Raw genomic sequence first — 144179 nt, 5'->3', positions numbered from 1 at the left:
TGGCATGAATTCTTCCTCTCCCTTGCCAATTTTATTTATTTTTTTTTCCCTGAGAAAGCCGCTGCATTCTTTCCCGAGTTAATTGTATCTCGCTGGGTTGGATAAGGCATATCTCATTAGAGGGGGAGAGATTTACCGTGAACTTTAAGCTGCCTTCTCCATGCTACAGAAAAGAGATCCCTAATCAGCACAGTATATATTTTCTATAATTGCTCTCTGGCATTCCCCCCTCTTTTCTTGCTAATTAAAGTGAAAGAAAACTGTGGTGAAATGTTCCAGTGTGTTTTTATAGGAGAAGAAATACTAAAACCCCATTTTGTTTATAAATACAGAGTATTTTAATGGTCCAGAGAATCAGCTATTTTCACAGGCACGCTGCTGAAATTTATTACTATTTTTCTTTCTAGAGCACGGCTGCACTTGGGGACCAGCTTCGTGGGGGAGCAGAAGAAAGGTTGTTCCCTCCTGCACTGCACAGCAGCCCCAACCTAAGGTATTTCAGATTAAAATACTCGGCACCACGTAGTGAAATATTACTATTTTTTCTTTCAGGACTTCCCTCTACTGAGAACTAAAGCAATAAAAAGTGAGCAAAGTGCAAACGGTAGCGGGGGTCTGCAGCTACTGCTATTATTTCGGGTGTTCTGGAGCTCGTACGATGATGTCTCCCTGTCGGAAGGGTTCGTTTCCCCCTCCCTTCACCTTTGTGTTTTGGAGCCTGAATATCTGATGCACACACATGGCAGTGGCCCTGGCCGCTTCTCCCCATCACCTGCAGCCTGTGTCCCCCGCGCGAGTTCCTGCAGACGGAGCCCAGGGTAGGGGAGAAAAGAAGAAACCTGCAACGTTGCGGGGTCAGTATTTCATCCCAGGTCTCCTGGGACGGGTACTGGATTTTCTTTATAAAGCTCTGAGAGCTGGGGGCGTAAGGGAGCAACAGGATTATCCTCTGTTTGGTACTTAGGAAACTCTGAGCGTTCGGAAACTGCACTAATCGTCAGAGGCAAGAAAAATAGTGAAAATACTTGCAGATGTGAGTGAGTCTAAAATCAGAACCAAAATGAACAAAGTCTTGGATATACAATTTATTTTTAAATCTTAAGATTATTTAAGCTAGACTCTGGCTTTTAAGTAGCCAGTTCATGGTTTCTAGAGCTAACACCAGTGCAGCTGTTACAGCAGTGGGATTTACCATTCTTCCCTACACTCAGTGTGTAATAATATTTTATCCAGGTATAAAGGCATCTGAGGGACTTTAAGAGCAATCACTCCATTGGAAGGGGCTGAATGAATTCACAGAGTGCCACACACCTCCAGAAAGGCAGCGTGTGCTTGTTCCTAGCAGTTGAGGATAGCTTGCTGAAAGGCTGCCAGCGTTTTCTTCTTATGGGAGATGGCATTATATACACTTAGTGAGTGCCTGTGTGTATCCATACGTATTGTGAATGTGTATGTAAGGCTGTTTCTTCCTATTTATGAGACGAAGGCTAGGTGGCACTAAGCAGTTCGTGCTGTGTCAGCTCTCTTTTGCCATCTTCTCTTTATGTGAATTTATTTGGGACAAGGGCATGCCCTCTGCTGCTGAGGACAAGAAACCTTCCAAGCCTTAAAGGAGCCACATGGAGAGGGAACAAGACAAGGAAGACAGGGATCTGTCTTCACTGCTGCTGGGCCTCTGGCTTTGGTATTTTGGGTATCAGGAGTGCGGCACCGGGTGATATTGGCCACCATTCACCTGTTTCCCAACCCACCAGTAATTCCCAGCTCGAGGTGGTGATGATGCTGGTGTCATGCTCCCTGTAAGCCCCAGCCACTGCAGTAGAAGATGTGTCTAAGAACATTGCCATCATGATGAACAAAGGTGTCCCACGCAATGACACACAGTCACAGACACTCTGCAGGTCCTCTGAGACTGGGAATTATTCCTACATTTTTAGGAACTCTGCCCATACAATGTTCATGTGCCCCTCACCAGGGAAACACACCCTGTTCTTGCAATGTGAGCATCTTGTGCTTTTTACCTAATAATACCTCTCTACAAGTTTTTGTGATTTGTTCTCAAGGTGGTGCTAAAAATAGCTCCTTCTCCCCCTCCCTTCCAGCCCCTTTTTAAAGAGAGATTTTAATTTCTCACCCTGAAACCAGTCTTACTGGAGGGGGCTGGAAGAAACACGGTCACTGGTGTGTTCTATCCTCATTCTGCACCTGCTGACCATAGGGCTGGTTTTGTCTCTGGTGCAGTTTTGTTTCTGTTGGGTGATACAGGAAGGGCATTCAGGCCCCAGGAGGCCACAGGAGTACTGCACCCCGACCTCAGGGGCAGCCTGGGGGCTCTGCCCATCACGTGTTCCCTGCTAGGGATCAGGGCATGAATTCCTCCTGAATGGGAGAAAATGTTAAAGTTCCAGGTGCTGCCCTTTGCCACAAGGCTGCCATCCCACTTTCCCCTCCAAGATGGCAGGTGAGTCTGAAATAGCAGCTGCTGTATTTATTTTCCTATGGGCAGGCTCTTTCTAGGGGAGAAGTGGCCGGAGCATCGGTACCTGTTCGCTGGACGGGAACTCCTGCATCACGATGCTCATACTTGGAATCTTTCCAAGTCAAGTGGGATTTGTTTCAAGACACTGGCGACACACAAATAAATATAGATGAAAACGTGCTGTTTTTGCTAAGCAAAATGCATTTTAATGCACATTTAATGGGTCCCTGATCTGAGAGATACCTGCAGGGTGTAACCCACCAGTTCATGGCGCTGTACTCATGGGACACACAGAGCCGGCTGCCTGCAGCACGAGCATCTCCCTCGCACCCTGTGGGTGATGGCACCCAGCCGGGGAGCACCCCTGTGCCCACCCCATGCTGCCGGGTCCCATCGCACCGTGCCTCTGCTGACTCTGGATCCCAGCGCCGCGCGCGGTGCAAGGCGCAGGAGGGGATTCAAAGGCGCTGGTCACACAATGGAGTCAGAGTAACTAGCTGCTGACAGATTTATGGGTTTTAGTCCAATTAAAGTGCTGTTTATTGCTTTTAGAAGGGGCCTGTTTGTTTCTAATTTTAGAAGGAGGTTTGGGAAGTGAGCAGCTCGGCTGTGAGCTGCGAGTGTGGGACCTGAGATTTTCCACTTGGGCTGATGTTGTTATTGATTAGTAAGCATCACTAATAAGTATTTAGCCTGGGACCTCATCCCACCACGGCAGGGAAGAAATTCAGAGCACCACCCGAGCAGCAGCAATAACTTAGCTGTGAACAGGCTGGGCTTTGCTCCTCTCACCCTGCATGGCATCCCGCCAGCGCTCCCCTCACTGCCCCGGCTCTGCAGCACCAGCCCCATGCGCCGGGCCAGGGATGCCTCGGGGAAGCCCCGGAGCTGATTGCAGAAGGGATACCCCAGGCAAGGAGCAGCATCTGTGGATTTACTGCTCTCAACGGGTGTAGCATCTGCATCCGCTGATTTCGGTGTGTGCTTGAACCTGTCGCTCCTTAAAGAGCTCTCCTCGTTCCCCTCACACAGCATCTCGTCTGATCTCTCAAATTTGGGGATTTCATGCATTCATTTTAAAGAGAATAATAAGCGGTGTGAATGATCGTTCCTATCTCTGGCCAGCAGTGATGGGAACCTTGGGCGAATTGCCAGAAAGGAGTGGAGAAATACCAAATTCTGCTTTTGAAAATAGAGCTGGAATCAGAACCCCTATGGCCTGTCCCTAAACTTGTGCAGTTTTGCTGTGCAGCAATGGGGAAGTCACTTTGATGTCAGCTCCCTACCATCCAGAAAAGCTGGAGTAAATAGCTGTTGTAAAACTCAGTTACTTGTTTCTGCAATGGTGTGGGAGCCTCCAGTGAAAGGCAGCGGGTAGCTGCGTGGCTCCCTGTGGTTTGTAAAACATGCACCGAGCACCATTTACCGAAGGCAATGACAGTGGATTTTAAACAGGGCTCGACCCAGACACAGGATCCTCGTGTTTCCAGGTCCTGGGGAGGTTTAAGTTCTGAACTTGCATCCAAGCCCGGCGTCTCTGCAGCAGGCAGAAGGAAAACCACACGCCGGCACGCCAGCCTTGGGAGCAGGAGGACTCCGGGGCTCGGCGCCATCCCCTGCCTGTTCGGGTTTGATCTCCTGCTGCAATTGGGGCATCCCAAAAAAGCTCTTCTTGGATGGAGGCAACTGCCAGAGCCCAGTAAGCCTTACCTTTCCTTCCTCCGCCCTGAGTCATCTGCAGTAATTCTCCAGATTCTGGCTGAAGGCACAAAAAATAAAATACAATAAAAAAGATAAAAGGGAGCATGAATCAACTTCTGTGGTAGCTGAGGCTTCAAATATGCCCAAAGATCACTTAGATTGCATACTGCTTGGGCCATGTGCCATCCTTTTATTGCTTATCCATGTACAGGAGAGTTTGCTGACATTCTGTTAAAATATATATATTTCTTTTGGCCAAATTCAGAAATTTTTTAGAAGAAAGCAAAAAGATTTGAGCTGAAACTGATTTTTCCCCCAAACTGATTTCTTTTTTTCTTTTCAAAAACACATAGAAGAAAGCAGGTATTTTTTGAGTTCAATAAAAATAATATACTTCTGCTGAAAAACACTTTCAAGACAGGTTTTTTTTTTTCCTGTAGCTAATTTTTTGGCTATGTGTAACATACGGAAGCTCCTTAGAAATACATCTGCTGTAAATGGTCTTATTTCTGAAAAACAGAAGAGTGTTCAGATGCCAAGAGGGGAAAACAAAATCTCACCTTTTTCTTTTATCCTAGCAAATAGCTTCAGTGAGCTAACCATCAAGAAGGTTAAAATATTAATGGATCTTGCACAGACCACACCAGATGGAAAAGATCTGAGGTGGGCATAGAGCTCCTTGTTGAAAGTTGTTGCGCTGTTAAGCAAAACCTTTTCGGAAGGGTAGAGCACCAGGCGAAGGAGCATCTTGCCATTTGGACACATTTTTGCCATACTTCAAAGGGAAAGTTGTGAGTTATTACTCGCGGCGTCAGTGATGCATGTTCCTTCTAGTGCTCTGAAAACCTTCCTTCTCCAATGAGGTTTGGTCCCGTGGGTCACTCTTAGGAAAAAGTCCCAAATCGTGCTGTTCTGCCGAACTTGGAGGGGGGCAGTGCAGCAGCAGGGGGAGGACTGGGAACGTGTGGGAAGGGAAACGCCCCAGTGGTTTTGGTTTGGCAGCTGTATCCCACTGCTGCCCCATGCTTCCCAAGGAATTTGGAAAGACCTAACAGCGTGGAGCTGCAGAGCATCAGCTGGGCTTTTGGTAGAGACAAAGTCAGCAGGGACCTAGCCCTGGCTGCCACTTAAATGGGCAGGAGGCAGGAGAGGCACCTACAGGGGCTTCACAGGTTCGTAGATGCTGACTGTCGGACTTAGGAATCTTTCAACATCATCAAGCCAACTTCGTTAGTTGAGGGAATGATTGCTCTCAAATTAATTGGATGCATATTAACACTCAAATTTCTGCCTAAATAACCATTAGTATACTATATGATGAAAATAAATATGTTGAAGGAGCTTTCAAGCCAGCATGTGGGCTTTCTGCTGACCTACTCTGCAGCCCTGGGTGAATCTCTGACTTCCAAGTACCTCTGGCTGCCTCTCTGATGAGTTCCTGCTTGTACAGCCCTGCAAAAAGACTCAGGAGAAAGACACAGGGAGACAGCAGTGGCATTTGGTAGGTAAAGGGAGAATATTTTCAGATCATTGGATGCCAACAGCCTGCTGGCAATAGGGCATTTGGGAGAATCTACTCTTCTGGACATGTCACAAATGTAAAAAAAAAAATAAATAAAAAAAAATGTGATGCTCACGATCTAATAACGGGGCGTGTTGTGTTTCCCAGACACATCCCTGACATGGGCTAAGATTTCAAAACTGATTCCCTCTGTAATACCCGGGGGGCAGAAGTGAACCCAGAAGATGCTAGCACACCAAGCTGTTGGGGTAATGGCATTTTAAGTAAAACCTGGGCTCCTTTTGGTGCTTATAAATGGTGCGACTGGCAACACGAGTTCCAGCTTACAGAAGTCAATTGGATTCATGGCTGATAGCCTGATCTTTGCTGGACCTACTCTCAATATGGCACACATCCTGCTGATAGGTATTTGTGGGTATGATTGCGGGTACAGAGCTGTCCCTGTAAACAGCAAATCCGGATTAAAATCTAGTTCTCTTTCCTCAAACACTTGGGAATATTGCTCATAAGTGGTGCAGGGCTCCGAGGGCTCACAGCAGCACCACATCGAGCTGGAGCCGCGGTCAGCCTTCCGAGCGGAGTGGAAACCGAAGCCTTTTGTACATGTGGAAAAAGCCTGTCGTTTGTGGGCAAGGCCAAGGCCTGGCAAAATGGGAGGTACGCTGTCTGTAGCCAGGCTTGGCGGAGATTAATGAAATCTGATTAAAAAGGCTCACAAAACCAAAGTGATTCCATCCCTTTCCTTTGTGCCCAGCTGCTCTCCACCTTCTCCAGCACGTTTAATTGCCCCTTTCCTAGGCAGGAAAGAAACGTGGCTCTGTGTATCACGGCCTGGTGGATGTTCCCGGCACTGCCACATGAAATGAAAGCCCTATTGTTTTGGCTTTTTTCTTTCTTTCTTTCCTTTTTTTTTTCTTTTTTTTTTTTTTCTATCTGTTTGAATATTAGATGCCAGAAAGATTGGTAAAGATTTCAGAAAAACAAATCGACATTTGGCCTAATAAAATATTGCACACAGTTTTTCCTTTCTGCTTTGACTTGGCAGAAGGTTGTGCGAAAGCTCAGAGGAGAAATATTCAATTTTTTCCTTGAGGGAGACAGGAAACTATTAACAAACAGTGCCGGAGCACAATATCCTGATATGCCCTTTAAAGTTAGCTCATAAGGGCACAAAAATGTGAGATCTGTACATTACGATTACATTGGAAATCACAAACATTCTGGTAGGAACCGCTCTCTCTTAAATGAGATATCTTGTCAGTTCTCACAATTTCTTCATGATGCACGCAGTGCTTTTCTTAACACTCCAGCTGCTGAAAGCATGCATAAGGAGAACGCCTCAGATTTTTGTAATTAAAGCAAAATCTATTTTTGAGGAAAATATCCTTAAAGTATGGTAGAAATGGTCATAGCTCCCCGGCAAGTTCCCAGATCCCAGCAAGGGTGAGAAGAGCAGCTCCCGACACCTCGCGGGGCCACCAGTCCGACCTGCCCAAGCTCCCAGTGCCCCCTCCTCAATTTTGGGAGCCGCTGCAGCTCCCCGCCCTACGTTTGATGGCTGCTGTGCGTGTCAGGGTGCTGTGGGCAGCTCCCAAAACAGGGCGGCTGGGTCTCGCTGCGAGCGGTCCCTGCCTGTTGTTAAAGCCAGGCTCCTGCAGGAGCTGCAAGCTGCATTTTATCAGTCCAGTAGCGGGGAGGGTCAAAACCTCCCGTGCTGCAACTCCGTCGTGACGGCTCTCGGCACAATCCTGCGGCAAACTGGGGGAAAGATAATAAAATTAAATTTACTATCGAAATAAAAGACAGAAGGCGCAGCGGTTTCGTTCGCTAAAACCAGCCGCTTCTCAGCTTACTGGAAGTCATTGTTGTGCTGCCAGTTTGCCATGGAGCAGATGGACCAGATGCCATTCGGGGGCTTTGGCTGGGGGAGCTGGCAGCTCCTTTCCTACAGGCTCTGGAGACGACATTAGTGCTTGAAGTCAAAAACATCGATAATTTTGATCTGTATAACTGGAAGGGATGGACAGCTTCGGGGAGGTTTGGAGCTCTTTGACTTGGGTCTGTGGGAGCGGGGTTTAGAGAAGTCAGAAAGGAGCAGGGGTAGAAATGACAGAAACAAAGAGTTAAAAGCCCCATGGCTGCAGAGGAACTGAGCTTCTCTGCCAGGGAAAAGCACAGGGAATTATAACATGATGGTTGGGAAGAGGAAGGTCCCTCTCCTCTCCCCTGTCAGGAAGGAGCAAGGAGATGGGACCTGCTGCGAGGTGAGATCTGACTCCATCAGAGCCCGAGAAGAAGCCGGGACTGAGAAGGAAACATCCTGAATGGGGTCCTAAAACAACCTCCAGGGCCCACGCCAGGGCCGGGGCCGTCGGAGCGAGTCCTGGCACCCACCAGGCTCCATGCTGGAGCACCCGCCGCGCCGCGCTGCTCCGACATTAAAAATAGGGCACAGGCAGGGGTGTCAGAAGAAAAACGGCTTTAAGTGCTGTCTGCAGCGAGTGCGTGCACAAGCCGCTACTGGGAGGCAGCGGCTGTCGGCCTGGCAGAGGCTGGGCCGGATTTTCAGCTGGTGTAAATCAGGAGGGCTCCTTTATTAGCGCTGCACTGGCTCACAGCAGCTGAGGCTCTAGCCGAGTCACTGAAGTGGTAAATAGTGCTGACAGCAAGTTGTGGCTTCAACAACCTTAAATGAACTCCATTAAGTGCTCGCTTCTGAAGAGAATGTTGTTGAAACCTGGAAATGAGGCTTTCAAAGGTTTAACATATTTGTCTGTTGTAGAGGGTTTGTTTTGAAACCAGATGCAGCGAGAGAGGCCGCGCCGCTGCACATGGCAGGAGGGGCGGCGTGCGAAGGCCGGATCCTGCTCCCCTTCCTGCTGGAAGGGGAAGCGACCTCTGCGGAGCCAATGTCATCACATCAGCGCCGGCGAGAGCCGAGGTAGGGCAGGCGGGCGCAATTCCTCCCAGCGAGATGAAGACGATGACAAGCTAAAAACCTATCTGAATAATTGAAAAATGTTGGTGCTGCTGCATTCTTGGAAATAAAACTGGCACGCGGTCCGCAGAAATCGCAAAGTGGTGGGAACAATTGATCGTGACAGGGTTGGGTGAAGAAACAAAACTGTTCCCTTGAGGGTTTGAGCAACCCGCAGGCAGTTTTAGGAAGCGAGTGGGCAGGGGCAGAAGCAGGCGGCACAAATAGGAGCAGCATCACTGCGGCTGCTTTGGCCCCGTGGGCCAGGCTGGAGACGTGGGGCTGGCCACTGTGACATGGACATGGTGCAGGATGGTGAGAGCTTATCCAGAGGGACAAATGTGCTACCCAGTTCACAGCTGACAACACATGGAAGCCTCGGGTTAGATTTGGCAAGAGGGCTCTCTCATGCATTGATTTTTCAGGTTCTTGGTCAGACACCCTGTTGGCTGTGGCTGTGGACACCTGTGGCTGTGACAAAGCAGACTCAGGTTGGACGCAGTGACTGGATCTTTAACCTTGACCACCAAACTCAAAGCACCTGCATCGTGAAGGCACAGGCCACTTTTTGCGCTAACATCCCTCAGGATGAGAGATTATGGCATTGAGTTGGTCCAGGAGGGCTCAGAGGCCCCAACAGTTCCCTCCTGCATGTACCCAGGGCTGATGGAGAGCGAGAAGCCGTGCGTCACCGGGGCTCCTGCCCCCTTGTCAGGTTGGGGCTCTCCTATCTGTAAGACCAGGCTCCTCCTGGCACTTGTCTGGGATGATCACTCCTCGTAGAGAGCGTGGGACCAGAATTCAGCCATGATGTCCTCCCTCCTTCAAAGGCAGCATCCTTGGCACCATGCTGAAACATTTCTGGCAGAGCAGCAGGAGCCCTTCCTGAGTGCAGAAGATAACTCGGTGTTCTTTGTGAGCCGGGGGTCTGGAGGGACAGCGGGGACGTACGGACACAGCTCTCCTGCCCCCAGTTAGGATGCTCACATGCATCCTAACGTGGAGCTGGGGTTTCCAGCCCTGCTTCCAGCCCGGGAAGCAGCCTGGACATCCACCTCTGGGGAGGCAGATGGAGCTACAGAGGTGCTGGCCGGAGAGCAACAGCCCAGCAATGCCATTCCGCCTGGTGCAGGGAAGGAAACACACCTTTATTGCGGGCCTCTAACTCTCAGGATTTCCGCTGGAGGAAGCCTCCTTACGGGCGAGCCTAGCAAGAGGTTACAGGTGACCACATGGGCTTGGAAGGAGACAAAGAGCAAAGGCAAAAGTGGACGGGATCTTGGAAGGCTACAAAAGGTCGATGTTTCAAACCACCCGCTGGTCTCAAGAGTGCTCTGGGAGGTGCAAAGAAGGGAGGAGACAATTTTAATCCAAAGCATCTGCTGAAACACAGCTGACATCAACTAGTTTTCAGGTGGATCTGCCTGGGAAAAGAAAATAAGCTGAGCAGCCTAACTGATCCACGGTACTAGGATTGCTCCTTGCCTAGACCTTCATTTTCTTAAAAATAAACAACGGCAGAAAGAAACGTATGAGAAAATGTTTTTTGCAAGTCAGATAACAGAAAATTTATTGGCTTCTGATGCTCTGCTTGAGTCTAATGCTGGTTCATTCAGTGCCACAGCCTTTGAGAAAGGAATTGAAAAAGAAGCTGGCTGCCTAGAATCGCAATAGCGTAGATGGACATGTTCCACCATCACATTAAGGCTCCTCACTAGCCCACATTCAATTCCTTGGCCAGATCCAGCAAAGGACAGAGGTATCTGTGAGAAGAATTTCAATAGAATTCCAGAGAATTACAATGGAATTACACAACAGCACAGAAAATAAAATTTGTTAGTTATTATGGTTTGTATTTCTGTGGGTTCCAAATAAACAATCTCAGTGTAAATATTCCAAAAGCCATTGGAGTCCATTCTCAAAAAAATAAAAAATAAAAAAGAGCCAGATATAAAGCTCTACTCGGTGCATTGTTTATGCAACAAGCATTCAAAAACCGGTGCCATCCAGACACCCCAGCACCACGTTGTTCCTACCTCAGAGAGGTTACGTGCTGAAGATCTAAGCTAGAGAAAACTCAAGCTATAGGCAAGAGGGAAGAGCAGGTGACAGACAAGGTTTCCTTTAGCCTGCAGTATCTGAGGGACAGGGACAGTCTTTTTGCTCTGTTTATGCCATCCACAGCACAATTGAGGCCCTAGGGCTTTTAGGCTTGACTGCAGTACGAATTATAAACACCAATAACACAATAAGGTCTCAGATATTTTAAGGTTGGTTGTCTGGAGCAAACTCTCATGCATTCATCATGTGGCAATGTTAACACATGCTCTCTATGCCTAAAATTAGGAGTTTTTTTTCAGTGAGTTCTGAAAGCTATTTGTTTTTCAACTGAAGTGTGCAATCTGCTCATCCACAATGGCATATTGATGATCCCTGTGTAATATTGATATTGTTTTGCAGGCTGAAGGCATGTTTATTGCTGGGGCATCATAAATGTGTTTCTTTTTTTCTTTTTTTCTCTTTTTTCTTTTTCTTTTGCTGCTTTATGCTGTATAAGGACAGAAACATTTCTTTGATTATGAAAGCCTGTTTTTGTTTTTTTTTTCCAGATTTCTTGTTGACATGAATAGTCTTTGTCTTTTGTTTTCCCACATTGCTGGAGGATGGTAGCAAAAACATTAATGGATTTGGACCAGCAACATCACTTAGAGTCTGGGAAAGGAGAAAGAATGTCTCATCCTTCACTACTGAAGCCTTAAAACTAACTCACTAGCCCATCCATGGCACCAATGTTACTGCCAGCAGATGCAGAGTTTCCAGAGGCAAATGAGCCACTAAAGGGTACAAAGTCTTTCCCAATACGGTTTAACACTTGAGCAACACAGACCAAAAAAGAAATCAACTCATGCATATTACCATATCAGATTAGAACAAAGAACGTGAATTCTTCAGTGAATAAGAAACCAGAAGAAAGATCATGGCGGTCAGATAAGAAGTTGGAAATGTTGTGAGCCTTCAAATAAAGAGGTTAATCATACAATTAAAACCACAAAGCAAAATAATAGTATCTGTTGTAAGCTGCATGGATAATCAATACTGAAATGTGATGCCTTTTAATCAGGGGGTCTTTTAAACAGCTTGAGGGGAGGCAAGGTTGGAGGGGATAAGTATTTAATTGCAAGAGCAAATTTGCTACTTGGGAAGTTGGAATCCATGTCTGTTAGCAAGCTCCCCCAAAAAAACATGGGTTGCAGTGAGGATGGTGTTAAGCAAGAGCGTTCATAGCACTTAGATTGCCAGCGAGATAAAAGGCCCTATTTATTAAAGATAGTTCTTCTGGATTAATCTCTTTTCTGTTCTCAAAGCACAATGAGGACATTGAAGTGCCCTACCAGATGATTCTCTCCAGACCTATGATACAGCAATTGTGAATGAAAGCTCCCTGACCACAACCTCTGGACAAAACCAACACCACCCTAGAGCTAGTAAGCTGGAAAGGCAGCTATTTCCCAGAACCTCAATAGTTCCCCCCAAAAAAAGCATCTGAGCAAACTGTTCTTTTACATTAAATTGTCCTCAGCCAACGTGAAGTGGGTTATTGTCTTACTAGAATACGTGTTGTTTTTTTTTAAACTTAAGAGCTTTTGACAACTCGAAATTGCTTCCCACAGCCACAGCGCATCCTCTGCAGCCCGCGGGATGCCTGGTGACCCATTAGGCTGCAGCTTTCCTTCACTCTCCGGCTTCTGCATGCTGCTGGATCCCAGTTCCAGTTGGCACGTGGTGGCTCTCTGTTGATGAATGAGCGCCATGGAGCAGATGGGATGGAAACAGAGCTGTTCTTGCCATTCAGTCAGCTCCTAACGAGCAGTGCTTTGGCACCAACGTGCTGAGACGTGCCCACTTCTTAAGAGCTGGTTTTTCATTTACGTGACCCCATGTGACAGCTCCCTCTCATGAGATTTCCTCGGACTTGATTTATGAAATCTGACTTCCAGCTGTACGCTACTTGGGGCACAGACCAGTGTGATGCTCCTTGTGAGGTTCCCAGCTTGCAGTACACAGCAGACACAACAACGGTTTTAAAAAGTCAGCCAGCGGCCCCAAAAAGATTTGTCAAAGCTAGGGGAGGGAGGGCCATCTTTTGCAGGCGAGGGGAAGCGAAGCAATGCAGGAGCTGTGCTGTAGGAAAATCTTCAGCTAAACTGTTTTCTTCCTTATACGATTGCCTATGCTGAGCCTATTCGAGGAAGTCTTTGGGAAAATACCTAAGAGGATTTTTCCTTTCAGATTAAGTGATTTTTAGATGATTTTACCCATAGCATATCAGCAGGGGGGTGAGTTCAGCTGCACTTTGCCTACACCAGAGAAAGAGAGGCTCACTCTTCTGAAAGTCATCCACTAAATTAATGAAGACAAGAATGTACATTAAGCTGAACCTATTTAGCTTATTAAAGGCTCCTCTCTCAGATCATTTCCTTCTGTGTGTGTCTCTACATCACAGGCTCTTCTGTTTGTAATTTCCAAAGTTTAAAAAAAAAGAAAAAAGAAAAAAAAAAGAGAGATTGTATCTTTTTAAGGGGTTACCCTCAGCTTTCAGCAGTCAGAAACTGTATGTACAGTAGTCAGCCTAAAATCCCATAGGAAAATAAAAGACCTTGCCTTGTACAGTTAATGCAATAATAACGACTGTCACTCTGCTCCTCAAACATAAGATGAGGTGAGTGTCATGATTAACAAGGTGGTAAGAACCTAAATGAGACATCAACGTACGTTTTGTTGTGCTGGATATATTACTGGAATCTTTGTGCTCCAAAACTTTGGCTAGGATCATTCTAACTCTCCCGAGGAAAATAAAATGTTTTGTCATTGCCAGTTCCTTTGACTCCCATTGTTTTCACTGGCTTTGGAACAGATCCTTATTTTTGCTTTATTTTTTCATTCTTTTTTTCATCCTTGTATCTAATGAATAGGCTGATGCACGAACTCAGCAAAGAAATACTGAAAGGAAACTGCACTGAAGGAAAACAAGGAAGCTACAAAAAATTGCAGGGAAGCCATTTTTCCAGGACAAAGTGGAAAAAAGTCCTAAAAGACTACGATTTTTTTCCTCATGGTTTGAATACTCCTTCACTATGTGAATCGTGAAATAGGTTTTATGAATCTGAAGATAGTCCAGAAATTAAGCCCCTTTCAAAAGTTTCTAATGATTTGATGAAGTACAACAGTCTTTTGCGTTCCTTCAGCACCTGCTGTACATTGTTGAGCAGCATTACAAAAGAGCTACACTAAAGTCCCCAGCCCTACAAGTTATAATATGTGGAGAACAGCCTTCATCAGCAGGAGTTGGACCACATGTAGCATGGAGAGGGAGATAGAGTCATCCTGAGCAGTTGCCCAGGGAGCAAGGGACCCATCCTGACCCTTCTCCCAGCTCCATGCCTGCCTCAGCCACAGGGGGACTGGGGAGCCAGGATCTGGGGTCTTGTTGCAGAGCTTGGACCTGCAGCTGCAGTGGAAGAACCCTGCCTGCTCTGGGCGTCTTCCAGAGCACTTTGTGTTTAGGGACTTTGCTTTGATAACTTTTTACTTATTTTTCCTTTTTTATTTTTTTCCCCAGCTACACTTCTGTCAAATCCCAGTTTCCACATGAAGTTTTGCACCAAACTGAGTGAAAGCGCTAAGATAACCTATTTGTAATAAAATACTTTCCCTTCGCTTTAGTAAACTTAGCGCTTCCCTGTGAAAACAAACTCTTTAGTTATTCAGGTGTGACTAGTCACCGTATTAAATCACTATACTACCTCCTCAGCGTAATAATGCATTTATTTAAAATTTCATTTTAGAATCACTCTTCTTTTGCTGACATTTAATTTTGCACAGGAGTAACACTATCATAAAAGAGCCCAGGTGCAAAAATATTACATTTTTAGTAATGATGTACTGTCCATTACTACTAAAAACTAGAAAAACTATCAATGTTGCACAAAATTGACTGGAATTACTAATCTTAAACATTTAAGAGGACTCATTTAAGAGTCATGTTGCAGTATAAATGCCCGTGTACCTCTCCTACACTTGGCCATTTGCTGATATACTTTTATAAGTGAGACTGTAAGCTTTGGCACAGGTAAATATTTTTTACTATTTCTGCCCAAAAAATTGCAAACAGAGAGTTTTTTCAGTAGAGAAGAGTTTGAGGAAGAGAAGAGGCAAGTATGAGTTGCATGTTTAGTGAATGCCATTTTGACAGGTTTGTATCTATGGTTTTCAGATGATGTTTTGGCCTCTCAAATGAAGTTCAGGCTCCTCTAACGGGAGCAATTATAACTGCAGTAGCTTTCACTTCTATCTTAATTTGGTATAGTAGTGGCTCTTTATGATGGAACTTGAAGGATCTTGACTGTAACCCTACAGCGAGACATACTGGAATTAATCTCTCCAACCTTTGATGTCGTAGTTTACCAACTAGGTAACTTGTAGCTAACCAGCTAGGCACCTTCTTTCCTCGTGGAGAAACATAATCTCCTGGGAATGGGACTGTGAGGAATCCCAATGAATATTCACGACCTTCTGATACAGGCATCTATACCAGGTGTACCAGTATGCATGGCTGCTTCTTCATAGACCAGAGCAGTCAACCTGAAGGTTTTACTTAGATAAAACATCCAGCCTGAACATTGCTAATGTTTGCTCAGAAGGATCCACCAGATGACTTTGACATGTTTGGATGTCCTACAAGGGCATATGCAAGTGGAAATAGAGTTTGATGGGAAATTTTTAATTAAGCTCTTTTGTTTGGGGAAATGTCTCTATATTGTTTTGCCGAAATTCAATTTTTTTTGCTAGCATAAGGGGACCGTGTTGGTTCTCACGGTGACTGGAAAAGATTTTTCAGTCCAGGATGAAATTTGTTATCAAAATGAAGAAAAGATCCCAACCCCAAAATAACCTTGTGATGACACTCTTGAGATAGGTGAGAGCTGGTCATAACAGGCAGACATTGAGCTCATGAGATAGCGTGTCCCGGTGATGGTCCTGCTCTTAATCTGGTTGTTTATGTAAAACTTCAGGGAGCCATGGCTTCATTCTAGCACAAACCAGACCATTTTTACAATAGAAGTTTTTATAGAGTAGAAAATATTAATTCCCCTTTCGTCACTCTTAAAGAGTATTCCAGGCAGCAGACAAAAGTCTTCACTAAATACCAGTTGACTTGGCTTTTTGGCAGTCTTGCAGTGGCCAATATTGTCTTTGCTATGCTAACAAGAGTCAGTTCACCCAGTTTTGACACCGTGAGATTTAGCTTACACTCTCCTACTTATTGTTTGGGCCGCTACAGTTGTCTCAGAGCCCTAGCAGGAGTGCTGCAGAGTGCAAAAACGAATGAAAGGACAGCCTCTCTTCTGAAGAGCTTGCGATGGCTGATGTTTGCTCTCGGAGCTGACCTGCCGTAACGCGGCAATGGCAGCACTATGCTGCGGTGCAACTGAAGATCCAATCTTCAGGCAGAGATGCTTGAGGTGAGGAGGAGGATCTGCTCTGTTTTTTCCTTCTTTCATAATTTGTCCAGTAATTTGTGAAATTCTCCAGAGCTATTGCAACTTTTCAACTCCATAGTCCTTGAGTTTCTTTCTTTCACTTGTCTCCTTTCTGCCGGCCTTTTGGCACATCTGGATCTCTGAGCTTTCTCTTTATGTGATTATTGCCCTTATTTTTATTCGCTGTTTTCTCTCGGAAAGTTTCTGCACATTGTTATCTGCAACTCCAATCTCTGCCTGTTTGCTGTTCTTTTTCCTGAGCTGCAAGTGGTTTGCATGGTGGTTTCTCCCGTCATATTTTTATCAGGCATCCCCCAGTAACAATCCTGCATTCGTCCTTTTTTGCCCAAGGTTCTGTTTACCTTCTCTATGTGCTCTGGTTCTCATGTTTTGGGGCTGTTAGATTTCTCATAATTGCAAGGTTTGGGTATTTTTTAAGGGTTGGGTTTTTATCTAACTAAGATGTATGTTTCTCTTTTCTTCATGCATTGGACTGTTCATTTTAAAAACTTTCTTTTAATCAAATGAAAGGAATTAAAAATGAGGAGGGAAAGTCCAAGAATTTAAATTCCAGTCTTTTTTCTACCACAAGGAACCAAGAATTCTTTCTATTTAAGACGGTCACAGATTTTATCATTGTGACTGGTTTCCATTAACTTTGTAAGTAGAAAGACATTTAGTAAAGTTGAAAGCTGTCTCTTATGTGATGACAGACTTTGCCTGTTTTAATATTTTTACTGGTTAACTACCAAATCCCGAGTCTACCACTGTCTACAGCCAACATTTAGTGTTCACTACTCCTCTGGCAAGAAACGTGACTTAGAAATATATCTTCCATACTAAGCTTTTGAAAACTCATAGTATTTTGTGTTATAAAAACAACAGTTTCAATATGTGAGAGGAATCACTACTGCAAGGCCTCCTCAAGAGAAAGAAACAGCAGAAAAAAGGGTGCAAAGGGTCAGGCAGGGAGTGTGCTCTGTAGTCAGACTGCCTTGTCAAGAGAATCTCATTAGTACTCATGCATACAATTAAAGTGGAATGAACTGGTTATATAGATTTAGAAACTGAGAGCTTTTCTGTTACAAAAGTTCTTCTCTGATGTCCTTCTACACCACTTCTTCCCTCCATATCTGAGCTTCTGAAAGGCTCCAATATTACAGGCCGCAAAAAGTCACAGTGGGGCCCATGAATCAAACTCTACAAAATTCCCTTCGAAAAAAGTATCTTGGAAGGGGAACCTCATTCTCTTCTTCCAGAGAAACAGATGCCGTGTCCTGTGGGACAGGGAGGACCACATCCAGCCTCATTGCTATCTGGAGACGCGTAGCCCTGAGTCACTGGCGGCAGGCTCCCAGCCTCCTTCTTCTCCGGCCTCACAACTGCAGGGCAGCTGTCCTCCCACACATCCTTCCCTTGCCTTGCACCTCAAACTCTCTCTCAAGGCGTGCTGAAGGCAGCCTGAAGGCCAGCAACTCGCAGGTAGGAGCTAAGTTCATCCCCAGGTTACTGCCTGCCATATCGAGTGACCTCGAGCCTCCGGGCTGAAGCTGCCTGAGGTTGACTGGCAGGGATGGTGTTAGGGGTAGAGTGGAGCAAGACCTCTACGTGTGGCATCTCCTCCAAACCAGGACTGAGAGGGCTTGGTCAAACCAAATGTCATCTAACCCCTCCTGCTCTGCAGAACTGCACTTTTGGCTTTTAATCCTGGGTGCTTGCTTCTATACAACTATATACAACTTCTATACAACTGTTGCTAATTTCATTCTTAGTTTATTATTGGAGAAAGCCTTCCCTATTTAATTATTAGAAACAGAGAATCCATAATATATTCAAAGCTGTGAAAACTTAATCCTGGTTAATTTTTTACTCTCTGAGAAAAGTCGTTATGACTGATCTATTCTTTCAATCAAGTACACCCATTTAGTTTATTTTTAACATTCCTTTCATTATGTTATGAGCTTCTTAAGGATAATGAAATAATTGCTTGTCTCTTTGATTGATCTTTGTTTTGAAAGGAAACTTTAATAGTGTTATTTCTACAGCAGGCTTACGGTATAATACAATTAAAGGAAAACATGACATTAAAACACATTAAAGCACATGTTCCAATAATTAGACCTACAATCCTAGTCATCTAGAGGACTGTGCAGGGAGGAGTTACTGTTAAAATTTATGAGGGAAGAATTCGTATTATTTTGCTTAATAAAGCAAATAAAAATATATTACTAATTACATTTATTAATAGCCGTAGCAATATACGAACAAGCTCCTTACCCAGACTGCTCTGGAAAGCCATCCACATGCTACAGAGAATCCTAAATTCTAGCATTTTATTTTACTAACACTAAAGCATGCCAAAAATATGGTATCTTGGGATCTAACTTCACCCCATGTGAAAGATTTTGAGGTTCTTCATCTGGGAAATGTACGTCCATCCTGGATCTTCCTTTGCTGAAGACCCCCTGCCACCTCTCCTGGTGCTGGCATTGCCCCCGAGCAAGCATCACCTCCCTGGTTCCCTGGCAGCAGGACCAGCGCCTGCTCACAGCAGGGCATTTTCAGCACTACCTGAGCATACAAGGAAATTGAAAGCAGACGGATTGTGCAAACTCCCAGGAAAATTCGGGATGGGTTCCTGCCCTTCCAGACCATTTGTTTCCAAGGTATCACGCTAAATGACACATAGGCACAGGGTGTAAGGAGCCACCTGTGATGGTTTGCTAGTTGCCAGTCTGCCTTTGGTAGCCAAATGGCATCTTCCAGTTACACCTCTCCTACCTTGATTAGCAGTGGCATGGATCCTCTTCTGGCATAGCTTTAGTGGACTTACTGTCACTTACATCTTTCTGACCAGATTTGCTTTAAGTCTGGTTCACCGGGAAGAAAAATAGGCACATATTTATTGACTATTAATACACATGTTCAGCCAGCATACGTGGGTGGTTGTGTTAAATGAACTCATGTGTCAAGAAAATATTATCTATGAATGCAGGACACAATTCACACCACTGTACACAAGGAGATCTTGAAAACAACTGTATGGAGGAACAAATCTACTCTATATTTGTTCTTTTCCATGTTAGCATGTCCCATGTCCCTCATCAGCTTTCCAGAAGTGAATTAGCAAATGGAATAAAAAATTAGTTGTATATATTAAATAGAATTGATGCCAGGCTTTGTGACTCTGTTTAGGACACTTACTGTATGGATGAACGTATCAAAAACAATGCTGATTACCTAAGAGCTGCCAGGTTGCCTGGAGTTTAGAAACAAGTTCTTGTTTAGAAGAATAACTAAATATCTTTAAAATCACTTATCCTTTAATAATGCTTAATGCCCATCTCTTGCTCTTAAAAGTGAATTGTATTTGCATTCTTGGTAAACTGGATGCTTCTGTACTGTAGGAGTAATCTCTGCTTAAAGCTTTTATTCAGCTAAGAAATGGAAAGAATCCTTAGAGCAAAGCATCACTAGCATATCAATGGAAAGTAGCATAGAGCAGTGCTTTGACAAGCTCCAGGCTCTCAGAAGTAAGAATTCTAGTTTACACAACTCTGTGATATCACACGGCGGAGGAAAGTTCAAAGACTTTGATATAATTGGGTATCTCTGAAGTGTGGATGTGCATCATGCAAATTAGAAGGGGGGGGGGAAAGATAGAAAGAAAACAACAGAGATCTTGAACCTGCCTGCACGTGTTGTCAGCTTGAAATGCAGCTGTGTTCCTGTGTTGATGACTAGACCATAAATGAGATAGTGTGGGCCAGCTATGCTACACTGTACCAGCAGGCACCTCATGGTCCTACCAAGAATTAAAACAGAATTGGTCAGAAAAGCCTTTCATCCTCAGACAATGACATCACAAAGCCTTTTAGGACACTGACATAAGGGCAAGGAGGAAGCACTGGGATCAAGTATTTTCTAAGATGTACTTTCTTTCTTGTCTTCTGTAACCTGTAACCTGTAATTTCTAGGTGACAAGTCTGACATCCCAGATAATCAAAATATTCAGGGGTTTTATTTTTTTTATTTTTTATTTATTTTTTTGTCCAGATGCAGTTGCGTTCAATTTAAATATTTGGGATTTGGCAGAGAAGGGCAGAAGAGCAGAAATTTTTCAGTTCTTTGAATCCTAGACCCAATAATCTTTTAATTCTTTATTTAAGACCAGTGAGATCACTTAGAGACGATTAGTTTGGCTGGACTCGTGCTGGACAGACAGCCTGCCCTCTGACTCAGAGGAAGGGAGAAGCAGGTCCGGGCACCCCGGGGTGCTCTGTGTGGAAGGGAGGGCACTGACGTGGCTCTTCCCAAATGCTGAGTTTGTTTCCTATGGAGTCAAGCTGGGTCACCCTAGGTGCTACACGGCAGAATCGTTCATTTTTCATTCTGTGTGATCCCAGCATCTGTCTGCTGTGCATGGCCCAATCCTCAGACGAGGTACAAGGATGTTGTAATTCTTTGGATGTTGTAATTATTTTAATTATTATTATTTTTTTATAGGAGATGAGGATTCACTAATGATAAGACTTTTTTTAGCATCCACCCACGCGGGGCACTAACAGCAGGAAACCACACCAGCAGTTACGCAGCGTCTTACGGCGTGGTTTGGCAACTGAAGAGGGAAAGTGAAGAACGTAAGTGAACAGAGATCTAGGTAATGCTCTGTACTTTCCCAAACTGGAATCACGGGTTTAATATTTCTGTTCTTGAGAAGTTGTGCTGCTGGTGAAGCCGGCCAGCGTTACATCTGCAGTGTGGATGGGATCTTCCACTCTTATCGGAGGGGCCTCCAGGCTGCAGGTACAGCTAACGGGGAGCTCGGGCCTGGACCTGTCTGGACTTCTGAGCTCACGCTGGACAAGGATATTGTCCTTGTTTTTCAGGACGCTTATCAGCATGCATTAGTAAACACAGATGATGGCAATTAAGCCTTTGGGAGAATCTTGGCACATTGGAACTGACCGCTTTTCTGATTGAAAACCAAGATAGGAGGAGAAACCTTTATTCCATGGCTGAACAAAACATCTTGAATCTGTTTGTGTGTGTATGAAAAAAAAAAATAATTAAACCTCTACGGGATGGATTCCTCAAGGATGATAAACTCTCAGCTGCCTTAAGAGTCCTGTACAAAGAAATATGGGTTAACCTGGTGAGCTTTTTGACTCAAGATAAATTGGAGGGGCAGGGCTACGGGGCACATGTAACAGGATGCCATCACCAGGAAAGGCCATGACTTTTTTATGCACAGAGCTGGTACTGAGCCCCTCGGGTTTATTTTACCCACTTGGGTGTTTTTCACTTTGTGTTGCTAATAAAGCCAATAAATATCACCCCTCTCTTGCTTTTATTTGGTGTCCCAGAGGCCACAGCCCGATCCCTGCCAGGATGAGTGAGGATCCTGGCTCAGGGGCAGGTAAGTCTCAGAGCTTCAGTTTAAGGAGCATGAGTAGGAAAAACACAGAAATGAAAGACTGGTTTCTCTGGGAGCTGGGCATGGGAAGGTGAGCCCAATCTCACCTCCAAAACAGGTGATGGCTGAATGTATAAATGGTCTGGTTTAATCTGCCAGAACTGACAAGTCACAGGTCAAACCAAGCCTGCTGCCCAGCTCAGTGCCCCATCCAGGTCCCTGGAGCATGGGAGCTGAGGAAGGACCCACAGCTCCGTGAGACAAGAAGCTGCTCAAACCCCAGGCTGCTTCGATGATTCGTACTTTCTCTCTCATCCCACCATTCCCTACACAGCAAGATGCTGATGATGGTTATCTCCCAGAGGCAGGATTCAAATCCCTTTCCCCAGAGAGACCTGAACCTGCATCTCCCACATCTTGGCTGAGTGCCTTAAATATTTGGTAAAGGATCTGGATATCCTCCTCAGTGTTGTAAACCTAGGCCAAAAATAGTTTCCAGCTGCGATTATATGACTAATTTGACCTGGGACTACTTTTCAGGGGCAAATATTTTATTCACAGAAGAAAAATAATTGCCCTCCCCTGTGAAGAAGATAGAAGGGAAGAGGCTGTGCTGCTACAGGAAATGAGCCATGGGATCTTGTAGACAAGGTTAGGACTCCACACTAATACACACAACCTTTTCCTAAGCTGCAGTTTGAAAAATTTGGAGTTCTCCTCTTGCATATAGCCATATCATCACTTACATGCTGGTTTCCAGGATATCTCAAAGTCACAAGCATGTTCTCAAAAAAAACCCAATGTGAGGTAATGACAAAATACATTTTTATAGGTGTAACCCCAAAGAGACAGTGTAGGTGGATGCCTCAAAATGCACAATGTCTTTCCAGAAAAACAAAACAAAACAACAACAATAACAAAAAAATGAAGACTCAAATTATTTGACTTCCTACTCCTGTGTATCACAACAACAATTTCTGTGGGGAAAGGAGGGTGGAACTTGAGCTACCAGCTCGGAATATCTTATACCAGTTTCTCAGTGTGGTTCTGTTACATCAGTGCATTAATATATTCATAATATTAGTAAGAAGTTTGCAAAACACTTTGTTCTGTGTAACTTCACTGGGTACAAGTACTGGTTCTAGGTTTTAAAAAACATTTAAAATTAGGCTAATAGGATCATATTTAGACTTAAAAATAAATAATTCAATTTTCACATACGCTATGTTCAGCAGCTTCTCATAGCACATGCGGTTGCAGCTGCAGGGCCAACATTTTTGAAAATCAGGATGCTTACCCAGGGACTTGAACGCAGGCTTGAGATGAGGATTTGCAAAGGGAGCTAGGTGCCCAGTTTCTATTGAGACAAGATTTAGGAGTTTCATGAGCATAACTTTTAGGTGTCCATTAGGAAAATCTCAGCTTTGCTGTAAATGCCTGTGGATTCCTTAGATTTCATTCATTTGGCAGCCAGGCACCTAGTCCTGTTGTATGATCCGAAAGAAATGTGCAGAGTTCTGTATAACTTATGTAGTCTTTCTTTGGAAAATAAATAAATCATTCAAATGGAAATACTCAAATAGCTGGGCACATGTCCAGATACAGTATGCCTAGCTTAGTGGCAAAAAAGTTACGGCACACATCCTGTATTGTCGAGGACACTGAATGTTTTGGCTGCCCTAATAGAAAAACAATAATTCAATCATGTATTATGAAGGAATTTCCTGGAGAAGTTTGGCCCCACTCAATCATCCTATTAGATTTTTTCTTAATGTGGAAGAACAGCACATTAAATTCATTACATACATTAGACCAGCTACATTTATTTCCAGATGGGTTTCCATAAAGTGGTTGAAATGCCTAAAAAAAGACATTTTGAAGATGCCTTTATGAGTAACTCATATAGCATAATAACGGCACTGCAGCCTTACACCACTGTATGCTCAATAATTCTTTCTCACAGTGCAAGGACGCATTTAACACAACTAGCTGTGAGTAAATCAATAATTGCAGACCCACGGGGCTGGGATCATTGTTTTATTTTGCTGGCAGCGGCCCACAGGGCTCAGATACTATGCAAAGGCGAGAGAGGTTGTGCGAGGAGATAGTTACGCTAATACACACTATTTCCCCCTCCCTCTCTCCTCTCTGCAATAACTGCCTTAATGTTACACGTGTTGATGTGTCCTCAGCAGTTCCAAATTAACTACACCTGTTGGCTCTGGCACATTAAATAAATACCCAATTAAACATCACAGCTAAGCCTCCTTTCCTTAAAGGCTCTTACAGAGCAGAATCCTGCCTGTTGGTAAAAACGGTCCTCTACTGCCTGACCTTCTCTCAGCAGCAAACCCACAACTGTCGGCATTTTCTCAGCCTTCACAGGGTATGTTTTAATATCTCAGGGTCTTTTAGATGCTCCCACCTCACAGTCACTGTCACCTCATGAACCCACTGTGTGTCCTGCTGCCTCTCTCTGGCTTGGAGATGCCCAGATGCGGCTGGATAGCCAAAGGACCGCTGGTACCTTTGTGCTGGGGGCCCAGGCCAGAAGAAGAAGAGCATTTCGTGTGCCTGCAGGTGTTCCTCTAACAAAGCAGCAGGTTATGGACATGCACCCACCCTTCCTTCCTCACCCCATGTGCTCAGGCCCGAGCCCACCCTGCAGCCCGCCCCATGCCACCCGTGCCCCTCCAGGGATGCTCGTGCCCACCAAGCACTGCAACACATGAGTCTCATGGGGCAGCTGCTCCATAACAGAATCAGGATCACCTCTGCTCCTCACTCACCACCTGCATTTCTACCACCCCCACACCCAGGAATTTTTGAGTAGCAATAATCCATGTGGTTTTTCAGCTCTGTTCCTTTTCATTCAAACCAGATCCGGGCAAAGGTAATCATCTTGGTGGCAACCTCCCTCCTGCAAGGTGCTGCTCTGAAGAGCCCAGGAAGGTTTTCGAGCAATGCTAACACAACTGTGCACATGCCAAACGCTGCTCCCAGCTGCACAATCAGCACTGTGACAAGTTAGCATCAACACAGCCAGGCTTAGGGAGCGTCTCCCAGGAAAGTTCCTGATTATTGATTTGTTTGCACTGCCGAGCGGTACTGCTTTAACCCTCTCTCCCCAGGGAAAGCAGAACTGCCTCTCCAGAGTGCAGATAGCTTATCAGGGGAGGATGGAATGTGCTGTTCTGGTGTACAGCACCTGCTCTGGTAACAGCATTGCACACTGCAGATGTGCAATGATGGGCCGGCCTATTATTTCAGTAATAATAATAATAATAATATCAGCCCTGAACTGAAATTGTATAAAACTGCATGTAGACTGGGCTTTAAAAATACCCATTACTGTAGTAGCACTGGAAACTTAGCTAAAGCACTTCTTTTTTTGCTTCATGCTTTTGCATACGCACAGTGCCAGACCCAAACAGGAGCAGGACACAGCTATGATCCTGAAACTTCACAGAGCAGTGTACCACATTTAGCTAAACTGGGGTGGGTGCTGTGTGGGTGCTAGTCCACCTCCACTCCTTTTCTGCCAGGAGAACCAGAAACATGGAAGTTTCATAGCAGAAGTCTCGACTGGTGTGGATACAGCGAGGCATTAATTACACGGCTCGCATTCACATACCAAGTGACTGCAAGCTGTCGTTTCAACTGTACTCAGTGCTGGGAAAGGCTTACTATTCTTGGATCTGCCACAAAAACATTTCAAGTTGTTACAAAGCCTGTCTGAAAAGAGGCAGAAGGCTCCAGTATTTCAGCAGTGCCAGTGCAAACAGCTTCTTAATCACCTACCCTGGAGCTTCTCCTAATGGCACCCCTGGACCTGCTTTGCACTCCAGAACACATATGCTCTCGCATTTTTCAAAAAGAAATTTGAATCTACATCACAACATCTACATGTTGTGCTTGTGTAAATATTCCTGCTTTGCATTCCTGCGTGTAATACATGTATCACTTTCCTAAGCCTACAAGATTCCTAACTTTACCAGTGCATATGTATGCCTTCTGCATGCCTAGAAATGCTATCTAAGAGATGCGTGTGCCAATGTTTTTCAGGAAGGAATCTGAATTGGGTAATATCTGGAAGAGGAGCCAGGATCTGTGATGTATGCCCGCGAAGCACCGTGTGCCGTGTTCCCTCCAGGACAGCAGCTGGGGCAGGCAGGCTGCTCCCCGGCTGTCCTGCAGCAATCCCGCACACCCACGGCTTTTCAGGAAGGTCCCCTGGGTGTCCCTTTGCACTCTGCTCGTAGGATTTGCTGGTAATATAATTTAGCATGTGTTTGGGCTGCCTCTGGAGGCTTAGAAAATGTTAAAAACGTACATATTTGTCAAAAGGCTGGGTTGCCCAATGTGTTGGAATATCGCGAGATGCCTGCAGTGAGTTCCCTTTGGTCAATATGAAGCTTTTCCCTCTTAATTTCTGCCAGGTTTGCCACAGTCCCAAGGGGGTAAAGTCCTCATCTATCAGTTCCAAATTGCTAGAACCGTACGGCTGAGAACATCGTGGTTACTGAGAGCTCGGGACTATAAATGGAGGGTCTATTTATAATACAGTGCTGTTCGGTCTCCTGCTGTGCTGAATCCAGTGTCCCCGCTCTTAAAGCTGTAGGTCCTTTGTTCTGCGCTGATGGAAACAGTTTTGTACAATTTCAGATGTCCCACCGGGACCCTTCATTGTAGTTGTTACATTAATCTTTCTTTCCTCTGAACTCGCAATGTCCCTAGTTCTAGGTTCGTGCTTGTAGCCATCCTCCATCTGTAAATTTGTAAGTTCCTCATTTTCCCCACCTTTCTCAAGTCAGAACCCTCCCTTCCTCAGCATTTATGAGCGAAAATGAGGGACTAAAGATAAGAGTCCAGCTGGATATCTCCTTATGAGGTTTTCTGTATAGCATTTAACTTAAATGTTTATAAAAAGTGGAGAAACCCTGATGAAAAAAAAAAGCAAAATCATTACTACTTACCCTGTCAAGACTCAGTAATAAATTGTTGCTCTTGCTACAGGGAAACTCAGTACATTTTTTCACCTTGAACGTTTTCCAAGCTTATTTTTCTCCACAACTAATAATACATTGCTGGAGAGCATAGAGTCTCTGAACAAAGCTCCACAGACATACTGAGATTATAGACTGCATTCTGATTTCCCCTATGTTAAAGAAATACAGTATCATGCCAATTACTTCAGGGGGAATGACTCTGGATTTATACCACTGTATCTGAGATCATAATTTGACTCCTTGTGAGTAATTGAGGTCATGTGTCTTCCTTTTCAACCTCACCACTGTAATGCCTACGCCTCATGCTGGAGGGTGAGTAGCTTGAACCATCCCAGATGACTGAGTCATGAACATTTTTTCTAGATGAATACATGAGAGTTTATATGAGAGCAAGTAATTGCTCTTCATATGTGCCTGGGATATTATTTCATTAAGCAAACTACTCCCTGTTCATGCAGAAGCCCTAAAGATCAAGCAGCTGCTGGTGCCAAATTAAGTTTTCCTTGGGGTTAGAGCGCAAAGTCAAAACTCTCGGGTCCTTTTTCATTAACTTTCTCAATTTGTGACTTTGGACAACCTCCCTAGGATCTCTGTGCATCAGTTACCGATCTATAAAGTGGAGGTAAACATTCCTTTATGAGGGAAAGGAGATGTGAAAGTTAAGCGTGTAGGGCCAAATTCTGTCCTCTTACTCATACCGAAACAGTTCCTTACTTTGTGCTCCTTAACGGCTTGGCTCCGTGACATCGCCGAGGGAAGCCGGACTTGGGGTAAGTTTGTGTGTTTACCCCTGGCTCTCCGAGTTGGTAAAACACTCAAATTCTCCGATGAAAGCTGCCCTATAAATACAAAATGTTCCTGTGACTCAGGTTCCCTCTTTGTTTGGTTACAGATCCAACGTCTCACTTATGAGGCAGGTTGTTATTGCAGTGTTCTTTCCTACCTCCTAACACTTACCTAAAAAGAAATCACTTCTCCTACTCTCACACTGAGGGCACAGCGATCTATTTAAACTTTCCTTTCAACGTGAAGGAAATCATTAAAGCCAACCTCAATCCCTCTCCCTGGCGGAGGACTGCTGACTCCCTACACCACACCTCAAGGAAAGTCTATTACATGTCTTTACCTTTCCTTTTCTTCCTCGGGAAGGACCTTACAATTGAGGCTGAAGACACTCCTCGAAAGCCACAAGCAGCATGAGATAGCACGAACATGGGAAAACAGAAGTTCCCCTCCCCACGGAAAGAGATTTAATATGCCTGAAGAAGGGATCTAAGACTGCAGGCTGGGACTTTTGCACCATGTCTCTTAAGTAGCACTCTGTGGCATAAAATCACTGTTTTGAGGGGAAACAGGGCATTATCAGTTATATTTATACTAGCAAATTTGAGAATATATTATGCCCATTATATGCATGTGTAAGTGGCTATATAACCTATCATACCATAGAGGTCTGTTTTGGTAAGTTTTCTCCCTACGGTGGTAACTTACCCACCCTGTATGTAACACTTAAGCTATAGTAATCAAGGCTAGGGATAGAAAACTCTTCTCTACCTCCCACAGCTGCCCAGGCAGCAGGTTGCAATAGCAGCAGGGGGGGATCAAACCGAGCATCGCTGAGCCCCAGCAGACACAGAGCCAGCCCCCTGGGCACACACACACACAGCGGACACTTCTTACCTCGCCTTCATGCACACGCCTCGGGGTCCGGAGCCACCAAACCCAGATGTGTTCCAGAGACCTATTAGTGCGCACACTAAAGAGCATATTTATGACACCACAAAAATCTAAGTGTGGTCTCTGCAAGTGGGAGGAGAAACTGCTCGCTCCAAAAGCTTTTGGCCACAGGATTTCCCTATCTTGCCAGCCTCCATGCGTCCCCCTGAAGCTGTGGGTTCGGTGGGAAGGCCTCCGATAATCATCTGGCATCCCTTACAACGCCCATAATGGGAGCTGGTGAGGACTCCTTGCATAGTTTTGTATGCATTCAGGTTTCCACGGGACAAAGCAACGCTTCCAGGAAAGGAGGGTGCGCGTGCAGTTGGTGTCAGGGTGGTCGGGGTTTTTCTGCCAGGCTGAATGCAAGGAGCGGGGAAGGAAGGACCCTGCCAGTGTCTCTGGGAAAGCTCCGGCCAGTTCCAGCCCTCCTTGCTTTCTTGTTAGGAAAACTCATCTTTACTAGTCGAATATATGGTGTGATTTTGAAGTGAGGCTGATGCAAATAAGATTTAAACTTGATATTAAGTCTCCTTTTTTCAGACTGATAAATGGCTTTCTGGCAATATGCTGCTTTACAGAGTGGTCACCTTTTCCCCTAGCTCGAGCAAAAGCCAGACTGAGCCTCTGTGAAATCGAAGTGGTCTTTGTCCCAAAGTTTACATCTTCAGCTGAAAACAAGGGATCAGATTCACTGCCTCGGGCTGAGTGGCTCCTTACCCCGCGAGTAATCCCGGTGAAATCAACAGGACTGCTGGCGGAGCTGAAGGATGTGTTGGCACAGCGTTAGGTTGCTGGCTTTGGTTCCCAACATCCACTCACGGTGTTTACCTCCGTGTTAAAAAGCTTCTAACATCTACACTCACTGCAATGTCGTGGGGCTAAGGTGCAGGCCAGATAAAGAAATACAGAGTCTGGAACGGTGGAGCAAAATTCTGGCCAAAATATCATTTTGTCTTCTGGTTGATTTTTTTTTTCTTTTTGTGCTTCTTCCTCCCTCCAGTCATACTCCCAGTCACACTGGCAAAGTGAGCTCTGCTTCACTGGTTGATCTGTCTTAAAAAGAAAGTAGCTTTTTCACTACCAGAGGAAAAGGACAGATCCCATATATATGGTCTTGCTGCTTTTTTTTTTTTTCTTTCCCTGTGCAAAGGCAGCTGATTAACTGAAGTACCTGCCCTGCGTATCCCCTCTGCTGTTACAGGTAGGTCCTTCCTTCATTTCCCATGACATTAATCTAGCTCTGCATGTAATGTCATTTCCCCACGGCATTAATATTGCTCCGCATGTAAGGAAATAGAGGCGAAAAGGAGCTGTGCAGAAGACCTCCTTGTGTTATCCTTTAGCTTTCGCTAAAACTGGCTGGAAATTTCGGAGAGGAAAAAAAAAAAAAATTTCCACTGGCAAACTGCCAGGCTGATTAAATCAAAATGAACCTCCCAGCAGAAATCAGACGAGTTTCTCAGGTTTCCGATGAGCTCAGTGGGCTGGTAGGCTGCTGCAGAGCCTGGTGACCGGGAGAGCCTCAGCTCAGTCCCGTTAGATCCACGGCTCTGTTAGATAACTGGGAGTTAGCCGCTGCTATCTTTGCCTGGGTATGTCACCACAAGTCACTCATCAAGCTGACGGAATCCACCACCAGACCAGTCTCCTGGGTTGGGTGAGGACACTCCGAGGCCACGCTCTGCTCCTCTAGAGCCTGTTGTGGAGCTCAGGAACCCCCGAGCTCAGCAGTCCTGAGCTGCTGAAATAACTGAGCCGCCCTGAACGGCACCCCACCCCAAGCCGGGTCGCAACAGGAAGATACACGCTCTGAAAATTACACTCACAACACTTCAAGGAGGCAAGGAGGAGTTCAAAGGCGATGATTTTGGGTTGCCTGTAGCAATTCCATCCTGAGCATAAAATCAATTCTCCATCCCTCTAACCAACTGGTCCTGTTCTTCTCTCTCCTCCCAGGCTGTCTTCATGGCTTCCCACGTAGGACCAGATTCCAAGACCGTCTGGTCCCAGGTTCTCCCCTCCCCATGAAAACCCAGTCTCACCCAAATCCTCACGCCAGCTCTTCTGTTCTTGCCCCAGTTCCTGCCCCCTGTGTTCACATTTACTCACCTCTCCTCATTTGCCTAACCAGAGGCCAGTGGGGCAGAGATGATGGCAAGCCCAAGAAAGACAGGGTCTTTATTCCAGTTTTGGTGAGTGGTCTGGTCCCAGCCCACAGCAGCTAGGAGCAGCAACGAAAACACAAGTCTGCACCCCCGTTCCCCATCACCGGAGCATCTGAGCCTGGCATATAAATGGCTTGGGGACCCCTGCTTGCCTAAAGGGGATAAATGTTAGATGAGTCCAGTTGTTAATTTTTACAAGTCTCTACTGAGTATACGTGATTTCTCTTTCAATTTTCTTTCTTGAAAATAGATTAATAGTTTCTCCCCCTTTTTTTTTTCCAGCTTGAGGCAGAAATCTAACAGAAATTTTCAGCTTGAATGATGAAAGTTTCGTGAAGCTGTACGGAATGGGAAATAGCTTCTTCTTCTGGGAAGTGCTGAGCGACCCTGACGTGGGCTGGGACTCTCAGGCGGCACAGGGTGGTCTGGCAAAGCCTTCAGCAGGGCACTGCACTGGTCGGGCAGGTAGGTGATGCCAGAGCACTGCTTTTAGTGTGTAAATGCGTAGGACCTGGCCTGATGTCTCAGGGAAGCAAGGCTGGTTCCCGATTCCATGATGTTTTCTATATAATATTTCCAGGAGCTCCTTTTCTTTCCTTTTCTTGCCAATAAACCCCAGTCTCATCCAAATCTTGATGTCTTCTCTCTTCCCCCCCGGTGCTGCATTTCATCTGCTCATCCCTTCTTCTCTGTGGGGATGCCAGCAGAGCAGAGCAGATCAAGAATATCACCGAAAAGGATCTTTTCATCTCTGTTACCTCCTTCGTTGCAAGCCTTCAGAGGCAGACCTGCCTCTCACTCAATGTCTACGCAAGTGTCCTGTGCAGTGAAACTGATCTAGAGAGAATTGAGCTTTAATGACTTGGCAGCTGCTTTCTTTTTACCACTTTTTAAAATTTATAGTACACGGGATCAATCTTTTATCCCTGAGAAAAGAAGCAGACTAATAGAAAAAGCGAGGTGAAGGGGGTGGTGGTTGGCTGGTCCTTAGCAGCAGCTCCTGGCAAACAGAGGAGGTGTGTGGCACCCAAGTCGGGGGTCCCCCAGCACATCAGCCCTGATGTGCTCCTGCTCCACGCTGGCCTTGCTGTTTCCACTCTGATCTTGACGTGGTGTCATCGCTCAGAAGGTTTTTCCCCCTTCATCCCAAGGTCTCTTCCCCTGTGAGTTGTCTGGCACCCCAAGGAAACCCTCCTGCGAGTGTGCTCCTCTGCATTTATAGGCAAGGTGACAGACATGCGGTGCTGGCTTAGGAGAATGAGCTAACGAGTTCTCATAAACAATATTAATAAGTGAAATAGTATTTCATTTTCTCCAGATTAGGAAGGCTTTTGTTTTGCTCTCATAGAACTCTGCTGGTCCTCTGAAATGGATCGGTAGTGACATCCAGTGGCCACGAACTGAGACAGCTGTAATAATTTGGGGTCGTAATAGAGTCATCTGGATTTACTGCTAGTTAGAAGCATCGTAAAAGCGTTCTGCATGCAAAAACCTGTCTATGGTTTTCATAAGTACCGCTGTCCAGGGAGTGAAGAAAAACAACATATTCACCCAAAGCATCTTCTCCAGGGCTAGGGCAACAACTTCTTTACTTTGGAGCCCTGGCTCTGCTCTGACCCCCTCAATCAAGTAATCATTTGGACTGGCCTTTGCAAGCAGCTTTATGCACTCTACAAGGTATTGTGAAGTGAGTTAAAGTAAAGATCTGATGGAAGAATTTGGATTGCCTATGCAGGTTGCCAACTTGCTGTTACCAGTTTTCTCAAAGGGCTTTGTGACCCTCACATGGTTCCCATTTATCTGCTTGGCTTCTGACAATGCTGGCTGAACCAAGGGGCTATCTTCACTATACAGAGCTTTGCAGGTGTCAAAGTTTGTGTATGAAGGGGTAAGAGAACTGCTGATAATGCTTCGGGGGTGTTTGTTTGTTTGAGGAAAATGTGCTTGAAATCCATTTTCCCAATGCAAACACTGATTAAAATGTCAACAGCGGTATTTTCAGGGTTTTAGAAACGGACATGAGATCTAGGTAGTCTGAGTCCAGCTTGGCAGTCCAACATTATGAGTGATTTTTTCTTTTCTTATCATGTTATTGTGGTGTTCCAACCTGAAACGTGCTAAATACAGCAGAGCACATACTTCAAGCGTCCCTGACCTTGAGCAAGCACAGCCAGGAGCTCTTTGTTGGATGGGAGCCACACCGCTTCACTTCTCGCTGATCCAGGGCTTCAGAGCGACTCAGGTGCTGATCGAGAGTATGCAGCAGGCCACCAACTCGTGAATCAGCTGTTTCGTGTGACTGAGGGAATTCGGAGAATGGTTTGCTTCTCTTTCTCAGTACTGTAGAAAGATACCTACCAGCCTAGTGTGCAGCCGGGAGACCAGCACATCTTCAGCCGTGCACAGAGCGCTTTTCACTGACTAACTGTGAAATGGGAAATTCTCAACTCTCCCTAAAGAGACAATACGCCTTTCTTAACCAAAGTGCTGACGCTGTGACTCTATAGAGTAAATCCTCAGGAAAATGCTGTTTCTCACTTGCAATTTAAGAAGTTAAATTTACAGACCCTCCGACAGCCCTCTGCCTCGCGCTGGATCCTAATCTGAAGTGACTGCTGCGGTTCAGCTCAGGGCTCAGACAGATAATCAAGTTACTGTTGGTTAAAGAGTCACTGTGTGTTCGTCGAGGCTGGAGGCTCAACCACATGCATACTTCCAGACTCTCACAAGCATACGGCAAAAATGCATTATCTTAAATCTTTTTTGCTGACATTTCAATGAACACATTTTTCCTCAAATATGTGACAGGCCGAGAGCATCTGGCTCCGCTGATGCTTAGTGAGTAACTCATTACACTGCAGGAACTCACTTATTTTTGAGCCCTGAGCTTTGTTAATGCTCTTGCCTGTGTTACAGTGCTGGAGCACTTGATTTGCACTTGAGCTGGGGTGTTAGATTTAGGTGCTTGAGCAACAAAGTTTGCAGAGATCCAAACCTTTAATCCATAGCTATGGGAAGAGCTGGGGTAAAAACCCTGCTCATTACTCGTTGCTTACATTTAGACTATGGATGCTTTGAGGAGTGTATGGATTCTGCAACCTTACAGACTGAAACTAAAAAGCAGAGGCAAGTGTGCCAGCCTTTCATATCCTGCTGATACTTTATCTGAGAGAGCAACCTAATAAAACACCCTCCTTGTCTCTCCGGTAGGGATGCTTAGGACCTTTTGATGGCTGACACTTCAAGCATATAACTTTTAGTTCTGTGATTTTAGGGATGGCTCTCATTTCTCCCCTTCTCCCATTTCCTGTAATGCATGTTTACTTACTTAGTAATGCTCAGTCCTCTTTGGGGATTAGAAGATGTTAAGGCAACAAATAAGACACAGATGGCAGCAAGCTCATATTTAATAGTAAGGCATCGAATGCTTATAATTACTTTTACTAAGCTATTACTTAGCCATATGGTAGATCATTGATATTATTTTCTAAAAAAGATAGGTATCTTCAGAAAATCAGATTCTGTCCCTTTCAGAAAAAAAAAAAAAAAAACATAATTAATCAAAAATATTATAATAAAGGAACTTCCAATACTGCAGTAATAAAATTACCATCTCTCTCCTAATGTGCTGAACAGAACAAGAAGTTCATCATTATCTAGAAGTCTGATTCCTGCTAAGGAATTCAAAAGTTATTAAACAGTGACTGTCTCCACAAATACTGTGAGCTACTGTGTGAGCCATTACCTGGATACCATGCCACAACGGGATTTAACATATCCTTTGAGCAGGACAGAGTTAACAGATTGCCACTAACAGATGTCAGATTTGTGCATAGCATCTGAGAAAAATATTAGGCTGCAAGGGAGGAGTTAAAAGTGGACAGCTTTGTGTAATTGGTCTCAGACTGGGTGACAGAACAGGTTGGTTGAAAGGAAGGAAGAAGGAAAAAGTGAGCAAGACTGGTCTCTACCAAAGTATGAGTGTAAATATAGCAGGAGCTAATTGTCCTGTCATGTAGAAAGTAATAGGATTAAACTTGACTGAATATAGTGCAAATAGTGAGATTTGCTTTCTTGGAGAGTTTGAGATCTTGCAGGTTTGGCAGTTCACTAAAAAATGAAACCTGGAGAGGGGTGGTTGGATTATTATCGTCGTCGTCGTCATCATCATCCAAACAAATGGATTGTTTGGAAATCCAAACAATGTATAACTGCGTACCTTGAACAGAAAATGCAGCACTGACCTTAAATCTGTCTTTTAGCTCATGTAAAGGGACCAACCCAGCACCCAGAGGAGAAATAAGAGAAATATAAAGGGGATGATAAGGTAGAAAACCGTGTATCAACTTATGCTAAAGTACTTTGTGCATCTGTAAAGAAAATTCTCAGCTATTGAGACAACTGGGCAATAGGATGCTTGCTTTGGGGTGGTGTCACTACCGCCACTGGAAGTGGATCCCCCAGGGGAGTGGGGGTGAGTGGATTCAGTGCTGGTTTTAACTGGGCCTCTCACGGGCTCTTCTAAATACAGAAAAGTGTGACATTTGCTGGCTATCAATTATTTTATTTCACTTATCCTCTGCCATAGAAAACAGTTCATTATCTACAGGTGAGGGAACTCAGCTGAGTGGTGGGAAATGTACTCATGCTCTTCAGAAAATGTTAAGAAATGTAGATTTTGCTCCCTAGTGAGAGATGCAGTTGTATCATTAGCCAGAAATGAAAAAAGGCATCTGATGCTGCATAGTTTTATGCGTGGGGTCATGCTTTCTTGTGCTCATTCTAGCTCAGCAGGGGCTCAATCTTGGGCAAAAATAGGAAGATGCCAAAAGTTCTCTTCATTGTAATAATTGCTTGAGTTTGCCTATACAACTACAAAGCTTTCCTGTTAATATCAATATGAGGGCTCCCTACGTTCTTACCTACATGAAAATGTATTTTCTTGTGACCATCCTCTATGTGCTTTTTCATCCACTCAGTTCTGTTTGTGTACAGTATCACTTTAGCAGTGGCTCATTTGGATGTACGTGTCCAGCAAATTCTTGTAAGTTAATCATTGGCATCTTTATTGCATTTACAAATAACAGACTCTGGTTATCAAGTTCTCCTCCAGCTACTTCATCACAGCGCACAAGAACATACACACTGTCTGTCAGACCAACTCGGGACTCAATTAATTTCCTTAGATGAGCTAATGAGCAAACAGGTGCCAGCTAGAACAGGATGAACCAAGGCACTGCCAAAAAAAGTCAGTCCTGTTCCCAGACAAAAATAAGAAAAAGCAAATGCATTAAATTCATTGAGCATGAAATCTTCAGATGATAGGAATCAGCTATTGCAAATTTTCGCTATTCATCAGGGTTTCCGGACTAGTGGAGCACTCAGTACATCAGTGGTATTGCTGAAACTACTGCCAGTCGGATCCCATATGTAAGCAGTGGGCTATGGAAAGGAGATGTGCTTGCGTGAAGATAAGCACTCCTCAGACAAGCTGTGAAGCTGACCTCTTAATAGCCAGCAAGAATCATTTTTATATTGTTTACCAAAACCCAGCATTCCTAAATGCTTCTCTACTAGAAAATGGTGCTTCGTGTTGTCGGTAAGTGGGATAATAAGGAAGTGTGAAAGATGAGTCACCAAGCCACAGGGAGAGAAAATGCAGTGCGAGCAACCGCAGCACCCTCACTTGGCCCTGTGGTCCTTCGATAGGGTGTAACACAGCTTCCTGCAGCAGCGCTCTGCAACCAGGGCTCAGTTCAGCTCACTGCTCTGGGTGAAGGTGAAGCAGATTTATTCTAGCAGCCTCAGATGTGCCCACACGGCCTTCATGAACAAGTTATCTAAACAGCTTGTAATTTTAGCAAGCGCATTTATCAGGTGTGACTTCAAGGCTTAAAGAGCAAAGCCCCATCTTCTCAAGGGACTCGGGTAACAACCTTCCCCCTGAAGATGGGAAACGACTGTTGTGAGAGTTAGGGCAGGGGCCCTGTCTAATGGGACTGTCCTTTCTCTCCAAGTTTGATATCCAAATAGTTACAATACTGTACCTAAACGTTGGGATGGGGCAGGTTCATGGCAAAACCACCCTGAAAACAGGGTAAGTTGAGCCCAGGTGCAGAGTAACACAGGAACAAAATGCCGAGGCAGAACGATGAGCAGGGAGGAAAGACAGGGCTGTGCTGCTGAATTCTGACCGAAACATGATTCTGTAGATAGTGCTTGTGCCAAAATAAACAAAATAACAGCAACAACAAAAAAAAAAAACCACAAAAACAAAAACAAAATGCAAGCCAACAACCGTGGTACTACCAATATGGCTACTAAAAGTTGAAAGTGGGGGAAACAGAAGAGAAAAGTCAGTGGTGTGTGGCAGAGTAGCAATAACTTTTCAAAAACCTTTCTTAATTGCTTCTGTGACCTCCTCTTTTACCTAAATTTGACCCCGTGCAAGCTCTTAAAGGCATCTATCTTGCGTCAGGTGAACTGTCTCTGTCAGTGAATGCATCTTTCCAATAAAAGATGTTAAAAACAAAGTTGCTGTAGAAGAGTCATGCTGATGAGAGTAGCTGCAAGATGAAAAGAAGAACTTGGCCTCGTGGCAAAGTAATACTTTCACTGTTCTGCGTGGGTTTCACAATTAACTTGGCGTATACTTTGAAAATGTCCTTGCCAGTGCCCCTTCAGTGAGAAGCAGGCATGCTCATGTTACAGCACCAGGCAGGCTGAGCAACTGGTGGGGAGGAAGCGCTAATGCCCAGAAATCTCCTGTGTAAAATCAAACCCAATTACCTTGACTATGAGCCTATGGTGTAACAGCCTTTATCTAGCTGCTCTTTGGCACGAGTCCTGAACAGACCTTGCAGTTGGTCCTAAATCTTGAGTTACTTCCCCCCTGACACACGCACACTTTGTTAGTAGCTGTACCCATTACATTCAGCATTTACACAGCTGCTGGTGGCTGCCCTTTTCCTAGAGATGCCGACAGCTCAGCCAAATTGCCATCGACAGGCTCTGTCCCAGGCTTTCCCAGTAAAACAGCCAAAGGTCTAAGAGAAAGGGGGAAGACAGTCCTGAAGGAGAACTTCCTAGATAACTGCCATCCAGAACACAGCAGTGATCAGATGGAGAAATCTGTGCTCGCTTCCTAACAGAAGGGAAAGAGGAACAGCCCAGACGTAAGGCTTTGATACCAGCTCTCCCACCCCAGGCAACTCTGTAGCACCAGGACTCACCTCTTTGCATATCTGTAAAAGAAGAGATTTAGCATGGGGCAAAGCTCACTCATTTCACTTGCCCTGGCCTTCGCTGATATACTGTTCGTGACAAGATCTGTTGTCAAAACCCTAGTCCTTTTTTTCCTGCCATCCTTCTTACCATGTAATTTGAATGTGTTTATCTGTGGTTGTCTCTTCCCCTGCTTTTAACATCCTTTGCACCCACGCTCCTCCAGAGAACAAGGAGGGGGGTATGTGTATTAGCAGAGTGGGCAAAGGATGAATGCATTCTCGTGCTCCCTGGGTTGTGCTCCCTCCAAATCAGATCATTTCTGCAGGGTGCAAGCAGCATTGCCAGACTGTACTTTAAGCATTTAAGCTAATGAAAGAAAGATTAGCATCTCAGAAATCTATTAACAAACTCAGGTGGTTTTTGTTGTTGTTGTTGTTTTTAAACCAGTGTATTATGTTTATATATTATTAATGAAATCCAAGTCTTGTACAGTATATGCCTGCGTTACTCCTACATCACTCCTGTGCACCGCAGTGTATAAATTATTCCTGTTACTGGCCCTTGCTGCTTGTCTCTTGAGAAGGTAGCAATGCAAAGGAAGAGCTTTCTGCTCCTTGCAGAAATGAAGCTACCACGCTGAATGTGGATCTGACTGGGACTAAACCTGCTCTCTACCTGGTTTAGGTCTCTGAAACCTGCATTCCCTCTGAAAACTGCTTTGCCTTCTGTAGAGCTGAGAAACCAGGGGAAGTGACAGGACTACTCTCAGATAACAAAGGAAAATGCCAGGTGTGAGAAGGTCTGGAAATCCATGCCAGCCTTAACTCTGTCTTTACACAGGATTCAGTGGGGGATGAAGCTCTTGGGAAACGATTCGGAAGGACAAGCATTCAAGAAAAAAAAAAATAAAGATGCTTTATTTCTGAGAAAAAAATATTATCTCCCTTCCTGCTTCTCCTACAGAAGCAGCCATTTCTGATCCTTGAGATAAAACCATTTTCTGTCATCCCTCCTCCCTTCACCAAGCTCTGCTTCTGCAGCAGCTCCTCTGCTGCAGTGTCTGTGCTTGTGGGCAGTGGGAGCTCAAGGAGGTGCCTTCCAGTTCCCTCCTCCTCCTCACCACCTTACCTGCTCCCTCTGCCTCCCCAGACCTGCTCCTGAGCACAGTGTGCCTGGACAGCCTCTGGTTTTCTACCTGTTTTCCACTGATTGTGTGCAATTCATTTGGGGGCACAATCTGCTCAGGTTTTCCTCATTAATTCTATCGTATTCCCTTATCCTTCACCCCTCCCGAGAGAAGAGGAAGTTCTCACAGGTTAATTTTCCGGACCAGCTGCATGTCAATAAACAATTATGCAATATTTAGTGGATATTTATTTAGAGCAAAGGAAAAAAGCCTGCAGTAATCTATGGCAAAACAAAGCAGGGATCATCTTTTCATGCCTCAACAATGGAGTTCTGTTGGGTGACTAGCTCATAGCAGCATCTGCAGTGGAAGCAGTTAATATTTGTATTAAAAAAAAAAAAAAGAACGTGAGACTAAGGTAGAACATTTTAAAATAACTGTTCTTAATGTTGCTACGGAGACCTCTATTATAGCCATTGTACGTGATGTGCAATGATTATATTCCACGTAGGTAACATTTCTCGCTCAGACGAGTAGAAGCTGATGATTGTCCCACTCATACAAGACGGTATGTAAAAGCATGCAGGTCGTGGCAGAGAAGTTTACTTTGGTTTTCAACTCTTAAAAAATGAAACGTGCTGTTTTAGTACTCTATTAACAATTTCTCACCCTTGAAGATATCCCTTGTTTAACACATTCTGCCTTTTCTAAAGCAAACATGCTTAGGATTCTAGTAATTGGGATGATAAACATAGCAACCCTATCATAAAAATAGAGGCTATAATTGATACGGTTGGCAGGGCATGCATCTAGAGCTCTGTGTTAAAGCTGAGTAGTTTCAACAAGTTACCTTTGAATAAAAAATATATTGACTACTTCAAAGCTTTTATTTGTGCTTTGAGCCTGGCTGATTAGGCCACAGTACTAAACTCAGAAAATGTATTGCTTGTGTTCTTGCAGGAACATGGACTGCTTTTTGAAAATACTGCTGAGAAAATGCTGCTGATCAAAAGCTGTTAAGTCAAAATCTGGGAAAAAAAAAAATAGTTTTCATTACTGTATTCTAAGCTATACCCAGTCCAATAAAAATAACAGTAGATGGAAATGCAGCCCTCACAGAACTTCAGTTTCACTTCTATGACAGTTTTCATCTTCCTGACTTTTTTTTTATAATATTGACTTGGATTAAATAACCTTGTATGGATGACAAATTTTTGCAGAAATTATTCAGGAAGCCAAGCTTCTTTAGGGCTTATTTCGTAGAAGTTTTAAATTTCATATTGAAAATATTTACTTCAGTTTTTCCATTTGTTAGACCGACAGCTCAATAAGTAAATTCAAATAGAAGTGTATAATGCTGCATTTCAGGCAGCTGTGGTTTTACAGCCAAGCTTCTAAAATCATTGGAATAACTGAAAAGTTGTAGGTTGGTAGTGGGAGGAATTTATAAATAATTTGCTGAGATACTGAGGACAGCAGACAAGTTCCTCGCTTCTTTCAGCCTTCAGACCAGGATTCTGCTTTCTCAGTCAGTCCATTCTTCTAAACATCAGTGAATGCCCAGGAAAAACAAACAAACAAAAAAAAAAAAAACAAACAATGCAAGTTGAACAAAATGAAAACTGTATGAATATACATGAGCTTTGCCTTTTGGCTTACTGAAGCTGCCCTAAAATGGGAAAATTATTCTTCAGTTAAGAATTATTTGATTTTTTCCCTGTCAGTAATTTGGAAATGAACATGAAAAACATGGATTTAAATCACACCTCTGCCAGAGGTTATCTACTATTTTTACTAATAATCCAAACATTAGAAGAAAAAAAATATATCAAACTAATATTTTTCTTAATTATTTTTGATACTTTCCTTGTCTGTGCAGTTCATTTAGCCCATTCCTCTGAAGTCTTAAACACAACCTCAGTGTACAAGGGTAAGACTAGACAATATAGCTTTCCATGTGGCAAAATGTTTGTGAAGCTACAAATTGCTTCTGTCCTAAATGACACTTTTCAGGGTGAAACATGAGGTAATGTTTATAGGTGCATTCATATTTGGCTTGAGTTTGCCTTGCTTTGAACAGATTCTGAGCAGAAGCAGTGCAGACATTAGTATGAAACCAGACTATTAAATAAACTGTAACAGGATGAAGGCAGGAATGGTAGCATTATGCCTTCTCAGCAGAAATGTGTTACTAATGGTACTTACATAGATTTCATTAATACAGCTATTTGTCTTACACAGCTGAGCAGAGTAATTTATGTTATTACAAATATGTAGCTGGGGCTGCCTGGACTGCAGTTAGGTTTGCAACTATTATTGTCATTAAAACTAGTCTTCAGGCCATATCCTTAAGACAAACTATTTGAGTTTGTGCAAAAATATTTTGTGATAAAACTACCTGCTTAAAGGTTGGTCACGTGAGTCATGCTCTCTCTTTTCACTCTTTGAATCTAGAAAAATCAATAGAGGCACAGGAAGCCTGTTGTAAAAAACTGTTCCTAGGGAAGAGCAGAAATGAGACTATGTGAATTAATGTTTCTGCTTGTTTCTGTTTACCTTTCCCTAGCTTGCTGCCAATACAATGGAAAAAAAAAAAAAAGAAAGAAAAAAAAAAGGGGGGGAAAAAAAGCCAACCTACTGCTCAGTGCTCAAATGGCCTTGAGTTTGTATGAGGAAATGAAATGAAATGAAATGGCCATCTTCCAGCTCTGCTGTGGGAACTGAAGAAACTGTTTCTTTGCTTAGTGCTTGTCAGACTCATCTCTAAAATAGGTATTTTTCCCCCAAAAAAGTTATTTACATCAAGATGCCTGGTCCAAGTTGACTTTCTGTAACGAGTTCTTTTCAATTTAAATGTTTAAGTTGGGCGGAGGGGGGTGCAAACAGGAGAGAAAATGAGAGGATCCTTCAGATGTTAGTGAGAAGTTCTGCTCCGCAAACACCTCCCTGTGTGTTTAGACGGACAACTTTTATGTGCAGACAGTGAGACTGCCCATGCTGCAGACACTGAGGGGGCTCGCAAGTCGCAGACTGCCGGCAGAAAGGCATGCCTGCAGACCCAGTTACACAGCACACCTTCTCCATACGGCAAGCAGATGAGCTGACTGGTAATTTCCTTTTTCCCTTTTCAGTGTCATGAAACTCAGAGGCGATCAGAGAGGCAAAGGTAAATAACAGATAAATCCCAGACACTTCTTCCAAGAAACCTCACAGATCTAGGCTAAATTTTCTGAGATGCTCTCTCTGGCTTTGAGAAGCGGTGCAGATTGCCTCACATTTCTGTACTGTTCCCTTGTCTTTTCTTTCCAGGACACCAGGACACATGGGTGCTACTGAGCAGTGACTGAAACCCAAGACCTGCCGCAGCATGACACTGGTCCCGGCCGTAGACCGTGAAATGGGATGGCCGAGTATTTGCACGAGGAAGCACTGCCCGGAGCCCAGGACACAAATCTGCTCAGACAGTTAGGGCACCGGGCAATTCTTCCCCTGGTCACGGCAGTAAGGTATTAAACAGCCTCAGCCCTGCTCGGAGATGGCAGATACACAGCCATGTGCTCGGTCCTGAGCTCACAGCAGGACCGATAGCCTCTGGCAGCAGGGCAGCTGCTGGCAGCGGCCTGGTTCAGCCAGGTTTACCTGGAGGCCGGCAGGACACAGCGAGCAGCTTGACCCGGCCTGCAGCCCCTGAGTGTAACCAGGCACCCGCAGACACTTAATGAAGGGCGAGCGAAGCACAAAGCCTCGCAGGGACCCTCGTCTCAAATGTTGTGATTATCCCTGAAGCATGCATTAACTGTTTTGCTGCTGAGCCCTTCCACAAAGTCAAAACTGCTTTCTAATGCAGTTTGTTGAGGCCTACACGTCAGCCAGAGGCCGATTTGGACTAATCCAGGAAGGAAGCCAAGTATTAAAAAAAAAAAAAAAACCAACCTCTGAGGTTGTGGAACATCTAAAACATATTGATCATGGTGTAATTACACTTGAAATGTATTAGGGGAAGTAGCTAAAACAGTCTCCACTCTGAGAAAGATGATGTGGGAGCATGCAAGAGGGCCTCGGGGAGACTGACTGGAATTCTTATGAGGGATGGTGAACCTGTTTCAGAAAATGTAAAGAAAAGTTACCTGAGTGAGCATTAAATGACAGATGTGGTAATGACTATCTCAAACTTCCATTTTCTAAAGATTTAGCTACTATTTACATGAATATCAGAAGTCAGTGAAGCAGACGCAGCAAGAAGCAGCATACATGTGACAAATCTCACTTGCGTCTTTGAATTAAAAAGCAGTTCCTCAACTTAAGATGTAATGACAGGCTGGAAATAAAGGAAGTCTTCAGTTTGCCTTGGATACTGGTAATATAAAAAGACTGAATTTGTTACATTTACATTTAAAACAGCTTTCTTTCCTTTTTTTTTTTATTTTTTTTTTTTAATCTTGGATAAGTTATCTCAGAGCTGCAGTTCATAAGTGGAGGATCTTGTTCCATGACATAATAAAAGCCAGGGTCTGGTGAGACAGTAGCAGAATCCCTAATTAAGAGACAGGATACTCTAAGCTTGAACACGAGCCTCTTGAAGTAAGTATCCAAAGCACCTTTACATCCAAAATGTTAAGCTCTTGATTAAACAAGCATAAAGTACTTTTGATGATAATTAAAGATGAGTTTCAGTCAAAATACCGGCTTTGTGTTTGGGCTGAACTAAACCTAGGATTCAAACTCTCACTATCTTTTTGTTTTGACATGTTGTGATCCAAACTGTTCGGGCCCTTAAGCCATTACTAGTAACCAGCTCAAGTACTTTACTTGTTGCATGTAAGATTGCAAAGCTGTTCATAAACAATCAAGTAGTTGACAGCAAGTTGACAGCATGTTGACAGCAAGTTGAATATGAGCCAGCAGTGTGCCCTGGCAGCCAGGAGGGCCAACCATATCCTGGGATGCATCAAGCACGGCATTGCTAGTCGGTCGAGGGAAGTGATTGTCCCGCTCTACTCTGCGCTGGTGCAGCCTCACCTCGAGTACTGCGTACAGTTCTGGGCACCACGGTACAAAAAGGACATTAAACTGTTGGAGAGTGTCTAGAGGAGGGCGACAAAGATGGCGAAGGGCCTAGAGGGGAAGACATATGAGGAGTGGCTGAGGTCACTTGGCCAGTTCAGCCTGGAGAAGAGGAGGCTGAGGGGGGACCTCATCGCAGTCTAAAACTTCCTCGCGAGGGGGAGTGGAGAGGCAGGTGACTCCGTTATCACCAGTGACAGGACCCATGGGAACGGTGTCAAGCTGAGGCACGGGAAGTTTAGGCTAGACATCAGGAAGAGGTTCTTCACCGAAAGGGTGGTTGCACACTGGAACAGGCTCTCCAGTGAAGTAGTCACTGCACCAAGCCTGTCTGAATTTAAGAAGCGATTGGACTGTGCACTTAGTCACACGGTCTAAACTTTTGGGCAGACCTGTGCAGTGCCAGGAGTTGGACTAGATGATCCTTATGGGTCCCTTCCAACTCGGGATATTTTATGATTCTATGATTCTATGATAAGTATTCCTGTTGTAAGACAGTTCATATTAGATGGGTAAATTGAGACATGAAATTAAAAGCTTTTTTTTTTCTTTTTCCTTTTTTTTTTTTTTTTTTTTCTCAGAAGTGAACATTAATTTGGGGTATCCACATCTTTGGGCAGTCATGAGAGGCTTTTTTTCTTCCCATGGCACACAGTCGTCACAATTCCAAACTAAACTGGTTTCTTATTAACACTGAAAATGGAGGTTTAGGCATCTCAGGTAGGGTCTATCCCAAAAGCAGCATTTAAAATCCATTCAAATCCCCAAGACATCAGCCTACTTTCCTTTTCTGAATTCACTCTGAGTCAGTTCTAGGATAGAAATAAAGTCCCTTAAAATTCTCAGTCACCTCCCTTAAAAATTACTAAAAGTTGGTAAAGTGAGGAATGGAGGAACTGAACTCTTGATGGTGAACTATGCTTGAGGGATTTAGAAATGAATGCTGAGTCAGAAGAGATGGACCATCCTCTGTGCAGAGAATGGGAAGAAGGGACACGACAGATGAGTTTCTCCAGGTGAGTTGAACAGGAACCTTCCAGGAGACAACCAGCTGGAGGAGGGGTGAGCCCCTTCTGCCAACACTGGGAGCAGATTCATATTGCAACCTGCCTCTTCAAAAGGCAGAATTAAAACCGAGGGAAAATAAATAAATAAATAAATAAATAAATAAATAAATAAATAAATAAATAAATTTAGATGGCATGAAAAGAAATCTCGTATGCTTAAAAGCTTCAGTGTTTTTAATGAGGTTCACTCCAATAAAATGTAGGATCACCTGATAAGTAGATGACCTTGTGCATGGAGAGTTCAGAACTAGAACTGTAGGCAGTCCTGATCACTGTATTTCTTTTCCTTTTTTTTTTAATTTTACAGAACTCCAGAACAGGACCAGACCAGCTGCTCTCTAGTATTCTGTCTGAAATGGTAAAAGCCTGAGGATAGTTAAGAGGAAACAACACACCACAGTAGTTTGTCACCAGTGCAACTTCCAGCAATGTTTGTATTTAATAGCCCTCAGTGGATTTTTTTCCTCATGAATTTACCTAATCACTTTCTAAATCCTGTTTCATGCAGTACCATGAGAATGATAATCTAATTTTGGTCTCTAAGACATGTATTACAAAAACAATAGGAGGCCCAGGAAAGAATGAAATCATCTTGCCAAAAGATATTTCAAAAGCAGGCAACGACTAAAGCACACTGATGAAGAAAATTACTAAAACCACTCATTACAAAATAACCCAGCATTTCCTGATTTGAAAAAGAATCTGTTATTTAGACTACTTTGCAGTTTTGAAAAATTTCCACCTGTAATCATTTTTCTAAGCTTGTGACAAGGGCATTTCTCTCTTCAGTGCCACAGTGTGCCACATTTAAAAGTGTATTTTTTCCACTGGTCATACTATATAGGATTAACAGAAAATTCTTCTAGTTTTCTCTTAATCCATAGATTCTTGGATCAGTCACTAATGAGATGAATATAGACAAATATTCCCAGGGTGCCACTACCCTTTAAGCACTACTCATGCTTAAACATGAGAAATACACTTTCTGTGAATTTACGCTTCCTTTTCTCTACTAGATTACCTATTTCTATATATTTTGCAACCCTTGTTCACTATCCCTTTTACAATCTCTTGTAAAGTGTCAAAAATTGTTTTAAAGTTCTACGCTTACAGGTTTATTGTCCTAAAATCTGATTTACAAAATAAAATAATATACCTGGACTTTTCCTGAATATTTTTCTTGCTTAGATATAGATGAAATATCCCTTTTAATAAATTCCCCCCTAGTATTTTTTTTTATTAAAAATCATATATACATACAGAGTCAAACTTTTGCATGGCAATCCTATTTAATAATTTACAGCTGTGCAAAGAGCAAGCAGGTGAGTATAGTCTATACAGTTGTACAAAGCTCTGTGTAACCATGGTGGAAATTGGCCAGATTGCACACACCTTTCTATTTATCCAGACCTCCAGAAAATGCAAACAGTCACTTCTAAACTGAAGCCAAAGTCAAATATGCGTAGAGGTCCTTTCTGGATGCTATGAAGATGAATCTTTTTTTTTTTTCCTTTTACCTGACAATTTTATTTTCTCTCTTGACTTACTTCAATCCTACTTAACGTTTTATAAAATTTTTGCGTGCCCTTTTTGTACTTGTGTTAACATTACTTATTTCCCTTCATTCTTTCACTGTCACTGAAAATGCTGAAACACACCCGATTCTAGCTTTGTAAAGTGTCTCCAAGATTACACGGCTCCTATTGAAAAAGTTCCTAGGAGACGAGAAAAGCGATTACTGAGCTGAACATTTCAGAGACTCTAAAGCCGCCATCAGGTGCACAAAATGCGCCAGATTTTCTGTTCTGCTTATTTAGCAGGGGAAGATACTCAATTGAGACATCTGCAACATTTTTTTTTCCTTTTTTCCTGGTGTTCTTCCTGACACAAAACCAACGCTGCTATTGCCTTCCTGAACGTATTATTCCGTATCTGAAAAGTCGTTTAGTTGCAAATCCCAAAGCTTTCCTTTCTTGCTGTGTATGCCCGTATTAGCCATGGCGGAGGCCCGCAGCAGAGCGGTTCAAATTTTGTACTAATGACCTCTCTGGTATTTCTATAGAAATGCTCTGTTAAACACCCAGGCATTTCAACTTTCAGTCACAAGACCTATAAAAAATTCATACTCTGAATCTCCAGTTTCAAACCGCAGCTCTGCCTCATTAAGAGCTTTTCAATCCTCCCACCCCACACACTCACAAAAGAGGGGGGGGGGGGGGGGGAAGGAGCTTTTATCTCCCTGGCGTTTAGATTTCACATTTTCTTCTCCTCTTGTTTGTATTTTTAAGTATCTCCAGAGGCTGGCAAAGAATGAGCGTGACCCTGGATTTTCTGATATTAAAATATATTAAATGGGAACGTCTTTATAGCTAGGTGACTAAATAAAAACAGGCGGAGAAAAACACAAAAAAACACGAGCTTTATTATAAGCAACTTTTGTGCTAATTGTGGACGCCTTACAGAAATAAGAAAACCTGAAGGCTGCAAGAAGAGGTTGCACGCAGCCAAAATCACCCAAAATGACCCCAAAGCGCCGCGGGGCTGCCCCCGCACATCCTCCAGCAGCAGCCCTTGCAGCTCCGATTCCGCCTTTAAACGAGTTCAGCGCATGAGACCAACAGGTGGGCCTTTATTTTTGAAGCACGTTCGCGCTTCACCAGTAGAAGCTCGGCTATTGAGCGCGTCACTTGGGTAAAACACCTTGCGGCTGCCCGCCGCCTCACGACTCCCCCACACACCCACCCCGGCCGCCATTTCGGTCACCCCCCCCCCCCCGCCGGCGCCCCTCAACCCCTTGCGCTCGCGCATGCGCGTTCCGCCCTGTGACGCCGCAGCGCCCGGCGCCGTGACGCGCCCGGCGGGGCCTCCCCGTCTCCGCCAATGGGGCGGCGCGGACGGGCTGCCGGGCCCCGCCCCCTGCCGCCGCCACCACCGCGGCCGCCGCCGCCGCCGCCGCAGCGCAGGGCGCGGGGGGGACCCGGATGAGGCGGCGGCGGCGCCCGGCGGCGGCGGCAGCGTCGGGCCGCGGGCGCTGAGGGCCGGGATGCTGCCGGTGTACGGCATCGTGCTGTCGGCCCTGGCCGGCGGCTTCCTCACGCTGCTGCTCCAGCTCCTGCTCCTCTACGGCAGGAAGCCCGAGCCGCCCCCCGGGCCGGACGGAGCCGCCGAGGGCCTCGTCTACGCCCGCGTGGCGGCCGGCCACGGCCTGAGGGAGTACCTGCAGGGCGCCGAGCCGACCGCCGGGCAGGCGGCAACGGACGCGGCCCCGGTGCCGGCTGCCGCACCGCCCGCTGCGGGCCCCGAGCCCGGCGCCAAGCCCCCGCCGCCTCCCCAGCAGCAGCAGCAGCAGCAGGCGGCGGCGGAGCCCCCGTCGGAGCCGTCGTCCCGCGAGGAGACGTGCCACTTCCTCAATGCCATCTTCCTCTTCCTCTTCAGGGAGCTGCGGGACACGGCCCTGGTCAGGAACTGGGTGACGAAGAAGATCAAGGTGGAGTTCGAGGAGCTGCTGCAGACCAAGATGACGGGGAAGGTGCTGGAGGGGCTCAGCCTCAGGGACGTCTCGCTCGGCAACGTCCTGCCCGTCTTCAAAGCCGTCAAGCTCATCCGGCCCGTGGTGTGCAACGAGGAGGGCTGCCCCGAGGAGCTGGGCTTCGAGGTGGACCTGGAGTACAACGGCGGCTTCCACCTGGCCATCGACGCCGACCTGGTCTTCGGCAAGTCGGCGTACCTCTTCGTCAAGATCTCCCGGGTGATGGGGAAGCTGAAGCTGGTCTTCACGCGCCTGCCTTTCACTCATTGGTACTTCTCCTTTATGGATGACCCTGTGATACTCTTCGAGGTAAAGTCCCAGTTCGAAGGGAGGCCCATGCCGCAGCTCACGTCCATCATCGTGAACCAGTTCAAGAAAGTTATCAAGCGCAAGCATACCTTGCCCAATTACAAAATCAGGTAAGAAGGGGCCTGCATCCAGAGCGTTACTCTTGGAGAAGTGTGTTAAAGTTGGTGTCATGATCTTAATAGGCCAAAAGAGGCTTCTCTTAGTATTTTTACAGTTGGGACACTTGCGCTTCATTGATATCGAATGCTTTCCATGAAGATAAGCATGGTTTTCCATTTACAGCAGGTGAAATAACCTCACTTCGCGCAGTGAGGTTGTGATATGCCCCAAAACGCATATAACCGAGTGGTGGAAATAGTGGGTTTCAGAAATTCTTGGGTCTGCCAGGTGTCCAACAACAGGACCAGGACCTTCCTCTTTGGAAGGGGTAAAAGGATGGCCGTGTGGAACAGCACACGGGTTGGGGGTATCCTTCTGTCACAGGTGAGCCACCTAGGCAAGGCTTGTGACTTACGCTTATCAAGAGAGAGAAGGATTTTGTTCCTTAACGTGAGACAGGAATAACTTCCCTTTGTAGGGGGTATTTTTGGAATCATGTGATAGGTGGTGTCCTCTTCCTTTCCGGTTTGCTTAATTTCTTCAATAGCTTTGGGAAAATCTTAAAGTTGGTAAGAGGTGTGTTACTACTATTGTGGTAAAGCTTGGGGGGGGGCTTCTTTTTTATTCTTTTTTCTTTGGAAGCTATCACCTTTCCTAAAGGTGCATGTAGCAGCACAGGCTGTGTAATATATCACACATAATGCGATGTTCAGTGATATTTCTGTAGCAGAAGTTGCAAGTAGCATCTTCTTTTCTTGATTCCACCTTGATTTTTTGATCTAAAAAGATACTGAATGTCTTACTTCTGCTAAGATACAATGTTCCCCTTCTCCCATGTGTCTTAGGTTACCACCTTTCCTTTCTCTCTGGTTTATTCTTCGTAGTTTTTGTCATGTGTTAATTCAGGATTTTTGTTCTGTTTACCACATTCTTTTCCAATAAGCCTTTTCTCTGGAATTCCTCAGACATGAGTAACTGAAAATGCCTATTTGAATTTTGAAGTGTAATTAGCAGTGACATAACTTTTAAAGCCTTTTCAGCTGGTTCTTCTGCAATCTAATTTAGAAGAGCTCTTGTGAAAACGGATGTGTAAAACATCCAGGACTTGGAAAGCCCCGAAAGGGCAGTAAGTAGTTTCTTAAAGTAATGCGGTGGTCCCTTCAGAGACTGAAGGACTGAATTACTCTCTGGAAGGCCCTGGGCAGCAGTGAAACTGTCAAGAGCAAGTTTGTTTCCATTCTTTTACTGCTTTGGGAAAGAACCGAAGCTGGTAACTGTGGAAAAGAGCCAGAAGCAGAGGCTGGGATAGCACAGTCACCCTGGCAAGTGAGCATTCTCGGCATACCTAGAAAGAGCAAGTAGAGCAGATGATCACTGCACTCTCTAGGCAAGTTTTTAGCTTGTTTGAGGAAGCAGTGATGATGTGCTCACCCCCTTCAGGAGCAGGAGAAAGACATTTTCATTTTTCCCCAGGGAGATGCACCTGGATGGTAGGGCTCTCTCTTCATTTGGGGTTAGAGTACTGAATTTTTCATGTATTTCTCAAACGTTCTGCACCATTAGGCCACTGGCACGGTAAAGAGAGTGGAGGAGGCAAAAAGGAAAGAAGCAGAGCTCAGTGATTAGGCCAGAAATGAGTGGAAGTGTATGAGGACAGAAGGTAACTGACACTGAAAACAATATGGGAAGCATAAATTATTGTAGAGCTAAGATGAGTTAAAACATTTTAAAATAATTAGTTAAGCTGTCAGAAGTCGGAAGTTTGGGAACGCTTGAGAAGAAAACAGTGTCAGCTGGTTTTCACCCTGGATAGCAGGCTTGTTGTACAGGGTGGCAGGTGTTCAGCTAAGCAGTGTCCAACCTTGTGTTTGGGGCTTTTGACCTTTACATTTTACACTGTGTTGTGAACGTGTAATTCTGACCCACTGTGTTGTAAACGGGGAAGGCAGCAGACTGAGCTTAATGCCTGTTAATGAAATTACCTTAAGTAAGGCAGATTGGGTCATCGGTGTCCTAACTGCTTAGAACTTTGCCTTTGACATTTTCTAGTTGGACTGCTGACCTCTTCGTGGTCCTTATCCGTGAACCCTTTGGCTGTCCATGGGTGCCCAAGGTTTTGTGGGAATGTTCTCTGGCATCATACCTCAGAGGAGTTTATTTAGCTGGATCCCTGGCAGCAGGGCTTAGGAACAGCCCTGTGACAGTGCACCCATACGTGATGGTGTGGTTGAGGAGTTACGGATTACGTGGTGTGGAGAACTGATCTGGAAAGTTCCCTGTTGATAAAAAGATACAAAACTTTGTATTTGTAACAGTCGTTTTAAGAATACGTTTATTTGGGGTTATGGTAGTCCAAGGCCATGTTAATGTATTCCTTAGCAGAGTACGTGTAGGAAGAAGTCAGGACAGTTTCACAACTGCTTAGTAACCTGGTGCCTTAACTTATAACAAAACAATTCCTCATGTACAGGGAATGTGCTTCTCCTCTCCCCATTTCTTTCTTTCCTGTGGCCTATACTTCTCATGTTTAAGGGCTTAGTAAGTGTTTGGTTCCATGTGTAGTTCAAAACCTCTTGCTCAAGTAACTCTGTAAATAAATCTTTGAATAGCAGTAATTACAACCTTGTAAACAAAAGCACTTGGAGTGCAGGGAGTTCTCTGTCCAGCTGGTTAAGGGGATTTGTTATCTAGCTGGTTTCCAGATTGAAGTCCGTAAAGGAGTTTTAACTTTTTTTCAGATGCTAAGTAATGGTAACATTTAAAATAAGTGGGTTTTGTTGTCTTCTGTATTAGGTAACTTTCAGAGGGCTGTTGGTAATGAATGGTGTAAGGGGAGAACTGTCAGTAGTTGCTTCTTGAACATCCTGTAACGAAGTTGGAGTTAAACAGATCCCTCCTCTTACATTAGTGAACTGTGAAATACCATATTAGGGAACGCATACGTGTGCTTTGTCTTTGCACACAGACTTTGTCTATAGACAAGCTGCTACAGACATGTTTTCCCAGATAGGTGCCAAATTTTAGGCAGCAAAGCAGTGATGAGTAAGGTCTTCATCCTGATTATCATTGCTGAGAGTGACTTTGTGCATCCTCTGTAAGTGGTTGGAATGTGGAGGAAGAAATCTGGCATTCCTGATGCTCTCTGAGCCCCCATAAGGGAGGCAGTGTAGACTGGTGAGTGCGTTTTGAAATTCACCTAGGATTCTTTGTACAAGTTTCTCCACAAAAGCAATTGTCTGCTAATTGACAAAGGCGGGATGCGCTTTGTCCAGACAAATAAGTAGTAATTTGTGTTTTGTTCTAATGGTGTGTAATCAGTTTTCTTTGGCTCTTGAAGAGACATTTCTATCTGGTAAATACGCATTTTGAAGCAATTGCCATTCAGTGGTAGAGCAGCTATCTCATGCAGTAGAAGCTGGTTATATTTCTGGAAGCAAGGCCATTGGTAAAACTCAGTGAATAGTAGATATTTTTTATCATTGTTGATGAAGTGTTGTGCAATTCAGTTGGAAGTTGCAGGGATTGCTGTTGTTCTATAGCGAACTTTGATCTCCATGCATTTATTGCTTTGTTACAGAAGTGCAAAGCAGCGTTTCTGAAACCTCTCTGTCACAGAAGCCCCTCATTCAAATGTGGGAAAGATATAAACGGACACGTTCGTTGTTTTTCTTCCAACGTACGTGAGTTCTGGTGCACTCTTGAGAAATTAGATAACTGTGAGTCAAGACATTTTTTTGGTAACTACCCCTACCTTCAGTAAGGTAATGAAGACTCACGGATGTCATTTATTAGGCTCTACATACTTTCAAACTCTATTTTGACTTAGATTGACTGCATAAATTGTACCTTTTCTGAGTTCTAAGACAAGTTGGCAAGTGTGTGGAACATGACGGTGGATATGGAGAGACTTCCCTTCCCTGTTGCTTCTCCAGGATGCTAACTGCTGGTGTTCTGCAGGGTGGCCACTTACCAACCAGCTGCCTCGTGGTCTCCCAAAATCTCTGCTACTGGCACTCTCGAGATCCAGGTTGAGTCAGCCGTGCCCACCCACACAGCTTGACCTGATGCTGGATTTCTCGTGTAGGTTTCTTTGGCTAGAGCATGATGCTAATCGTCAGCACATAGTGGAGCTTATCCTGCAAACTGAATCCAAGCTTCTGTTTTTCATAGGATGCACTCAAACAGTTCTTCAAAAGCAGTACCATAGGCATTTTTGTGTTGGTTTTAACTTTCTATAACTTTGACGTGGCACAAAGTGGTTAATACTCAGCTGTAGTTACTAGCATTGTCGTGACATGTTTAATACTTAAAGATAAGGGCTATTTCATGTGTCTGTCTTTTTGCCTGCTTTTACTATTGTAGGTGTTACAGGTTCATCTCTTAGTTCCCTAATGAGCTACACCTTGCTCATTAACCTGCTTATGGGTGGCAACCTTGATATTCCCCCTGCTAATGTCAGGTACGCTAATTACGCTGTTCTCTAGCCTAGTCTGAAGTCAGCTGCAGTTCTGTTGTTTTGAACAGGTTCCGATATCTTCGTGTAGATTTCAGAGACCTTTGATTTTTCGTGTGTGCTCTGCAGATAACCAAAATACCCTTTTCCATAATGAAGATACAAAGCCCTTCCTGTGCACGCAAAGGGGAAGGAGGAAGTACTTGCAATCTAATCTCCCTCCAAAACTTCATTTCCCAGTATTTCGCCAGCAGTGATAGCAAAACTCTGACAGCTGCTGTTTTTTTTTTTCCCCCCTAAGTTTAAGGTCTTGCAAGCTCATCCATTGAGGTTCAAAGCAGCTTAGGTACTGCCAAAGCAGTGAGGGAGGGAGTTCTGTGTATTTTAAGAACACTTGGTTTCTCTGTTCATTACAGTAACAAAAACAACAACAAAAAAACCACACCACCAACAAAAAAACCCACTAATATTTTGGTATGGATATTAGTTTGATCTTTTGCTTTGTTTTAATGCATGTTGTCAGACTGCAATCGCTTTATTTTCGTTAGAAGTAATCTTTGAAGGATTACTTTAACGTTTTATATCAGTTTATATATTAATTAGATAAACTCCTAAATTCCCTTCCAGCATGAATTGCCCTTTGAACTGATCATTTGTGATATAGTGAGCTACATTAAATAGTTTTATGCTTTATTTGGAAGCTGGAGCTGTATTGAATTTCACTGGGAAGAACTATTAGAGAAGCCTATTTTCATTTGCTGTTACAGAATGCAATTTGAGGGTTACACAGCAGTTTCTTATTTTTGGCAAAACTTGAGCTGAGAGGTAATGTAAGTAGCTATTGATTATGAAGTGTTTCTTATAATAGAAATGACATCATAATTTGGTAACAGAGGTATTGGAAAAAGTATAAAATAAAAAAAAAATTCTATCTAATTCATATGATGAGGTTAATCCAAGCAGAAATACTTACAGAAATCAGGATTGTGAGCACTGCTGACTTCAAAAATCAGCTGTCAGTAGAGATACCTACTTTCTCTTCCTCTTCTGCAAAGGAAGAGGATGTGGAGGCTCTCTTCCTGAGCAGATTGTGACCGTAGCTGTGATATGAGCCTCTTGTAGAAGTTGCATCTGTGACCGTAGCTGTGATGTGACCCTCTCGAAGCAGTTACATCTGTGAGACTCACCTATGTGAAGTTCATTCCTGTTGCTGCTGGAAGGAAAAATGAGACTTTTTTTTTTACACCCTACCCCTGCCCATTCTAGGTGGAAAAATCCTCTAGTATACAGAAAGAGGAAAAAAATGGTTTCAAGTCCTTTTTTACTCTGCAGAAACGGATGGTACAGAAGCACTGTGGGTTTTCGGGTTGTTCCAGAGGTGATGCTCTGAGTGATGCCAGCACAGAGACTCATTTCGCTGCTGGCAAAGCAGCGGTAATTGCAATCAGTAGATCTGTCTGTAGACAGCAGCTTCACGCTTGGAAGATTATCTTTGTAGTGCACGGACAAGTGATATTTTTTTATTCATACAGGATTTAGATAAGTGGATTTGTGGGCAACCTGACATATAGTAAACAAAGGCAAGCCCTGGAACGTTAAATATTGTGATTTCTTCAAGGGTGCTGTGTGACTAAAAAGGAGCTTTTTATAGTGCAGAGCTTTTCTGCCTTAATTTCGGGAGTGGTCCACCTCAACCATTGTTTCTAGAGGGTCACCAAATTCTTCAGATTAAATCAAAGTCGTATTTATGTAGATACCAAGCCCTAAAACCACTGGTTCCAGGGGGTTTGAAACCTTTTACTCTTCTTTCCCCAACTCCAACAATTTACAGTCTTTAACACAGAAAAGATCTAATTCTGAAAGAATGCTGATTTGAAATGTTTTCATTATAAAGACTAATTTAATGAATGACTAGCCACATACTGGACATTTCCTAGTATATGGTCAGTATTCTTTCCTGTTTAAACGGGATCCCTTTCCTATGACTAGTCAACAAATGTTACCTTTTCATACCTGCAAGGGCTAGGAGTTAATGTGGCACTGATTTGAGATGGGTTGGGGAAGAAACCGGGTACCAAATGTATAGTTGGGGACAGGACAAAACAACAAAAAAAAACCAACCTCATTGGAGGGAAGGAGGGAGGGATGAAGAAATAAAAGAATTAATTTCAGCGTTTGCATTTGGTGCAGGTGGTAATCCAATAAACATCAGGGTTAATTGTCCCGACCGGAAAATAAAATCTCCATCAAATTCTCTTAATTGAAACTTGGAAAACTGGCGCTGGTTTCTTCTCAGGCTGGCCAGAAGGAAATCTTGCTTTGCCGGGAGGGTGGGCAAACGGCGCAGCGGGCTCCCTGTGGGGCTCGATGCCCCGCGCCTGTCTGCCCAGGAGGCTTTTGGGAACCCCTGAGCTCTTGGCTAGCCCCGGAGTGGTCGGGCTCTTGAACCACATGGTTGCTGCAGGTCCCTTCCAACTGAACTGTGCTATGTCCTAAAAACAGTGTAAAAGATTAGCTGTGTGATGGCGATAGAAAGAAAATGGCCTTGTTTTACACATTTCCATTCTGTATTTTTAAATGTTTGGTTTTAGTTCGGCAGTGAACTTTTCTCATATGAGTGGTGATTGAAGGCTCTGAAAATAAAAGGTATTTGACGCTTAATGGCAGAATGATGCTTTGTATTTTTTTCACCGTATTTCTTCCTATTTCTGTTCTGAACGCTGCTCTTGAGCACTGGAGCTGACCTGGCTGCTCAGTGAGAGCAAATACTTTGCTTTGTATTCAGTTGTCAGAGTTACTTTGTCATAATTTTTCATTTTTTCTCAATGAAATACGAAACAAATAGTTGTACTTTCTTATCTTTAGAAAGGTAACTTATTTCAAAGTAAATGCAGGGCTCACGGGAGCTCTTCACGTTCCCAAACTGTGGGCATCGACCAAAGCCTGGCTTTGGGTCCGGGCCACCTGCGGGCGGCGAGCAAGGAGCGTGTTCAAGCATGGGGCTGGACTGTGACCCTGGGAGCTGGGGGCATGTGTGTGACGTGGGGAGCACTGGGGGGGTGCTGGAACCGAGGGTGGGCTCTGCCTAAAAGGAGGTAAAATCTGTGCCCCTGTGCCTTGAAGTAATCTGTAAAAACGGGCAGCTAACAGCTCCCAGCAGCTCGTTTGGTGTGGAAATATAAGGCTCTCTTATAGTACCGATTCTGTACAAAGAACATAAAATATCATTGCTAACAAAAAGGTGAAATGCTGGGTCCGAAAGCTCGCAGATAAGGAGGAAGGCTTCAGTAGGCAGTGGGGTACCAGTGCGGTGCTCCAGCCGCTGGAGAGCTCGGTCCCCAGCTGCGGATTTCCCCGCTGGAGCTGGTCCTTTCGTGGCGGGGGTTTCAACGGGAAACTGCTTGCGCTGCATTCCTGCCGAGATTGCCTCAAGTCGCCCAGTATGCCTCTGTGTTTACAGTTCGTGTTCACACTTGTTTGATTTAAAACTATTTCAACATTTGATTATTCTTGATATCATAGGAGACTTTCAATTTGGAAGCGCTGCTAGGATTAATAAGCTTTATTGGCTGAAATGAGTATGAAGGGGAAAATGTCACGTACCTCTGTGATTTGTTAATTTAACTGATAATTTGTGCCACCCTGGTCTGCTAAAATCCATTAATTGCTGTAATATGAAAACTCAAACTGTGCTTTTGTACAAAAGAAAGCAATGAGCCGGTATTAATGATAGGTGGGGGCAACTAGCTTTTTCAGCAGGTCTCATTCTGAACGATGCAGGAATCTCAGCATTTTGTTCCTAGCAGTGGACAATTCTTGTTTTGGAAGTGAGTGTGGATGCCACTTTGTGTGAAGGGGATCGGGAGGTTATAATTTTATAGACGCTGCTCAGGGCAACGGGGATACGCTAAGCTCAACTTAAAATTTAGGAATTTCTTCAGTTGAGTAGTTTCGGCTGCAATCACTGAGTTTCTGGCTAAAGCAGCGGCTTTGCTGCCGGAACGTTGTTCTTCATTCTTACAGGAGGAAAGTCCACAAATGCCTTGGAAACTTTTCCTGTTGTAATTTACCTTCACCAGGTAGCAAATCTCAGTTATTTCACAAGCCAAACAGATCTGGGCTAAAACGCAGACTTTACTTCGAGATACTCGGTGGTCCCAGCCAGGATATCTGGTCATGTAGTGAAAAAAAGGAGCAGTAAGGGCTGGAGCTGACAGATACGTGCACGTTGCGAAGCAAGCCTTAGCTTTTGTGAGATGGCAGAAAGGCTTTTCAGCGTTGGAGACTGCTTTGTCTTGTTGGGTTTTATATATTTATGCAGCTGTTGTAATCTATTTTAACCTTAAAAAAGTGCATGGGAACAGCTTACCTTTATAACTTCTTAATTCCACTGCTGGACTCACAGCTCTGCTGGGTTTCAGCAGGGCGGTCTGCGGGGAGCACTGCATGCAACCCGCTTTGTTAAAGCTGTTCCGTGCAATGCCAAATACAGGAATCCCAGTACAGCAGTGTGCTTTTCATCTTTTTGAAGACATATCAGATGTCAAAAAAAAAAAATCTGTATTACAGAGATCAGCTGATGATAGAGTTCATCAGACTGCTGTGCTCAAAGGCAGTAATTAATTGCCAGACACGACTAGCAGAAAATCAAATTTGGACAGTCATTCAGGAAAGCTTTTTTTTAGAAGTTTTATGTTGCTTGAAGTGTAAAAACTTGCAAGGGAAATTTGGGATTAAATTAAAAACAAACCTTAAAAATGATTCTGATGTTGTAAATTAAGGGAACACACTCGGGCTGGGCAGCAAGTGAGCAAGGAAAAAGGGTACAGGGACTGTGCCCAAAGCTGTTTCTTGATCCTAAATCCTGTATAGGTTACATCCAGCTGTTCACATTCCTTCTGTTTTCTGGGTCTTGTAGGTTTTTCTTGTTTGTTTGTTGGGTTTTTATTGTTTTAAAAATATTGGATAAAAATTAAGAAATAATCTGTGGATATCTAATAAAGAATGAGTCATAATATGACTTTCTTAACCTAGTCTTAATGCTAAACTTCAGCGAATTTTCCTGTGTCAGCTTTAAACAGCAACATAGTTATGAAACATGCCTGTTCAGAAGAGAATATTTACAAATATTATGGCCTGCTTTTATAATGGCATTAGGTACCAGCTGCTTTCTGTAACTAGTGCCTCATACATAAAATGCTTTAAAGAGTCCTGCAGCCTCTGCAAATTGCCCTGTCAAATACACTTTTACATGGGATTTCAAAAGTAAGTCATTGCGCAGTAACAACATGGATAGCGCTTGTGTAGTAAATGACTTAAAACATTATTCCTGTGTGCCTGAGCTGAAACAGGATGAGGGAGAGCTGAAGATCGTGGTCTCGCAGTGACACGGCAGAAGGCTTCGCAGAATCGTCTGAGCCGCTGCTGCGAGCGATCTGCCTCGGTGAACAATTCCTAAGCAATTAAACGGGGGAAACGATGCCGTCTAGTTCTGAAAACTTCATAACAACTCGGCTTTCTGGTGGTGATTTTTTTTCTGAATAGGCCTGCATCCTTCTGGCCCTGCGGTAGAATAAACAAAACAAAACTTCGGATGTTGCCAAGCGAAGAGCCCAGCGGATTACAAGGGGAGGTGGGGTGGGAACAGCAGTGTTAGTCAGCAGTATTGTTTTAAAACAATACCGCAAAAACTCGGATTGTTGTGTTCTTCTGAAAGGAGGACAAATTAGAGAAAACAGCCAAATTCATTATGGGGATGGTGGGAGAGGATTAGGGTAATTGGAGCAGCTGCTGCTTTCAAACGTCCTCACCAGTCACAGCTCACTTGCTGTTGGTGCGGGACCTGTGAAATGCAGGAATCCTGCCCGATAGCTCTGCACCCCTCTATTTGCTTGTCCCCAGGCCGTGTCTGTGCAGAGTGGCTGCATCATTTGGTCCTGTTTGCTCACAGCATGAGCCCCTAGTGCCACGCCATGCTGTGCCAGGTCCCTTCCCACCACTGCAGCGGGTGGCTGAGCTCTCGGTGCTGTGGGTCCTTGGTTGATGCCCGTATGGGACTTTAGGGTGAGACATCAGGCAGCTCAGCTTTGGGAGTTACTGCGGGTTCTGAGCCAGGCTGGCTCCAGGGCTTTGCAGGACTTCAAGGGCAGGAGCTGGGCCATCTTCTGTGTGCGCAGGGGTGGCTAGGGCTCTGGAAATGGAGGAGAAGCTTCGGTAGTTGGTGCCTTGTCAAAGCTAAGTGGAGGAGCGGGGATAAGTTTCTGCAAGCTCTGGTGTCTGGAGCCATAACAGACATAAATGGTTCTCTGTGTCTGGGTTACGCCTGTCAGAGGCCCTATTCAGGCATGAAAGACTGAAAGGTGATTTTCTGGCCCCCCAGGAAGCTGTCTGGGAGGGTGTCAGTGCTTGGTGTGTCGATGGAGCTAGCTCTTGGCGTAGAGAATTAAAACTTCTGGAGTTCGGAGGGCAAGTTGTGTGCTGAGCTGGGATTTCATGGGAACGCCAGCACCGCTTCCCTCTGACCGGGGCTGCACAGAGTTGGATGTGCGGAGAGACTTGAGGCCTCCTTACGGAGAGTGGGCTGCAGAAGTAGGGGCGTTCTGCTAGCAGTGGCTGCTGCAACCAACCCAACCCCACTGGCTGAAGGTGTAGAGCTTGGGGTGGCTTTGGTCGTGTCCCGTTGCATCCTGCCACTGTTAGTGCTATTCTTGAATGCTTACAAGCTGCCCGTCGGGGTGGTTGCTGCACCACACCTGCCTGGCTCCAGCTCTCCATGAAGGACACGTTTGGCATCTTCTGTCCCGTTTGGAGCTGAGCCACGCTTCAGGCTGCCCGGTTAGACAGGGAGGTTGTGTCCTGTCCTGCCTCAGCCTGAGGATTTCCATCTTTCGCTTAGTTTGAACCAACAGTCGGCTTCAGTGAGAACACATGTAGCTTAAAACAAAACAAACGAAACACGAACTCAAGGAGATCAAAGAGTCGTTTGCTGCGTTGAGTAGCTAAGTTATCTCGGTGTATGTAGCATTTGGAACTTGGGAAACTGTTCTTGAAATGCAAAGAATCTCTGTGTGGTCAAATTGATGTTGTTTGTGCTAAGAAAGTAGTGTTGATAAACCTGATTTGAGATTTCTTTTTGCCTTTGGCTATTTCAGTGCAGACAGCAACGGCAAGACTTCCCTTGCCGTATTTACAATTGCTTCTCTCATAAAAGCAGGACAAGAAATGTACCGCTTTTTTTCCCCCCCCCCCCCCCCCCCCCGAGAGAGCTACTTGAATATTTACTTTTTTATTAGCCATTGTGAAGTAGGTCTTAAAGCTCTGAGCGCCCATTCCGAGCGACTGATGGGAGATACCTCGGAGGCACTGATAGTGCTGCAGGGAGGAGACGGCCGCCGAAATCTGGAAATGTGTGAAACATCTTTGGAGGAAAAACGAAATTAAATCCCTGCATTTCTGAGGTCTTGATTTAAAAAGTGACTGCTCGTATATTGAGAGCTTATGTGTGTAAGGTTCTTACAAGTCTGTGGCAGAATATCCTGTAACAGTGGGTGGAGTGCCAGGAGGGACTTGCAGCGTTGCCTACAGTTTCTGGGAAAATAAACCTACTCTTACTGCGCTGTTTCTCGTGGGTCAGATTTTCCTGGGTGGGAGTAAAGCTAAAATTAGTAGATATCTGTGTTGAATAAGAGTGTGTTCTGAGTTCCTGAAGTCCCCTGAATTCTGACGCTCGTGCAGCATCGTTCCTTGTGAAATCAGTGGAAGCTGGAGAAGTACTTTTTGCAAAATCTGCAGTGGTGGTACTTAAATAACACAGCAAAACACCCAACACCCTCCTCATTATTGTTTTCAAAATAAGGATGAGTTCCACTTCTACATCTTCTGTGTGAAGAACAATACAAGCTATTTGCAATATAATATTTAACATTAGCAAGCCTAAATGTAAGCTGATAAGTACTTTTGAAATGTCATAAGTGTGGTCATGCCCTTTTAGGAGTAGGTTGTAAGATTTTAGAATTTTAGTGGATACACACGGTGTAAGAACAGAGGGATTTTATGAATTAAAATATCATCTGGTGTCAATCACTTTCTGAATGTATACTTTACGAACTCTTGACTTGTATTTCTGTAAATCAGATAAAAAGAAAGGCTGTCTCTAAAAATAACTTCAGGATTTTTGAGTTGTATTTTGTAATTTAACAAGCCTCCTGTTTATTCCCAAAAGTAAAACAAACAAACAAAAAAATGAAAACCTGCTGAATAACTTTATTTTTTCCAAAATATTTTGGATATTAAAATTTTCAAATATAGCAACATTTACAAAAGCAAATTAATGGCTTACTAAACAGTTTCACTTCAGATTTTGATTTATTTTATTTACCATTGTAAACAAGTTTTGCAGACTTGCAATGTATACAAAATAGTTCTTGCTAACGATAGCCGTGCTCTTAGCTAGTGGGCTCCTCTGAGATTTAAGGTCTCTCTTTGCCTTGTTTATTAAGATTTAAATGTTCAGGTAATGTGTTGTGACATAAATCTGTAACTCGATTAAAAATTTTTAAACCTGTTGATGTTTAATCTTATTTTATGGCAGCAAAGTAGCGCTGGGATCCATAAAGTACACGTGATTAATGTGGACTTGAACAGATACCCCGTGATTTTATAGACCACTATTTTAGATATCAAACTTCTGTAATAAAACCAGGTAATATTTTATATTTTTCCTAGAAACTCGAGAAACGGCTTCTCACTGCTTAGCTGAAGCTCTGCTTACAAAATCCTAGCCTTGCATTTAGAAGTGGCGTTGTCGGTCCTGCTGCTCATTGAATTAGGAAATGGGCTGCGGAGAGTGTTTGAAGTTTGTTCCTGTCCGTATTTAGCCTTATTTTTGTGTGTGTGCGTGCTGTGATTCTGGACGTTTTTAATAGATGCAATGAACAGAAACGCAGAACCCCTTGGCTATCTTTGGCCATATAACTTGATTTTTTTTTTTCCTCCCCAGTTTTTAATAGATTTCCTCATGCAACTAAAAATACTGCAGTTAAGTATGAGCTGTGGAAGCAATCGATTTATCCAAGAGGTTATTGTTGGGAATATAGACGAGGCCCTTCTGAAAGCAAAGCAGTGAATTACAGCCTCGTCCCGTCTAGGTGAGCGTTCGCACATCCCTGCCTCCCCCACGGAGCCGGCGACTGGAAGGAAGGAAGGAAGGGGCTGCGGTGGCTCTGCAAGCCCCCCAGGCGGGGGGGGAAAATTGGGTTTGTTTTTCAGATGCAGTTTTGATCTCAGCTTTGTGAAGGATGAGATGGGAGCAAAGGAGCCCCTGAAGCGGCTCTGGAACGTGGCGTGAGCCCAGCGGAGGAGCTTTTGTGCGGAGGAGACGCACTGGCTGCGGGCAGGGTCTGGAAACATTTTGCTGGGCTTTGTGTGTGGAGGAGCTATGTGTTATGCTATTTTAAGTGTATCTTTAATCCTGTACGTTAATCGAGTGACTTTATCGTAATTATCTTTCAGTATAATTATCTGACCTAATTCTTCATGTGAAATTACTTTTTTTTTTTTTCCTGTTTGTGCCTTGTGGTACTTGTCACAAAACACTTTTGCTACTCAACAGCTTCTTTTAACTATTATTTTTACTTTTTTTCATGCTAAAATTTCCCATGACATTGATTGCTGTATATTCCTCTTCATATTAAATTAAATGCTGCTCTATAACGTTTTCTTAATCATAATTTTAGACTTCTGGACAAATAAGATCAATTTTTGGAGGGGGATGGATAATTTAAAAACAAATTGAAGAAGCACTATAAGCATCTAACATAAGGCATTTTTAAAAACTTTTTTTTTAAAGCAGGATTTCAAGGCAAGGACTTAAGTGTTTGCTTTTTAGTATAACTACAAAGTGACTTTTTTTTCCCTAGGGAAGAGGTGAAGAGTTTCCAAAACCTTAACTACAGTTTACAGACAGTAAACTCTACCTTAATTCCGATATTGTTTGGTATCGTTTCACAGGCTAGGAATTGAAAAGGAGGTTTCCAGATACATGGATTGAGTTGGTGTAATCCTGCCTCGCAGCTCAAGGACGTGTGACACGAGCATGAATTTTTGCCATTTGACCTTGCAGAGTAAGGAGAGGCAGCGTCAGACCCCGCGTGAAAGGCATCTAAGGTGCTCGCAGCAGAAACGTGCCTTGGGGACCCTGGTGCCAAGTCAGTGGGGTTCAGACACATGCTGTATTTCTTTAAGCACCTTTTGGTAATGTTTTCTCGACCGTTGTGCTGCCAGCGGAGACTCTGAGATTCCCCCAGCCCATTGTCGAGTCCTAAAACCTTTCCCCAGGCTGCATCAGCCAGCGGCCCCGTTGCAGAGCACTTCTCGCGGGCTTGTTCTCCGCTGATTGAGGTCTGCAGGTCCATGTAGCTAACTTTTTGCTTACGGCTTAAAGTTTAGACAGGGAGAACACTGGATTAGTGTTCAAAGATACAGACAGCCAAATAGAAGCCACATTTTTCCTTGCTCAGAGTTTGCCTATGAGAGTCGTGAATTCGGGAGAGCAGCCTGCTGGGGCTGATCTCACCCAGGGTGCCAGGGCAGCTGCAGAGACCAGCCATGATTCCTCCACACCTGTAATTCACTCATAGGCTTCTTGTAGGCTTTCTGAGGTTCCCTGCTAGGCGCACAAACACATTTTCATTTTTAGTTTGTGTGACGGATTTCTCTAAGGCATTTATTGGTGGACTTTTGCTCCTTAGAGATGGACTAAATTTAAGTGTGTATTTGCTACCTCTTAAAGCTGTTACAGAAGTTACATGGTTATTTATTCAAAGTAATTAATAAAATAAGTTCTACCTTATAATGATGAATCTGAGATGACAGGAAATAGTCATTTCTTCTTTTTGTAGGATTGTGGGGGCCATGAAGACACCGGGGCTCTAACGGCAGCAGATGCTGCAGGGCTTGGGAGCAGAGTTCTTCTCTTGCCTGCCTCGCTGCATCGTTACTGCCAGCGCTAGCTAAAAGTCTTCTCCTGACGCATCAACACAAAGAAAGATAGTTTCACGTTCATATTAGCAGTGTGTTTTGTTGTCCCTGGTGTAAATGCTCGTTTCATGACAGCTCGTTTTGTTGGCAACGTGGCTGGTGGTAGGCAGGAAAGCTCCCTGTTGCGGGCAGAGGCGGCGGGGCCACCCGCTTGCTGGTCAGCTGCTGTGACAGCCAGGAAGCGCCTGTGGCTGTTGGACACTGCTTTAAGAGGTAAAATGGCTTAAAGGCTTTGTCTGCCATGGGGGAAAAGAAGGGAGAACCCCGGAGAACCACTGGGTTACATGCAGGGATTGCAGGCTGCCTGTGTGCGGCCCCGCAGCACAGCCCAGAGGTAACCGCGCGCTGCCGGCATCGTGGGCTCCGTGTCCTGCTGCCAAGCTGCCTCGATCAGGCTTGAGCTGCCTTCCAGGAGCTGAAGGCTTCAGAGCAGCAGCTGCACAAATACCCCCGTATCCCAGGTAAAATGTAGTGGCGCTAAAAGGTTTGGCGCTAATGCCAGTGGAAGTAAGGAAAGTATTAGGACTCTTTGCTAAGGATTTGGCAAATTGGTTTTATTGCTAAGAACATGAACGTAGACCCTTGCTGTGATGAGCAATTTTGTTGAGAAGGCTTTTTAACCTTTTTTTTTTATGAAATTTAGTTAGTTAAGTGCTGCACAACCCGAAGTCGAGCATATACTTTTAAGTGTTTTATGTGTTGTTGTAGATAACTGCATTGACACTTAAAGAGTTTCCATCTTTAATTCATCGGTGCATTAATTTAAAAAAAATCTCAATTTTGATTTCCACTTTCAAAATAAAAATTAACATTTTCTTAATCTAGAAAAAATGACTTATTCTGAGGGCTATTTCTTTATTCCATGCTGTAGCAAAAGATTGCAGCGTGCAGAGTATTTAACATTTTGTTCTGAAGCTACTTTAGAGACTGCATCTTTGGTTTGACTAAACATTTTAGTTGATAACTTTTGCTTTTTTTTTCCTTGCTATTATTTCTAATGCTGTAAACAGATTTGTCCAGGCTTTTTTGTTGTTGTTGTTATATAGCCTGCAGACTATTTATGCCACGTATAACAGCAGGGCCTTATCAATACCAAAAACTCGAATCCTTGCATTTGCAGCAATTCAGGAAGGTGGTGGTGATCTACTGGATCCTTTCTCCCTCCCTCCCAGAGCTCGCTGTCAGCACCTCGCTGAGGGGCCTGCTGGTGGTCGATGGTTGGTAGTTCCCAAGGGGAACCATCCATGGAAGATATTTTGGAGGCAGTATACAGATAGCTGCTGGTACAGCACCCAGTTGGAAAGTTGGGTGGTTTTTTGTTGTGTTTTATGTTGCGTTCTTGCCTCTGCTCATGGAAATTAAGTTTTTACTGTGCTGAAAATCAGAAAACCTACAAGTAGTTACTGACCCCAAACTTGCATTATTTTGCAGTGCAGTTGTCTAACTGATGCTTTTTTGCTGAACAGAGCAGGATCTTTGTTGGAGGGAAAAAATCACCCATAACAGAGGGAGTGCTGTTGCTTGTGCTGCTCGTGAGAGCTCCACAGCAGGTTTGTGCCCTGGCTTGGGGCAGGGGTGCCTGGATCCCAAAGCAGCAGGGCTTCTTCCCAGTTTGTAGAGTGAAAATAGCACTGCTGGTATCTCCCCCCTCTTGTAATTGTTACTATTCCTCTCTTTGCAGTCCTTGAATTATTAAAGATTATAAGTAACATGTCAAACTAGATCGTGTACGCGCATAAGGGGTATTTTGGGTTGGTGGTTTATGGTACAAGCGTACCGTAAGTCTGAACTGTGGCCTGTGTGATTTAATTGCTTCATATTTTTAATACACAAAATAATTGTACATAGTATTTAAAGCTGAGTGTTTTGACTTGTCTGTCTTCATCCAGTCTTTTTTTCTGGAGGAGTTAATGAGGGAGAAACTTGGAACAAAATTAAAGTTAGAAATGGGATTGGATTTCAGTAAAATAACCGGAGTGTTAAGATGTACTTATTCACGAGGAGAACAAAAGAAGTCTCTTTCTCATGGCTTTGTCCGAGGCTGATGCTAGCACAAAAACTTAAGTGTCTTGAACCAGGGCGTCGGGCTCCCTCCTGAAGAGTGTGTCGACAGTTAAAGGGCGCTCCGTTATTTATTTGGATTTCTGAAACTCTTCAATCCCGATCCATGTGACTGTTTCCTGAACATATTGTGATCTCCGAATGTGACAAGCAGATGCTTCTGATGGTTAAGCAAACAGTTTTTATGAAAGACTTCTTTCTTATGAAATGGCAGAGACGTCCTGCAGGCAGTGGTGCAGTTTGTGCTGTCTTCTGCTGTTTGTGCGTCTTCCGAACAGAAATACTCGCTGGAAGGCTGGCGGTGACAAGGGAAAACCAGGCACTGGAAAGTGGTAGGAAACGAGCAATGAGTAAAAATGGAAAGCAGAGAGCCCCTACAAGTGCTTTCTCATACACGTTGTGTAAATAGCAGTGCCCTTCCCATAACATATTTCTATTTCCAAGGTCGGGGCCCTTGCTGCTGGAATCGCAGGGGCAGCGTGTGCGTGAGAGGGGCTGGGGCTGCAGCTGTGCGGCCTCTCCCCCTCCTGCTCCCCCTGCATCGCGGCCGTGTCCAGCCCTGAAACGGGGCCATTTAGAACTGAAAGCTGGATTTATGAGTCAGTGTATTCTTATCAGAAAGAGCTAGTTATGTGGTGAGATAACGGGTGTGAAACACTCGGTGTTTTGAACGTGAACTGCTTTCCCTGAGTCACATGCAGCGATGGGGGAAATAAAATTCAAGGAAAACTATTTAGTACCTCTATTTTCATTTTAATTCCAGAAGATAAGGGGGGAAAAAAAAGGCAATTAAATGTTTTTCATTCAAAATAAGGGAAGTATTAATCCTGGTAACTAAAGTGTATGGGTTTTTAGGATGTATCAGTCTTCTTAAGTACAGCAGTGTTGTGACAGCTTAGGTTTTAGGGTCTTAATATTTTTTCACCTTAGACCTGTTTAAGTCCTACAAAAAGGTCTTGTAATAAGATTCTCCAATCTTCTCCGTTCAGAAAGTGTTATTAAGTTCCGCTTGTTCCTTTTGAGCAATAAATGTGCAGAAATTGAAGTTTTTCTCTCTTGGAGCATTAAATATTCTTTCTAATCCCATTACCGTTTTTTTAAGTTGTGGTAGTCCAATTTGTGTAATTTGAATTCTCTTCTGTATTTTTCAGGTTCAAGCCATTTTTTCCATTTCAAGTATCACTACCTGATGAATATGAAGATCGAGACCTCTGTATACAGGATTTTCTGTTGATAGAAGGTCGACTAAAAGTCACATTAATTGAATGTTCAAGGTACCTTCTGTGGTCTTTCGCTCATTCTTTATTAAGCAAGTACACGCATGTTTCTTAATTCGTAGTAATTATAGCTGTAAGCCTGTGCTGATTCAAGAAGTGGCATCTTTTGTTGTGATGGAGCTTTAATCAAGAAATACACTTTTAAAGTAAAAATGAACACATGAGAGCTGTAGCAAGTTTGAGGCAATTCTACAGTGTGTGTGTATGAACAGGGATTTCCCTTTATTTTGGATTTTGTCTGGTTAAATGCTAATGTGCCTCCTGTTTTTGTTTTTATTTGTTTGGCACTCCAAATTATGAATCTCTTTCAGGACAGTATAAATGTTGTAATTATCCTATTGTGTGGTGTTGCAAGCACAGGGAAGTAATTGTTTTGCTGTTTTACTTAGATCGATCCAAATAACTTTTATGAGGCATTATTTGTCTTTGTTTTGAACAAAATAATGGAAAGAAAGAAAATGTACCTCCATTTATTGAAGAGAAAATTATTCTCTTTAAAACTGGACAAAAGGTATGCAGACGTGGTTTGGTTTTGTGGTTTTTGTTTGGTTTTGTCAGACCTTTTAGTTCTTGGTTTATGGTAGATCTTATCTTCGTGGTGCTTAGGCTTTGATCTAGCCATGTGCCATTCTGCTCTTTATGAACTAAACCTCTGGTTTACAATGTGTTTTTTTTAACTAGCTTTTTCATTACTTGTATTACCACGTGAGCTCCTTTTTGCCTTTTTTTTTTCTTGTAGCCTTGTACAACCATGTCGGAACTTTATTTGCTATGATAATGCCTTTTATCAGTGCTGTTTACCCATCGCAACGAGCTTATTTCTAGATAATGATCCGCTTATGCTTCTTGTTTGGTCTTTCTTGATTGTGTTGGTCACAAGAATGATTTTTTTATTTTTTTTTAATTTTTGGGGGTGAAAAAAATGCTGCTTACCTTTTTTCCTAGATTTGTGATCAGTTTCCTATGAGTACACCAATAATGATAAATGATTTGGTGCATTCCTTGGTTGTTAGGAGCATTTCTTCTTCATCCCCACTGAATAAAGGAACTCAAGATCTCTCTGTAGACAGATTCCAATTTCAGTCCGATAGTGTGTTTGCTTTTATTATAATAGGGCCTAAAATAACTCTTTAAGTTACACGCAGTTGTTCTTAGTTTGGAAAGTCACTTTAAAATACCGTGTCTTTCCTGCATCTGAAATACTGTGTGCAACATTGCCAATGTAACAGTACTGTTTTGTTTCTTTCCGTTACCTTCTAGAAGCCAGATTGCTCAGTTTGACATCATCAGCTGACCTCTCAGTATTTTCAGCTGTCACAGATGCTTATCAGATGGCAGAGGGAGGATGCAGTTGCTGGCTTGTCAGGCCTTTTGAGCTTCAGGTCTGATTTAATCTATTTTATGCAGCTTGGAATTTCTAGATGTGCTCTTGAAAGCTGTATGAACAGACACATCTCAATCTACACGGCTGACTTTGGTCCTATAGTAACTCCTCAGATCTTCCAAGTTGTCCCATCCTTTTTTGAACTTAACCACAGCTGCTGTCTGTAAAATAACCCAGTAAATGAATATTATTGCTTGCTTTGCACCTGAAGACATTTGTGAGGTAGAAGCTGAAAGGCACAGAGAGGACTTTGTACATATTGCGTATTTCTTCCTTTACTTCCAAAAGTAGCAATGTCACAATTTCCCTTTTCATAACTACGGCGTGTGAAGGCTGTCCGGGGCTGTTTGCAAGGTTTCTTTTGCAATACTACTCTGTGTGCTGACATGCAGAGGGTTTTTCACCAACATCTGCTGCTGGGACCTCTGCGGACCTGTTACAGTCCCTGCTGGCGTGCTGGGACTTCGCCCTGAGAGCCTTCCAGGGAGCACTGTGACCTGATGCTGACTGAGCATTGCTTCGTTTCCCCAAACTTCTTAGTTCTTCACCTAAAGGTGCTCTGAGGTCACCGAACCTCAAGAGCCTCTTCCATCATAGGCAGTTTCTGTGTGAGCGAATTCATAGCAGAATGGTCATCATCTCCTAATGAGAACCGTCATCTGGAGGGGGTTACCTGAAGTTTTCTTCCTTGGCAGTCTTTCTAGTTCCAGAAATGAAAGATCACCTTGACTTCTGTATGTTTTTCAGTTTTGCTCAATGCCTGAGGATGTTTTTGTATTCTGTCTCAATATGGTAGCTATGGCAGAGCTGAGTGATTCAAAGCAAAGCTTAGTCCTTGCATGGCGTAGTAGCCTTCAGTTGCTGTTTTCATGTTCTAAACAATTAAGTCTTGAACAACAGCAGTGAAACTATAGAGAGAAAGCATCTTGCAAACTCTTTGTATGTTAGAAATGTCTAGCTTAATTTCATTTTGTTCTTCACATATCCAAATGCATACTTCTTGCACTTTTTTCTAATCACCACCCAAGTTTCCTTGTTGTCACTTTATTGAAAGAAAATTTTTGTGAATTTTTTGCATGAAATTATTGAAAGAATGGAAACTTCACTGGTGTAAATAACATTTTACAATTTTTGTCTAACCTATTGTAAACATGTTTTTATGATTGTAGCAACTTCACAGAATACTTTCGTTGCAAAAATGTTATCTGTAGGTGAAAACATTGTACAACGTGACAGTGACAGTTTCTTCTATGAAAGAGAAAGGAAAAACAAGTTAGATTAACAATTGCATCCTTGCCTTAATTTTTTTAGGGAGAGAAAAGAACAAAGCAACACGCTGTTAAATCTCACCATATGACTTTTTAAAGGTACTCTGTGAAGAAAGTCTTAAATCCTGTCAACTCTTAATATATTAAGCAGAATATTCTTCTAAAACTGTGCCACAATGTGGGCTTTTAAAGTGAACATTTGTTTTAATAACCTTTGTGGACAAGGAGACTTTTCCTAAGACAGTCATTTTGTAAAACACTGCAGTGTGTACCTGAGACCGACGTGTTAGGTTTGGAGTTTTATGTTTATTTTTTTTTCCCTTTTGCCTTCAAGTGGACTTCATGCAGCAGTGTGTGGATATTGAATCTGCTTTCGACATTCTTAAAATTCAGGAAATATTCTGCTTATTTTGACTCCAAAACTATTTGCAAATAAAAGGGGCACAGTTGAAATTAAGTTTAAAAAAAAAAAAGTTTAAAAAGAAAAAAACAGGAAAAAGTTGTAAAGGAAATATATTGAGCTTGCTTTTATGTACTTGGTAATAAATAATGTGTTACTATAGATTGTTGTGTACTTTGTGCATATGGGGTTCTTGTTAGATTTGCATATCAACCCTTCAGCATCACCCTACAAAAAGCAGCCGGCTTGATAGTCCTTCTACTCATCCTCCTCTCCTGGAGACTGTAGAGACAGGCCAAAGTCCTGGGCTTCGATCAGCCCTAAGAGGTGAGACTGCCCCCACCTCGGCCTGTTCTGCTGCCTGCCCTCTGTCAGAGGGCCTCCTATAACATTTGGGATCCGCACGGTGCTGGGACAGCCCTAAGCTGCTGCTGTTCGTGGCTGCTCTGCTGAATCGCTCTGCTCTGCCTTGTACTTACCCGAGGGTATCCCATGTGGAGTCAGGGAAGCAGCAGCAATCATCCTTCTGTATACCTATTTTAATTACTCAGGCAGTAACCTAACCATATTTTCTTATTGGTTTAATTTTTGCTTGGGCTATAAACTTTGTTTCAGAAGGTCCTTCATACACAGTTTTATACTGGTTTATAAATCTTATGTCTGTGGAGTACACAGTAATCTCCATTTTAATATGCAGTTGTTTGGGGTGTGCTGTGCTGCAATCGTAATCAGTCTTTATCTGCAGCTGCGTTGGAGAACACAGCATGCTGTCAAAGGTGTTATTCAAACAAAAACTCCCTTAGTGTTGTAGCAGTTAAAATTTCCTCTTTGTCTTCCTGAAACTGGAAATTGTATTCCAAACTTCAGCACGAAGTGCCCATGGACCAGGACTGCTCTTTAAGTGTGTATTTTTGCTATGATACGTTTCTTCAAGTAGGGTGTTGGTAGCCTAATGTAATGTGAAATCTCATTGTTTGTTTTCTGTGCACCTTTGATGTTATGGTTGTAATAGAAAATCATTTTTTTTCCAGTTGTGATGTATCTCCTGTCCTTGTTCTTGTATGTTACTTGTCACCAGTACAGGACAGATAAATAGCTGCTGCGCTGATATTTTAGAGGGACAGTAAGGACTCCTGGAAGATCACTGTTCATAGTTTTGTCTGTCTTTCTGTACCTCTCTAACTGCATTAACCATCTGTTATCTTTGATCATCTGCATTTTTGTTCTCCGCTAACCCCCCTGACCCACCCTGCTTCCCTTCTTTGCAAAGCAGGAGAGAGAACTTCTGCTGTCCTGTTGGAATGAAATGCAGCGTGTGCAAGCAATGACCAACTGTGGAAAAACTTGACTGCACTAGCTGGTGGCGATGAGTTGCAGTTGACACAGAAGAAAAAGTGCATTATTCAAAAGCAACTACTAAAAGCTGAATAGAAAAGCCATAAAGGGTTGCTGAGGGTGGTTTAAAAATAAGCAAAGAAGGTGTGAGCTGGTCAGTCTAAGTAACCCTGAACAAACTTTGTCTTACCCAGACAAAATACCTGATCGGTTGGTTCTGAGACTGGATTTCTGCTTACTGTAATCAAATCAATAGTGTCTAGACAAACACGTGCTGAAGGTCAAGCTGGAAGTGAGGCTGACAGCTGCTCTTTGCAGTGCTTCAGTAGAGAAGGGATGGGGAAGCACGCAGACTCGACACCTGAGGCTGGCAGCACAGCGTGCAGCTACAAAGCTGGCACTTGGTACAGCAAATACAAGTGTGCTGGGCACCAACCCAGGTGTAGATGTAGAACTGAGTGACTGCAAGGATCTTCGCCTACAGTCTCGCTCATGTAATCAGCTAAAAAGCAGTTAAATTATTCGTAGAGAGACATACAAAAGGAATACTTTCATTCCCCTTGCTTTAATGCAAGCTAGAGAACTGTTGTAGACAGAGGTGCATTGCCTTGGGATTGGTTTAATATTACCAATTCCAGTTGCTGAAAAAAGTTGCTTTCAATTGTTTTTACTTAATTTTCAAAGGATATTTAATACGTATCTCCATATGTAAAAGTCCACAAACTTTGTAATTATAAATACTTAACCTAGAAACATTCATTAAGAACATGAAAATGAACAGAGAAAATTGCTGGGATTCGATTACAGCTTTGGTCTCCATCATCTAAAGAGTTGTGTAACAAATCTCAATCATAAGTTAGCTAGTTTGGACGAAAGCTTAGATATATTTATTTTGAAGTTTTCTATATGCATTTGGCAAGGACCGTTTCTAATAGCTCTCTTGGAAGAGCACAGTTTATCTGAGGTTTTTATTCCAAAATGTTTATCTGCTTCCAAGTACTGTGAGATAAACTGTGTACAACTTCAGTGCTTCCCACACACCCCCTCTTATAGCACTGTTACCTAACTGAAAAGCTTTGTAGCCTTCTGGAATAGAATAAGATGCCTGAAGAACCACTTCTGTTTGTTAGGAAATAGTTTACTGCTGACTGTGTATTTGTGACTTTACTACTACAGTAACTCTCTCTCTCCAACCAAGGAAAGCTGTTGTACGTTGTGAAGTTTAGAACTAGAGCGAAAGACTCTTGTGTCTGTAACTGCTTTATTTTATAAGCTATTCTTTTACAGAAAAATACTAATCTGCCAACTTAACACTTAAAAAAAAAAAAAAATCCCTTCCTCCCTCTAACACTCCCCAAAGCCATTTTAAAACGATTTTAGATGCATGTAGAATACTTCCACTAGAGGGTGGCAGTGCCTTGCATTTTGTGAAAGGCTGTGCATTTGGAATCACTTATGTATGGACTTCTGTATCTGTACACATGGAAAATAGTAATGGGGTGTATAAAGGAAGAACACTGAGTTTTATTTATGATATTTGGGATGTATACTAGTGTTACAATTCTTACTGTAGGCCTTTCTGTTTCAGGTTGCTTATATTTGGATCCTATGAAAGAGAAACAAATGTTCATTGCACAATGGAGCTGAGCAGTAATGTTTGGGAAGAAAAATCAAGGAGTTCCATTAAAACGGTAAAAAAAGGTTTAATCTTTACATATTGCAGTATGTTTTCTGTTCTTAATACATTGCCTAGAAAGAATGTATCTTTTGAACAACCAAATGGGTGATTTAGCAGGAAGAAAACCCTAAAAATATAATGGACCAGTTCTATTTTTTAATTCATTGTCAGATCAGCATGGATGGGTAACATCATGTTCAGTTATCACAGCTGTGCTTGAAAATGTACCTGATTGGAGCATATTGGTTATCAGCTGTACAAATGCATTAAAACAATCAGTGTAAATGATGTATTTTGTGGGCCTGTTACATTTGAGTGAGGCAATGAAAAACAGTGAATGAAACAATGAAAACAGTGAAGGAGATTTATCTGTCTTTCACTGGGCAGTAGTGCATTCCCTTCTGACACAGGCATTGAAGATGCATGTGATCAGAGGGTTACTCATTTGACTGATTTCCTCCCTTTGTCTACATTTTGACAAAATGCAGAGGGAATTGCTGTAGGTCTCTCTTTTTTTAAGAGCATATGAATCCTCCCAGGTCTGCTGAAGAAAAATACTTTTACAAGTGTCTGCAAGTACAGAAAGTGGCAGTATTAGTGGTATTGTATGTTAATCTTTTATTATCATACTTGATAACACGAGTTCAGTAGCACAGAGCCTACAAATTGCATTTTTCTTCTTTTGTGTATGTGGGAGGATGAGTTGCCTGTTTTTCCCCTCAACCAAGAGGTGCAATGTATGAAAGAGCCTTTAAATTTCACATTAGTGATATTGTGGTAGTCATCAAATGGAATTGGGCTTATGCTGAGCAGTAAGTACTGTGCCTATTGAAAACAACAGAAGCTTTAAAAAGACTTTATCTTAACAACTGGCTTCATACAAAGAAATCACCGCAACGAAAATCAATGTCCTGCGTTTTACCCTCTGCTGTCTGAGTGCAACTAGCTTAAGCCCTGTGCCTTCACTGCATCAGACTGGAGTTCTGGAGATCAGCAGCGTTGTCTGGATGCAGCAACCAGAAGCCATTCAGCACCTCCTTCAGTTTCTGCAGTTAAATTCCATTTTGTGGTGTTTTTAAAACTCCTAGTGACAACTGCTATGGTATTTGTTTTGAGTATACAGTGTAGTACCTGAAAATACTGCTTTGGGTATATTACACAGTAAGTATTTTCTGTGTACTGGGTCTTGCCTAAAAGAATGCATGGCTGAGCAGCAAAGACAACTGCCTCTTGTCGTAGCTGATGCACTCTGTTGAGTGAAAAACTTGATGGGTGGAAAGGATGCACTCTTGCTTCCCTAGCCCTCTCGAGCACTTGGTTGCAATTAGCTTTCTGAGCACAGCATGGGGGAGGCAGGAGGGGAAGGCACAAGTAGGGAGTCAGGAGCTGGTGCACAGGCAGAGAAACTTCAGAGAGCTTTCTTGGAGCCTGGGTCAGCAGCCAAACATCATGGGAACCAGTAGTGGCTCAGGACTATGTTTTCTGGAGTTCTGTCTTGGCCACCTCTGTACCCCCTCCAGTCAGAGCTGTTTAGCCACATCGGTGCTCTGAGCTGCCTTACTGCATGACAGCTGCAGTGCCAGCAGAAAGAGGAGGAAAGGTGTGTGGGGCAAGAAGAGAGGGATGATGACAGCTTAAACCAGTGTCAGCTGCAAAGCATCGCACTGCCAGAGGTGTTAGGGAGCATAATGGGTTGCAGTGGTCCTGAGAGGATTTACTGAGTTCAGTTAACCCTAGAAGTTGCAAGATTTCATTGAGTCAGTAGGCAAGGTAGAGGTTTGGGGTAATTTATTTTCAGATCTTTTTGTTTAATTTTGCTTAACTTCTTCTGGTTTGCTTTATTCTACCTCTAAAGATTTAATTCTGTTTGTATGATTGCATAAGGATAATGCAATTCAGCCCTAGTAGTCTGGCCAGTTCATAGTTTTAACCTATTCCTAATAGCAACAAATATCTCAAAATTTTCAAGAAACAGGCAATACTGTCAGTGTTTAGAAAACCATTTCAGGGTCTGCACCCAGTTCTGATACTAATTTATCTATCTGAATGACCCCTTTGTGGGAACAGTCTGAGTGTGAAACCATGCACACATTTCCAGGGTTGGTGCTCCAGTAGTTACGGTGGCAGTGCGCTGATTTAACATTGTACTCTGGACGAACTGGTTTGTGCTAACGTATGGGTTATCTTGAGTAGCAGTATCAGGATGCTAGCAGACAGTGTGGCACTGTGTGTTCCTGACAGCAGATGGCAGTAGGACTAAACTGATGGCGGGCTGAAAGACGGGTCCTGTTTAAAATTATTCTAAAAAAAAAAAGTGCTCAGGCTGAGACTCTCAGCTCAGCTTCTGTTTGAGCGCCTAAAATGAAATGGCAGGCTTTCAAAATTTCAGTTTTTGGTAATATGGCTTGCAATCAGCAGAAGTTTAAGTATCTGTGTTGCAGTTCTTCATTGCTCAGTCGCTGCCTGCCAGAGAGCCCAGACTCCAGATCTGCATTGCTGACCCTCAAGCTATGCTGCCAGTATGAGGAACTAGCTGTGTTCAACTGCCCTGAGCTTCAGGCCACCAAATAGGTGACTGAACTTGAAGGTCCTGATTTTGAAAGTCTTGCTATGGTGGAATACAGCACCTGTAAGTTAGTACCTTACAAAACTGTGTTGTCTTTCAACTTCAGTTCACCAGATGTAGGGAAATCACAAAAGTCTCTTTTCCTTGGGAAAAGACTTTAAATATGCAAGTTAAGTTACAAAATATTAGCAGATCTTGCTGGGAGGCAAGAGAATTTGCCAAGCCCCTCAATTAAATGAGGAATGTCGCTAACATACTTAAGATGGGAACTTAGTTATTTTTCTGAGTAATTGCAACTGTATGAATATCTTGGTAATATTAAATCCTTCCTTTATTGCCCTTGTGTGCAATAATTATTTGAGATGAAGTTGCTGGAATGAATAATAGGTACGGAAACTATGGAGGAGAAATAATAGACTAAGTTGAAGTGGGAAATAGTTAACTAGGTTCTGGCTGAAAAGTGTCTGTAATTCGTAATGGTGTCATTCAGGCACCATTCATCATCTTCATCATTCAGAATTCATCATATGCGTGATTGCATTCAACAGCGTTCCTGAGGAAAATTCTCATAACTTTCTGCACTTATTAGCATTTTTATTTTTTTATTACGTTAGTAATAGTGATAAAAGATTAGACAGGCTTAATACTTTGTAATGAATTTGGTGAGACTTTAATCGGATCCCATTATTTATGGAATATTAGTAGATGTCAAAATTGGTTTTTGAAAAGAAGGTGCTGTGTTATTGATTCTAGATTATTTCTGAAGTGTCTGTTCTAATACGAAGGTGTTTCTAGAGAGATGATTTGGCACATTCCCGTGTGACACAAGTAAACATTCGTAAATACCTTAATTAGTAGTCTGTGCTGCTGGAATTAACGTTAATCACTGCATTGCTATGTAAAATTTATTTATGGACAGGATGTAGTAATTAGCATTTAGCAACATTGGATTAGTAGACAGGTGTTCCCTAGCTAAAAATTTAGGTATATCTTTATCTAAATACTGGGCAGCCTGCACATACGGTGAAAAGTCTGTGCAACTTACTGGGTGTAAGAATGTAGAGTAATGGGAGAAAGGTTCTCAGTTATGAAACAAAATGCATCTGCTCTGTGATTTCTCTTGTCTGTCTTGCCCCTTTTCATAAGGGAAATTCAGGAGCACAAGATAATTACTTCTGATTTTGAAATAATCACGTCACATACTCTAAGAAAATTTGAGGGAACACCTTTAAATTCTGGTGGCAAGGACGTTGCTCCTTGAGGTAGCACTAGGAATGGCTGCACTTCCCTGTTCTTAAAGACAGTAAGTGTTGGGGGGAAATCTGCTTTGAGGGTTGTTTTTGTTGTTGTTATTTGGGCTTTGTTTGTTTTTGAAATCTCTTCTGTAAATGCAAACATTAGCAATGCAGGAACTTCATTTTATGTTTTGCAAATGAAATATTTGTCTGAAATGCTACATCTGATAGCCCATAGGACTATGCCTTTGCAGCAGTTCTCAGAAGCACACAAATAAGCTCTGAAGTAGCATAATATACAGAATTGAAGAATTCAGATATGTCCCACTACATTTTAGGAATTTCATTTAAACTTTTCTCTTATTCACTCTGAACATTCAGAGCTTAACACTGGCGTAGTTGAAGGGGAAGACCAGTGACATCTACCTCTCAGTATTACACTGAATTTGTGTGTGTCTATACGTATATAGGCTATGATTTTCTCTGTTTTGGGGGGGTTATTTTGACAGCTATGGACTTTTACTGGTAAATTTAATGGTAACTTTGAAATTGCCGTAGGCAGGCTTTTTTAATAAAAACATTGTGATAAAAACAAAGGGATATTTCTCAGCCTTTCATAAAACCAAATTTCCTTTGTCAGGGATTAAGGGAACCTTACAGGTGTTCCAGCAGAGTGACATATGAATGTAAAATGAGAAATAATGTAGATCAAATCCAGCACCTTCTGAAATGAGTTGCCTGAAGATACTAAACAATAATGTCAAAATTTGAAGCAACTGTGAAACGTTAATTTGTAAATACATGGAGTTAAATGCCTCACAGTTGGCATTTCAGTCTGCTTATTTAACAGTCTGCCATTTCAACATTTAATCCTATCAAAAGAAAGGAGGAGGATTAAAGCAAGCGAAGCTTTTTCAAAATGTCACTTTTTATGAAAATTCATGATCTTGTAAAATTTGATATTTGTAAATACAATGGGGAATAGTTCTGAGATTTGCGCCTTACATAATATTCTGTAATCCGTCTTTCAAATAAACTTGAAGGCCATCAGGATTTTTTCTGGCTCATCCTAAACATTTAAGCTTTTTTGACTGGAGGCTTAAGAAGGCTTCTCTGTTATTTAATGAGACCTTCTGGGGAAGTGCACTGCAGTGCTTTGCAGAGACGTGGATATGAACATCAAAACAAAAGCAAGCAAAAAAAATATTTTTTTTTTGGTACATGTATATTCAGGCAGTTTAGAATAAGGTGTCATCAGTGTAGTTAAAGCCTGACCTAATATTTTTTGCCTGCTTGTAAAAACCATTCATAAGATAACATATACTGTGTTCTTGGACATGCGTACCCTCACGTGGCGTTACAGTGGTTAAGAAGCAGAGCTCTCCACACTTCACTGCCGCTGGTAGCAGCCAGCGTGAAATGCATCGAGTGCATCCAAGTCGATAATACTCCTTACGTGTGCTTTTCTCCCTGTGTCCAGGCTTGAAGTCATGGTCCTTCCTAGAGGAAGGACCCTCAGAGGGGTTGGAGTTCTGCAGAGGTTCTGATTGCCTGCAGTGAATCTGACTTTTCTGGGTTTCAAATTGAAAATGGTGGATAAAAAGATTAATGAACAAAATAACACAAGAGAGAAGAATCTGTTAGGAGCAGGGCTTAATGCTTCTTGGCAGTTGTACTTCCCTGGCCCCCAGCTCTTGCTTCAAAATTTTATAACAGAAATCATCCATGTTAGTCAAACCTAGGGCTTGTTCAGCTTGGGGACCCTTGTTCAGCTGGGGTGTTCCAAATGCATGTGTTGCAGGGTGTTGTACTCTCTGCAAGCAAAGTACTGACCTGTCTATTTTATTTTTTAATTTGAAAAAGGTACAAGCCTTTTAGATGGCTCTTAGGTGAATTCATCTCTGAGAACCGACTATTCTTGGACAAAATGTCCATTAAAAACTGAGCTTTGTCTTCTGTTAATGTTGTTTACTAAACTGATAAGCAACATTCATTTTAGCAGTGTATTTTTGCTTTGAAGCTTGTTCACATAATAAGCAACCTGTAGTACGTATTTGTTAACTTTTAGTTGAGTGTCTTCCGTATCCGAATAGTACCTAGTTTGAATAGAAACTGCAAGATTGTCTTATAATACTTCTTAATTGCAACTTCACATTTAAAATATAAAACTATTAAGTCAATGCAACTTGGTCTCTTTTCCTTAAAAATGCTAGTAACACCTAAGCCTGCGCCCTGGTTTAGTGTATTGCTGTCCTGAATTTTTTGTATTCTTCTCATCTGGTCCAAATACTGGATGCAGGAAAGAGTTTTAAGTACTTCTCACAGCAGCTGTGTTTCTCATTTGCGAAGAAATTGATTTACAGTGATAGCTGATCTTGCTAAAATAAATAGATGTCTGATGCATGAAAGCTAACCTTGTTTGTATAAACGGTATGGCCCATTGTATGAGAGATAACAGGGCTTTATTGACCAGAGTAAACAGAATGGTTTCTGGGCAGTTCAGTGCATTTCTGGAAGGACTTTCTGAACTCTGTTGTTCTGCCCTGTTGCAAAGCTCGGCAGCCAGGCGGGCAGCTCGGTCCGGGGGCTGTTGCACAGGGAGGTGGCAAGTTAAGGACCCTCCTCTCTTTGAAGTGTTCATTAGTGAACCATCCCTCTGAGTTCTGCTTCCTGAAGGTCATCATTCCCAAAGGTAGGTGTTTAGTTTGGGAGTGTGCTTGACAGTGTTATTTTAGGTACGCAGCTTCCAAACTCTTTAAAACTAGAAGCCTGAGATGCATTTTCAGAAATCTAGCTTTTTTTTTTTTTTCCTTTTTAAATCAGACATTTTACTGGTGTCATGTCCATCATGAAGCATCCTTTGTCACTTTGGTATATTCAGACTCAATTGTTTTCTCGTGAAACATATGAAGAAAATAGAATTTATCAACTTTAAATGGAATTACTGTATGGAGTTTCTTTTCCCAACTGCCAGACTGGCCAAGTGTCTCAAATCCAAGGCATAAACTGAAAGAAGCAAAATTGAAACTTTTAAAAACCTTTTGAAAACTTAAAAATTTGTTAGAAGTTCATCTTAAGCATTTTTTTTTGTCTCCTGGGATTCTTGAAACAATTCATAGCATCAAATCTTGTCATAGAATCAAGTCTAATTGGGAGAGCCTCTAAATTGCAGTAGCAATCTGACTAACCTGATTATCCATCAATAAAAATCGAAGTAGTAGTCAAGTGATAAGGCTAGAATTAATGTGTGGGTTTTTCTAGCCTTTTCATATGATGGGTGATGTAAGGGGCTAAGACGTTTTTCATCCTATCCAAGCAAGCAATTGCCAAAACTTCTTCAAATAGCAGTGTGCGTTTAGTTCTTAGTTATGTTTCAGTGCATTCTAGATAGTTACTTAAACACAGATATTCACAATCGCCTTTGGAAAAATGACGTGTCATTGCTTGTTTGTACTCTGTGGTGTGTTCCTTTTGGGTCTTCTTGTTTACTTCTAAGATATATTTTTCTCGAGGAACCATTATAAAAGTTAACCTCTTAACGTATGATGTTTAAGGAGCAGGGAGAGTCTGCGTATGCAAATTAATATCTAAGAGGAGGTAACTATTTTGGGTAAAATACTATTAGAAATTAGTTGTATTTAGCTTTTGTGCCTTTTTTTAACACGAGTGTGCTGATGGAATTTAGAGACGTAATGGAGGTTTTTTTAACTCCTGCTAAGTCAGTAATAATAGCGGATAGCATTGGCAGACTACTTCTTGAAGTAAAGGAAGCCTGTTGCAGGTAGGCCTCCCGGAAAGGTTCTACATCTCGTTTTATAGCCTGATAAACACATAGCTGGACAAGGAGAAATACCAGGTCTTCAGCAACTCAGAAGAGCAATTCATTTTGGCGGAATGAAAGAGCGAGTGAGACATAAGGGCATGTGTTTGGCAGCTGAACTGGCCATCAGAAGCTGAGATGTTTTTGAGGGCACAAAATTGTAATACAGGGAGCAGATGGAGATAGCTGAGAGGTAGGTGGATTGGCGGTTACTAAATGGTGCTCTGCACCAAGCAAGCAGATTCTTCAGCACCGAGAACAGACTTGGGAGAGGTGTATGAAATGAGAGGCTTCCAAACAGGGCGGTTGGCAGAGGTTGCAGTGTACCTGGAAAGGTTCTCCTGTTGGTAAGTTACCTGTCACTCCTGTAACAGAAATTTGCTTGCTGTTGTTGCCCTAGTCAGCAGGGGCTGCTCTGGCTTGTGGTACCTGGCATAAGCTTGTACTCTTTTTACACATCTCCTTTGGCCTGCAACATGTTATACACTTAGGAGCTTGGTTTGCACTTAAAGGTGCTAAATGCAGCTGTTTGCATTAAGTGATGAGATGCATGAGTCTCTCTTTCTGGTTCTCTGTGTGAGTCAAGCTTCTTACCCAGTACTGGCCCTGTACATCTGTCTGGATTTCAACAGTTAGCCTTCTGTTCTGGTGAGGTTTTGAGAGATGGTATTAAAGCATTCAAGGAGATTTGATATACAGGCTATATTAATGTATACTAAAGTTTTCATTAGTAGAGGAAATCTCAGTACTTAGGTCTGATTGATTCTCATTGCTATTTTAATCGGTTTAAACACAAAAATTACATTATCTTAAGCATAATCAGGCTAAATATCAGGAATAAATTTGGAAATGAAGGTTTCTGAAAATATCCTTAATATTTGATATATAATACAATAATTTTATTAAAGATTTCACTAAAGATACTGCTGTTCTTTAATGTAGGTATTTGGTGTCCTTCAACAGGAGGAAAATGAGTTTTCATACAGCACAGGCAGTTGATCTAGTCTTAAATTTTGTGGTAAAAGTGTTAAAATATGGGCCTGTAAAATACTGAGTGACTACAAAGAAAGCCTTTCATTTTGTGGGAGGAATTCCTTCTCCTGAGTATAGTCTTATGTCACGCTGCTGTTTTTTGAAGTCAAATGAGTTAAGTAGCTCAGATTCTTGGACTGAGAGTAAGTAGTGTTGTTACGTGGGTCGGGTCTTACCTTCCTAGAGTGCTGCAGTTATTGAACTGAACGATACCTCAAAATGACTACTCAATTTTTTTCTTCCTTTCCACTTCTTTAACCACAAGCTGAAGCAGAAATTAGGTGCTTATCTCTAGTGTTATAAATCTCTTGCAGGTCTAGCAGGGTGGAGCTCAGCATCTGGGGACAACACTGCTAAAGAAAATGGTGGTTGGAGTATTTATGTTGTTGTCATTGTTTTCACTGCCTAGAATACTGTGGTTATTTTCTGTCTGTGGAACAGCAGGAGAGAAATCTGATAATTCTGATAATTATTAGTACAGCATGAGCAATTTTTCTTGCTTTTTCTTAAGGGCTGCTATTTTTAAATGCTTCCAGTAATTTTAAAATAAAGAAAAAAAAAAGGCATAAGCAATCCTTTTGTAATGCAAGTGTGGTAAGTGGTCTCCAAATGCTCTATAACAGCGCCAGGTAGAAATGGGAAAGTAATATGGGTGGGCAGCATAGCAATTGCCCTGCAAAAGCCTTAGGGATCAAAAATGCAATTGCTGATTCCCGTCCCAGAAATGGCTAAAAGGTCATTCCAGTGTATGAAGGTTAGATAGAGCAGACTGATGCTTTGCAAAGGACACCTGTTTATCGGAAGTAATCAGAAGTGAGTCATGGTTAAAAAACGGAGCATTTCCCTTAATGCAGTCTGTTAAAAGGCTGCCTCCATTAAATTTTATTTAAGATAAATAGACTCTTTGAACTATGAACGTCTTTACAAATATTTTAACCAAAAGTCAGTATCTTCAGATCTTCAGTAATGTCATCTGTTTCCATTTTTAGGTGCTTAGCTTGGAACAAATATAATGTCTGTCTGTGCAGCCTCAGATCCATTTTATGTTAATTGAAGCTATATATTTTCCCTAGCTGAAGAAAGAAAATAAACCCAAAAACCTCCTAGAAATCTGAGGCTGGATATCCAGAAAGCTTTTTTTATAATTAAAAAAATATATATAAACTAACAGTCATACAGTTTTCATCTCTGTATATATAAATACAAGCACACTTTATATATGTATAAGGTATATGTACATATAAACGTACATGCACTTGATATATGTAGATGTGTGTACTTGTATATATAAAAAATCAAAACCATCAGTTGTTCTTCAGTTAAATTTAAATGAAAGTCTCATGGATAGCAAATTGCCCATGCATTAAAAAATGTAGATACTTGCAATTACAACAAATGATTTCCGAGAAGTTGGGCTTGGCTTATCTGGAGCTCCTTCATACTTACAGTCCTAATCTTATAGAAAAGTCAAGAAATGCAAAGATGGTTATCAGAACAATTGCAGAAAACTGTTCCTAGGTAGCTGAGTCATACATCTGGGGCAGTATAGCAAGAATAGCCCGTACAACAGCTTGCAAGCTAAGAACACTTAGATGACAATATGAACTGCACGGGACGTAAGCTTAGGAATAGTGTTCACACCTTCGTAACACAAACAACCATTGTAATCTCTTCCCCTAGCCCCCCTTTCAAACTGATGATTTCCACTGGTCTCGAAGCAGATGGATGTTTGTGTTAAGTAGAAACCAAAATATACAGACACGGTTTGATTCGAGTGATGTAGTTAGCTGCGTAACAAGTAACTGAAATTACCAGTTGCTGTTCAGCCACGTGGTACTTCTGTGAAATGTGGAGTCAAAATTGATTTGAGCTATGTAACCTGTTCTTAGGGGATATGAAAAGCACCCTGTGATTGATGATGATAGATGTTGTACAACATGATTTTACTCAAAGTTTTGGGTTTGAGACATGTCTGTAGGCACAGAGGTCTACCTGTAAAAGTTTGTCAAGCTTTTTTCTTTTTTTTTTTTTATGAGGAGCGCAGTAAAGAAGGACCTGAGCTGCAGTGGAGGCATGGACAAAGCTTCATCCTGTGGGGTGGCAGTGAGGGTTGCTGAACCAAACATCCAAACCAGTTCTCTAAGCAGCACTTGGAGATGTAATGTCTGTTAATAATTAAGAGAAAGCAGGCACAGTAGTAAGGGAGAGCAAATAGTGCCTATTGGTGCAGGAGACCAGGTGTGAGGATGAATAACAGCATCAGTTCAGCTGCATAAACAGAGCAGAGGATATCTGACGAGGATACCACCAACAAAGCCACGGGAGTAATCAGGTCATGGGAGTACGGTAGCTGTAAATATTTGGCTAGTGTGGGATCTTTGCCTAATTAATGTGTGTTACCTGTAGGCTATAGAAACTACAAGGGAACTTGTAATTATACTATCAAAACCATTAAACAGCAGAAATACCGACTTCAGCAGAAAACAGCGAGAAAATTGGCTAGATTTCAAGCAGTTATTCATATATATAATTCCAAACAAGATTTAAATATATCTGAACAAGGTGTCTGGTTACTAGACAGAGTAGTTTGGAGTGGAAGAGCCTCCAGGAGGTAACCTGGTCCACCCAGGTCAGGGCTAAGCAGGACCAGGCTCTCAGGCCCCTCTCAGAACATGGCAGGCAGGCAGTGCCAATTGCTCAAGGAGTCCTTCTCTTCAGTTTTTTCTTTTTTAGAGCTCTCACAGGACAGTACTCGACAGGCCATGCTGTTACACGCAGAGGAAAAGCAAGAGAGTTAGCTGAATTCATTTACACTAGTTCAGACTAAATCGCTCCTTTTGCTTAAGACAAACCTAGGCGTATTTCTATGCTGATGGACTCAAAGTAAGATTTTTGTGTTGAAGGCAGTCCAGACAGGAGTCAGGTCTAGCCTAAAAACAGAGAAAATAGTAAATATGCAATATTTTTGTTTCTTTTATTACGTTTCTGCAGCCTGGCTCCAATAGGTGTTTAACCTAAGCATGGGAACATCTGTGATGGATTTTTATTCCTTGCAAGCAATATTTGAACAAAGAATACTTTTTTAACACAGTTTTTATGTTATTTTTTTTGTCAGGCCTGGTAAATATTTTTATATTTTTTATATATATATATATATATATTTTTGCCTGATAAATATTTTTATTTCCAGTGCAGCTTTTGAAACTGTAGCTATTGGAGGAGAATCTGAAATAATCTGATTTTCTGAAAGTATGTTGGTAATAACTAGGAATGAAGTGCTGTCTGCTGTTGTGAGCAAGGATACTCAGATTCCTGCCAGTTGCAGTGTAGAAGTGCCATTAGGAGCCACAGTCTTGGTTGCATATGATTGGGGTAACCAATGATTGTAATTAGTTCCTGAACTTTAAAAATAGCTATTGGGAGGAAGTAATTTTGTAAAAGGTCACTAAAGCAGTATTCTCTTATGTCTAATAATTGGAATGAAAGGAAACCAGATTTACCAGACAGCAAAGAATGTGTTTCTAGCAAAGATCACACAATTTACTTTCACACGTATTAGTTTCATTTCTGGTTTTGTTTTGACAGCTGGAACCAGAAACCTGTACAGGCACTGGAGATGTGCCCTGTACAGAATACACTTTTTTGCAAGTTCAAAAAATAATTAAGTGGAGGAAAGAGATTTTTTGGTATTGCAGAACCTGCAACTCACTGTGCAGCTCTTCAAATGTTAAAATAAGTACTTCAAAGCTGCAAGAGAAGTTGTAGTGGCTGCAAGAAGACCTGCTTAGGGGAAGATACTGTGTGGGTCTTAACTAGTGTATGGATACTTTTTAATTGGTTATTGTTAGTGTTGCAATTTTCTGCTATCTAACAGTGTCAGAACAGTATATTTAGCCAGGCTGGTTACGGTAATTATGTCAGTTCAGTGAGCAGTCCAGAAGCAGAGGTTTGATATGTATCTATTTCAGTGTCTCTTTTTATATTAATTTAGATATCTCACCTTTTATGTTTATCCCTATAAACATAAAAGATATATCCCAGTGTTTTTTTAGAAGGCACTCATTTCTAAAATCTGTGGGTTTTAACTTGTATTTGCAAGAGGAGGGGAAAAAAAAGTGTAAGTATTTAACCAGGTGGGGATGTAAACCAAGGAGGCAGTCCAGTTTGGCTCTAGTCCTTCCGTTATCCCAGTGCAACATGTAGAGCTTTACTATTTGTGTTCCCTAAAAACCCCATTGCCCCCCAAAAGCGGTGGCAAGCCCAGGCAGCTCTGGTTCTGTGCAGGGTGAGTTGGCTCAGGCTCCTGGGGACGAGGGCAGAGGGAGCAGCCCCGTGCCCCCAGGAGGGCAGCCCCGCTTCTGGGAGGGTCCTGCTGCTGTGGGGGCAAGTGGTGCTGCTGGATGGGGCTTGGCCTCTCCCATCACCCCTGAGGAAGGGTGCATTTTGCCAGTTGTTCACATCAGGGCTGCGTTTGTCCCGGAGAACTTACAGCATTGTCAGTGTTGTTGAGAAAGGCGTTTACATAAACCACGCGTTCTTCGTGGAAACAAAAATGTTTACTTTCTGTGTAATGAAATTTTAGCTTTTCCAGTAATTATAAAATATTACTTGATTTCATCATGGTACACGTATGCAAAATCCGCGTGAACGGAAGTCATGATCCTTACATGCTGTTTTTAATTTCGGTTTGCTTTTTATGCAGAATACTGTTTGCAGTTCAACTTAGAAGTGTGTCTTTGTCTGAAAAAAATCAATGACGCTTTTACAGAAAAGATCTAAATTACAGTCCATGGTGGTATTTGGGTGACATAGCAGCGTAAAATTCCTTCAGTTTTAATTATCTTCTGGGACTCTTGTTCCAACGGTGTTAAGGTGTGTAAGCCAAAGACGCTTTTTGGGAGCCTCGAGAGTTCATCAAGAGGGGCAAGCTGTGCATGATGAAAACACGTGTTTAGTCATTAGGGTTTTCTTCTGGCCCTGAAGCCTAACAGACTTCTAAGGGGGGAGGGAAGTAAAGCACCTCACTGACAATTTTCCTTTATCTCCCCAAATTTGTCTTTGTCTCACAAAGAGACAATTCTTTATATGCCTTTCTCCAGCAGACTCTATTGTAATATTTGCGTGACAGTCATTACCTGAGAGTGAGGTGCACGAGTAGGCAGTTACAAATCTGAGTCTAAGCTGTGGGTTTTTTGGTAGTTTGTATAAACGGTTGTAATAGTCAGAGATCTTCAGCGGGGGGAACGACGACTGCTTTGCCAGGGTACCTCCTGCATTAGCTTGCAGGCAGCAGTTTGCAATCCAGGCTAGTTATTTTCTCTCCCCATCTTCCTTTCCTTCTACTCTCTATATGTGGTGTTTCTGGACTTCCCCACCGTAAGCTATGTCTAAATATAATTTCCAGGTACTTTTTTCTTAGGCTTTCTAGTGTGCTTCAGAGATTGAGAACTTTCTTGAGTTAATGCATCTCGTGTTCTCTTGAAATAGAGTGGTAAGTTAAGTGATTTTATTAAAACTGGGAAGCAAGTTAATCATCAGATTTGTAGTTTTGCATCCTGAAGTTTTACTGTAAGATATTTCATCTCTCTTACTTTTTCTCAATTTTATTTTATTATTACCTTAAGCTATTTCCTCATTCATCACATTGCGCATTTGTTTTTCTATGAAGTTCTAATTCCTTCAGTCTGTAGGTTTTCAAGTTCTGTTTTTATTATCAAGGTTTTTCACTTAGCTTGTTTTTAATTATTAAAAAAAAATACACTTTAGTATGGATTCACTGTAAAATACATATATGTGTGTATATATATATGTGTGTGTGTGTATATATATATATATATATATATATAACTAATGCCCAGACTAAGCTTTTGGATATTTTACTAGTTGTATGCTCAGTCATCCGCTTTATTCACAAGTTTTTAAATGTTACTTTTCCAATATTTTAAAATAAAAGTATCAAATTAAACGAGAAACAGACTGAACATTTAGTACTGACTGTGCCGTTTATGACCAGTGACTCTCTTTTTTTGAGGCTGCTGCTCAGGGATTTTCAGAGAGCTCTCGAAACACACAGCAGCGCTCGGGGAGCTGCAGCCTTTGGCTGCTGAGGGCCCCCCCGCTCGCGTTCACTTCTGCATGCAGCCCGTGCTGCTGTTGTGGCTGAGCTGTTGGTCAGCCATCGGACCATGGGTGATGGTCAAGAAAGCATAGTACACAGGCTGGTATCGAGTGGTCAAAGTATAGTGCACAGAATGATCTCATGGAAATGATTTAAATAATCTGAATTATTCGTACTGAAGTCAAGAAATAAAAATAAAAATAAATCATGGTTTCAGAACTGATGCAGATTCCATCCCTGTAATATGCAAAGAAATAAATACTCGTCACCTCAACCTTAAAAGAAAAAAATAAGATCTACTTAAGGATAGCTTCTATCATGCACATGCACTTAAGTCTTCTCTCCCCCTTGTTAAATACGATTTTTTGAAAATATATTTATTTCTCAGGCACTGTATGGTATTGACTAATTCTTTTCTCATTTTTTAAATCACACAAGGAGTAAGCTGTAAATTCTTTCAGTGAGCTAATTCGTCACAGTCCCAAACAAGCTCTGTTTCTGATGGCAGAGGAGAGAAGGGGAAATGGAAGTAGGAAGATAATGCGTTGTGAAATCTGCTGGGTATTTTTCTTATATACTTCACTAGCTATCAATAAGATCTGTTGTTAATTTAAAAATAATAGAGCATAAAACCAGAGTCCGTGAAGTTATTGGAAGTGCTGAAGTAAAAGGAGGCATCTTTAAGCTTGACACAATTTCCTATTCATTCTTTCACTTACCTTCCCACAGGGAGACATGGACTTGGTAAATATTACTTTTCTAAGCCAGAGAATACTTCAAACACCCATCAAAAGGGACGAACTGTTACTTCTGTTGTAGATAATGTCCTGTTCCCCTTGAAATTAAATTTTTCTTTGACTCCCGGTAAGCTATTTCTGGAGGAGTGTTTTTCTTCTAGCACTAGTGCATTTTTCAGTGGTAGTTGGGATCCGCAATGTTTTGATGGAGAATTCACGTGCTCTGCTACCTCCAGAAATGCATGGGGGCTGGGGAAGTTAAGGGAGAGATTCCTGTTGTGTTGTGACCGAGCCTTAACACAATTCAGTTCTCAAATATTTAACAGAAATCTCTGACATAGGAAATTGGGTTTTTTATTTCTTTTCTTAGTGTTTTGTTGGTTTGGTTTTTAGTTGTTGTTGCTTTGAACATGTGTTGCTTTTTCATGCCCTAAAAGGGGAGGCTTTTCTACTCTGAGTAGTTACACCTGTTCTGTTTGCTTGCCACTCGGACATCTAACTATAGGGAATAAATCCTACGTTTTTGTTATCCAAGTAAGCAACCACATTGATTACATAGAAAGTTGCAACATGAAAAATTCAGACTTTCAGATCTTCCTGAAGCACTTGTTGGAGTTCGGATGCAAAGTTTGAGAGCATATTGATTCCAATTTGCAGATAGTGTTCACTTTCTAAATCCTTCTTCTGCTCTATTCAGTCTTCTGCTATATCGGGAAGTGATTTCTACGTGCATATGGGGGAGAATTCTACAATATTTTTCAAGTGCAAAGCAAATAGAGGTGGGTATTGATTTCTTTTGCAAAGCGACTTGTCACTGTCTGGCTTGGTGTAAAGACCTTCTCAGTTCGTAGCTGTGGCAATTTTTGTAAGTGATGAATGGTAACGGTATGAAAACCTGGCTTCTAGGTGTGCTCTTGTCTTGGTGCAGCTAATGAGATGTGACAGTGAGCTCCTGTTCCGCTGCCTGGCACTGACTTGTGCCCTATAACCATAAACAAATTGATTTGACGTGTGTTCAGCGAAAGAACCAGAAATAGATGTATGGTCCTGGAAATCTTTACTGTTGATATAGTTACGTGTTTATACTGCAGTGTTTTGTCCAGAAATTAATTGGAAACAACTCAGTGTGGTTTGGATTCTGTTCTACATAGAGAAAAAAATTATTATACACCAAAACCTTGGCCTTCTGGCAGTAATTATTGAGAATAGGCTAGATACAGATCCTCAGCTCCTCTTGTCCTGGCACTGCAGAATTTCAGCAGTAAGCTCATCGTCTGGCTTTCCCAGATAAAGGGGGGACGGCAGTGATATGTACAACAGGATCTTTGTTTTGATCCAGATGGATCATCTGTTTAATCGCTGAAGAGTTGTTACAGTGATGAATCATTTTATTGCATCTGCTTTTGTTCCTTTGGGTTCAGCTAGATCTGTGGGTAAGTAGGAATCCAAAAAATGATTGGGTCATGTGGGATTTTAAGGCTTGCATTTCTGTGTCATGGCCAGCTCATGTTCATTAATGTTGACAAGAAAGATAACAGTTGTGACGAAGATTGTGTGCGTATGCAGTGCAGAAATCGCAAACCCTCTTCGCTTAAGTCTTGCGATAATGTAAATTGTCTGATTAGATTGGTCCTAGGTCTGTCAGGTGGCTGTTGCTTAGACTATGCTATTACTAAGGGCATAACTTGCATTGCCAGAAACTGCTAGGGTTTGCTTGTTGAGAGTGTTTTTACTTATATTTTGCAGACCATTGGGTAAGTAACTGTAAATACCCGATTTTTAATAAAATACCCCATTTTTAATAACACTGCTTGATTTCCTCACCTCCGGCACGAATGCTTGTCTCGCAGTCCCTTTGCTTGTGACGGCAGCGGTGGGGAGCCCGGGTGGCAGGGACGAGCAGGGCTGCAGCTGCTCCCTTGGCCTGTCCTGGGACTGGCTGCACTCCTCGGCCCCTGCCGCTGCCCCAGCAGCACTCAGCTCTTCCTCGGAGCGGTTTCAGCAGTGGTTCTGCTCCCGTCTCAGATCTGCGGGTTTTGCTGTAGATCCCCAGGTGAGAATTATTTGCGAAGTTCCTGCTCTCTTCAGAAGATGCGCTGTACTCCAGATGCGGCTTCCTGACACTGGCGTTGCTGCAAAGAAAATGCTTCTGCTCCAGAATAAAGCAAACCTATAAATAATGCACTTTATCTCAATGTTTTTTCCTTCAGAAATGAAACTTTAAAGCCCTTTAAAACATAATTTTGAGCCCTTCAGTGTAAGCTAAGAGTTATGATTTGTATTCATTAGGAAGTAGTATTGTAGATTTTACTTCCATGGAAACTAGCATCAGTGATGCTTTTTGATGACGATGGATAATAACTTTTCATATTTTTAGTTTTGAAGGCAATATGCGTGTCAGTAATCAGATTGATGCTGCTGGGTGCGATCATCATGCAGCTTCTTTGTGTGAAGAGGAAGGCTTCACAGTGCCAGTTAATGCCATTAGAAAGACCTTTAACTTGATATTCTAATAATATGATTTCATGAATATCAATAAAAATTGTTCTCTAACTATTAATTAGTTCTGATATTAACATAATTACTAGCTGGTTTAGAAGTTTGCTTTCAATATATACACTTGAACGTTTTTCTTTTTTTCCATCTCGAGTGATAAACAAAACCCCAGATTGACCTTTCTCTTCCACACACACATTCAAAGTGCACGAACACTCTTATGTTCTCATTAAACTCCCATATCCATAATTTGCACTGAAATAATTTATAACAAATTTATACAAAGGAAACCATTACCAAGGTAAGCTTCCTATTGGGTCTGCATTGCACATAGAGCAAGTTGATTTCTAACGCTGGATTTTTAATACCCAACTTCAATAAGCTTATTTCAGTATTTGTTACCAGGCTACCTGAGCATTTTACCAAACGTTTATGTAGTAACTGAGTCATGCTTAAGCAATATTGGAGGAAGCCTTTTTTCTATTGAAGACGTGAATGGTGATAGAAGATTTGGAAAAAATCAATCTTTTCCCATTTTTCAGGGCCAAAGGAAATCATCACGGTTGGGTTTAATAAAGACTAAAGATGTCAGTGAGCAGGAGCACTTAAAGAAGAGCTACGTTGGTGTTTGTACTAAATTGCTCTCCAAAGAAGAGCTATGGATAAAACTGAAGGTGTTCATTTTATTTGCCTCTGACACTTTGAAGTTAAATGCCGGGTTTGAGCTGCCTTGTTTGTCTTACCTCCTCCATTCAGCTCATGTAATTACTGTTTAGTGAGAATGCCTCGGCAATACATGATAATTGCTAAACAGTTTGCTTTTTGCATGTCACATAACCTGTTTCCCTGTACAATTGGAAAGTACAGGGGTTTTTAGTATTAGTTCAGTAAAAGAGGAGCTGCAATGCATCAGGAGTACTGAGGAAAAATAATGTGTGGCTCCTTATTTTGTTCAGTATCTAGATTTTGTTCTGTATTTCACTGATATCAAATGCTTTTGGTGCTCGTCGGGGATACGTGCAGATGTTTACTACCATGAATTATCAGAGATTTCAGGCAAATAGCGTGTGATGGAAAAGTTAGACATGTGCATAGCATTTGTGGCCTTAATGAATTATTGCTTTAAATACAATCTTGGTCCAATATGTAACTCATTTCAGAATGAAATTGCCATCATATTTTATAATTTAGATTTTTCTTTTCTGAAAGAGATTACGTAGAACAGAAAATGGTGAGGCCCGCCAGCTTGGTATGTAACAGGACTTTCTCCAAAAAAAGAAATTTATCCGTAAAGAAGTTTCTTCCTTAAAGGAAAGAAAAAGTGAAAACTGCAGCATTTGTTTGACATAACTGTGTGTCCACCTGCACAGACCATGGTTCACGTAGCCGGAAGAATTATCAGCACAGGGTCTAACACCCAACTTCTTTCACTGCTACTATTGTTACGGGAATTCTGTCCCTGATACTCCACAAAAAGCAAAGCTGCTGCTGCCGCAGACCACGAGGTAGGGATTCCACTGCTGATAACCCCGATTATTTCTCTGACACACTTGCTGTACATTTATAATGTCATTTGATGGTTTAAATAGAAAGCGTGTGCCACGTTTTCAAAAAATGAGTATTATACAATTAAATGAATATTTAATTAGGGTGGCTGAGATGTGATACATCCATTCAGGGGAAATTCTGTCTCTTGAAAACTGCTTTCAGGACGAATGACTTCTGCTCTGAAGTTTTTGTTTTTCAGACAGTGTTTTAAGTTGGCAAAACATTTTTACTTCATAGAATTTTCCATCAGCACTTCTGACCTCTTTGTATTTCCCAAGAATTACATAGTCAGTCAAACTTAGCCATTCATTCAGGCAGGTAGTTGATAACTGGTTTTTATCACTGATATTCTCCTTGGCAGTTTGGAGAAAATTCTGTGTTATTCTTAAGGAAATTTGAAATGGTCAAGAGGAGATAAGCAGAGGAAAACAGTAAAAATCTTAGATGCACACTGTCAAAGCAGTTGAAGGTAGGTCCCCACTGCTGTACAGCACTGTGATATTGATACACCTGAAATAACGCAGAGGCAAGTACCAACTTCCCTGTACGAAATCTAAACGCGGTCTTAATGTCAAAGTCAGCGTGGGATGATTCATCTTGGTCTCTGTCATCCATCATCATGGATTCCTTGGTCAAGGGCTACATAGACAATTTGTGGTTAGATTGAAATCCTCTCAGAACATTCAGATTTTTTTTTCTTTTTTCTTGAGTCTGGTGTTTCTGAGGAGTGTCTCAAGAGATTGATGATCCTTGCTTCCTTTTGCTGTCTCATCTAGCCCATATAAATAAGCTAGCAATCAATTCACTGTGTAGGTCATATATAATGACTGCATTCAATATTAGTGTTGAAAAAGCAAGAATGTTAAAGTCCATATTTTAAAGACTATATGCCAAAAACCTTTTTTTAATAATATAAATATCTGAGTCTTCTGAATAGAAGTAACTGCTTCCTAGTTTTTGTTCTTTAATGTTATTTTTTGACATGAAATATTCCTTCCTTTCCTCTCAACGTGCAGCGTTGTCTGGGAGAATGTAATAGTTTACAGGCACATTCATAGGCATTTAATCTCTACTTTTTCTCCAAAACATTAGACCATCCTTCCAAGAATACACAAGATCCACTGTAGTCACTAATGGGTTGGAAAAAAATTAAGTTTTTTATCTGCAAGACAGCATAGAAAATGATGTCAGTTTGACATATGCAGCATGTTATATACCACTGATAGCAAATAAGAAGTATTTGTAAAAGTCTTGGTTTTTATTTGATGTAAATTAGTGAAATAAGATTTCTTGCATGTGCTTAGGTGACTGGGCTTTTCTTGGCGTTTATTCAAAAAAATTCTCTGTATTTGTGAAGGACGTTATTTATTGTCATCTTAGAAATTCTGAATGGTATCTAATGTTAACTTAGTGTAGTCCCATGATGATAATATATTGTTGATATTCTTACCTCTGTATTTAAAAATAAATTCGTAAGTACAGTCTTGGAAGCAAATAGTGAATGAGATGGCATCACACTTGTGTCTGTAAGTCCGTAGGCAGTTGCCTATGAGAGAGATGTTTATCATTCCTTCGCGTTTGCAAATTATTTCACACTGGTAATTTAATGAAGCATTTAGAGATTAAGTTTTCATCCTATATCAACATTAATCTAAATATTCAGTCATTTAAATGGCACTAGCAAGCTATAAACTTCTGAATCATTGCTGCGTAGCTGTGAAGTTTGGTATCAGTATGTTTAAAACAGGTCAAAGAAATTAATTTTCACTGACATCCAACATTTGCTAGGCTCTCAAAATAAAGAGACTGAGGTAGGGTAAGACTATGAGACCCAATGTGATTTTCTCCCGCATTGTATTTCCAGAGCATACTTCCGCTATTGAATGGAAAGTATTGGAGGAGCTGTGCTCCACAGTGGCTCGTGCACTGATGCATGTAAATGAACTAAAGCCTTTATTGGGAGATCAATGCTTATATACTTTGTTCTGTGAAAGTCAGGCACTCACAGCCATGCATCAAAATGTTTTATTAATTTTAAAGTGAATGGAAATCTTGTCCTTTTTTTTTTTTTTACCTGAATAATAAAACCCTAAGGAAATTACTTCCTCCGCCTTGGCCCCAGGTTAGTCGTCATTGTTCTGTAGCATCTTAATTTCATCACAAATAGCCTGGGGAGTGCTTACTTAAAAAAAAAAAAAAAATTAAAAAGAAATGTACGTTTTCCAAATTTTATGACGGTTTAACTTTTTCAATATAAATTACTCTATATGTCTTTCACTAACAAACGTTGTATCTGCTTTATCTTGAAACTTAGTGAAATTACTGTAGTGGGAGGCTTGCAGGAACTAGTAAAACAGAGCTATTAAATCAGAATAATTGGATTTTAATATGATGTAGTTAATTGGTTAAAGTGCCTGCTTCTCCAAATTTTCCTCCCTTGCACCAAATGTCCTTGATAACAATTGTCTTTTTGTTAGCAGCAATTCTCTCCTGACCCCTCCGTCATTTACCTGCTTTCCTCCTCCTGATGCTTCAGGTTCCGGGCGATCTTGGGCTCTTCACGTACCGTATGTTTTACTTGAGGGAGGGTCAGAAAGGCAGAAAGCAGCCGTGCTGGATGTACAAAGATGCTGTTGGGGTTTTCTTTTGTGAGATTACTGGTTGGGGCAGCAAGTTTGAAACGGCGTTCAGCCGCACTGCAGCTAGCTGGAGATATCAGCGGTGTTGTCATTTGGGAAGACTTGGGGTTGCCAGAAAGAAAAAAGAGAAAGCTATTCATCTGGTTTGGGTTGATAAATAAAACCAGTTTACTCTGCGCGAAAGCTTGTGGCTGTGCCAAAGTTAATAAAATGTTGAGATGAACTTTGCTTGTTATGTTCAAAGGCCCTCTCTTTCCCAAAACAGCTTTCCATCAGACACCGCTGGAATACTGCGGGGCTCCTCGCCACGGGTGATTCGTGCGCTGTGTCCCTGCATGGAAGCCAAATGTTTGGAGATACCTAAATGCCTTCGGTCCCAGCTGTCCCTAGTTCCTTTTATGTGGTCTGGCCCTGGGGGAGGAGGGAAGGGTGAAATGCTGGAAATCACCTCCGAGGTTTCTCCCCTCTTGCAGTAGGGAATGTCTCCATCGCTAAGTCATGCTGCTGTGTAGAGCTGCTCAGTCAGGTCCTTGGATTCAAAGGAAGCTTGAGAGGATCAGGGTCTATACTGACAAATGTTGTAAGAAAGAGCTTTTGGTAACTTTTCCCCTTTTGCCATCCAATGACGCCCTTTTCCCCCGTATTTTGCTCATCATGCAGTTTGCCATGACTTGTAAATACCAGCAGCGGTCAGAGGTCATTACTGCCTTGTTTCAGGTGCTGGGCATTGCGGGACCAGCTCGTGTTTTCCTTGTGAGGTTCCTTCTCAAGCAGGGCTCGTTACTTTCTGAAGAACAGGCCTTCAGAAAGGCCGTCGCTTCTGTGTGCCACTCTTGGAAGGATGAGCAAATACCCATCTGGAAAGGAAAGTAGATTTTCATGCAGTGACTCCTGTTTGTGTGTTTAATGTTACAGTGGCCAACAAGCAAACTTAGAGCAACATTTCTTTTGCAGGGATGCCAAACTAACAGGGTCTCTTTCTTTTGACTTGAAAATCTCATGTCTTATTAACTAACTCTAGTTGGGGGGGATGGGGGGTGTTAAGATCCAAAACATAAGATTTCAGGAAAAACTATGTACCATCAAAACAGATGTATCCATAAAGAAGCCTAACTAAATTACAAGAATAACTTACTGTTAAGGGGAGAATTATCCTATTTTTTTCTTGACTACTCTGTCTAGAGGTCCATTTCTTTCCTAAAATTCTCGTAAAACTCTCGTTAAATGGCTTTGTACTTCAGTGGTCTCATGAAAAGTGGAGTAAAAAGTGCTTACAATATCAGATTAGTGCTTGTAGTAGTAGTAATTGAAGACTATTTTTTTTATTTAAGAAGTTTCTCTTTTCTTCCATATGTATTTCTAATAATCTTTGGTTTTTTTTAATCTTCAGTGCTTTGTAGCAGTGTACTAGCATGTTGTATATCTGAGTTTCTTTTAGGTGGGAATGACCTGAAACAAAAAAAAAAAGCCAGTTGTTTCTGTAAGGAATGTATTTGTTTGCATTGTAGAAGAACCTTGACTCTTGGAACTGCAATTAAGCTTATTTTAGATCTTGTTATTCTTGCATACCTTACTGGGCACTCAATAGTTGAACAGTTTGAGAGAAAATATCTCTAAGTGACTCTGGGAAATGTAGAAAATAAGTGGTAAAGCTTAGAAAGTTAATGCAAGTCTGCTGCTTTAAACACAGTGCTTTAAGCATGCTGTTGATTAGGATAGCATTTTCACTTCTGTAAAGAAGTGATCAACAACAACAAAAAAAAGTTAATTTTTAGAAAGTGCTGATGTTAGGATTATAGCAAAGGAATGAGAGCTATACGGTCAAAGAGAGAGCTGTGTACTGAAGGTAGGTAATTCCCTTCACCTATGAAAAGCCATTGTACCAAACTAAGCAAACGAACACATCTTCAGAAGAGGAGGATCATCTCCAGACAGTTCAAACACAGACAATGGAACAGCAACAAAGTAAATGCAGAAGGATGGAGGAGACGACTGTCTACTTAAGCTCAGTAAATTGAAGCCAAATAGAAAATTTCCTATGGAGGTTTTCTACAAACAGTATCTGTCTCTCTGTTCTTGGGAATGAAAAAGCAAATTAAATTTCTCTCCATGGAGCTGAGACATAGCCTATGAGTTTCTCTTTCAAACAGACAGAATATACTTTGACAGAGTGATAGCAGACAGTCATTTGAAATAATCCAGAAGAAATGTCCGTTATGGAGGGGAAAAAAAACGTTTTTGTTAAGAAAAAAAAAGTCAAAGATCTTAGACATTGAGATATATAAATAAATGGTCACTACCTTGATGTATTCTTTAATTGGGATCTCTTATAACTTAGAAATCTGTGCATGAATGGACAGGGTGAAACTCTGCTACGGAGATTGTACCTCAGACGGTATTTTAAGAACAAAATACTTGAGATTACAACTAAAATGCATCTTGTATTTATCTTGTAAAGGAAGATAAACGTGAGGACGTGGTTCCTGGTCTTTCAAGAAACTTCTTAGGCTATTAAGTGTTTTACTCTGTCTTAATAAACGTGCATAATAGCACAGAGATTTGGTCTATGTTTTTGTAACGTGAAAGACTAAGAGGTTTTTCACTCCAAATACTTTTTGTATAGTCTACTGAAGAGATACTGATAGTAATAGATTTTGTAACATATCTGTGGGATATTCAAACAGATACCTGGATCAATGGTTCAGCACTCCTTTTAATAAAGCTTCTTTCCAATACAGTGGATCGTGAGGTTGTGTTTTGCTGTAGCTTAGTTGTGACTTTGGCTTTTTGCAAAGATGAGCCGTGTATTGCCATTCTTGCCAATTTGTGTTTGCAGGGGTTAACTCATTGTGTAAAAAAGAAAAAAGAAACATGTACATGTAGCATGTATATTTTGCTGACAATTCTTTTACTGCTTTCTAGTTTTGCCGTTTGGGGCTCTTCAGAATTGGTTCCATCTTTCTCCAAAGGTATAAACTATGTTGACAGATAGTGAATCCACTACGTAATAATGTGCTCAGTGAATTCAGTGGATGTCCTAATGCTTTTTTCATAATACCAGTTGTATAATTTTAGTTAAACAAGAGCATTAGTAGCCATGAATCCTTACAGTCAGCTTAATCAGCATGCTCTAATTTTGTATTTCCTTCTCTCTAGGCAGAGCTGGTGAAAGGGAATCTGCAAAGTGTTGGACTCACACTGCGCCTTGTGCAGTCCAAGGAAGAAGATGCAGGACACGTTGTTATTGAAACGGTTACACCAAATTCACCTGCAGCAGCTGCTGATCTACAGAGGGGAGACAGACTTCTAGCAATTGGCAGTGAGTAATACATCAGCTTTCAAAATAATGTCTTGCAATCAGGAAGGACGTTTCTGCATGGAGTTCAATTAGACTGCTGTTCTCAACAGTTACGCATATGCCTGGCTCTCATAATAAATACATTTGTATATTTATGGCCACTTAAGGTTGTCATTCACTTGATCAGTTTTCTTGTGTATTTATTCTTTGCTAGGTTTATTTACTCTTTTGCCAACGTAAAGGTGAATAAACATTTGAATGTAAATATATTTTGACTGTTCAAATAGTGATGCTGTGAGGTTCCCTACTTGGTTTTTGCTAGCAATGTTATAAAATGTGCTTGGCTTACAGAGAAAACAGTAACATTTTGTTTGCATCATAGACCTGCATTCTCTCAACTGAATCTGAAGATACTAAATAGAGCATGGAATAAATGGTGTAAATGCCTTTTGATTACCAAAGTAATTGTCTGAAATAACAAAATGACCCAAGATGATCTGTTGAGTATTCAATAGTATCTATGCTTTTGGTACCAAACTTCATCAGCTTTGATATGTAGGAGTTTGTTATCTACTCTGAAGTTCTCACAATGAAAGACTTTGGCCAAGTTGTAAATGAGAGAGTTAAGTGTTGCATTGAGGCAAAACCAAACAAACAACTCTTGACGTTGTTTTTTGTGGGGGCAGCAGTTATGGGAATTACAAAATGGTTTGATATAGGTTTATAAAGACCAAAACATTGGGAATACCATTGTATATTAATAGTGTTTTAGAAGCGTAGGTAGCACTGATAAAACTGAATGCAAACTAAAATTGCTAGGGGAAAATGGTAATAAAAATTTTTTTACGGTTATATTATAAATTTAGTTGTAGAGAGATCATCTCCGTAATGTAATTAGTAGAGAATAGAATTCAACAAGAGTTGCATAATTAGGAGGTGTGTATATAGCATCCCTGTTATCCCTGCATGTGCTATCCATGTATGTGGTACATGTGTATTTATAATGACACACTTCTCCAAACATTAACTGTACAACCAGGATTCAAAATTTTATTCTAAATTTGGTTTTGCTAAGTCATTAATGTACAATAGAAGATATTATAGAAGATACATCTATATATGTATCTTCTATAATATAGATATTATAGAAGATACCTATTTTAGTATGGTAAAAATGCTGTGAAGATAGAACTTTACGCATTTGGGTATACAAGGACTGCTTAATGTGACTGCGCATGGGGTTAAGATCCAATGGCTTAAAAGGATTTCAAGTTGCTTTGGACATGGAATTGGTTACCTAAGAACAAGGGAAAAGTCACTTTTATATGACCCTCTTCGTTTGGACTTCGTGCTTACTGAGATAGCTTGTTAGCTTGTACCTAGCTTGTTAAATCTGAGTGTAGGCTGGAGATACTGCCAAAGGGGTCTGAAAGTCTGTGATGATGAAGATGGTTCAATGTATCTTCACTGTTCAGCCACGCTGAGGATGTATCATCATGCCTGTATTTTGCAAACATAACAGACCTCTCAGCTTTGTTAGCCTACCTCTGCTTTAATTATAACCACGTTTTAAGATACCCATCTCTTTTGAGGCCTTTGTTAATGCTTACCTCTGAAAAATCCAACCATAAAGTAAGCAAAAGTTAGCATATAAATCAACATTACTCTTCAAAGTATTAATAACAAACAGAAAACTGGACTGTGTCTGTTAGCATTATTTCCAGCTCCTGAGGTAATATATTTGTATGAGTAAAATGGAAGGATTTCAGTCCAGCTTTTCCGTCATAAGTGCTTGACTTCCTCTGTTAGTGGTTCTAACACTATTGCTCATTGCTAAAGATCTCAATGTATGTGTTGACTATTTTTGGTCATTTAGATTATTAACATATTTTCAAAGCTGACATTTTTATCTTTTTTATAGGTGTTAAAATCACATCTACTGTCCAAGTGTTGAAGCTCATTAGACAGGCTGGGGACAGAGTTTTAGTCTTTTATGAAAGGCCTGTTGGGTATAATCAGCACGGTTCAGCACTACAGGATGGATTTGGACAGTTGGAAGACTCTGCTTTCTTGACACAGCAAGATGATGACCCAGCTAGCTTATCAGCTGATGTTGATAACAGAGACTTTGATTCAGAATTCGAGGACTTAGCATGCGAATCACCTGAACAAAAAGAAGATATGCCAACAACTCCAAGTCCAAAACGTTCAGTAGTAATACTTGCTTCTAAACCTCTTGGAACTATATCTCCGATTCTGAATCGAAAACTGCATTTAGGAAGTTATCAGGCAACATCAAAAACTCAACAGAAAGATGGAACTAAAGTGGCAACACCCAAAACAGCTGAGAGTTCAGATACATCACAGCAATCAGGTAAACAATCACAAGGATCCAGTACTAAGCCTCCCGTACCACCTAGGCCACAAAGTAAGCCTACTTTGACTACTAGTGAAACTCAAAATCTGTTAGAAACTGGAGGTTTCTCTTCTGAAAAACCAGAGAGGCCACCTCCACCTGCCAGTAATGGAGATAAATGTACAGAGAAAGTAGTGAAGAATAACGATCAAACAGAAGACCCAATGGTATCAAAAGTAGCAACGGTACCAAAACAAGATGCATTAAAAGATGGAATTTCAGAAAATGCACGTAGTAACAAAGATAGTGGAGATGATCATCAAACTTGGGAATCGCCAGAAATTCCATATCGAATCCGGCAAGGCCAATGGCCAAAGACAAGAACATCCTGCTGTGTATTTGAAGTAGAAGGATACCATAAGTACCTTAATGTTGCACTGTGGTGCAGGGACCCTTTCAAAGCTGGTGGTTTTATCTGTTTAGGATATGCAAGCATAAAACTTGAAGAAATTGCTTTAGAGTGTATAGCTACATCATCAATGGAATATGTTAGAACATTTAAATTGGATGCTCCTGCACCTAAAGCAGCGGTCACTAGAACAGCGTTGCGGAATTTGACAACCCATAAGGGATTTAATGAAAAATTTTGTTACGGTGACATAACTTTACACTTCAAATATTTAAAAGAAGGTGAATTAGATGATTCAAACTTTCTGGTGGAGAAAGAAAAGGAATGTCATTTTGAAGAAGAAGTTCGTGCACTTCCGAAAGAGGATCCTTATTTGGGACAAATTGTTGTTAATGAGAACAGGCATAACTTTCAAGATACTCAGTTTCAGAATCCAACGTGGTGTGATTACTGCAAAAAGAAAGTATGGACTAAAGCAGCTTCACAGTGCATGCTCTGTGCTTACGTTTGCCATAAAAAATGTCAAGAAAAATGTCTAACTGAGACACCCTTTTGTGTAGGAGCTGAAAAGCGACTTGATCGAACTGCAGGAGCTTGTAAAACGGACGGACAGGAAGCTTCACAAGCTGCGTCCTCTCGCGTTGATTCAGAATCTAAATCTGTTAACAGAACTACAGGTTTGACCAGACATATCATCAATACAAGTACCCGTTTGTTAAACCTTCGTCAAGTCCCCAAAGCTGCTCGCCTTTCAGAGCAAGGAACAGAGGCTGTAGAGCCTTCGCCAAAGCACACACCAAACACTTCTGATAACGAAAGTAGCGATACCGAAATTAGTGGTCCAAGTAGTCCTTCAAAACGTGCATCAGGTACTGGGATAAAGTTGGTCAGAAAGGAGGGTGGTCTAGATGACAGTGTCTTCATTGCAGTTAAAGAAATCGGACGTGATCTCTATAGAAGTTTACCCACAGAGGAGCGTTTTCAGAAACTAGAATTTATGTTGGATAAGTTGCAGAATGAAATAGACCAGGAGCTGGAAAATAATAATTCACTTGTTAAAGAAGAAAAAGATGTAACTGATGCAAGGAAAAAAGCATTGATTTCTGCTGCGCTGGCTAAATCAGGAGAAAGACTGCAAGCTCTCACGCTGCTCATGATCCACTACAGAGCAGGCATTGAGGATATAGAGTCTTTGGAGAGCATGTCCTCAGACCGGCAGTCCAAAAAAGTGACTAAAGATTCAGAGGAAGCCAGTATAGCAGAAGAAGTGGATAACGAAGACGTCAGTCTGACAGAGGCTCCAACATTCAACATCGTGTCAGAAGAAGCAGAAGAACCACCTCAATCAGTAGACTGATACTTACATGTTTAGCCTTTGAAGGACTGGACTAAAGAAATACTTTGCACTTAATTACAAACACACAAATCAAATTAAAACACTGGTATAAGACACCTGCTTCTCCACAGTTATTTGCCTGTGTAAGAGTACAGCTGATAATGGTTCTCCAGCTATAGCACCGACATTTTGTTAAACTGGCTGGTTAAAGCTACATTTTGGGGTTTATATTGGAAATTTATTTTTAATAACTTATTTTTATTTTTTTCTAATTATGTAACCTTACCATTTCACATTAATGTGTGTGGTATCCCTAATATATTACTTGTCCTCCTTCCTGCCCCCCCCCCCTCTTTTTTTTTCCTTTTGAGCTAATGTTCTCAACAGGAAACTGTCAGGATTTTTGAAATGTTTAGTTTCCATCGTATGATGAAAAAATATAAGCTTGTTGCATGCCTAAGCTGATGACTGACACAGAAATCACTGAGGGACCAGGCTTCAAAACTTTGATCACAGTTACTGTATGTCTCCTAGGCAGTTGTGTTATCTCTTTGCCAAACATATCATGACAGCAAACAAAACATCTTTTTGTGTCTGTTAATAATACTTGGTAAAGTTATTGAATATCAGGTCATTTGTTTTCCATCCTTTTGTTAAATGCAAAAACTTTTCATAGTTGTTAGCATAGTTCATAACAATGCCATGCTAGAAAAAGCCTCCTTACAACTTTGGAATACTGTAGCCTGATGGAATTACATTAGATATTGAAGTACACACCGGTAATAATTGAACTGAGAGTATTTTGGAGATAAAAGAAGCTGGTTGCCTTCTGGAACAAAATTGTCTTTAAGTATTGCTGTATTATCTGATAAGCTGATAAAGGAAAAAAAATGTTCTTCACAAGAGTTGGAGGTTTCATTGCATTCTATGAAAAAGCGTGTAATGACAGTTCAAGTAATTTCAAAAGTTTTAATATTTTGCTGCAGATTTTATCATTTCAGAAAGCTTAAGGTACAAAGTAAGAGTTGACAACACGCCTAAACATTGTCTCTCAACATTTTTGAGTAACCACAGTGGGCAAATTGCATTCAGCTTCTCAGACAGAAGAGGCAGTCTGAGCAGAGGATCACCTTTTTCAGGAGAAATGTCGTATAGTGTATATAACATGTTTTCTTTTTGAGTCAAAATAAGTGAGTCCACTAGTCAAGAGGAAGAATTTCAGCCAGCAGCTTTTGAAAAGAACTATCTGGTCTTGTGCTGTGTGTAAATTGTGGATCTTAGCATTATCTGGCTAAGGCCGTTGTTCTTATTTATTTCCTGTAAACATGACTTTTAAGTTTCATTCTCTGTATAGAAATGCCATATAAAATATCATCTTTATTTTAGGTACTGCATTAGGGTCATTATCACTGGTATCATTGATAGTAGGAAAATGCCTTTGTGGAAATGGAGTTGAATCTAAGATGGTAAAATAAATAATTTAAATTTTCAGGCAGTCTGTAGCGTAGCTCTCCATTGAATTTGCTTCTCAGTTTGTTTCATGGTGGGCAAAATTAAGAAGCAATGGTTTTCACAGATGGAAAAGCATACTTGTACTTCTAAATGAAAAAAATTACTTCCATTCATGCAACTACTTGCACTTTTTGTGAGTTCTGGGCAGTTGATAATTATTTAGCTGATGTATGGAAAACACTATCCATGCTAAAGTAGGCATGTGTCACACTTCTGAAATTAAGCTTCAGCAAATAATCGCACAAAATTAGCTTCCCTTATCGACTAAAAGTTATTTAACCTATACCTGCTTGAGATGCATATTAAGACTTTCCCACTCCATTTTCTCAGTGGCTTACGATTGGTGGCGATCTGCATTAAATCTCCATCAGTGTTTGCTCTTATGGACTACTATAGAAGTTTTCAAATATATCCAAGTACTTCATTTAAACCCTGGTACACATGAAGGAGCTGTGAAAACAATGCAAATACCAATTTCAAAAATGCATTCAGGGTTTCAAATTTACTTGTGTAATACAGTGGATAAGAAAAGCTGGATATAGTTTTCCTTGTATAGTACTGCTAATGATGATTGTAAGAGATAAATTAAACGTAGTGCAATATTTTTAAATATACTGAATGGGAAACGGGCAAAATAGTTGTATTTTAGTGATAAGAAGGAAAATAAATTCCTATCTGGCATTAATTACAATACATGGTGAATCTTGAGGGGAAGAGTGTAATACATTCCTGATGTAATCCTTGCTTCATGCTTGATTGTAAATAGCTGAAAATAAAAAATACCACAGAAAACAAGAATATCTTGACTTAATGATATCTGAATAGGTGGCAGCTACACACACTTGCAGAAACTCTGCCTAATACGATTTTGTTGGCTATTATTTTATCATGAGAACAAGCTTTAATAAAATAGTTTTGCTAAATTATCATCTTCTTTGCCTCAATATTTTTTAACCATTTGTATCACACCAGTTTGTCATCTAAAGCCACTGCTTGAAACTATCTTTGGGAGAAGAAGACACATTTTGCATTAAATAAAGTTACTGAGTGCCAGATTGGATTGGGCTTTCATGCGTTCTTTGTATTTGGATATGTGTTTATCTTTGTTCTACAGAATTTAATAATAGACATTCATTCAAAATGGTGATTTCAGTTGATTCACTGTGTAGCTAGATAGTATTAAAATGCCAAATATATATTTTTTTATTTGAGACCTCTAACCTCTATACAAATAATGTTCAGTTATCGGCAATAGGAACTATCAGTGGAGTTGCTGTGTGGGAGGAGATGAGGAGGTATCCAAAAAATTCTGACTTGCAGAATTTTTTCTGCAAAAAAGAAAAAAATCTTTCCCTCAGAAAATGTTAATGGATCACTAAACAAGTCTCTACTGTTTACTTGCTCATTTTTTGTTTAATCAATTTTTCATTCTAATTCCACATCCTTTTTTTTCTTTTTCCTGGAATTGGAAATAAATCATAAATCATGCGTGGAAGTTTACACCTTCAAGGTAGGACTGAGTAGTGGGAGAAAAAATACACAAAACCTGGAAGAACCCAAATTACCATAGGACAAAGTTTTCTGTGCTGCTTAGGGTTACTGCTCGATTACTAGCTGATAAAATCCACTTATTTCTTCATGCTGCAGAAAATCCAAAAGGTAGAATGACTGCTTGATGTCTGTTTGGGGTAAAAAGTAGAGCACGGACAGCCCCACATGTGGCCCTTAACTTTGCCTTCCTGTGCAGGGGCAGCTGCAGAGTAAAGCATAGCAAAGGGCTGGTCCTGAAGGTCCAGCAGTGCCCCAGCCCCATTTGCAGCACAGGAATTCAATCAGTTCATCTGTCCCTGGGGCTCCTTCTCATCCTCACCTTCTGCTGCAGATAAATGTGAGCTGTTCTTAGCTTTGATTTGCTCAGAAGTACCAAACCAATACATGAAGTAAGCCAGTCTATGCTCTTTTTGGTATGTAACTGCTCTTTTTGCATTACATTTCAATGTTTGTGCATTTAAGTGATCCATTAGATAACCAGCAGGAGAATAACCGATCTCGCCCTGTAGTCACTCTGAATTCAACCATTGGTTTATCCAACTTCAGTTGGATTAACAATTTGATGTTCTGTGAACTAAAATACCTTCTCCTGGGGCAAAATTTTGAGTATCCTAATGCTCTACGACAGCAAAATGAGAACCTAATGTAAATATTCATCGACATGCACAAGTGTTACTTAGCGGCAGTGATATACTTGGCATGCTGCAGACTCTTGGCTTATGCTCTGTTAATGCCTGTCTTCAACCACCTCTCAGCTTTGAAGGAAGGTTTTCCCTCTGTTACATATTCACAAGAACGCAGTAGAAAATACGCCGGTATAAAACCTCTAAGTGGATTTTCAAATCAACCACGGAACCATACTGCTTGGCCTTTCACATCATTCAAGCGTCTTTGGATGTTTTCTCAGAATATTCCCTCTTAAACACTCTTCTGGCGGGCTCCACAAGTGTGTGTATCCTGGTAATGCACAGTTTGTCCTTACCCATTTCACAGAAGTTAAAGCTCGGATCAGCCGTCACGCGATAGGCAGCTTTTGGAAGCTATTGTGGTTGCATAAAGAAGTTGCATGTATTTGTGACCTAGAGTGAAAATGTTTGTCCTCAAACACAACAAAGGGACTAGAACCGAGGTGTGCTTTCCCAGGAGCTGGATTTTTTTTTTTTTTATAGTATACAGAAGATCACAATGCATAGAGCAAATTCTGAGGGGGGAGGTTAATTTTTTTTTTTTATTACAATAGAGCACGAAATTATTTTAGATACCTTTATTTTAATGTGGTCTGAATGCATAATTTTCGACAAAGCAATATTTGAAGTTTGATCCACTATTTCTTCGTATTTTCTGACCATAGTATATACACTTTACAAAACTAAATGTAAACATAGTATCTATGCTGCAGTACATAAAACATCTGCAATTACATGAAAGAAGGCACATAAAGATTTTAATGTTACAAATAAAAAGATACACCACAGTTGATAAGAACATTGTGAATTGTTTTAGATGCTTTTTTTCAGTCGTATTTTTCTCATTGCAGAGACCATGTAATCCAGTGCTGTGTTCCGCTATTAGACCATCTCCCTAGATGTTAAGAGAAATTGGCAGCAAACAGGACATTTTTCATTATCTTTGGGAAAGTTGATATTTTTCCTTCATTTTTTTGAAAAAATAAATATATGCTAAATTTCTAAATGTGTATGCAAATGCATGTAAAATATTTTTGTGAACTGCTTAAGTTACTAGCTTACTTCCAGTACATGCTGAGTTTAAATGCTTTGATACTGCAGTTTTTTCTAGCCAGTCACTTAGGATGCATCTGAAATAAACTTGAGATATTAAAAATAAGATCCAAAATATAGAAATATAAACAAGTATCTTCATGTAGTTCTTATTCCCTTTCAGGGAAAGGAACTATGTACGTTCAAACATACTTGTTTACCCAGTACTGTATGTGTCTTCGGGCACTTCATCTTGCACAACTGCTTAGCTGATTAAAACTCCATTAAATTGCACAGACTAATAGCAATATAGTCATCTGTTCAAAATACTTCTTTTTCCAGGCATTCCATGAGTGGTCAGGTACAGCTCATTTTTCAAATCGCAAAGTAGTCGTGCCTTTTATTTTAATAATATGTGATCCAAAATTGATCAAAAAATTCATAGCGGTGTCTACACTCTTAATTCCAGCCTTCAGCACCTGTGTGTGGATGTACTTACCAGGGTACAATTCAAAAAACTGGAAATTGGGTAGGTTTTCTTTGAGCTTTGCAAGGGTTTTGTGTTTGGTTGAATAAACCAGAGAAGTTATATTCAAGAGATCGGTTCGTTCTTATGACTCCAAACAGAATGTGAAGTGTAGGTCAGTGAGTTGACTTGAAAAATCAAATAGTTTAAATTCACATTTATACAGATTTACACTACACATTTAATCAAAAATAGACTGTGTAATATTCAATGAAATTAAATACACAAAATAAAGGTAAACACTATACAAATCCTCTATAAAAGCTTTTTTCCCTCCTTATAAGGCAGTTAGCAGTCTGCTTTATAACCATGGGAGATGATTAATATACCTTTGGTTTTTCGACCATTTCACTATTAAATCTACAGTACAGCTAAAACATATTTCTGGATGAGATGTTTCACATGAAACACTGCATTGTGTACACCAAAATAGATTATATGGCTTTTACTGTTATTCATCGCTTTCATACTCCTCTTCTTCATCACCTATCGGGTAGGCCTGGATGTTGTTCTGGGTATACATTTTTGTTTTAACGGGGCAGTTGTGATCCATGAGTATTGCCTACAAGAGAAGAGAGCGTGAACGTTAGCACGTCCAACTAACGCGCAGCTGCGGCCTGCGCGCGACTCGACCGCCGCCATCCACAGATTTGGGGATTCACTGGATTTCTGTGAAAGCAGAACCAAACCGATCTCCATCAGAGTGTTCGGAGGTCAAGATTCCACCTCATACACCTCAAGATATCACCACTGGTAAAAGGGGTTGCCATCATTAGAAGCAGGAGGGGCGGGCCAGAGGCCTGCTGCCTCAGCTGCCGAGGCCGGGGGCAGCCACATTTCCCCACCGTTTCACCCTTCTGGATGAATTTTTCCCAGGCCATCCCAGCTCTGTACTCAGAGCAGTTGTGTAGCGTTTCACATTGTGTGGGATTCAGTTTAGCTGTTAATTAATTACCCAAAGAGCACAACATAGGAAACCCTGTCTGTGACGAGCTCCCTGCTGCTATCACAGCGGCCAGCGTTGCACCTCGTGTAGCTGTCAACCACACACACAATTTAAGGCTGTAGCAATGAATAACAGGCAGGAGTGCAGGCTGTCAGTCTCATACTGGCCCTAAGCTTATAAAAGGCAGCAAATTAAGCTTGTTTTTCTCACTTCAGGATGCATGCGGCTTGGCTAGGTGGCACCACATGGGGTTAAAGCCAGCTCCAAGCACTCTTGGAGCAGCAGTGTGTTTTGCCTCATCCTGGGACTCCCTCTGCTCTTTAATCTTTCCTATCCCATGCTCTCATTTTACAAAGCCCTCTGGACTGCCGAGAGAGCACAAGCAGCAGCTGAGTGTGGTGCTTTAGCAAGCAGCTCAGTGCAGGGGGATGAGGGGAGCTCAGAGAGGGACAGAAGGCTCTGTTTGTGCATGCACGCTTCAGTACAGATTTCAGATTTCAGCCTTGGAGGTGGCTCAAATGAGCTGAAGGCACAAACCAACTGAAAAGTAAACTTTCTGTCCCGATTTGCACCAAGAATGCTGCTTTATCAGGTGGAAACACCCGGTAACGAATGCAATAATTTAAAAATCTTGGGGTTCATTGAATTTATAACCGCTGCCCCCTCTCTGCAAAGCAGTTGAACTGGTATCTGTGACTGTCCTTGATCCGTTATGGCAATAACCATTACTTTTCCAAATTTCAAGCAATGGTACCAACTCCTGAAATAAAACCTTATGCATGTGAATCATCTTTTCTTGTGGCTCTGCTGACAACCACCACATGCTCTTACATTGCTTCACCCCAAGCCTACCCCTGCCTTTTAAAAGGACTTTCCACTAAGCACCTGCACGTGGCAGTGCCTCCTGCTCAGCTGTGGGAAGCTGACAATAAACTTCATCTCTGTGCAAACAACAGCAGCTCTTTTGGTTTTTGTTCCTTCTGTTCCCTAACCTTAGTGTTTAAAAAATAATAATTTAAAAAAAATCATTGCTGTCTGTAAAGGTCATTCTGAGGGATTAGCTGGAATCTCTGGGATTCTGCAGTACAAATATGGGTGACACCGAAGGTCTCTGTCCTCACGTACATCACATTTCAGCAAGATCCATTTTTCCAGCTTCTCTTTTATGAATACCAGTACAAAGCATGCACAGCTCATGCACTAGGTTCTGTCCTTGCCTTTCAGAGCCTTGTTACTGCATAGTAAGACAATGGCCATGCAAAAGTACATTTTCTTTCCTTAAACAACTTGCCACTTTATTTTGGGTGCAAGCCAACCTTGTTCAGCATGAGCAAGGACAGAGTGCTGGGGTCTGGACCTACACATGGTGACTGGTGCTGCAGCAAAGCATTGTGCTTCTACTCGGGATTTTCCCAGCCCAGGGGAAATCTTCCTACTAAATGCACTGCCATGTAACTCCTTCTGGAGCATCCTGCCAGGCAGAGGAAACCCTGTGAACACAGCACAAGGTGCCCTCCAGCAGTAACAGGGCTTCAGAATCAGATCCAGTGTAACAGGAACAGCAAACCTTGGAACAGCAGCACAGGGGACATACAACTAAAAAATTTCCTTTATACATCTTGGGCAGATAATGAGATGGGGGGTTATTCCAAACAGTGACGCATGAGGGTGAAATAAGCTGTGCTGGTCCTGTGTTGGGGAAGTTAGAGGCAAAGATGCAGAAATAAGTTATCACTGAAAAAAAGGCAAAAAAGATGTCACGCTTACCATTTTCTCTTCTTTGGCAGGTGGACTTCGAAGGAAAAAGCACAGAGGAGCAAAGAGGATATCCACGATCCCTATAATTGTCATGAGCCATGGAAATCCAATTGCCTTTGCAATGGCACCACCAGCAGAGGGACCTTTTATAAATAAAACCCTTTTCCTGAATACCATAAAATTTGCAGCATTCACTTTAAACAGTAATTTTACATATAAAACTCCCACTTTACAAACGGATTTAGGGAATACAAGCATACATATGTAATTAAAACATAAACCTTCTCTGGCTCCAGCTCCTGCATTCACTGCAGAAATCAGAGATGCTCTGAGGGGCTGTGGGGTGTCTGTACGGGACAGTCAAGGGAGAGGGGGCAAGGGGAGAGTTATTTCCCTCCCAGACACATAGGAGCACAGCCACAGTGGCAATCCCAGGTGTTGCAAGGTCTTTTTCTTAGGGATATCTTATCTCTGTTCAATGCCTGCCTGCCTCAAGCCTCTTACAGCTACTGAAGATGCGCATAGCACCACGGCAGAGGAGGGGAACTGACGCCAAACAGCTCCCTGCATCCTTTCCCTCTGCTTCTGGCTTCTTGAAGGAAAAAAGCAACCCCAGCTCACAAAGCCTGCAAATGCCACGGGGATTCACGCCTAGCAGCACAGCACATTTCTCTTTACTGTCAAGTGCATTTTAGACAGGAAGATAGAAGACTTACCTATCGCAAAGCCCATGCAGAAGGCAACATCAGCTATAGCATACACACTCCCATAGACTGACACGTGGCGCAGATCCACGAGGTAGCCCATGATGGGCATCATGGAGGAGTCCACCATTCCTGGTCGTGAGGGAGGGGAACAGAGTTCAGAAAAAAACGTCCTTTTTTTTTTTTTTTGATTTTATTTTAACATCTCAGACAACTATGTGCTAAAATGGTATGCAACAGCAACTAAATGGATGATTATTCTTAAATATGTAAACGTTTGTGTTAAAACAGTCTGTATTGTGTCTGAGGTCGCATATGGATGAATGTGCACATGACACTTGCTGACGGACGTGAGAGACGTGAGCTTAGAGCACATCAGCTCCAGCACTGCCCCGTGGGCCTCCTGGCTCCACCTGCCAGTCCAGGCCACAGCTCGGACTTCACTACTGTCAAGCCAGAATAGCAACAAAGCTTGTTTGCTGTGTAACTTCACACAAAACCATTTTTACATAAACAGACTGAAAAATCATTGTAGTTTTTCTCACCGATGGCAAATCCAACTCCGAAATTGGGTGCTATGAGCCCATAAATGTTCTTAGCAAATGGTACCTATGAATGAAATTTCAGGCAGTTAATTAGGTTGCACTAATGAGGTTAGTTTTCTTTTTCTAAGAGAAATTTCCAGAGTAGTTAGAGCATTCTTTGTACAGATGTGCAGCTGGTGTTTGACACGTGTTCTGGCCTACTGCAGCAGACGGCTGTGCCGTTGCACCACTGACACCCTCGCCATCACAAACGAGAGTAAACTGCTGAGTGACAGCTCAAAAGAACGATCCCCCTCCTCTCTGGGAGCCACACTTCCTTCAACATAATTGAACCATTGAGATTTTAAAGCACTCAGATACGGGATCTGGAACCCATTAGCTACACATCGTTTAATAACATATCTGTAAGGCAGAAGCTCCAGTGAAATCTCATGATAAAGTGCATGTTCAAAGATGAACACGGGAACATTTAGATGGTGTCACAGATACATCATCTTCTACTTACGCATAAAATGCTTACTCCCACGATTAGCATCCCGAGTAAAGCGCAGAGCCACCTACCAAAGAAGAAACATCAGTCAGACTTCAGTGCCTGCAAGGTGCTAGAGGTGATTTGGGACGGTTCAAAGCCATGTCTGAAGTGCAGAGGTGCACAACCAAAGGAGCAACGTGTTCCAAAAATGATCTTGCTACTACAAAACAAATTTTAATAACTTCCACCATCAACAGACTGCCCCGAGAAACACTGCAAATGGTACAAGAACACGCTGGAAGATTATTAATATTTTTAAATTAAGCATACCTTCCCATTTTGTGCGCAAGTATCCCAAAAAGATTAGTCCCGATAAGATAAGAGATACTAGCCGGAAGAAAGGCAACGCCTGAAAAATATGAATGAGATGATTTATCAGCAACGATTTCAGTGAGGTGTTAGAAGAAACTAATAAATTCCAGACGCCGCAATTTTGGTCTGAACACAACTAATGGAGTCTTTGTGCGTAGCCCAGAGAATCAAATATCCGGTTTCTTGCAGCCTTTTCCTGAAATCTCAGGACATCATCTATGAAATGCAGGAGCAATATGATGCCTTTGAACAGAGCTTTCCAGCATCAGCTGCAAGACCTGGCATGGGAGAGGAGATGCAAAGAGGAAAAAGGAAAAAAAAAAAAAAGGGGGGGGGGTATTTCTAACTGCAGTAAACTTTGGGGTAGTTCAAGGAAGTTCATTTTTCCCCTTTATGCTTATTTCTGGGTTGTGTGGCTGGCATATGGAGCATGTGCTGGACTCCCCATGGCCAGGAGCCCCTGTACTACAGTGGGGCTTGTCATGCCACGATGCAGCCCTCAGTCAAGCAACAGCTGACCCAAGCACCTATCAATAACATAGAGATGAAGAAACTTTAACAGCTTAAAAAACACTTAGCTGTAGTGCTCAGCTAATGAGGGCACCCAAGAAAAATCCCAACCCTAAGGCACAGGGCCCTTGCATCTCCTCCTGAAGGATGAAGCATGGGAAAGCCGGCTCCGGCCTGCACTGGAGGATTACTCCTCTCCCTCATCCCACACTGGGGCTGCAGGGCAGAGCCCAGTTGGAGGGAAAATGGCCGATGAAGCTGCTGCAGCAGCGATGCCAGTAGCAGCACGGGCTGTGGGTGCCTCTGGTGCTGCCCACACGGCAGCAGGGATCACCACCACCAACCAGGAGGTGGCCTTGTACCAAGCATTTCTGGGAGGCAGGGGCGCAGGTGGCGGCTCAACATTGTAGGGTTGATGCCTCTTGGAAGAAAGTAATGCACCGCATCTTTCTGGTGTTCCTGGTCAATTTTGCATCTTCCCAAGTAAATCTGGGAAACGTGACAAAAGTGGGAAAGTCCGGCAACTTAACGCATGCCACAGCAAGCCTTCCATTCGGTCATTTTTAAATCAGATAATTCAAATTTAGAGAGCGGCCATGACATTATGGTACACAATCAAACCATTTCCTCTAAGTGTATGTGCTCCTCATCTCTCACCAAGGCAACACAGATTTTCTCATTTCCTGCTTATCCATCATCCTTCCTATATCTCTCTGATATTCATAAGAAAAATCGAGAGGTCATTTTTAGCACAGCAACATCCTGTGATTAAAAGCCTTGTGGGTCACAATGGCAATGCTGGGGAAACCTTTTCACCTGTGCAACCGCAGCTACTTCAGTGTGGCTTGGAGCAGACTTTTTATATGAAATGGCCATTTACAGCAGAGCTCAAAAACTGGGAAAAATATTGCAAAAGCTTGGTCAATAAGGCTTGCATGTTGGTGTGGTACAGTCACAGTGGTAAGTTGTGCTTCTACTGAAGCAGAAATGTGATTTTCTAAATAAGCTTTATGCAAAGTAACATTAATTGATCAAAATCAGAGCCCTTTGTACCTTCTTCTGATCACTCTTCAAATAACTGGATCTCAAAACTGCGTAAGATAATCATTTGCTTAAAACCCTGCAGTTCGGATATAATTTAAGAGGCTTAAAAACTTTAATTAATGCTGTCAAATCAGACAAAGTGTAATGGACTCAATTACTTATATCATTAAGGGGTAAAATTAGTCTTAATTTAAAATGGATATTTTCCTTCTAGGAACCTCTGTTCAAATATGAGATGTGTAAATCTCATTTCTGTTACACCAGTATACTCCAGTGGGGGAGGTAGATAAGCCATCTTTGTTTTTCTTTGAGGCTTAAAATATCTAGGTCTGCATGTTAATTTTGCTATGTAATGGGCTAGCAATCATTACCACATTCAACAGTACAGTAATACATTAAGGACTGCCACCTATGGCCACCCTAGATCTGAGTTTGCATTCATTTGAAATAATGTTTGTATTTTCACTGTGTTGTAGGGACACCTATATTAGTATTCTCTAGGGATATTAGTCTGACGAACATTATTTTCAACAAGGATTTTTCTTTTGCTTTCAAATACCATACATTGATACTAGAAAATGCTCCTCGTGTCCCATTTCTCTCCAGTGGCTACATTTTAAGAAAAGTCCATGCTTTTCCTACCATTGCCATCTGCAGCCCTGGAAGCAGTACATGCTAACACGTGCAGCACACGCTGCACCCAATGCAGATTTCCTGCTCCCAGCAGTTCACACTAGGCACTAAGGAGGGATTCCCTCTGGGAAAAACCCTAAACCAAATGATTTTTGAAAACAGTTGTTTATTGTTTGAAAGTCAAATCTTTGTAATTTTCTAGAGTGCCATGAAGGCTTTACAACATATATTTACAAGCAAAACCTGAAATGTGCTCATGTCTACAACGCTGGGCTAGGAACTGAATCGCATTGTGCCCTGCTCAGTGGTAAGTCTCCAATGCAGCAGCGTTGCTGCAAGGTATGTGTGTGTATGTGCATGGCCATGCTGCAGCCTGCCCTGCAGGGCTGACTGGGGCTCCCAGTAACGTTGGCAATTTAAAGATAGTCCAAAAAAAATGACTACCTTTAAAGTGTCTAAGGAGAGCATTATTAACGGGACCAGAACAGAGGCATCCATCAGACAAAATATAGCAGACCCAAGTAATGTGCTGTACTTTACCAAGCTGCCATTTTTTGGAACACATGGTCTCCATCATCCAGATGGGTAAAGCTGGTTCAAGCATAGCGATAGCCATGTTTGCAAAGCAGATTGATCCTTGGAGAAAGAAGGGGGAGGAAAAAACAAAAAGTAAAAATTATTTATTTTGACTATGAACAAAAACCTGTGCAAAGATTGAATGCTTTCACAAAAAAAAAAAAAAAAGTGCTTTTTAAAGACCTATTTGTCATGCATCAAATGCTGATTAATGTTAAACAGAACAGAGTGTAAAGTCACTGAAGACTAACTTTCTGTATGTTTCAGTTCTCCCAGAAATTCTACAATAAAGGTTAAGCTATTTTCATATTGTGAAGGGGGGCAGCAAAGTCTACAGCGAGCCTGATGACATTTAGAAAGTTTGTGATGTCTGACCGTGTACAAACGACAAGCTAAAACCACACTCCTTTGGTCTTTATCTCCAGTCTCCTGGGGCAAAACCTGAACCTGTTGTGTAAGAGACATGGCTCCAACCCATTGTGAATGAGGAAGATGAGCCGTGGAGGTCGGGATCCTAAAAATACCACCCGACAGCCAGAGGGATGCCTACCCCCTACAGAAGGGAGCTTTGTGTACAGGCCCCGCAGCCGGCAGCCGCTAAGCCATGCCACAAAGCATCGGCTTGGCTGAGCTTGCCCACCCGTATGAATTTCAAATGCTTCCAAATCTCTTTTGAATCTCTGGACCTTTGGTCATTCACACGCAAAGAACAGAAGTGCTGACTCAATCCTGCCTGCCGGCTGCTCTCTGCTTGTGTAGGGTTTTGCTTCCTGCTCCGCTGCCCGCAGATTGTGCTCTGGCAGTGGTGTCCAGGCCCTCTGCCCTCAGGAGCGGGCTGCAGGCTTAGTGCGGGGGCTGTTACACCCCACAGTGCTTTTTTTGAGCTGGGAGGCCTTCCCCACTTCCTCCAAAGGGCCTGAAGCAGCCACAGCCCAGTGCAGGGTAACGGAACCTGTCCCCACTGCTAACCCCTCACAGAAGTGGGGGAAGTCCCTGCTAGAACTGACAGCCTCACACTTGTGTTCCTGCTCCTCTTCCTAACTTTTATAAGCTTTGGAAGAAGCTCCTCCTCACGCAGCTCACAACAAAATGAGCACCGATTCTGCTCCTTGCTCAGAGCTGTCAGACCGCATTAGGCTGCGCACCCGCGGGCCCTGAGGTGAGCTGGCAGGCCGGCCGCTCGCTGCCTTCCCGGGGCACGCAGCAGCCGCCCGGCCCGGCCTTACACCGCAGACCAGAGGTTAGAGCTAACCGGGGCTTCTGCTGCCACCAGCTGCCACCAGCGCGGTCTCTCTGAGGAGCCCCAGCTGGACACCCAGGGCCTGCACCGTTCCCAGCCAAGCTTGAGTGACTTCCTCCACGATGGAAAAACACTTTGAGCCGCACAAAATTGAGCCAGAGGAAACAGTGTTGTTCTAACAGAGGCAGCTAAACAGCAAAGATCTCATTCTGCTCGGCAAACTTCACAAAGAAATGGGAACCATGCATGCGTGTATGGCACCGATTTCTTGTTAGGACGGGAAGCTTCACCAGGGTTTGCCGAAGTACTCAGGTGCGTGCTGACAAAGGTACCTGGATCTTTAGGATGTACTGCAAGGGAAAGGTGAGAGCCTGAGCTGGTACTCTGCAAACTCAGGGCACAGTTTAATAAACACCATGCTACCTCAGTAAAACTTCCTCAAAACAAGGTCGTTTTTTAACTCTGCTTTATGTGGAGCTGACCTCTGTTTAGAGGTATGTATCTCAGGAGCAGAAATCCTACATTGTTTCTTGCTTAAATTAGATTAAATGTCCTGCATTGGCCAGAAGATGTGAAATTGCAGCCTTCCAGCTGCATCCCATCTCCAGGACTGGGAACCCGCTAGCCTTTTGGCAGAGCACCGTGGAGATCACCAGTATTTTTCTGTGAAAAATCCAGTACCCAGTGTTAAGCTGTTATGAGTTTTCTCAAGAGCCCATGTGCTAGTGATGATATCTGTCTCAGCTCTGTTTTTGGATCTGGTAGCTCAAACTAACTTGCTTGTCAGTGCAACTTCATCACCCTGCAGCACCTGACCTTTTTTAATCCCCATGGGTGAGGTGCAACTGTGAGAATGGCAGTGACTTCGTTCACTATCAGTGATAAAAAGCGTCAGCGACATATCTTTTGCCTGGGTCAGCAAGCACAGATGCCTCACCTGACACATATGCTCCACGCAGCAGGAGACAGAGTCTATATTTGCTCACATTTCCCTTCTCCAGCAGAGGTTTCCACCTGAGCATGCCATATCACCTCTGCGCTGAAACCACAGGGGAACTGGGCTTTCCAGACCTGCACCTCTGCCGGTCCCGAGCTGGCCGAAGCTGGGCGACCACAGCACCTCACTGCAGCATCGCCGCAGGACTCAGGACATCAGTGTGGCACTGAGTGAAGCCAAGTCCCCTCTGTCACCAGCCCAGGGTCAGCAGGGGCTGCCGAGGGAAGAGCCGGGCTAGGAGGAGGGGGCTGTGTGCTTCAGTTCGGGACAGCTGGTGCTAAAGAGCGACGCGGTGCCACAGGTAAGGGAATCGGTCAGGAAGCTCTTGTGCTTTGGAAATGCAAACAATTATGACTCAAGTGTATGACGCACACTTAGGAGATTGAATTTATGCCACAAAATTAACGTACCTAAATTAAGAGTGCAAAAAGCACTTAAACTGGTAGTCCATTTGCAGCACCCCTAAAATTTCCCTGTTTGTCACTTGTGGTTAGCAATTAACCCACTAGAGAATTAACCCAATGCCATGATTTTTTTCATTTTAAAACATTTTTTTAAGTTTAATTTTAAAATGAAAATTAATTTTAATGAGTTTTTACATGAATGCTTAGAAGGCATTCAGAACGTCTGTCCTCCCTGAGCAGTGCAAATGCACAAGACTTTCAACCTTCCCAAACCAACGTATCTGAACAAAACACCAACCTCACTGGGGTAAGGGACAGAAAATGACACTTTCAAAACTCTTTTCACTGCATAAAGCAACTGCTTCAGAACTGAGGCAATTAACATTTAAGGCTGAGGGGGCTGAGGTTAAAGAACATGGGCATCATCCATTCTGCCAAGCACTGGGCAGTCTCATCACCATCTGCCTCATCACCTTGGTGCTCTGGGAACGCCCAGCCCAGCTTTACTGAGCCCCCAGACATCGGCTGGAACAGCTTCTGAGCGAACAGAACAGTTGCATGCCATGCAATGGGTAGAAAAAGGAACAAAGTCCATCCCTCCTCGCAGCAGACATGGGAGGTGGTCAAAAGAGCACCATAAAGATGGGATCCATGGGTCTTACTACCTTTTCTCTTATGTGGTTAAGACTAAGCCGGGCATGAGCAGCTCAATCTATCACAGATTACGCTTTGACAGGGTTTACACTATTCTCAAGATATCCACTTACAGGACGGATGATCCTCACCTTGCAGCACCTGCTCTTAATCCCTGTAAAAGGCCAGGTACTGGATCAGATGAAAGGTAGATTTGAACTCTCATGACAGTTCCCATCTGTGCTGCTCTTTTCCCTCAAACACTCTTGTCCTATCGCAAGTTCCTTAAATGCTCCACGAATTTCTTAAGCAAAAGTGCCTGTGTAACTTCAGACACAGCTTGACCAAGTCTTGTCACAGAGCTAAGGTAGTGAGAATGCCCTGTGAGATCACCAAAACCCGAGCACCCCAAAAATGCCCGTAAGCATTGCTTTGTCAGACGAGCAGGTTAGGATTAAGGGACAAAGCAGTAAAAATCAGGATCCGCTTTCAGGTATTTTACAGACATTTAAAAGGGTCAGGCTTAATTACAGCCCTCTTTAGATCAAACCAACAAAACACGATGCAAACTTCCCTCAAGGCACAAAACAAACAGTACATGTAATACCAGACGCCACTCACCATCTGACCCAGACCTTTTCCAAAACACAATCCATGCTCTAGAGACCCTCGCTCCCTTCTCAGATGGAAGCAAACTTCTGAGTTATTCCTCATGCCTGCCCGGGATGCGCTGGTGGGTCCTCCCTCCACACCTCTGCCCTATTCACTTGTCTCATGGGCATTTTCATGGCCACATCTTGGTGTGGTGCAGCAATTCCTTGCCCTAGCAAGGATCTGCAGCTCATTAGTGCCCTCTCAGCTAGGCAGACACCTACGTTTCCAGCTTCCAGGCCACTGTGTTTCTACTGGTACTTCCATCCAGAGTTACTGATGGATTACTTTGTTCTCTGTGCTTCATGTAAACAAAAGCAGCAAATGACATTACTGCTAGACCAGACTAGCTCGAGGCTTTCCAGGATGCCAGGAACAATGCCAACAGTTGATTTAAATAAAAAATAAATAAAAAAGGATCTGATACCTGCCGCAATAATGATATATGGGTCCTTCAAAAGTGTCAGTAGCGGTGTCCCCTTCTGACTCTAGGAAACAAATGGAAAGTTGGGATTAGGAAAGGCAAAGCATCAGGTGTCGCCTAGAGTGCTTTACTGCAATACTCACTTCTGCCTGTGCTCTGGACGGCTGCAGAACAAATAATTGAACAGCTGTGGAAACAAATCAATACTGTAAGGTTTCTTCAAGAAGGGGTCAGGACACAGGCACACGAAAGGGGTGCGCTACAGAGCGATAGTGACTTTCCACATGCACTGACCTCCGTCTAGCAGAGCCAGTGCTGCCAGCACAAGGAACGGTGAGCTCTTCCCCACAAACTCATACATGACGCTCCCGAAAGGTGGGCCCACTGAGGGGGAGAAATGAAGGAAAAGCTGTGAAGCCGCGTTTCTGACCCCAAACATATGTCCTCTGCAAGCGTTTGGGCACCCTGTGTTGGCACTCAGGGACCACAAAGTTTAATTTAAAACAAAACAAAACGAACAACAACAAAAAAAAAGAAAAAAAAAGAAAAAAAAATGAATAAAACCAACAGAAAAGCTCATTGATCTCTGTGATTATTAAAAGTGTATTCTTCACACCCCAAAATACTCCTCCATTTAAACAAAACCCAAGCATCTCAGAGATTGTCTGATGTGTATCCGGATAAGAAATATGTTTCTGCATAAGAAACGATTCTTAACATGCACCATGCATCTAATCTGGAGATGGCACGGTAACATTGCACCCGAGGAGATCCTGCTGCTGTTTTCACAGACCACAAGGAGGTGCTTTGGGTGGTTTCTGCTGGTGGCAGAGCCCCCATCTCACTGACCTAATACTCCCATAGCAAGTCCTCCCAGTGCAATCCCCATCGCGTTGCCTCTCTCTTCGTCGTCTGTGTATACACTGGCAAGCATACCCATCCCTAAAATACAAACAGAACAGAACAAAGCACAAAATTAGGCAGCTGTGTCTTACAATTTATTAGATAGAGGTGACAGCAGGTATCTGTATATAAGTATATACCTACACACTTATATATCTATATTTATACACATATATAGATCTACATACATATACATGTGTGTATATAAGTCCCCACCACATGCAATTTGCCTTGAAGCAGAAGGGAGTTTGGCACACATAAATGGTCTCAATGCCATATTCTATTACACCCTATTACTCAGGTAGTTTAATGATGCCCTGATTTGCCGGATTCTGTGTCCCTGCCTTTGTCACAGAGTGTTTAGAAGCTGCTCTTCAGCCAGTTGAAACAAAGCTCTCGATGAGTACTCTCTGTCTGCTATTTGTGCTCTGGGTGCTCGACACGAAGGTTGGTGACGGCTGACAGCTACAACCGCGGTCACTGCAGGCTGTGCTCTGAGCATAACGTATCATGCCCAGCTGATTGCTTTGAAAATGAGTATTTCAAGTTCAGCATCCAAAATTAAAGGATGCTTTTGACCTTTATCTTCATGTTCCCCATTTCTGCATTCGATGAGAAGCCATCATTTCACAAAAGGAAACATGAAGCCTCTTTCATTTGCTTTTGTGAAGCACTCAGACACAGTAGTCGTAAATGCTACAGGAGAGTCCTCATAGAAATTATTAATTCTGTTTTCAAATCAAGGACTTGCACAGCCACAGGGGGGGTACTACACCCACTAGGACAGTGCTGCAGCATGCAGGTGGTGCAAGTGAGTTGGGCTGTTGGACTCATGAAGTGACTTTTTCCCTCCCGTTGGCACTTGTCTGGGGTCGGAGCTTCTTCTGAGGGCTTGGTTTGGCCTTGGTGCAGTGCAGGAAGAGCTGGGGGTGGCTGGAGACTACCCAAAAAAACAGCAGTGGGGATGAGCAAAGGCTGAGCAGCCATCAGCAAGAGACCACTGCAGGTCTTTGGATTTAAAGCTAGAGAGGGGAAACCGATGTGCGATGTGATGTGGTCTTGAAAATAATAAAAAAAAAAAGCCACAAAGATAAAGAAAAGAAACTGTAGAAACTGTTCTTCATGTTCTCTCAACTATGAGAACCAGAAATGGATATGAATGACAGGAAGGAGGCTTTAGATGGGAGATCGTAAAAGGACTTCCTAACAGTAAATGTAGTTAAGCACAAAGCTCAATGCTGAGGGCATTTCTGGAGGCTTTTGAGAGAACATCTGTCAAGTACGCATGAGGAATGACAGATCCTGCCTTCAGGAAGGGGGTAGACTAGGGAGACTCTTGGCCTTCTCTGCTCTGATTTGTAGGCTGTCTGGGGAAAAATACATGCTCATCAAAGAGCCCCATCTCAAGGTACACCCCTGCACAGGGACTGAGATAAAGCTGAACAAAAATTTTGATTCTGGCACGTCTTAACTTTGGAAAGCTTGACTTGTAAGCTTAATTAGTTTGGGGGCTGAGGATCTCCGTTGGATATCCCCACCTGCCCCAAGGCTGCAGCACAATCCCTGCAGTGGGGATCTGGGTGAAATCCAGCTCTCAAACGTTTGTTATCTTCCTATGAGAAGTACGTGAGCCCTGGTTATTGACCAGTCCCATTTGGGAGGGGGGATTTTTCCTGAGGAAGCCAAGGGACATGCTGTGGACAAAAAGCTCAATTCACCTCCCCTTTCAAGACAAATTTATATTCCTGCTGTCATCATGAACAAAATACAATTTCTCTAGACTCATTCTCAGAGATCATTGAATAATTTGGAGTGAAAATCCATACTCCATTTCACTTTTCATTTAAAAATAAAAATAAAAATCTTATATTGGATATCTAGCACAGGCAATCTGAGTCCAAACTGGCAGGCAGAATTACAAGCCACTGGAAACAACATTTTATAACAGAAATTTCAGAAACAGGCAGAGGTACTATCCCTATGATAATAAGTACCAACATAAGTTCATGGTGACCTTTAAAAGGGCTGAAAATGAATTTAAAATTTTGAAGGCACACATGCAGAAACCCCAGGGAGAGAGTACATCATCTAGTGCTCTACCTTACTGCAGCCCACATACCAAGTAATTCTGAAAAGACATTTGCTTGTGAGCTACTGCATAGGAAAGAGGCAGAAAGAAAATAATGAAATTGATTTAATTGAATAATTTTGTATTAATTATTGAAACCGCAGACAAAATACAATTAAGAAATGACTGTCACTGAAAAAGACAGAATTGGTGATCCGTATTTTACTCCATCACATGCTCTCTTACCTGCCACTGAAGAACAAGAGGAGCCCACTCCTTGGAGGGACCTTGCAATAAACAGCAATGTGTAGCTTCCTGAGAAGGCAAACACTATGGAAAAGACAGAGGTAAATTTTTAAAATTAGTTTAACTCTAACTAGGTTAAAAAGTTAGATTTCTTTAAACTATCACAAAAAAAAACCACCCTTTCTGCAATTCAGTCAGGTGTTTACAGTGACTTGTGTCACTTTCAATGCTAACTGCATTATTCTCTCTTATTGCATTTGGATGTGTCAGTGTTGAATTGTTCTCAGGTGTCTGAGCCTTCTGGTAACACAGAATGCAAGCGCCCAAGCAGTTTTAACTAATTACTTGGGATTTGATTACATCCTGCTCTGATTCAGCTGCACACGGAGGCATATTAAGACCTTTCTTTCCAGCCTTGCTCCCCCCATGGCTGCATTTCGGGCTGCCCAGTCTGAAGCTCCAGGCATTCACAAAGGTAGGATTTAACACACACACCCACAGGCTCACACCAGCTTTTCTTCCAGTAAGCAAATGGGTGGAGAGGTTTTACAGTGGCGTTCCCAGCTCTGTACTGGATGCTGTGTGGCACAGCTGGCCATGAATTAGACTTACAACTGTTATAACCATACCAAGCAAAATTTGTCTAATGTTCCAAAAATCTGGAGTTGTCAAAGACTCTACCAACAGGTAATCTTATCCATCACTTCAGTCCCCTTGCTGTCAGAAATATTTTCCTAATATTTAATCTAAATTTTCTTTGATACTTTTTTAAGGCTGCTATTCCATTTCTTACATGCAGTGGACGTGGAAAACTCTTAATTCGCTTCTTTTTTTGTCATAGACTCTGATACATCTTACACCTGCCTTCTGAAGCAAGCCCAGTTCTCTAATCATTCCTCACAGGCTTCTAACAATGCTTGATGTTCTCCTTTGTACTCTTTCCATCTGGGACACGTCCTTAAGTACCATGCAAAAGTGAACATAAACCAGCAGCTGAGGCCTTATTAACACCATTTAGGGTGGGCAAATCATCTCAGCTGACTTGCAGGCTATGCTTCTGTTTGCACATCCTCTACATTAATTCCCCTACATCAACAAGAATTCCTAAGGATCATTATTATAGATCATTTATTTAAAAGTTGCATCTGAACAACACTAAGTAAGAAGTGGCCACTTACTGATCGTTGACACAAACATGATGCAGAAGCCAGCAAACAATGGAATCTGGTAGCCTATTCTGGAAAATAAATAAATAAATTCACATTTTCAGGATTGTCTCACTGATATTTTGAGTTACTTTTAATTGCATGAGGGCTTTTTTTTTTTTTTCTGTGCACAAGCACAAAAGATGCAAAAACCCAACCTGTAGTTTCTTTGCAGGTTTTGAAGTATTTATAGTGGACAACATGATCAAATTGCTCCATGTTACAAATGCCTTCTCATTTGGTACAGCACACTTTTCATCTGAAATCCCTGGAAGAAGTCCTTCCTTCATTAGAATTTGACTGTCCTGTTCTCGTTCCACCATCATTGTTCTCAATAAAGCCCCTCTGGGTCTCAATGGGGTTTCCAAGAATATGAGAATGGAAGATTCATCTAAGCGTGCTGAGCTTTGAAATATTCCAGGAATGTTTCAAGAATCATCTGTTTTCACCCTCATGAGACAATGACTGTAATGAGACACGGTCAAACCAATGGCTTTTTTTCTGGGAAAATTTGTCATCAGCTTCACTGGGAGTTCTGCTTCAACTACAAGCACCGAAAGTGTCCCAAAGTGTCTGAGAGTAATATTTTTGCTTTTCCACATTGTTAGGATTAAGTTTAGAGCTGATCAAAGCTTTCTTCATCAAAACTCAAAAGTATAAAATCATCAGAAATAGCCTGGAGATATGCCCGGCTGCTATAAGCATTTTCAAATTTCCAGGAAATAAATTATTTTCTGTCTGGAAAGCAAACACATTTTTAGGCAGCTAAATTTGAAATTTCAACAAAGACCTCACAATATGCTACTTTTCATGCCATTAAAACTCTGCCTTGGAATCAAAAGTACTACCCAGGTAGCCTGTGTGTAGTCTGTGTGTTCACCTTACTTTATTCACAGCTTCCTTTCCCCTAAAATTCTGTATCTCAAATGTATTTGCAAAGACATTTTTTTAATGGCCAAATTCTTCAACGGTGAAGATATTCAAAGGAATACTAATTGATTTTAATTCCCAGTGATTTGACAGTATTGGGCTTTTATATTGGTGGTACTGGTTTAAGTAGGTCAATCAAATAATGGAAGAGTCTATAATGGCCCTTCTCATTTTTGATTATAGTAGTCTTAAGACAGATAAACAAACATAATTATTCTGAGCTTTGTTTATTTGTCAGTGTAATTTTTATACAAGTAAGGACCACAGATAATAGTAAAGTCTTTGAAGTACAAGGCTGTTCGTTATTGGTATCTGTAACATTTGTTGGAGTTCTGAGAACAGAAGAAATCTAGCATGCATTTTTTCACAAGCCTTAGAAATTTCTAATGAAGAGCACGTGGAAGAATTTTGCCATTAAAAATGTGACATAAACATAGTGCACTGAGTTTTCTAGTTGAAATCTGCAAGTAGGTGCTACAAAAATACAGCAGAGGAAACGTTACTCTTGTGGTTACTTAACTGGACTGGTATCTGCAAACAGCAACCTGAATTCCTCTTCTTCTGTGGGCTTACGATAATCACTTTAATCTCTCAAAACCTTGATACCTGACTGTTGAAAGAATAATACTATACTTTTTTTGTCTGTTTTATTTAAAGAGGATGATTTTTCTAGGCTTGTCTCTTCTAGCATTGTGTGTACATGGTAAGTATTATACAGAGGGACACTAATCTCCACTGATGTCCCTGTGTATGCAAGGACATAAAAAAGAATCATCTCCTATTGCCATCCCCTTGCCTGCCCTTCCCAGTGGGCTCATGTATAAAACGCCACAGTGAGTTGGACTACAATTGCTTTGATTTTGAATTTTGGAATTACAGAAAGCACTGATATAAATACGGATAAATAACCCCTGCATGCACGGCTACTGCTGTTGGTGAGTGATATCACCTGGCTCTGTGGTACTGTGAATGCAGAAGTTGAATGTCCCTATTCCTTCTCCCATTGGAATGGGTTTTTTTTTCTGTGAAAGCCATCCCAGAGGTGTCTAGGATGGACACTGTGGGAGGAGAAGTGTGATTTCAGTAAAGAAATAAGTAATTATTTCATTTGCCACATGGACCATGAGACAGCAATTCACTGCTCCTGCAAGTACACTGCATTAAAACTCAGTTATTTGTTTGAAGACAGATGCCACACAAAGTGACTCCCATATTCATGCTTGCACCACTAGATCAGAGACATTAGCTGTGAGATCTGCCATAAGCATTAGTGAACTAAATAAAGGGAAGGGATATCATACTAGTCCTGTAATCTTAACTAAAGGATCAGCCACCATCAAATTAAATGTTTCACCTCTCTCAATATGCCCTATGTCTGAAATACTTCTGTCAGGTGACTGTTGCAAGAAAACAAGGATTTTGGAAGTCACTTTTAATGCTCTGTGAAATCCTCTTCAAGCTTTGGTCTTAGTTTTTGCAGTCACGGATATTATTCCTCCTTTATCTTGGACAAACAGAGTGTGAAGCACCACATAGCAGAGAGTCATGGAGGCAGAACTGGAGCAGAACCCGTTCTTGCCTTGCAGCAGACCATGACGCCTTATTGCACATGCTGAGGTCTAACACATGCCTTTCCCTCCACACCCAGAGAACCATCTCAAAACCAGACTCTGTGTGGGCAGAGCTAGTCCTTTCACCCAAAATCTATATTGCTCGTGGTCCACCATACAAAGTGATGTGAAGGTATAGTCAGGAGAGGACGTGCATTTGTGCTGAGCTAAGCAAGTCTTTATAGTCCTCTGAAACGGTCGAAGTTGCCTGGAACAGTTTAGAGATGATGTGCTACCCTGCTCAGGGTTGCTGAGCCCCTGGAAGTCGTGGTTGTTCTTGCTCTGGGGCCGTTCTTACCCGCATCCAGCTGACAGCTAGAAGTGTAGATTGTCTTTTCCTGCACAATCTTAGCAAACCCTGCCTCCTCCTAAAATAGCAGTGTTAATTACTTGGCAGTTGTGCTACCACAAATGTCTAATCTGCAGCTGCAGTCCCGGGCTGTCCAACAGACATGAGAGAGCACAGACTGGGAGTTTTCACTGATCGGAACAATTACAATATATAACAAATGATCACAAAACAGGGAGGCACCACCTGTAACAGCCAGCTGTTCAGAGACTCTGTCCCAGATCCTGGGCTGTTCCTGTTCTTGCCATGTGAAACCTGTGCATATGCAGTTTCTCATTTTTGGCCATGACATGACGTGCTCCATCAGTTATCTCTACATTTTTCCTGTCTCGTCTCTTCCTTTTTCTTGCTATCATGCCTTAACAAGTCATTTTCTCGGGCAGTCCTCACAAAACACTACAAGAGAAGCCGAAGCAGCCAGAGGGTCCACCATGTTTCAGGGAGGCTACCCGTAGCTAAAAGTGCTTCCTACAAGTGGTTCCGACTCACAAAAAATAACACAGAGTCATCAGTTGAAGGAGGGAGAGGAAAGGCTGCCAGTGACAGAGAAAGCCTGAATGACCCCATTTTAGGGCCGTCTTGGCCCCAGACTGCAGAACTGTTTGGAAGTGGATTACACTCACTAATAATGTTACACTGCAATGAGACAACCAATTGATGGGTTCTGTGCAGCAGTAAAATAAAGGTTACGCTGGCCAGGTTAGCAGCTGTGGATGATTAGAGCCTAATTGCCTATCCATTACAGGATTGCAATTTACTGACTTTAAACCTATTACTGTATAGCTACAGCAGTACCAACGTGAGCACCGCTCGCTCAGCCTGTCCTGGCTGGCATTTTGGCCATCTTCAGCTCCAGTGGAGACTGGGGAGATGTATGACAAGAGGAATATTTTCCTCCAGGTCATGACCCAACGAACCTCTGAACGTGCAGGAAGGAAGGGAAGAAGGCTCAGGGGCTGCGGTGGCAGTTTTTTTGCTGGGATTTTCACCAGGACGTAGCACAAAGGGAAATGGTGGTGTCCCATCAGCTGTCAGCCAGCTCACCATGATGGGTTTGTGTTTTCTTTGGTGTTCTTTGGAAAGAGATGGGCTTTAAATAAGAAACATTTTAGCCTAGCTTGCTTCTTTTAAACTAATTTTGAAATGTATTTTTAAAATCCTTCAGCTCCAGCAGTTATAGAAAAAGTGAAAAAAAAAAAAGCCTACAAAATTTTCAGAAGATCTAAACTAAGTAATTGGCACAGCCTCGTGGCACAGACTTGCCACTTACTGGCAATGTGAGTGGAATAGCCTGTTGGATCCTACGCAAACTCAAGCACTCAAAGACTGTGCGTTTTTAAGGCCAGTAACTCCATGCTTGTTTAAAACTCTAAGCTGTGATACTTTGCTGAAATTTTGCAGAAGTAATAACAGCAATAATAATTATCACTAAACAGCTTATCAGTGTTAAAGAAGAGCCTTTGTAATGATGACTTCTGTTTCATTTATAAAAATCAGTTTTTACACTTCCTTTTAACTGAACATGCACATTGTTCTTAGGAAATCTCAATTTGAGTTGTGGGGGGTTTTGTTTCTTTCTTTCTTTGTCTTTTTGCCAGTGGCTTCTACAGTTAATTGATAAATACGTGAACTGATATTTCCCACTAACCATTTCTCAGAAGAAAGGCAGACACTGCTCCGAGACACAAACAACGCATGAAAGAAAACCAGCAATCCTTAAATCTAATTTAGGGCCACTTGGCCACAAAGACACTCGTTTCTGCCTGGGTGGGAGGACGGCGTGCCGCATGGGGCCATGTGCTCTCCTTGATTCTCTTTTTCCCACTCATTGGGAAACCGCTGGTAACGTGCGGCGCCTTACTTCTTTTTGGCAGGTGTGGCAGTTTGTAGAAATGATGATAAGAACAGCAGAATCCAGAGAAAAGTAAATGGAGATAGGGCAATGATACAGACAATTATTACTAAAACCTAGAATAGCTAAAGAACTGTCATGGAAATATTATTTCGCTTCATGCTGCTTTGCCTGTGGATGAGCTATCATAGCCCAACAAAGCAACATAGGAAATCTGGGTAACAAAGATCTGTTTTCCTCCTTAAATTGCAACAATGTTTGTGTAAAGGGATTTTTTTAAGGGCAAACTTTCAGAGCAGGGATATGCAGGAGGAGATAAGGTGAAATAAAACAAATGAAGCTGTCTATCTAATGTAAAACTTTTGTGCCTGTATCAGTTCCCCAGATTTAATACAGGTTTTGAATTCATAACATTGTGGGTCCAACCACTGCTCATCTCTCCACTGGAAACTCCGTCAGACTGAAATTAAGCACTGTGTATATAAGCTGTAAATACAAGAAAGGTACTTTTAGTTCAAAACCTGAAATATCCAGCCTTAAAGAACATCGTTTGTTTTGTTTATTGCCACCTGTGCTAAGCACTGACTGCCTAAACAGGAGTGTTTTACAAGGACAGGAAACAGACAAATTTCCTCAGCTTCTTATTTTCTGAAAGGAAAATGTCTTCTTTATAAAAATAGCTTAATAAGAAATATGAAAATTGGTGACCTAAGTACAATTTGGAGCTTATTTCCTACAGAGATGGATCTCACACGCTCTGTTTAGAAGGGCTGCAGCTTGTTCTGTGGGGAACAATTACACAGAACACTAACAATAAAATCAAATTAATTATTAACACCAAAAATTTAAATGATATAAATACTTTTTAATCTCTGTGTAAACATAATTAGTGCTTGGATTTGTTTTTGTTTGGTTGGTTGTTGTTGTAAGTGATTTATTTTGGTGCCTACATCTCCTATCCTGCTCCGGAGGATTTTGTGTAACGTCCCACCCGAACACATTCTGCTCAATACATCATACATACGCAAGGACTCGGAGGGGACAATTTGACAGTTGGAGCAGATCATGCACAGACGTAAATCTGATCTGTTGAACTCAGTGATGAACATGGCACCAGCAGGGTTTGGCAGACCTGCTCCCTTTCCGTGGAAGTCCATGAGAACCTCCTGCTTGGCCTTACCTTGTGACATTCAGAATCGCTGTGCACCAAAGCACACCGAGAGCTGCGAGAGCCAGGGAGAGATCTGAACAATGCCTACACCTTCAACATCATTTTTGCCTAATACAGGTGTAATAGATGAGTCACCAAGTCACAGAGCTTGATCCTTGTAACTACTGAGCCGTGGCATCTTTTGGCCCTGCGTAACTGTATTGAAGAAATTTCAACAACACTTCAGTAAAAGTTTCTATAAAAGCCTGAGGGCTCAGGAGCTGGAGAAAAAGAGAAGTGTACAACAGTGTCAAGTGGCTCGTGTGCTTACTGATTTATTTCAGAAAGGACGCAGGCATTCAGAAGACGTGTTCATCAAATGTATTTCACTAAGATACTCCTCCAGATAAAGTGAGAAGGCCAGGAAGCCAGGGCCACAACAGTTAGAGGTACTTTGAAATCCCCACCCAGACTAAAACATGAATACAAATCCTGAGTAACATACCTGTTTGTCAGCGGCCCTATGAAGGGGTTAGTGATCAGCTGCACCGTTGCCTTTGAAGCAAACAATAGCCCAACTTGAACATTTTCGTTCAGCAGGTCCTTGTCCTCCTTAGGGCAATCAGATGGAGGAGCAGTCACGTTCACTGTCATTTGTTCCGTCGGGGTATGGGGCAGCTCTCTGGGGCCCGGCTGAGCAGACTCGTTCCCAGTAACCATTGTCAAGTTGTCATAGTAGGAGAAGATACTCTGAAAATTGTCCATCGTTGCTGAAACTACATTAGGCTTAGTAGTCTGGACTTCTGATGCATTTTTCTCATGTTTGATGCTGTAAAGGTAACTGGGAATTATTGGCACTGGAAAAACAAATAGAATATATTAGCATCTTACCATCAGGTTATGTGCAGATGGAATCACCAATTTGTATTGTTTGCTTTGTCACTGATTGGGAAGTACAAGGCTTTCCTACTGAGAACGTCAGTACGGATTTTAAAAGACTGAAACACAGAACTTAAATAGTGCAATTTAAAACACAGTTCTTTTACATTAGCCTTTATTTTTGCCAGTCTTTGTAATTATAAAATATTCTATACAGACATCACTCAGAAAGAAAAATATGAGAAGTATCAAAAACCATGTCTGAACAGACTCTGATGCACATGACTGCATAAATCCCTTTATTAGATTGTGAAAACGTGAATAATGAGAAAAGCACTGAAACTAGCATTAAGCCAAAATAGTACAAAGTAATAAAACATACTAATAAAATAAGCCACCAAAAAAAAGAGTAATCAGAACTAATGTATTGCTGTTTACATATGTCACTATTTCTTTAAAATTTACATTGAAAACACCACCCAGAAGGGACGCGCTTTGTAAGCTTTAGTTCATGGCTGCAATTTGATTGTATTAACGTGTATCTCAGAAACTAGCATATCCACACTGGTTGGAACAGATGTAAGATTCATTCTACTGGGAAGCATCAGTGACAGAACCAGCAGAGTTGCCTGGCCTCTCTTCTGACACAGCCCCATCTTTCAGTGAGTCTGCAGACCGAGATACTTTTAAGGGCTTCTAGCACTCATCTTACAGAACAAATAAGGAAATCTTAACAAGTTTATAAGAAAGGATGTTCATGTAAAAAAATCCAGAACTGACTTGGTAAAAGTATTCATGGAGTTTTTGTTAAAGGCATCGGCTTTAAGCTGAAACCCCCCCCAGGAGCTGAGGCTGGCAGGGCAGCGCTGCGTGAGGTGGGCTCCGCACTCCGTGAGCAGTGTGTGGGCACAAGTCAGGAGTTTCCCTGAGCCCTTGGACAAAATGGATACGAACAGAAGCCTTTCGATACGTGGATTTATAAACTACCAGCAAGAAATGTTCCAGGACTTGATTTGCATTAATTCCTAACTCTGGACACCACACCACTTGAAGCCAGTAAAAGTCTCACCTTCAACTTTGATCAAAACTCTGATTATTTTATTAAACCAGCTCTTAGAAGCACTTTTCTTAAAACCCATGCAGATAGTTTTCTTATTAATCTACCATTTGACGAGCAGCGTGGGGGAGAGGAGACCTATCGCAAGGAAACAGGCATCTCCAGCGTTATCTAGCCTGGTGTTTCAGTTGCACGACCGCAGGAGGAAAAAAAGATGATGAGCTAAAAATATCAATGTTGTCGTTCGGAGAAGTTTTAGTGGCTTTCGGTGGGAAAAAATAAATAAATAAATTACGAAGGTGTTTTTGTACAATTCCTTATCCTGCAAGCGACAGAGAAACAAAGCGCGACTTTGCTGCGTGTGGCGGCGTCCGCAGTACCTGGGGCACCCTACGTGTTTGCAAACCTGTGGTTCGCGAGCATCAGCCACGCACCCGGGCAGCGCATCTGTCACCGGAGATTACCGCTGGCATAAATCGGGGGGGGGGGGGAGAAACCACCGAAAAACACAGAAACGAACCAGAAACCCACCCGCCCCCGAGCCACCGACGGCAAAGCTCGCAGCCCCACCGCCAGACCCGGTCGCCTACCGACCACGGTGAGCAGCATGTTGTCCAGGAGCAGGGCGATGAAGACGATGAGGAGGATGAGCCTCCGGGAGCTCCGGCCCTCCCGCAGCCAGCGGAGGAGGCTGGCCTCGCCCCGGGCCATGCCGCCCGGCCCCGCCGCGCCGCCGCCGCTGCCTCTGCCGCTGCCCGCGGCCTCGCGGAGGCCCCCGGGGGCCGCCCCGGGCCAGGGGGCTGAGGCCGGAGCCCCCTCCTCGCCCTGCCCCGGCCCGCCCCGGCTCGCAGGACCCCGGCCAGCAGCCCGCTGCCAGCCGGCTGGGCAGGAGGAGGAGGAGGAGGAGGAGGAGGAGGAGGAGGAGGAGGGGTTGGAGGAAGGAGGAGGAGGAGGACGACGACGACGAAGAGGAGGAGGAGGAGGCGGGGCACAGAGACCCCTCTGGACGTCCCTTCCCGACCCGAGCGGTTCGCAGCGCTCAGCCGCCGTGCCCGGAGTGCCGGGCTCCGTGCCCAGCCCGCTCCCCTTGCGCCTTTGCCCAGCAGCACGGGCTGGCAGGGGAGGCTGTTGGACAAAGATTCACGGCGGTTTAGAAGTCAGCTTTCAGCCCGCTCCCTTCAGGCAGCCGCTGCCCAGCCCGAGGGCTGCTCTCTGCTTCGCCCTCCTCGCGGTGCTTCGCCCCCGGTAAAGAGCGCCGAAGTCGCGATGAGCCTTGTAACGGGCTGGACAGCCCCAGGAGCAAACGGCAGGCTGAGGCCGGTGGCAACACCGCTGTGCAAACGGCTCCTTCTTCAGCGATGTTCCCCGTGTACGCGTGCATCTGCGGGTGTCCCCCCGTGGCCCTGCAGCGCGATGCCATTAGGGCACAGGTTGCCTTGTGGCGTGGTGCTCGGACTTAGCCCGGGGCTCCTGCGGCAGCACTCGCCTCGTGCGATGAACAAGCTGCCTGTGCTGGTTTGTTCGTTTGAGAATTAATTTATTAGTTAATGAAAGCCATTTACTCTGTGAACTCCTGGCAAAGTAGCAGCTGAAGAAAAACCAATGTGGTCTAAACTGATCTCACGTCCCGATCCATCTCTGGCAGAGATCTAGCAGGCTTCAGGGATGGGATGAATTTTCAGGGCAGTCTGCTGTTGACTATACACATTTTTTCCTAAAAACAGTGAAAAGAGGGAGTGGATGTGCTAATAGCACCTGTTTTGTTTGCATGCAGGTAGCTTTGATTTTATTTGACATGTCCACCAAGCATTATGTTCGTATGGGAACAATCTTACCGGTGCACAACAAATGCCCCCAGTGGGTATTGCTAAGCTCTTGATTCACAAACGAGGGTTCGTATCCTGAAGGCACTTACACCACAAATCACATCGCTGAGCTGAGGACTGCGGAGGAATGCAGGAGGAGGCAGGGAACGCTGCCCGGGTCAGCAACAGGAGCCGTGTCAGTATGGGAAAATAAATTTCACCTTTCGACGAAATGTCCATAGCAATTTCCCATCAGGAAAACATGGGTTTGGGCAGTTTGTAAGCACAGCTCTTCGAAGGAGAGTTAGCTGATAGCGGTGCTGCTGTTTCTGTCACCAGTCCGAAAGCAGATGTGGACAAAAACGCTTTTCCAGCCATCTGTGATGAGGGATGCAGTTGCAGAAGCCTCTTGCTTCTTTCCCTGTATCACCCACATGACGGGGGGAGAACATCCCCTCCTCCCCCGAGCCTGTCTTCCAGAATTTCTCTCCTTCTGCCTGTCCCTGCTGTGCTGACATTTGTGCTGGCAGCATCTGGCCACTGTTTTGCTGGACTTGAAGTCACTTCTCTCTTCCACTCTCCTAGCTTCTCTTACCCTCAGCCAGTTGACTTTTAGACAACTAATGCCAAAATATGTGTGCAAAATCATGCCTGCGCTATTAGCATGGATAAGCATAGAGCATTTGAGTGTACTTATTTGCATGTGGAGATGCCCACTGGTGCACAGACACTATTGCTTTGTTAATCTAGCTGATTAAATCATATTTACCTCTAGGAAGCTAGCAGGTCAGGAAGACACCAGGTTTGCTGCTGTGAGGGTATAAAGTGTATTCCATTCCTTCTCCGCTATTTACTTGTCCCTAGCCAGGGATCTTCATGTCTACCAAAGAAAAAGTAGGAAAGGAGTAGGAGCATAGTGAAATCGGACGTTATGTTTGGGAAGCTGTTTATGACTTGGTTTCGCTATTGAACTCCCCACACAAAATGAAATAAAAATTTCATGCTTTGAAAAAAGATGTTCAGATCCTTTTTTTTTTTGTAAAGTATCTGCCTTTTTTTTTTTTGCCTTAGCTATCCTTTGAAGTATACATGTGCCTGTTATACCCAGATTGTAATATTACAATTTTATTAGTTTTTGATAAATGACATCTATAAACTCAGAAATAACTCCCAAAATCACATATTTATATGGGAATATAAATTTGAAGAACTTAGCATTAGCTCATGTGGATGCTACCCTCTGAATGAGACACCCCTAGCACTTTAGGACATAGGTTAAAGGCACAGAGTATCATACAGTGGGTGACCCAAATATGGTTTAACATGGTCTTGATGCTTAGGTTTTGGCCAGCTGAATGGTGGGCTCTCCTGAATCACCTCTGTGGTGCATCACCAAATGAGCTATGCAGACAGACAAAATAGCCAAGAACACACAGGCAGCAATCCTCCAAACAATCATGAGTCTGGGAACGATGCTGGAGAACACTGCGACTTGGCAGCCAAAATTCTGATCTCCGCTAGGAAGTTTCCCTGTGGCAAGGTGTCCTCTGTGCACAGCTGGATGCTGTCATGGCACACGACACGATGTTGTTACAAGCACCGGGGAGAAGTGCCATTTTGCTGGTTTGCCTCCAGGTTCCTTCAGTGCTGAACTTAAAAAACAAACAAAACAAACAAATAAATAAATAACGCCAACAAACAAACAAAAAGAAACCACACTAGAGTTCTCACCATCCAGGCTGAGAAACACAGTACGTTGCTGGCTCCTGTGGGAAACATAATCCCCTTTAAAGCTGTCTCTTTTTTAAGATTTACTTTTATTTCCACAGCTTGCAGTTTAACTTGCAATAATTCATAATTATCTTAGCTTTCTGTATGAATTAATAATTTACAGTTATTGCTAGTGGGGAAAAATCCTGCTATAAATAATTCTTACTATTTAAGTTGGAAGACATACCTGGCAGCTTACTAATAACAAGTAATATACTTAGTCAGCTTTTTCAACCTGTGTAGCTCTTTCAAGATTTTTCTTCTTTGTGCCCAAGAGTCATGCTACTAATTACTATGTAGTAAGGCAGTGTGGTAGTTAGATTCACTGACTAATGCATCTCATTTTCCCCAGGCGTTGAAGATATACATTGTGTTTTAATCTGCTGCCATATAACCTGCAGCGAGTACATGTGTGAATGCATTTATGTGTGTATATTAATAAACATGATTGTTCCTTGTGGCATGTAGTGGTTTGAGGAAAAAGAGAAAAACAGAAATTTTGCTTTTAAAAGGGTCACTTGTTTATTATTCCATTATGCTAAACTACAGCCTGTCTGGATTTAGCTGAACAACTGTGTGTATGATACCCAGGTTTAAGGCCATGAGGGGCTCATCCAAAAAGCTAGAATGGCTCAGGGTGGGTAGATGGGGTGCAGGGGGAGAAGAGAGATTGTGCAGTTTGGGGATCTCCTCTAAAAAGAAATGGGTTAAAAGTAATTTATATAATTACAATAAGGGTCTGAAATTTGTAGAGAGTTTCAGAACTAGGACATTTTAATCTGCAGCACAACATCACTCCTTCAAAAATAACATTTTGAACTAGTTTGCACTTCACTTTAGGAAAAAAATAAATAAAATTAATTTCTTCCAGGGCTGGGGAAAGTGGCTGAGCCGAAAATCTCCACCCATCCTGCTCCCTATCCAAAGCCACCCCTGAGGAAAGCACACAACCTGCAGTACCCAAGCTAGCAGGTTATAGGAGAGAATATTTAGCTACGTATGGGAACAGCAGCTGAAGCGATGGCAGAACAAGTGCCAGCAGTGCCCGCTCAGCCAGGCCCCGTGCGGGGCTGCTGCGGCCTGCCTGGTAGCCTCACCCGCAGCCCACCTGGTGAGATGTCCTCCTGGTGTGCTCATCCTCTCCTGTCAGGCTTCCTTCAAAATTTTGCCTAAAGAAGCACTAGGAAAAGCTGCTTTACCCTGAGGATTTAACGTGATCCTCCTCAGAACCGGCCGGGAGAGCTGTCGTGCTGTGAGGCGGTGGTGGGAGCTATTCTTAGCATTTTTGGTGTCAGGCTTTGTGTGATCATAGTGACATTACCGACCACAGGTTAGTGATGGTAGCGTCTAGCTCTGACATGTTGCATTGCTCTGACGAGAAAAGAGCGTCCGCCAAGCACAATAAAAGCTGGAAAATAACTGGGCTAAATAGCACCTTGTTCTCCCCCTTCCTTCCAAGCTGTTTTTCTGTCTGCAGTCAGTGCAGCCCCCAGGGCAGCCCACTGTTAGCTCCATGATCAATGGGAACGCACGCTGGCCTCAGCTTTACAAACCTAATTATTTTCTTCAGAAATCTGTCTGAAGCTAAAAGGCATCTGACAAAAAATCTTTCCTGTCCCTGGAGCTTAGAGGAATTTGGTCATTGCATGTAAATTGTGTTTACATTGACTGGTCTCACATCCTCTGCAACTGTGGCTTTGCGAAAAGCACAGTCTCTTCCAGCACAAATTGTGAATGTTATGTATGAAGAAATCTGGTTAGTAATGATAATGCGTGTGTGTTTATACACACACAGCACATGCACGTCAACTTGTGCTAGTGCACGTGTGTGCTGGCAGGTACATGTGTGTGTACGTGTAAATGTCACTGTCCCTATGCTACATAGGTAATGTACCACTCGCGTGCTTTGGGAAGTATGAGGGCAAAGCAGAGGCCAAGCAGGTTATGGGGAAAGGAAGCAATTGCTCTTGCTTCAGTGGCTGGGCTTCAGAAGCAAAGGCCTCCCTGCTTTATTAGCCTGTGCAGTAACTCAGAAGTGTACAGGAAGATATAAGGTCAATTTGGTCTAAGTAGCTGTTCACCTTTAACATTTATCTACTGGTTAAAAGATTAGCCGGCTTTCATGCACTTCCCTAGCCCTTTGCCACAACATATAGTGGAGCTCTGCATCAAAAAGAGGGTTCAACCCTCTTCTCTCTGGGGGCCGCCTGCATTAATGCTGGTTCATTTTGCAGAACTGGCCAAGTCCGACTGAATGGATGCAGGGGAAGAGGGTATCCTGTGCAAAAGAGATCCTGAACACGAGGTGGGCCAACCCTGAATGCTGGCATCATCACCATCACTGGTGGTGTTGGCAGGAAAAAGGAAATGTAACTAGCTCGGAGACAGCAACAGGCGTGAAGGCGGAAAAGCTTTGAAGCGCAGTTCCCAGAGAAGTGGGGAGGAAGCAGTGGAAACATAGAGGCAGGACCGCTAGGCAGGGACATGCTTTTACCAGTCCAGTTAGAGGAAACAGCCCTGAGTGCTTGAACTCAGCCCAGGCATCTCTATATGCTCAAGACATAACTCAAGGATTAGTGAAGATTTGCCTCTAACAGGAGGAAATACCCGATGGCCAGGGAAGGCTCTCCTCTTCTGCTAACATTTTAAACTGGCTCCAGACTTCCCATGGATGTGTAAGCCTTCGCTTAGCAGAAACAAACGCATACCAAAAAAGGGCAAAGAGAGAAAAACAGGAGAAACACCTGCAGGATCACTTATGTCTCTTGGTTACATTTCAGCCCAGTAGCTGGACTACCAGGACAAAGCACAGCGCCTTCCACCAGCCTGAAAGCTGTACCAGGGGTCCTGGCTTAACAAAACATTTGCCCAGCTGGCTGCCAGGGCTCCCCTGTTCCCGTGCAGTAGGTGGGTGCTGGTGGCATTGAATCAATTTCCAGGCCTTCATCTAAATGTATTATCTTGGATTAAACCCTGTGGAAAATTCATAATGAAAAACAAGCAAACCCCCCAGAGCAGGCATGATCTGCAAGCTGGCAAATACTGTGATAGCTTCCCACAGATTATAATTTTACCAACACCTGGGCTGAATGCACTGTGCTGATGCAACAGCCTCATGGATCCTAATGAAATAATTATGGGATAAGAGCACAAAGAAACATTCAGAGCTTGAGAGAAAACAAACAAGTGTAACGCAGGAACAAAGGTACTAGATCAGCTGGGAGATGAAAAGCTTTTGTGTGGCCTTATTTATATTATTGGCATATATAAAATCTCTTCAGACCTGTACGTAATACGTTACCTATAAATGCAGTCAGTGCGAAATGTTAACTGCCTGGTCTGGAGGGAATTGCTGTGGTTTGGCGGAAGGCTGAGGTCTTAAACAAAATGTCCTGCTCATTTGTGAAAGGCGAGGGGCAGAAGAGGAGTCTGTGGCACCCCTGCTCTGCGCTCACCCCTACGGCTGTGGACAAACCACAAAACCACGACGTAATTGCCTCTCTGTGTAATGTGTGTAACACTCCACACCTAATCCCCTGTAGCTTTGCACAGCCTTTTGAGTTAATGTATTGAGTTACGTTTGAAATTCCCTCATGAAAGACATCATTAAATAACCGGCTTGTAGTCTTTTATTTAAAGCTGTTTGGCCACAAACACAAGGAAAGACTTCCAATGGGCATCAGAAAAAGAGCAAGGGAGCTGCAACTCTGGAAGCAGGAGCATGTGGCTCTCCTAGGCAGACCTATGAAGACAGTGGGTTTCCCTTTTGAAAGACAACAGAGGTCTTGGTAGGACTGAAGGCCAGACAGACGTACCAAGAAACATGAATGTCTCTAAAGAATCCTATGACAGAGTTTAACTTGATGTTGGACAGCTCTAAATTCTGGGAAAAAAAAAATAAAAGTTTCTGAGCTTATTCTGATTATTGCATCTCGTTCTCTATTTAGAATGCAAAATTCACACATTACAGGACTCTGGTTGGGAAGGTCCAGAACTGCATTTTGCAGGTCTCATTAAGAGCTGATCATCTCTTTCATACCCCATACGTGAGTTTTTGTTTCATTTCCAAGAGCGCTGTGTTAAAATATGAGAAACTAAGTGGAACATTGAAAGAGAGTGATATCTTCTGCTAGACAAAAGAAAATCGAGACTAATGGATACAGAGAGCCAAGAAGCTGCTGAAAACCAACCTGCAGGTTTTTTTAGTGGACAGGACCAGCTATTTGGGTAGAAAAGCCACTCCCACAGCAGATCCCAGGTTTCCCAGGCTGAAGTAGCTCCTGGGCATCTAAGAAACTTCATTAATCACTTTGACTGCAGCAGTAAAATACCAGTGAGATATGCGGTGCATGAGCTGTACCTCTTAGCTACGTGTGACCTGCTCAGGAGCTCCTTAGACAGCTCAAACAAAAACATGGCTGTTGTAAGGCAGATAAAGTAGCTTAAAACCATCCATGGACTTATTCCCTCACCCTTTTCTAATGGATGAAAGTCAGAGAAGATTGCTACTCTAATACTTTGACAGCCCTCCCAGCCACTCACACTTAAAATCTCCTTGACTTCAAGACATTAGTTTGCAGGAATGGATCCCAAATCATGCTAGCAATAGTAAAAAGTACTTAAATATTTTTTATTTTTATTTTTTGAAAATAAATAAATCAGTGCTCTCTAAACAGTGTTCTCTTTTCTATCCTTCTAATAGTAATTATATTTCTGGACTAGAGTCATGTAAATGAACACAAACTAAGCTTATGTCTTAGCTGAGCCTGTTGACTTACAATTCTTCACACACAGGAACATGATTAAGATCTAGAATGACTGAAATACTTTGTTTAATCAAAGGTGTCACCATTTCATAGAGACCTGCATATACTAATGGAAATGCTGTAGTATATTTCTGCAGCCAAGTTCTTCCATTTTAAAAATCCTGTTCAGTCTTCTTCCACCAAGAGGACTTGCATTTTTGCATTTGTTTTCAACAGGAAATTTTTTACTCTCGAAAAACAAAATCTTCATATGAGTCTAAACACTTGGAAAAATAGGAAGCCCTGCCTGGGAATATAAATTGCACTGCTGTGCTTAGTCACAAATGGCTGAGTGCAATGAGATTTTACAATAAACCAGAAATGTCTGTGTTTTGTTGTGTCAATAAATGTTCCAGTGATGCTCTTAAAGACAATAAATTACTGGTAATGGAACACTATCCTCAGCATGTAGAAGTCATTTTCCACTTCCAGACATTCTCAGATTAGGTTTAAATTGCTATTAGAAAATCCTAAATGTGTTTGTTTGAAGAAAATCTTTTTAATGCCTAGAAATAATCCAGCAGCGGCTGGTTTGAGCAGAGTTAGCTGGAGTATTCCTGGGGAGCACAGTTCAGAGGTTTGGAAGGGAGCTCAGCTCCATCGTATCCTTACCACTAGCAGAGAGAGTGATACAGAAAGATTTCACATCCTGTAATTTTTTGCAGCTGCTTTAAGGGTGTGCTCAGCTGAAGAGGAAACTTGTTGTCAACCTGCTAAGAAAATCGTTGTGAGAGCCTGAGTTTATAATAAGGGGAAAACACTTGTTCCTGAGACAGCGCTCACGGGTTGCAGTTTGCAGAGCATCTCTGCACAGTGGTTACTCACAGACAGCCTTTGGGGCAGCATGGGTGAGCAATGGACATTGCAAGCAAGGCAGAATAAATAAACTAGAAAAACAGGACTCTGATATACAACCATTAACGCTTTTGCAAGTAGAGCTGTTGGTTGTGCTGAAGATCCACTGAAATCCATGGTGTTAGCCAGCATCAGTGTTCAGATGCTCGGCAGTGCTTGCAGCAGGGACCTGAAGGTACAAATGTTGGAGTTCTTACCCATCCCTTCAGAGTTTCTGTTAGCAGTAGCAAAACAAAGCAGGACAAACCCTTTACTGTCTTTTATTGTTTGTTTGTTTTTATTTTAATGGCAGCTGTAGTAATGATCAGAATGGTGTCGGGTTTAGAAATGTAACAAGTTATAAATGCTCTTCAAGGCTGCAGTACTTTTCCTGCACTGATACTGATCCTGCACTGAAAAATAGTGAACAGCAGACATAAAGCATTAACAGGAATTCTTATAGTGAATTTCTGAGCTTTTTCAGTTAGAAATCCACGAGGGATTGAGCAGGAATTTCAGAGGGGCTAATTAGCTCTGTGCCCCAAGAAAACATCACTGGCAAACTCAGACTGTGCAGGCTTGTGCTTCACTATCTCACAAATGAATGACCCAAAAAAGACTGGGCAAATGATCCTTTCCTGGTCAGTGCCCAACACTGATTACACATATTCAAATTCAGAATTGAATTCCTATTAGCAGAAAGTCTGCTTTGCTTCTCATTTTATTTTTGGGTAAAAAAAAAAAAAAAAAGAAAGAAAGATTAAAAAGAAATAAAAGTGGTGCTAGTGGCTGTATTTGTATTAGCAATAGCAGGCTTTGCCCATGCACAAGATCTCTGGCCCCTGCTGACATGACTGAAAATCAAAGGTTACAGTTCCATGTTAGAAGTCATCAAAATTGTCTGTGCTACTTCCTATTTTCTGTCAGCATTTTGAGCTATTTTAAGTCTGTGCAGACTTAATGAGCTATGTAATTGTGCACGGCGTGTGCAGGAGCCCAGACAGAAGCAAGTGGCACTGCGAAGCCTGCAGCTCTGGGAGGGCACAGCTGTCTTCCCTTGGCATGGCAGGAATTAAACTGATTTCACCACCATGGTTACTTGTCCCAAGGTTTTGCTATGGATCCTGTTGATTTTTGGCAACAGAAGGGTTGTCAAGAAGCTCATTATGTGACTACGTGTTGGAGAGTGGATCTGGGGCAACGTTCTAGTAACTGTAGTGACACTTGAAAAACAACTATAAAAGTCTTGAATATACTCAGTTTACAGAGTATTATCATCAAAACAGATGAAACAGTCAGAGCAAGGATCAGTTTATGCTGGTTTCTTGCCTCTGATCACCACCAAATGCCACTGCCTTGAGGAAAACGTAAAAAGCAGGGCAAGCATGTAGTGCTGCCTCCCCAGTGCTCTCTGACTCACAAATTATTCGCTTTGCAAAGACTTCTCGAGGCAAAATGATGACTTTGTACCTGCCAGACATCCATGGATGAGGTTGGCTAGCTGCACTCTGAACCTCTGTAAACTTGCAGTTGTCATGACATCCCTGGCAACACCCCCTGGCATCCACCTCTGCCCCTTGGCCATCATCACGTCAGCAGTGTCACCTCATCTGCCCAAATCACATCTCATCCTACCCTAGCACGCCCTCGTAGATACTGAACCCAGCTTTTAAGAGCATTCTGGGTCTGAAAGATGCAAATACAATCACATGCTGGGATTTATGCTGAGGCTAGGAAAGTCTGGTTGAAGGCCTTGGTATTTCTGTGCCCCCCGAGGGTGAAACACTTCCTACACTACACATGACCCACTTAATGCTATCCATATGCTTCTGCAGTCAGAAGTGGTCTGTGGTCACTTTGGAAGCCCTGCCCCTGCACTCGGCAGCTGCTCTTCTCAGCCCTGAAGGTTGTATCATTTCCCCCCTTGCACTAGGAACCACAGGATATCCCACTTCACTGCTGGAATGGGTTATTGACACTTCATTGCCATATAATATGTATATAATATGGAATGCCACATTTGTACTTACATATGTAGATATGTGTGGATACATTATATATGTAAGG

At 42.5% G+C, this 144179-nt stretch overlaps 2 protein-coding genes and 2 long non-coding RNA genes across 4 annotated transcripts; 3 read left to right on the top strand and 1 right to left on the bottom strand.

Moving 5' to 3' along the window:
- Nucleotides 1-29081: 29081 nt before the first annotated feature.
- LOC310902516 lies at nt 29082-43832 on the top strand. The gene is made up of 3 exons (XR_014586753.1): nt 29082-29565; nt 30812-30994; nt 42192-43832. It is a non-coding gene; the product is annotated as an uncharacterized lncRNA (long non-coding RNA).
- A 3955-nt stretch (nt 43833-47787) lies between these two features.
- Nucleotides 47788-105871, top strand: PDZD8 (PDZ domain containing 8). Its single transcript, XM_083844158.1, has 5 exons — nt 47788-48961; nt 67653-67775; nt 73754-73856; nt 99191-99353; nt 101254-105871. The coding sequence occupies exons 1-5, from the start codon at nt 47820-47822 to the stop codon at nt 103452-103454; spliced, it is 3732 nt and encodes a 1243-aa protein (XP_083700284.1). The 5' UTR covers nt 47788-47819; the 3' UTR covers nt 103455-105871.
- Nucleotides 104807-133748, bottom strand: SLC18A2 (solute carrier family 18 member A2). Its single transcript, XM_083844159.1, has 15 exons — nt 133489-133748; nt 131468-131819; nt 125045-125103; nt 123867-123950; nt 121499-121591; nt 120944-121033; nt 120793-120836; nt 120653-120713; nt 116265-116360; nt 113496-113574; nt 113199-113250; nt 112694-112757; nt 112161-112280; nt 111454-111587; nt 104807-109302 (listed from the first exon to the last, which is right to left on the bottom strand). Exons 1-15 carry the CDS (start codon nt 133607-133609, stop codon nt 109192-109194), a joined length of 1560 nt encoding a protein of 519 aa, XP_083700285.1. The 5' UTR covers nt 133610-133748; the 3' UTR covers nt 104807-109191.
- LOC310902515 lies at nt 124048-126136 on the top strand. Its single transcript, XR_014586752.1, has 2 exons — nt 124048-124341; nt 125247-126136. It is a non-coding gene; the product is annotated as an uncharacterized lncRNA (long non-coding RNA).
- Nucleotides 133749-144179: the final 10431 nt, after the last annotated feature.

Source organism: Anser anser (assembly GCF_964211835.1).
Source record: "Anser anser genome assembly, chromosome: 7".
Lineage (NCBI taxonomy): Eukaryota > Metazoa > Chordata > Aves > Anseriformes > Anatidae > Anser > Anser anser.
Note: the sequence above shows the minus strand (reverse complement) of the source record. Positions and strands in the feature narration are given on the sequence as shown.

What these genes read in the sequence shown, in the direction of transcription:
- SLC18A2 (XM_083844159.1), bottom strand. Translation starts at nt 133,609, where the DNA reads ATGGCCCGGGGCGAGGCCAGCCTCCTCCGCTGGCTGCGGGAGGGCCGG. An exon ending in ACTTGCTATGGGAGTATTAG is followed by an intron (nt 121,034 to 121,498) that starts GTCAGTGAGATG and finishes TCTCCCCCTCAG; the next exon opens with TGGGCCCACCTTTCGGGAGC. An exon ending in CTTGCGCACAAAATGGGAAG is followed by an intron (nt 113,251 to 113,495) that starts GTATGCTTAATT and finishes CTTCTTTGGTAG; the next exon opens with GTGGCTCTGCGCTTTACTCG.
- PDZD8 (XM_083844158.1), top strand. Translation starts at nt 47,820, where the DNA reads ATGCGCGTTCCGCCCTGTGACGCCGCAGCGCCCGGCGCCGTGACGCGC. An exon ending in TTGCCCAATTACAAAATCAG is followed by an intron (nt 48,962 to 67,652) that starts GTAAGAAGGGGC and finishes TGTATTTTTCAG; the next exon opens with GTTCAAGCCATTTTTTCCAT. An exon ending in CAAGGAGTTCCATTAAAACG is followed by an intron (nt 73,857 to 99,190) that starts GTAAAAAAAGGT and finishes CCTTCTCTCTAG; the next exon opens with GCAGAGCTGGTGAAAGGGAA.